This window comes from Pelodiscus sinensis, chromosome 16, assembly GCF_052426305.1.
Source record: "Pelodiscus sinensis isolate ZL-2025 chromosome 16, ASM5242630v1, whole genome shotgun sequence".
Taxonomy (NCBI): domain Eukaryota; kingdom Metazoa; phylum Chordata; order Testudines; family Trionychidae; genus Pelodiscus; species Pelodiscus sinensis.
The window spans coordinates 42542256-42684575 of NC_143067.1; the positions used below are offsets into that span (position 1 = coordinate 42542256).

A 142320-nucleotide genomic window follows, 5' to 3' on the forward strand; every position below is an offset into this window, starting at 1 on the left:
TTCATGTCTGGGTACTCTTTTGGCTCTGTCAATCGGTGTTTTCATTTCTCTGGGTGGGTGGGTATTTCAGTTTTAAGAATGCTCTATATTGTGCCTTTAGGTATTTGTCTCTGTCTCTGGGATTGGAGAAAATCCAGTTGTATCTTAGGGCTTGGCTGTATTCATGGGCACCTGCATGGCCCCACAATATGCCAACGTCTTTATGGCAGACCTTGAACAACATTTACTCAGCTCTCGCCCCTTTGCACCCTTACTCTACTTATGCTTCATTGATGACATCTTCATCATATGGCCCCACGGGAAAGAGACTCTTGAAGAATTTCACAGGGATTTCAACGACTTCCACCCCACCATCAACCTCAGTCTGGATCAGTCCACACAAGAGATCCACTTCCTTGACACTTCTTCTTGGACTGAGCCATCGATCGATGGATCTCATCTTCTATGACGCCATTGGTGAGCGACTAAACCAATCCTTGATCGGAAGAGCCAATTACAGATGTTACATAAAAAGCTGCCAACTGCAGGTGCTGTATGTTCTTTTCGGATCCTGCACTTTTCCTGCAATGCCTGGACACGCTGACTCTCAAAGCAATTAAGAGCCTGTATAGTGGTTTGCCCCAGGACAATCTGTCCTGAACTAGAGTTTCCAGATCATTGGGCGATATGCCGCATGACTTCATATTGGCCTTTAAGATATCTTTATAATGCTTATACTGACCACCAATAGAGCGCTTTCCATGAGCAAGCTGGCCATAGAAGACCATCTTTGGTGTCCATGTAATATCCATCCTCATAACATGACCAATCCAGCAAAACTGTTTGTTCATAAGCATTGCTTCCATGCCCATGACACCACACAGCTTAAGAACCTCCGTATTAGGAATTTTGTCCCACCAAGTCAGGTGGGCAATCTTCCTCAGACAACGCATATGGAACTGATCAAGCTTCAAAACATGGAGACGATATATTGTCCATGACTCCGAGCCATACAGCAGGACATTCAGGACAACTGTCTGATAAACCGCTATCTTGGTATTGGAGTTTAATACCATGGTCGTTCCAAAGGCGTTTGGTCAATTTTCCAAAGGTAGCGCTGAGCAGATACATCATGATCCATGTTTATGCTAGAGGACAGTACACTTCCAAAGGTAGCAGAACTTGTCAACAGCCTTAAGGACTATACCAGCAGCAGTGGAGTGCTGGGCTCTTTCCAGACAGGCTGTGAGCAGAAAATAACAAAATGATCAAAAAGCTCCTGTGCATCTTTCACTCAATGAGCCAGCAACACACAGTCATCGGCAAGCAGAAGGTCACAAATAGTTGTAGTAACCACTTTAGTGCGAGCCTGAAGTCTCCGGAGATTGAAAATACTGCCATCTGTTCAAAACTGAATAAGTATGCCTAACATGCAGTCCTTAAAAGCAACTTACAGCATCATTGAAAAGTAGATGTTGAACAGGAGAGGAGCAAGGACACATCCTTGCTTTGTACTGTTTGATATTTCAAAAGGTGCTGATGTCTCTCCATTGTCAAGGATGCGACCAAGCATGCCATCATGGAGAGACAGAACAATGTTGATAAGTTTTTCAGGACAGCCAATTCGCCCAAGTATTTTCCAGAGCCCATTTCTGTTGATTGTGTCAAATGCCTTGGTCAAATCAATGAAAATGACATTGAGGTCCTGATGTTGCTCTCTACATTTTTCTTGTATCTGTCTGGCTATAAATATCATATTGGCAGTGCCTCGACTGGCATGAAATCCGCACTGGCTTTCAGGAATAATACCATTTTTAAACACACGTAGTGGAAGCCGCTTGTAAAGGATGCAGGCCAGGATCTTACCAGCTATAGAGAGCAGAGAGATGCTCTTGGATCTGGACTTCTAATACTCCAGTCATCTGAAGAAGTGGGTTGTGCCCTCGATAGCTTGTGATACTATCTACATGTTTTCTTAGACTTTAAGGTGCTACTAATCTATTCATTGGTTTTTAACTTTTTCCTGTTATAGACTAACTCGGCTACCCCTCTGATGCTTTATTTCAGTTAAGTTACTCATAAAGTGATGTACATTTTCCATACCGCCTCCATGGGATTTCTATAACAGTAAGAGACTTTCTTGAGTTTCCTTCTACTGGTAAGTGAGAAATCTGACACTCGGAATAACTGAAGGCAAGATGAATTGCTGATTGTCATGGCCAGCTTGTAATATTGTTCTATGGATCCAGCTTCATCTAGACCCAGCTCTATCCATGGACTATACAGTCAATCTGAAAGTTGCCACATCTGGTCATCACATAGAGCAGGGCTACTCAACATGCAGCCCGGTCCGCGGCCACTTGCCATGTGGCCCATGGTGCCTTGAGCTGCTTCTCAGGCTACCAGATTGCCTCATTGGCTCCAGCCGGCAGGGGGTGGCAGCAAGAGGCGGTGAGCACCAGGTGAGAAGATGCAGCTGCGCTGCGCTGCGGAGTGGCTGGAGTGCCATGTACTGCGATTGGTTGTGGCAGGCTTGTGCGCCACCCCTCCCTCAGGTAAGTGCCACGCGAGGCAACTGGTACCCGGTGAGGAATGGCCTTGGCTGCAGCCGCCCCAAGACAGCTCTGCACACCGGGGTGTGGCAGACCCGCATTAGGGACTGGGATTGTGCTTCGTGGGCCCAGGGGAGGGGCTGAGACTGCTGAGGGCGTGAGGGTGGGTATAGTGGGCCCAGGGTAGGGGCTGGGATTGTGTTCGGGGACAGTGGGTCCGGGGGGGGGCACTGGGTTGCAGCGGGAGGGCTGGAGGGTGCCTGATTCTGGGAGAGGGGTGGGTGCATTGGGATAAAGCAGTAGGTTGGGGTGCCTGGCTCTGAGTGAGGGAAGGGGCATTGGGTTGGAGCAGGAGGTTGGGGGGATACCTGGTTCTAGTAGAGGGGAAGGGGATTGGGTTGAAGCGGGAGAGCTGGAAGGTGCCTTGCTCTGGGATAGGAGAGGGGCTATTTAAGTAAATATGCCATTTCCATATATTTGCATAAATATGTGCATATATTTGCATATATATGCAGCTACACTTAAGTTGCGGCCCTCGGCATGTGCTGTGGGTATCATTGTGGCCCCCAGGGCTTCCAAAGATGAGTAGCCCTGACATAAAGGGATATGAATTACACATGCATTATGATGTTTGTTCTGCTCTTCAATATCTGAGACCATGTTAGGGAAGAAAAAATTACTAAAAAATATGGCACCTTAGATACTAACAGTTTTATTTGGGCATAAGCTTTCATGGATAAAACAAAATGTATGCACGGGGAAACAAATGTATGCATCTTACAAAGTGGATTTTTACCCATAAAAGCTTATGCCCAAATAAAGTCTTTAAGGTGCCACATGGCCCTTTGATGTTTTTACAGATAGAGACTAACATGGCTACCCACCACCGTGAGATTTGTCAAAAATCGGAACAATACCTGCATGAGTTTCACTGTTGTTCATTTCATCTTGCACATTGGAATTATGATTCAGTCTCCTCTTAACACAATACTATCCCAAATAGACAGTTCATTGTCAGATCTCAGATATGGAATAAGCTTATCCAGAAATGGACATTTTCCCATTTGTACAATTTGACAAAGTTCACTTAAGAGATCATCTTGTTGAGAAGCAATCTACAGTTCTTCCACAGTTAATGCAAGCAAATCAGCCATGCACAATGAAACTATCACACAATAAGTCTTCTGCTACTGAGTGAGAGATAGTATTTGGAAGTGGAAGACATGACAACACATTGTCAATATTGCTTTTTCTTGAAATGCATTCAAAAATAAAATCAGATGGCTGACTTCACCAGCAAAAACACTGGATTTAAGAGCGTAACATTGTAGATTAGCTAGGAAATAACGTGAATTAGCCATTAATGTATCATTATAATCATAGAATCATAGAATACTAGGACTGGAAGGGACCTCAAGAGGTCATCGAGTCCAGTCCTCTGCCCTCATGGCAGGACCAAATACTGGCTAAGACCATCCCTGATAGACATTTATCTAACCTACTCTTAAATATCTCCACAGATGGAGATTCCACAACCTCCCTAGGCAATTTATTCCAGTGTTTGACTACCCTGACAGTTAGGAACTTTTTCCTAATGTCCACCCTAAACCTCCCTTGCTGCAGTTTAAGCCCATTGATTCTTGTTCTAGCCACAGAGGCCAAGATGAACAAGTTTTCTCCCTCCTCCTTATGACACCCTTTTAGATATCTGAAAACTGCTATCATAATCTTCTCTTTTCTAAACTAAACAAACCTAATTCCTTCAGCCTTCCCTCATAGGTCATGTTCTCTAGACTTTTAATCATTCTCGTTGCTCTTCTCTGGACCCTATCCAATTTCTCCACATCTTTCTTGAAATGCGGTGAACACAATACTCCAATTGAGGCCTAACCAGCGCAGAGTAGAGCGGAAGAATGACTTCTCGTGTCTTGCTCACAACACCCCTGTTAATGCATCTCAGAATTATGTTTGCTTTCTTTGCAACGGCATCACACTGCTGATTCACATTCAACTTGTGGTCCACTATAATCCCTAGATCACTTTCTGCCGTACTCCTTCCCAGACAGTCGCTTCCCATTCTGTATGTGTGAAACTGATTGTTCCTTCCTAAGTGGAGCACTTTGCATTTGTCTTTATTAAACTTCATCCTGTTTACCTCAGACCATTTCTCCAATTTGTCCAGGTCATTTTGAATTATGACCCTATCCTGCAGATTAGTCGCAACCCCTCCCAGTTTGGTATCATCTGTACACTTAATAAGTGTACTTTCTATACTAATATCTAAATCGTTGATGAAGATATTGAACAGAACAGGTCCCAAAACTGACCCCTGAGGAACCCCACTTATTATACCTTTCCAGCAGAATTGTGAACCATTAATAACTACTCTCTGAGTACGGTTATCCAGCCAGTTATGTACCCACCTTATAGTAGCCCCATCTAAGTTGTATTTACCTAGTTTATTGATAAGAATATCATGCGAGACCGTATCAAACGCCTTACTAAAGTCTAGGTATACCACATCCACCGCTTCTCCCTTATCCACAAGACTTGTTATCCTATCAAAGAAAGCTATCAGATTGGTTTGACATGATTTGTTCATTACAAATCCATGCTGAATGTTCCCTATCACCTTGCCACTTTCCAAGTGTTTACAGACAATTTCCTTAATTACTTGCTCCATTATCTTCCCTGGCACAGAAGTTAAATTAACTGGTCTGTAGTTTCCTGGGTTGTTCTCTTTTTATAAATGGGCTCTATATTTGCCCTTTTCCAGTCCTCTGGAATCTCTCCTATCGCCCATGATTTTCCAAAGATGATAGCTAGAGGCTCAGATACCTCCTCTTATCAGCTCCTTGAGCATTCTAGGATGAATTTCATCAGGCCCTGGTGACTTGCAGGCATCTGACATTTATAGGTGATTTTTAACTTGTTCTTTTTTATTTTACCTTCTAAAACTACCCCCTTCCCACTAGCATTCACTATGTTAGGCGTTCCTTCAGACTTATCGGTGAAGACCGAAACAAAGAAGTCATTGAGCATCTCTACTGTTTCCAAGTTTCCTGTTACTGTTTCTCCCTCCTCACTGACCAGCGGGCCTACCCTCTCCTTGGCCTTCCTCTTGCTTCTAATGTATTTATAAAAAGTCTTCTTGTTTCCCTTTATTCCCGTAGCTAGTCTGAGCTCATTCTGTGCCTTTGCCTTTCTAATTTTGCCCCTGCATTCCTGTGTTGTTTGCCTATATTCATCTTTTGTCATTTGTCCTACTTTCCATTTTTTATATGACTCTTTTTTATTTTTAGATCATGCAAGATCTCATGGTTAAGCCAAGGCAGTCTTTTGCCATATTTCCTATCTTTCCAACACATCGGAATAGCTTGCTTTTGGGCCCTTAACAATGTCCCTTTGAAAAACTGACAACTCTCCTCAGTTGTTTTTCCCCTCAGTCTCGATTCCCATGGGACCTTACCTATCAGCTCTCTGAGCTTACCAAAATCCGCCTTCCTGAAATCCATTGTCTCTATTTTGCTGTTCTCCCTTCTACCCTTCCTTAGAATTGTGAACTCCTATGATTTCATGGTCACTTTCACCCAAGCTGCCTTCCACTTTCAAATTCTCAACCAGTTCCTCCCTATTTGTTAGGATCAAATCTAGAACAGCTTTCCTCCTGGTAGCTTTTTCAACCTTCTGAAATAAAAAGTCTCCAATGCAGTCCAAGAACGTATTGGATAGTCTGTGCCCCGCTGTGTTATTTTCCCAACATATATCTGGATAGTTGAAGTCCCCCATCACCACCAAATCTTGGGCTTTGGATTATATTGTTAGTTGTTTAAAAAAGCCTCATCCACTTCTTCCACCTGGGTAGGTGGCCTGTAGTGGACTCCTACCATGACATCACATTTGTTTTTAATCCCTTTTAGCCTAACCCAGAGACTCTCAACACTTCTGTCTCCTATGTCCATCTCCACCTCACTCCAAGTGTGTTCATTTTTAATGTATAAGGCAACACCTCCTCCCTTTTTTCCCTGTCTATCCTTCCTGAGCAAGCTGAACCCTTCTATAGAAACATTCCAATCATGTGTATTATCCCACCAAGTTTCTGTGATGCCAACAGTGTCATAATTGTACTTATTTATTAGTGCTTCCAGTTCTTCCTGCTTATTTCCCATACTTCTCGCATTTGTATATAGGCATCTAAGATCCTGATTTGACCTTGCCTCCCAGTTTTGCCCTGACCCTCCTTTCTCTCTGCTATTATAGCCAGCCCTTACTCCCTCCCATTTCCGGCCCATCTCCCAGGTCCCCATGTTCTCCACTTACGTGTGGGCTTTGCTCACCTGTCCCCGTCGAACCTAGTTTAAAGCCCTCCTCACTAGCTTAGCCATTCTGTGTCCAAATAGGGTCTTCCCCCTCCTCGAAAGGTGGACACCATCCCTACTTAGCAGTCCTTCCCGGAATAGCATCCTATGGTTGGGAAGCCAAAGCCCTCCTGGTGACACCATCTTCGCAGCCAGGCATTCACCTCCAGGTGAATATATAACCAATGCATATAAAATATAAATAGAAAAGCATATTTATATTTAAGTTTCCAAACACATTACATTATTCTATGGCCCATGCTCAGACAGGGGCTTCCTGTTAAGTTTATGAATGTCCATGATTGTTAGTGAATCGTTGATATGTATCCCAAGTAGAACTCTTCGAGAATTTTCTTTTGAACTGATATTTCAAAGGAACCTGTAGTTTCTATAAAATCAAAATTTGCCATAGGAAAATTTTAATTTCACTTTTTTTCACTTATGTTCCTTTCAATTTTTTTCCATTTTCTGTCAGGAAAACCAAATGACAAATTTTGTGTTAGGTCAGTTTGACCCTAATTGAAGTATTTCAGTTTGCTTAACTAACTCAATAATGTTTCATTGTAAGTCAGTTCAATTTCTCTATGGGCTGCACTGTCTCAAGGGAGATGTTGTTTTGGTATTTCATTTCCTGTTTTCTTCCAGGAGCTGGGCTCCCTGGCTGCAACGTGTCTCTACTATTATATGGTTCATGTTCCCCATGGACTTTTAAGATATATGGTACATCATGGAAGAATGGGGACATTACAATTTCCTTGAGAACCAATGGGAAAATGCAGTTTAATGATGAGCTGACCTGAAATGAAGCATTTCAGTCAGTTTAAGAAACCAAAATGAAATGTTTCAGTACCAGGATATCAAAGTGTTTCACTTTGATTCATAACTTTTTGGCATTTTTAATAAACCCAAATTTGTGAATCAAAAAATTTTTGAAGAGAAGGTTATCCACCTGATGCAGTAACTGAGGCTCTTCAAGATTTGTTTCCCTGTGGGTGATTCGTTTCAGGTGATGGTGTGTCCTGACTGCATTTAACAGAGACCTGGTCATGTCATGTGTATGCAGATGCTGTCCTGTGGGGCCACTGAAGTCTGTTCAGTGCTCACACAGTCTGACTCCCTCAGTTTCTTCCCTCCCATGGAATCCTTTTTTTTTTTAACTCCAAATGAGAAAGAAGGCAAGTAGGTAGAGAAGAACCCACAGGGGAACCCATCTGTTAGCCGGTGGCCGGGATAGTGAGTGGTCTGTGAGCCCTATCACACCCGAGTCTTTGACTGCTAGGACAAAGTCCCTTTGCAGCGGGCAGCCAGGGAGGCTGACAGGTGCCCCAAAGATACACCCAAGTCTTTAACTGCTAGGACAAAAGCCCCTTCACAGCGGGCAGCCAGGAAGCCTGACGGGAGCCCCAAGAGTCTGCCCCATGGAGGTGGCATGACTCAACACTCAGCTCTTACTGCATTTACCCCTGACCGGCTATGGTTCTTTTTTATTGTGTTTGGTTCTGTTACAGCAACAGGAGGAGTCAGGTTAAAGCTTAAGCAGTTACTATTTTATTGTTACAAGGCACGCTTAGCTGTTAAATGTTACTGCTGTGTTACAGATAACACAGTCACTACAAAGACAATATAATAACAGTCACTTAAAGGTACCATGGAACCCTTTTGGTTCCCTGAGCTCTTATTGAATGTGCACAAACAGACACCTAGCAGGTATATTCTCACCCCTGTGATCCTTACTCTGGCGAAGCCAGGGTTTCTCTCAATCCCAATGAGAAGCAGTTGATACGAGATGAAGGCATCCCTAAAGTCTCAGGGGTCCAAGACCTGACCAGTAGGTATATGGGTGGATATCCAATTAGAGTGGGGCACAGGGCCCCACTTTATACCCCGGTAGTCACGTAGATGCTTCTCTTGTCATTAAAATGCCAATTAAGTTGGAACGTCTTTGTGATGCCCATTCCAAAGCTTAATTTGCACCTGTGAGGTGGAGGTAACTAAATCATTAGGGCCTGACATTCTTTCTGATGAAGCGGCAGATTCCTCTTCTGGGATGGTGTGTAGGCGTATCAATACTGGTACCAGCCCAGGCAGCCCGAGGCCCCGATCGTCTGCTGGTCCAATTGCCGCTGTTATCTGGTTCCTGTCTAGCATCCAGGGCCATAGTTATTCCAGCACCTCTGGAGGCTCTGGAGCCTTTGAAGACAGAGTTCCACTCTCAAGGATTCTCTCTCCCAAGGATTTCGGAGGGAGGAGAGGAGTGGGGGGGGATTCTGTCTGGCTACACCATCTTGAAGAATCTCAGAGTATGTCTACACTACCCCCCTAGTTCGAACTAGGGGGGTAATGTATGCATACCGAACTTGCTAATGAAGCCCGGGATTTGAATTTCCCGGGCTTCATTAGCATAAAGCCGGCTCCGCCATTTTTAAAAGCCGGCTTGTTCGAACCCCGTGCCGCGTGGCTACACGCGGCACGGGCTAGATAGTTCGAACTATGTAGTTATTCCCAACTATCTGTACGCCTCGTGGCAGTGGGTTGTGAGTGACCTCCACTGGCTGCTGGCTGCAGCACGGCCCAGCAGGGCAGGGGATGAGTCATTATGCAAGGGGGCTTCGAACCTGTCTGACGAGTTATCTCCCAGGGAGCAGAACAATGGGAAGAAGGCAGAGTAGAGCCCTGGCTGGGGGCAGGGCTGAAAGGGAGTCAGTTAGGTTTCTGGCTGGTGCCATGGAGGAAGCAGCCTAGGCAACGGGCTGGGATTTAGGGGCCCAGGTTCCCCCATCTCAAGGGGGCCTGAGGCATCCTAGGCCTGCCCTGTAACCAGATTACATCTAGGCTGTGCTGTATCCTGGAGAAGCAATAAACTCCCTCTAGTCTACTGGCTGATAGAATCTGTCCGTGCCATTATGGGGGTGCAGGAGATGGGAAAAACCCAATGCACCGTCACACCTCCTCCTCTTGAGTGTGGGCACTCCACTTCAGGTGAATGTAAAGCAGTGCTCACTATGGCTGGGGGGGGGACTTTGGAGTTATACACATCACAGCAGCTGACAGAACAGTAAGGCCTAATATGGCATCTAACCTGGCATAGTGTTTGGCAAAGGTATGGCCTGATTCCCACATGGTGGCATTGCAAATAGCTGGAATGGGTATGTTGTCCAGGAATACTATGGATGTTGTCATGGCTCAAGTAGTGTATAACCTAACCCCAGCTGTTCTGGGTTTGGTAGCACAATTGGATAAAACCCGATATCCATTTGGAAACTTGTTGCTTGGGTACAGCAGCATCCTTGGATTGTTTGCTTGTGGACATAAAGAGACTTAGGGGATTTATTAAATGATTTTGTTCTGTCTAAATAGACAGAATGTTTGACCTTCTAAAGTCAAGTGTGTGTAGTGCAGCCTCTTGTTAGGTTTTATGTGGTTTAGGATAGACTATAGGGAGGTATATTAGGTGGTTGATGTGAAAGGAGGGTTCTACCTTTGTGAGGAACTTAGGTTGAGGTCACATAAGGTGAGATAACTTTATCCATAAAGAAGAGTGTGTAGTGAAGATTGGCCATCAGTGCATTTATTTCATTCGCCCTTCTAGCTAACAGGATGGCAACGAGGAATATTACTTTCACTGACATGTGCAGTAACGAGCAGGTAGCTAGGCATTCAAAGGTCTCATGAGTCCCTGGAGGACTAGGTTCAGATTTTACATGTCCAAGGAAGGTTGTACTTCAGGATAAAGCTTCTGGAGTCCCATCAGGAAGTGTTTCATGGTTGGATATGTAAATGCCGAGAATCTGTCAATTTTGTCATGGAAGACATTAATTGCTATGAGATGTACTTCGCTAGAGCTGAATGATAGTCCTGAATTCTTTTCCCATGAACCCCTTACCCCCAAGAGGAATAAGGCTGGCTGCCCTGTCTCCTGTGCTAACATCGACCCTAAGCTACGCCGTGTCTCTGAGAACCAATAAACCTTCTACTCTACTGGCTGCCTGAGAGTCACATCTGGGCTGCAGGGTCAGGGACCCCCTGACACATTGTCACAGGGCCAGGTCTCATAGCAGTTTGTGGATGATGGATTGACATCCTTCAGATAAGGGTAAGAGTATCAGGTCTGCCTGGGACATGCTAGAGTGATTAAGATAATTTTTCCCTCGTCATTCCTGATCTTGCGTAGGAACCTGTGTATTAGTGGGATTGGTGGGAATGCAAAACAAGTGTCTTGTTCAACTGACTCAGGAAACATCCCCCAGAAAGCCCCATCTCTCAGAAAGCTAAAGATAGTGCATTTGTGGTTCCTTGTTGCATCAAATAGGTCAATAGTTGAGAATTCCTCTAGATGGAAAATTTGTTGTAAAATCATTGAGTTCAGTTCCCGGTCATGTTCCTGAGAAAATTATGGTAGCCATGTGGGCCAATAGTTGTGGGCAAGTCTGTGCCTCAATTCTTGGACAGATGTATACTGTGTCTATGAGATGTTTGATAGTCAGGAATATGGCATGAGACAGTGAGGCTCTAGCTTGAGTTAAGCTTTGAATCATAAGAACATACTGTAACAGTGATCATACTGGGTCAGACCAAAGGTCCATGTAGCCCAGTATACTGCCTTCTGACAGTGGCCAAGCATGGGGACAATATGATTCCTTGTTTACACAGGTGAGCTGTGAGTAGTGCTAATATTTGGGAAAAGACCCTTGGGCTGTGTCTACATTGGTGTGATCTTGCGCAAAAGCGGCCACTTTTGTGCCAAAACTTGCTGCCTGTCTACACTGGCCGCGAGTTCTTGTGCAAGAACACTGACGTTCTAATGTATGAAATCAGTGCTTCTTGCACAAGAACTATGATGCTCCTGCTCAGGAATAAGCCCTTTTGCGCAACTGTTCTTGCGCAAGAGGCCAGTGTAAACAGGCAACACGAATTACTTGCGCAAGAAAGCCCTATGGTTAAAATGGCCATCAGAGCTTTCTTGTGCAAGAGAACGTCTACACTGGCAAGGATGCTCTTGTGCAAAAGCACATCTCTTGCGCAAAGTCACATGCCAGTGTAGATGCTCTCTTTTGGAAGAGTTTTTGCACAAGAACTCTTCTGCAAACGAGTTCTTGTGCAAAATCATGCCAGTGTAGACGTAGCCTCCGTGTGGTGGGCAGACTGAGTAGGAGCACTTTGTACTTTAAATGATGATGCCTCACTATGAAGCAAAGGAATCATCTGTGTGAATCAATCTTGAAGACCTGGGAGATCCTCCATTTATTGACCAAGTTAGAAAGGCCATCAGGCAGATGAGTTGCAGCAAGGCATCTGGCAAGGATGGAATTCCCGCAGAAGTGTACAAGGCATTTAAAGATGAGTCACTTAAGGTTTTTCATAATGTCTTGACCAGTATTTGGGAAGAGGAAGAAATGCCATCTGACCTCCGTGATGCCGTGATAGTTGCTCTGTACAAGAATAAGGGTGCAAGAGCCAACTGTGAGAACTATGGAGATATCTCGCTGCTTTCCGTTGCCGGGAAAATCCTCACCCGCATCATCCTGAACAGGCTGATTTCAGAAGTGAGTCTCCCCAAGTCACAATGTGGTTTCCACCCTAATCACAGTACTGTCGATATGATCTTCATAATGAGACAGGTGCAAGAGAAGTGCCTTGAGCAGAATATGAATCTCTACTCTGTCTTCATTGATCTGACAAAGGCATTCGACACGGTTAATAGAGATGCATTGTGGATCATCCTCAGGAAGCTGGGTTGTCCACTGAAGTTCATCTCACTCATCAAGCTGTTTCACGATGACATGACAGAAGCGGCACTCTCAGATGGTGTACCATCTGAGAAATTCAATGTTTTCAATGGTGTGAAACAGGGCTGCGTACTCACCCCAGTGCTTTTTAAACTGTTCCTCACTCAAGTCCTCATGCATGCTGTCAGAGACTTAGATCTTGGCATTTACATCAGATACCGTTTGGATGGTTCACTGTTTGATTTGAGATGCCTTACTGCAAAGACCAAGACACTGGAGAGGCTTATCACCGAAGTGCTGTTTGCTGATGACTGAGCCCTTATGGCACACCAAGAGAACCACCTGCAGACCATCATTGACAGATTCTCTGAAGCATTCAAACTATTCGGTCTCACAATTAGCCTCAAAAAGACAGAAGCCTCTTCCAGCCTGCACCAAACAGTGCTCCTCCACAGCCATGCATCACTATTGATGGTACACAACTGAACGTAGTGGACAGCTTTAAGTACTTGGGCAGCACAATATCAAGTGATGGCTCCCTTGACAAAGAGATTACACAGAGAATCCAGAAAGCCAGTCAGGCACTTGGGAGACTGCGTATTAAAGTTCTCCAGCCTTTCAACTAAACTCAAGGGCTGTGTCTACATTGGCAAGATTTTGCGCAAAAGCAATTGCTTTTGCGCAAAATCTTCCTGCCTGTCTACACTGGCCACGAGTATTTGTGCAAGAACACTGATGTTGTAATGTACAAAATCAGTGCTTCTTGCGCAAATACTCTGACGCTCCCACTCAGGCATAAGCCTTCTTGCGCAAGTATTCTTGCGCAAGAGGCCAGTGTAGACAGGCAACGTTAATTTATTGCGCAAGAAAGCCTGATGGCTAAAATGGCCATCGAAGCTTTCTTGCGCAAGAGAGCGTCTACACTGGCACGGATGCTTTTGCGCAAAAGCACATGCCAGTGTAGACGCTCTCTTGCGCAAATACTTTTAACGGAAAAACTCTTCCATTAAAAGTATTTGTGCAAAATCTTGCCAGTGTAGACGTAGCCAAGGTATATAATGCCGTAGTCCTCACCTCTCTCTTGTACGGCTGTGAAACATGAACCCTGTACCACAGGCACATCAAGCGGATGGAGCAGTTTCATATGCACTCCCTACGATCAATCATGCGAGTATGCTGGCAGGACCGAATTACTAGCCAAGAAGTGCTTGATAGAGCTGGTTCCACAAGCATCGAAGCTAAGATCCTCCAGACCCAGCTTTGATGGTCTGGCCATGTTCTCCACACGGACAAAAGCAGGATCCCGAGGCAGCTGTTTTATGGGGAGCTGGTATGTGGTAGTCGCAAACAGGGACGCCTGAGGAAGAGGTATAAGGATAACCTGAAGACCAACTTGCAGTGGACAGGCCTTCAACCTCAACAATTTGAACTAGCTGCTGCAGACAGGACTAATTGGCATTCCCTTACAAGGAAAGTAGTGACAAAGTTTGAAGATGACCGCCACCAATGCCTAACAGCTGCATGGGAAAGAAGTGTGACAAAGCACTTTCTGATCAGTGCTGGTTCCAGTAAATGTTGGTGCCAACAAGGAGACATGGGTTGTTTCATATCTTGACTCCTAGTTTTGTGAGTGGTGCACCCAATGCAGGAGGTGCTAGGACAGTCATATCTGATCACTCTGGCACTGCTGGTAACGACCTCACAGGGGACCCTTTCTTTTTATGCAGTTCCCTCTGTGGAGAGCTCAAAGCTCACTTCCTCTTCCCCTGAGAGGGTGAAGCCATGCTCTTGGGCAGTTCTTACCAGGATGGAGAGCACTTGGGAGAAAGTTTAGGGTTGTTCTTCTACGATCCTGCTTGGACAGATTTCTCCATGAGGATCATTTTCAGGTACAGGAACCAGTCGCACTGGTCTTGTGCTTTTACGTTGTTGCAGCAGCCAGACTTCGCTGTAATGAGCATTTCAGAAGCATCTCATGCAGAGGAATGTCTGTCAGAGCATGGCATGGTCTCTTTGCAGGAATCCCATCTTTTGCTGCCAGAAGAGCCTGTCATGGAGACTGAAAAGGAGAGGTCATAGTGGACTGAAACAATGTAGCAGGGTTTTCACTCTGCAGGGAGCAGAGAACTTAGAAGAATGGGGAAAAAATCTTTTCAACTGTTAACTACTAATTAAGTTATCTAAGGGAAAGGGCAAATCTATTTTTTCTCTCACTAGGGGAAGAAGCTACTGTACTGTCCCAAGAGCTATCTTCAGCCAAGAACTGTTGAGAAGGGACTGAGGGTGCTGGGCCATACGTGTGTTGAACAGACTCCAACAATGACATGAGCCAGCAGCTGCACATGATTGGCCTGACCAGGCCTGGGTACCAAAGATTCCAAATGGCAGCCCTGGTGTGCACAGTAACCAGGAGTGGAGCACCCACAGGGACAGCACTCGAAGAAGAACTTTGTGTTCCATGAAAAATGTTGCTATTTCAGGAAGAAATGATATTTCAGTACTTCAGAGAAGTACCAGCATTTCGCTGAGAAGGAATTCTAATTTTCACTCCGCTCTACTCACAGGTTGTTTGCAGCCATCTTTTTGCAGATGGGGAAGCACCACTACTAAGGCAATGGGACCAGAATGTGTGGTGATCTACTCTGACCTGTACAGCACAGGCCAGAGACCTGTGCCAAACGTCACCAAACTTGGGCCAATCTCTGCATTTGCTTTAAAAAATGAAGGCTTTGTCACACCTTGAGACAGATAAATAACCAGTTTCCAGCATATGTTGTACCATTGAACTCCTTCTAGTGCTATTCTGAGAAGATGCCCAGTTACCTGCATCCTCAAGACTTGCAGTTTCATTGCCAACATCCCTGCAATGTTGTATCCTCAGTAGAGAAAGATCCTAATTGTAATGTATGATCTTCCTGTTACATAGACAGTGTAGTGGGGCACTATTTGGAAACCATGGAGGGGTGGGCGGGCACAGCCCTCCCACTTCTCAAAGTCCCTCCCTCAGCCCTGCAGGAAGAACAACTAGACACAGGGTCCAACTGATTTCTGGGGACAAATAATGACAAAAGGGATCAAGTTGTGGGGTCACAGGTTTAAAACAAGGGAACCAGACGGGGACACCGAGCAGAGAACCCCAGACAGTGCCCACTGCTCCTCAAAGCTGTTCATGGAGCCAGTGGACGCTGCCCAGAGGAACTCCGCCCAGATACGTGACACAAGGGAGGACTGAAAATAGGCCTCACAGTCACAGAGAACCCCCTCATCTAGCATCCTACTCCTGGTATTATAGATGGCAGCTTTCGCCAGGGCCAGGAGGAGGTTGACGAGGAGGTCTCACGACTTTGTGGGGCCACGGATAGGATGTGCGTATATAAAGAGGTGTGGGGAAAAGTGCAGCCAGAACCTCAATAAGAGAGGCCTCCGCCCGTGCCAGGTCACCCAGATCCTGGACCACGAGGAGCACGTCATCGGCGTACGCTGACAGGACCAGCTGCAGCTCCAGCTCCCAGAGCACCAACCCCTGAGAAAGAGACAGAGGAAGGGCTCGATCGCCAGAGCGTACAGCTGGCCCGACAGCGGACACCCCTGACGTACCCCTTGCCCGAAGCTAACCATCTCGGTCACGGTCCAGTTGAACCTGACCAAACACTCCACGAGGGCATACAGCATCCAGAGAAAACCCACAAAATGGGCCTGAAGCCAAAGGCCTGCAGAGTACCCAGGAGATACCATCCTGTCAAACGCCTTCTCCTGGAGGAGTAACGGTAGTTCGGAATAGGAAGCCTAGTCCGAACTACCTAGTCTGTGCCGTGTGTAGCCACGCGGCACAGAGTCCGCACTAGCGGACATTTAAAAATGACGGCGCCCGGCAATATGCAAACGAAGCCCAGGAAATTCAAATCCCGGGCTTCATTTGCAACTCCGGTTGCCTACATTACCACCCTAGTTCGAACTAGGGTGGTAGTGTAGACAGACCCTCAGAGTTCTTTGAAGGGGTTAACAAACATGCGGACAAGGGGGATCCAGTGGATATAGTATACTTGGATTTTCAGAAAGCCTTTGACAAGGTCCCTCACCAAAGGCTCTTGTGTAAATTACATGGCCATGGGATAAGAGGGAAGGTCCTTTCTTGGATTGAGAACTGGTTAAAAGACAGGAAACAAAGGGTAGGAATAAATGGTAAATTTTCAGATTGGAGAGGGGTAACTAGTGGTGTCCCCCAAGGGTCAGTCCTGGGACCAATCCTTTTCAACTTATTCATAAATGATCTGGAGAAAGGGGTAAGCAGTGAGGTGGTAAAGTTTGCAGATGATACAAAACTGTTTAGGATAGTCAAGACAGAAGCAGACTGTGAGGACTTCAAGAAGATCTCACCAAACTGAGTGATTGGGCAACAAAATGGCAAATGAAGTTTAATGTGGATAAATGTAAAGTAATGCACATCGGGAAAAATAACCCCAATTATACACATAGTATGATGGGGGCTAATTTGGCTACGACAAATCAGGAAAGAGATCTTGGAGTTATCGTGGATAGTTCTCTGAAAACTTCCATGCAGTGTGCAGCGGCGGTCAAAAAGGCAAATAGGATGCTAGGAATTATTAGGAAAGGGATAGAAAATAAGACCCAGAATATCTTACTGCCCTTGTATAAAACTATGGAACGCCCACATCTTGAATACTGTGTACAGATGTGGTCTCCTCACCTCAAAAAAGATATTTTGGCCTTGGAAAGGGTTCAGAAAAGGGCAACTAAAATGATTAGGGGTTTGGAACAGGTCACATATGAGGAGAGGTTAAAGAGACTGGGACTTTTCAGTTTAGAAAAGAGGAGACCGAGGGGGGATATGATAGAGGTATATAAAATCATGAGTGGTGTGGAGAGGGCCGATAAAGAAAAGTTATTTATTAGTTCCCTAAATAGAAGAACTAGAGGACACCAAATGAAATTAACGGGTAACAGGTTTAAAACTAATAAAAGAAAGTTCTTCTTCACACAGCGTGTAGTCAACCTGTGGAACTCCTTGCCAGAGAAGGCTAGGACTATAATAGAGTTTAAAGAGAAGCTAGATAACCTCCATGAAATTAGGTCCATAAAAGGCTATTAGCCAGGGGATAAAATGGTGTCCTTGGCCTCTGTTTGTCAGAGGATGGAGAGGGATGGCAGGAGACAAATCACTTGATCATTGTCTTCGGTCCACCCTCTCTGGGGCACCTGGTGCTGGCCACTGTCAGTAGACAGGATACTGGGCTAGATGGACCTTTGGTTTGACCCAGTACGGCCGTTTTTATGTTCTTATGTCCCACCATCACCACACCGAGGGAAAGGTGGGCTGGTGCCCCTGCTAGGTCAACCAGAACTCCTGGAAGGATGCTACGAAGCCCACATCCTCCAGCAAGCTATTATTAAAATGCCAATAGGCTGGCCCCAGCTTCTCCGAACTCAGAGAGGCTTTCACAGCCACCAAATGGTAGTCCATGAATGGGGCCAACTGGACGCTGGAGGAGTGGGCTCGAGCCAGATGGAAACGGGATAAGTAGATGCAATCCAACCGGGAGTGGCTCGATTGATTGTCCCCCACCCGGACGTAGGTGGAGGCGGTGTTGTCGTCCGGGTGGTGGTCTCGCCAGACATCCACCAGGGAGTGATGGTCCACAGTCTCCCTGAGGATGCCTGCTGCAGCCTGGCAGTTCACATGTCCTACACGGGCCCAGTCAACGAGGGTGGTGTTGAAATCCCCGCCCAGGACCAGACACTTGCGAGGATCCAGGGTGCCCAGGAAGGTGGCCGCCTGCCAATGAAAAGTGACCTGGTCTGGGCCCACGTGCGGGGTGTAGACATTGACCAGGTTCAATGTCAGCCCCTCCATGTGGGCCCAGATGTGCGGCTGGCGGTCCAGGACAATCTCGGCAATCCCCAGCACCTCGGGCCATAGGGCAGGGGAAAACAGGGTGACCACCCCTGCCGAACAAGCGCCGAGATGGCTAAAATGCACCCCGTCCCTCCACTCTAGCTGCCAGCCAGCCTCGACAGCTGGAGTTGTGTGGGTCTCCTGCAGGAAATCATCGAGTACCCCCCCTCCCGAAGGAAGGAGAGCACCCGGCTCCTGCGGAAACCTGCCCTACAGCCCCGGGCATTTAATGTCGTGAATGTGGTGTACTTCATAATGAGGGCTGGGGTGGATCCTTGCTGGCAGAGGGATCGTCGGCCTCCTGCAGGCCCCACAGCAGACCACACTCTGCCCTGAAGGTCAGGAGCGCATCTCGGAATCTATGGGTCCGGTGGTAGGCTGCATTGTCCTGACTATTGGTCCCTCTCCCCTCCTGCAAAAGGGCTCTACTAGCTTGAAGGATCGAGTGAAAGTCTCCCCAGCGCTGGAGGGCGAGCTGCACCTTCCCCTTAGCCCCGCAGTTATCTGCGAGGAATTGGCGCAGCTTGGTCCTCAGCACTGAGGGGACGCCAGGGTTCTCCTCCGTCCAGGCCCCCAGATGGAGCTCACGGGCCATGGAGATGGGCAAGCACAGGGATCCGATCCTCGGCGCAGCACCAACAACAACGGTGCTGTGCTGCCCGTTCTCAACCCCGGGAAGGGAGAGGGCAGCGGAGAGAACATGGTAGCCCCTAATGGATTGGGGGCTGGGGATACGAATACCACCCCCTGAGGGCCGCCCACAGCTAGCAGGAATGAGACGGCCCTCATGGGGGTGGCAATAACAGTGGTTTGGGGGGGACAGCGGAGGCAGGGCAGGTATCCCGGCGGGGGCGGGAGTGGGGGAAGAATGGTGGGACGGTGAGGGGGAGGGCTGGCATCATGGTAAGGGTGGAAGGAGGGATGGGCTCAGGGTCAGACGGTGGGTCGGGGATAGAGAGAGGGATTAGGGACGGGGGAGGACTCGGGGCTGGAAATAGGTTCATAGAGGGTGGGATCAGGGCCAAGGGCACTAACAGGGGTGAAGGAAGAATCAGGACAGGGGAAGGGACCAGAATTTGGGGCAGGGTGTGTGGGAAGATCCCCCAAGTTTATACCACCGGGCTGTGGCGCCTCCAGAATGGGAACTGGGGGGGCAGAAACAGGGAGGGGGCCCACACCCATGCCGGGCTCAGATGGAGAGGCAGGAGTTACTACCACGACATCGGCCTGAGTGGTATTCTCTGCTGGGCCCCCAACAGGAAGGGGAGATGACCACCCCGTCTCACTTGCGGAGGAGGGGGGGCCCTCAAGCTCAAGACCCGGATGCTCAGCACCGGCCGTTACCCGAGGGAGCAGCGCTCGTGGTGAGGCTGTGACAAGGGAGGAGGGCGCTACCGTGGAGGGAAGGGCGCAAGGGAAAGGGGTGTGCGATTGGGGAGGAAGAGGGATGGGAAAAAGGCAGCCCTTCTCCCACTAGATTGTTTGCAGGGAGGGAGGGTGCCAACAGGGATAGGTCAGAAGCGGGGAACCGAGGGGTCTGGAGCCAGCAACCGCTCCTCCCTGTGAGGCTAGAAGCAGAGGAGGAGGGTGCTGGCAGGGCAGGCAGGGGCAAGGTAACAGGTGCAGGATGGGGGCTGGCTCCTCTGGCTGCACTGGGGTATGAAAGGGGACTGTGGGGCCATCAAGGAGGGGGTGCAATGTGCAGGGGGGGAAGGGAGGGGAAGCGCTCGGGGCGGGGACCAGTACACTGGGTGGGGCCAGAGGACTACTGGGAGGCTGGGGGGGGCACTGGGTGAGCAAGGCGGGGCAGGGCAAAGCAAGGGCTGGGAAGCAGGACACACACTGCAGCAAGCTAAATGCGGGCGGGGCAGATGAAAACAAACTGAGGCTGGGTAGGGCTGGTCAGCAAACTCGGGGGGGGGGGGAGGGAGAAACAGAACTGGCTAACACGGCGGGGTGGCAAGGCTTCTGCAGCGGGAGGCAGGATAGGGAGAGCAGGGGTGAAGGGGCCCCCCCAACTAAACACTGCTGAGGGAGGGGGTGGGAACACACTCACAGTCCTGATGGTAAAAGGGGGGGAGTAGCTGGCCCCTCCGAGGGGCAGGAGCAGCAGCTGATGGTGGTGGTGGTAAGCAGGCAGCAGTGCCGCCATCCAGGGGGAGCAGCCCAGCAGCAGTGAGGCCTCGGCAGGCAGGCAGGCAGGGGGTGGCGGGGCGGGGAGAGCTCCGGCTGGTGCAGGCAGCAGGCAGAAGGAACAGGAGGGGGAGAGGAGAAAGAGAGCAGCATCTGCACCCTGCTCCCTCTCCTCCTTCTCTGGAGTGGGGCACTGGACTGAGCCGGAAGTGGAGGAACCCCTCCGGGAGCCATTTTGGGCGCAGCCCAGTCCTTCCACGTCTCCTGACCGGAAAACAGGGGGCGGGGATAGGGCTATAAAAAGACAGCCTGAGAGTCAATCAGTGCCCAGCCTCTGGAGGAGCCAGAGGCCTGCACTGAGCTCCCTGCCTGGGAGGCCGAGCCCTGGCTTGGGCCTCCAACAGCCTCCATCCCAGAGGCCTGCAAAGACTCCCTGCCAGGAAGGCTGATGCCTGGCTCTGGCCCCAAGGCCCAGCCCAAGCAACCCTGCCTGCTATGGCCAGCCTACCAGCCAGAGCACCGGGACCTGCAAGCTGCTGAGGCCCGGGTCGGCCCACCGGCCCCGTGGGACGACACCACCCTGGACTCCCCGAGTGACCGGCCGGAGGACCAGGGAATATCATGGCTGGGAAAGGCCCTCAGCCGGCACGTTTCGGCTTGGAGCCCCGCTGAGCCAGCTGCACTTCGGGCCCTGGGCCAAGGCGCAGAGAAGTGGGCAGGCCTGCGCCCCCCCACGTACCGGGTGGCAGTCTCCCCCTCCCCGCTCCAGCAGGAGAACTGCCTGCTGCCCTCGTGAAGGAGTCCCCAAACCTGCCTTGTTTATTGCCAGCCTGAGCCCAGGCCCCGGCCTCTTAAACTGTGAACGGTTTGTTTGCTGCTTCACCCTGAACCAGGGCCAGGCCCTGAGCTAACTGCTCACGGGGGCACTCTAAAACTAACGGTGTGTTTACCAGCCCGCCTGAACCAAGGCCTGGCTAGGGAACTGGTATATGTTCGTATTTGTTGCCCCACCCTGACCTAGGGCCAGGGCTCACTTCTTTATTTGCTGCCCCACCTGGAACAAGGCCTGGGCTCCTAGACCTGTACCTGTGGGTTGGTTGGTTGTTGTTCCACCCTGACCTAGGGCCAGGGCTCACTAAAACTGTGTGGACCTCTTACCTCTGGCCCGGACCTGAAGCAAGGCTGGGCACCGGGACTACTTGCTTCTCACCCCGACTTGAAGCAAGGCCGGGGCATGGAATTAGTGACTTGGGGACTATTCTAAGTAGCTGTGTAGTGGGGTGGACTGGCTGCCCACTGACCCGGAAGTGGAGAAACCCCTCCAGGAAACCTAACCAGCTTAGAGACAGAACAAGTAAGCACTGCCTGAAAATCCATGCTGCGGGGGAGTAAAGTGAATGAGGTTGATTTTGGCTATCTGCCCCTTAACCCTTCTCCACCCAATGGACAAAGAAGACATGATTCTAGCTGCTGCAACTGGGAATGCTACATGTCCAAGGTTGTTGCACTGATAATTAGAGAAATTGCATTTACAGCTTCCAAATCGTTCAGTGGTTGCAGCTTTGAACTAGCTGTGCTTTAATTCTTAGCTCGCTCACTGGAATGCTGCCAGAGAGAGGGGAAGTGTGGGAATAAAAAGAATAGAATGAGATACTGCAGGTAATTAAGTCTCTTAAGCTGTTAACAGGATTGGCCATTTGATAAATGAGGGGATTTGGGACTGTTTTGTCACTGACAAGTTGTTGTAAGATCATAGTGGAAAATGAAGAGAGTTTATCTTCATTGTGCTACAGAGAGGGGAATTATCAGTGGATTTCACACCCTCTTCAAATTAATTTGATTTTTAAACACTAATATGCAAATGGGAAATGAGCAGTGGGCTCAACCCAAAGACTAGGGGTTCAGAGGGGTAGCCGAGTTAATCTGTAAAGGGGAAAAACAACAAATAGACTAGTAGCGCCTTAAAGACTAACAAAACACGTAGATGGAATCATGAGCTTTCGTGGGCACAGCCCACTTCTTCAGATGACAGAAGACAAGGAGGTTCTTCTTAAGACTTGGGGATGGAGGGAGCAGGAACCTTGCTTGCTTCTACCACAAGCCAGATCTTAATAAGCCAGGGTACGTCTACACTACAGCGCTAGTTCGAACTAACTTAGTTCGAATTAGTTAATTCGAACTAAGCTAGTTCGAACTAGCGCATCTAGAACTAAAAACTAGTTCGAACTAGCGTTTTGCTAGTTCGAACTAGCGCGTCCACACTGATTGGACGCAGGGGGGCATTTAAGGGCAGCTGAAACCGGTTCTGGCAGGGCATCAGGTCAGCAGTTGCTTTGTGTGGCTGCTGTCTGAGGCTATCTGAGGCTCGTGCTTAAAGGGACCCTCCCTGGACAGCCGGTTCTCAGCTTTTCCTGCTTGCTTGCCAACCTCGCCGAGGGACAGCAAAGCGTCGGTCTCTGTGCCCGTCTGTGTCGGTGCTTCCCTTCGGGGGGGACTGCCGCAGGTGGCAACATGGAGCCACGGCTCGCCCTGCACCTTCTGGTGCACGTTCTGGACTTGCTACTGCAAGCCTGCCAGCAATGGCTCGAGGCTGCCTGGCACCACCTGGGGAACGTCAGCCCCCTGCCTCTCCGCCTGGCCGCCCTGGGGGCCGTGGAGGAGCCGCGGCGGCGCCCCGGCACCGGCGTGCCCCGCCGCATCTGGCGTCTGGACACCAGCAGCGACTGGTGGGACCGCATCGTCCTGGAGCGCTGGGACGACCGACAGTGGACCCAGAACTTTAGGATGAGGAGGGACACCTTCCTGGAGCTCTGCGAGTGGCTCGCCCCTGCCCTGCAAAGAAGGGACACTCGCATGAGGCCCGCCATCCCCCTCCAGAAGCGGGTGGCCATCGCCCTCTGGAAGCTCTCCACGCCGGACAGCTACCGATCCGTCGGGAACCAGTTCGGCGTGGGGAGATCCACTGTCGGAGCAGTGCTCATGCAGGTACGGCGCTCGTCGGCCACCGAGCCGGGGGGGAGGGGGGCTGCGAGGAGGGGATGGGCCGCCCCAGGGACAAAGGGGGGGGCGGGAGGAGGCGAAGGCGCCCCGCACCGGAGGGGTCGGGCTGTCCCGGCCGTACTACACGCCGCCAGGGGGGTTGCTTCCGGGAGTGGGGCGCGGGGCACTGCCAGGGCATGAATGCTCCCAGCCACCCGGGCGCCCCACTGATTGACGCTTTGCTGTGTCTCTCTCCGCAGGTGGTCAAGGCCATCAACCGGGTGCTGCTCCGCAGGGTGGTCCGCCTCGCCGACCCGGATGCCGTCATCCGGGGATTCGGCGCCCTCGGCTTCCCCAACTGCGGGGGGGCCATCGACGGGACGCACATCCCCATCCGTGCCCCGGAACACCAGGCGTCCCGGTACGTGAACCGCAAGGGGTACTTCTCCGTGATCCTGCAGGCCGTGTGTGACCACCGGGGACAGTTGACGGACATAAATGTGGGCTGGTCCGGCAAAGCACACGACGCCCGGGTGTACCGGAACTCCTCCGTGTGCCAGCGGCTGCAGGACGGGACCTTCTTCCCCGACCGCCACATCAGGGTCGGGGACGTGGACATGCCCGTCTGCCTGGTGGGGGATGCCGCCTACCCACTGCAGCCCTGGCTCATGAAGCCCTACACGGGACACCTCAATCCCTCCCGCCAGGCCTTCAATAACAGGCTGAGCAGGGCCCGCATCGTGGTGGAGGGGGCCTTCGGGCGACTGAAAGCCCGCTTTCGATGCCTCCTCACCCGTCTGGACCTGGCCGAGCACAACATCCCTCCCGTGGTGGCGGCATGTTGTGTGCTCCACAATTTGTGTGAGCGGAAGGGGGAGGCTTTCTTGCCAGCCTGGATGGCTGAGGCTGACCGCATGGCTGGACACTACGGTCAGCCCCGCACCGCCGCCGTCCGGGAAGCCCAGCGGGGGGCCATCCGGATCCGGGAAGCCCTGCGGGAGAGCTTCCAGGTGGAGGAGGAGGAGGACTGACCTCTCCCTGCATGCCCCACCGGGGCCTTCTTCCACCCTACCCCCCCCCTTCCCCTTTCCCCTCCCTATCTACTGTACAATAAAGACACCTGTTTTTCAAACAAAAACGTCTGTTTATTTCAGAGAACTGGGGTGGGGGAGGGAGGAATGAAGGTGGGAGAAGGGAGGGGGAAACCTGGGACGAGGGAGCTGGAAGGGGAGGGGAGGGAAGGGAGGAAGGGAAAGGAAAGCTCAGGGGTGGGAGTCTGGGTGCCTCTCCCGTCTCGCCACACTGCGGGTCCGGGGGCGTCGGTGGGGAATGGTTGTGGAGGGGGGGGCAGAGAGGACAGGGGGTGTGGAGGAAGCAGGAGCGGAAGCAGGAGCGGAAGCAGGAGGAGCAGGAGGAGCAGGGGGAGCAGGGGGAGCAAGAGGGGGAGCAAGAGGGGGAGCAGGGGGAGCAAGAGGGGGAGCAGGGGGAGGAGGAAATGGAAAGCGGTCTAGCAGGCTCTGGAGGTGGCCTCGCAGGGCACGGCCCTGCTCCTCCAGGGCCTCCAGACTCCTCTGGCGCAGCCTGAGGTCCTCCTGGACCCAGTGGTCCTGGAGACGGAGCTGTCGGTCCAGGAACTGGAGATGCCGCCTCTGGTAGTCCTCCTGGTTCCTGGCTGTCCTGCTTGCCCGGGCGCGGGCGGCTGCTGCAGGCGGTGTGGTGCGCCCTGCAGTCCCCGGTGCTGCAGCTGTGGTGCAAGAAGACCAGCGGTCAATTACCCCAGGGGCCCAGGTGTGTGAAACCCAGCTCCCCTCTGCAAGGCCAGGGCCCCTGCAGGATCCCCAGCTGCTGCTCCGTAGTGGGCAAGGCCCAGGCGCACGGTCCCGGGGCTCCCTCTCGCCCCAGCCCCCCGTACACATAAGGGGAACACGAGGGTACTCACAGGTGGACGCCTCCCCGGCCTCTGACGATGCAGGCGAGCGGCTCTGTGGGGTGCCTCGGGGGTCCCGGGTCCTGGGAAGGCTGGCGGCAGGCTCCTGGCTCTCAGAGCCCTCTTCCTCCTCCTCGGTGTCCAGGAGCGGTCCCTCTGCCCCGGGGTCAATCACGTCCCGGGGGGCAGGGACGGCATGAGGCCCCAGGATGCGGTCCAGGGCATGGAAGTGGGGGCAGGCCTCCGGGTCAGCCCCTGGCAGGCAGGCCCGGGAGTAGGACTGCCGCAAGTCTTTAATCTTGCAGCGCACCTGCTCCCGGCTGCGCTGGTGGCCCCTGGCGGCCAGGCTGGCAGCCATGCGTCCATAGACGGCCGCGTTCCGGTGGCTAGTGCGGAGATCGTGGACATTTGAGGCTTCCCCCCAAACCTCGATGAGGTCCACGATCTCCGCACTTGACCAGGCGGGCGCCCGCCTTTTGCGCCCCCGGGCAGGCTCCCGGGAGCCGCCAGGCTGGTCGTGGGGAGCAGTGGAGGGCTGGGAGCCCTCGGATGGCTGGCTCATCCTGTGGCAGGTGCAGGCTGTGCAGGCACGGGTGCTGGCAGCCTTGCAACTGGCACAAAGTGAGTAGCCAGCCCGTGGCCCTTTAAGGGCTCCGGGGCCGGGAGGGGGGCAATAGAGTTTCCCTGGTGTTGGCCAGAGTGGCCACCAGGGAAACCTGGGAAGCCTTAGCCTCCCACTAGTTCGAACTAAAGGGCTACACAGCCCTTAGTTCGAACTAGCTAGTTCGAACTAGGCGTTAGTCCTCGTAAAATGAGGTTTACCTAGTTCGAACTAAGCGCTCCGTTAGTTCGAATTAAGTTCGAACTAACGGAGCGCTAGTGTAGCGCATAGGAAAGTTAGTTCGAACTAACGTCCGTTAGTTCGAACTAACTTTCTAGTGTAGACATACCCCCAGATAGTGCTCTCTCTGCTCTAATGATCCCTCACAAAAAAAGACATTATAAATGGGAAATGGTTCTATGGTGGAGGCATTTCTAATGGGGAACTGCAGAGCTGTGTACTTGGCAGATGCTGATCAGTGATGTGGAATATTCAGCCATGACTGAAAAGAAGATAAAGCTATTGCTGGTATAGTGTGAAGGTGACATAAATGGTGGTGAAGTGTTAAACACATATAAGGGCATGTCAGTAATACAGAGCAGTCTGGATCACATGGGAAGTGGGGCTTATTCAAACAACATGCATTTTAACACAGTCAGTTCCCTATGAAGGAACAAAGAACATAGGTCATACCTGTAGAATTGGCTTTGTGACAATTAGGTCCAGGCAACAGAGGGTGTAGCAAGGCGGGATCTACTGGGACCCCTAGTCCGGTTCCGGCTACGCCCTACCTTGCCTTTTAGTCTTTCTCTAGCTTGCCTTGAGTTTTCCAGCTCCGTCAGAGTTCCAACTCAGACCCGGGTCGCTCACAAGAAATGCCACTCGTCACTACTCAAGGACGCTGTGCTGACCCTCTGGCCTCTGAGCGTCTCTTGCGGGTTTCTCCCCGTGGCCTCGGCACCTGGGGAAGAGGTGGGGAAAGCACGGTCTAGTAGCCCAGCCAGGATCCTTCCCCCACTTCTGGGCATGCTCCCCTCTTTTAAACCAGCCACCCTCCTTTTAAACCAGCCACCCTCCTTTTGGGCTGGCACCTGGGGATGACATCAGCCCACCCTTGCTGCCCCCCCCCCGGAGGCGCCCGGGTCCCTTCCCCAGTGCGGTCGGATGCCTCTTCCCCATGGCACAGGCCTCTGATGGGTCCTAAGGCCCCTAGCTGCAGGGACGCTAGTGCGCACATGCGACAAGCCCACAGTAGCTTGAGACCACTAGGTGAACGTGTCCTCCTCCTGCACTTGGAGTGCAGGGGGGCACGTCCCGCCAAGCAGAGGGAGGTGACCTCCTGTCACACACCCTCCCCCCCCCTCCCCCCGTACCTTCCTTATTTCGCCCTCATCCAAGGGTACGTTCCTTGAGAGAAAATCTTTGTTATTAGCTTTACCTGCTATATGTGGTACTTCAAACTTAAATGGCTTCAAAAACAAATACCACCTCATGATACATGGGTTAGTCTCCTTCATCGATTGCAACCAGTGTAGTGGGGCATGGTCTGTCACCAATTGAAAGAGACTACCTAATAAAAAGTAGTGGAGTGTCTCAGCCGTAAGGTGGACGGTCAACGCCTCCTTTTCAATGGTTGCATAGTTTTGCTCCCACAGCAATAGTTTACGGCTGATATACAGGATCGGATGTTCCTCGCCATCTTGGTTTTGCAATAGTACTGCCCCAAGTCCTATGTCGGACGCATCCGTCTGGCCGACAAAGGGTTTTGAAAAGTCAGGCTGTGCCAGTACTGGGGCTTCAGTAAGCCACTGTTTTAGACTCCGGAAGGCGTGTTCACACCGCTCATTCCACCTCACTTTCTGTGGTTGCCTTCCTTTTGTGAGGTCTGTAAGAAGTGCCACAATTGTGGAAAAATGTGGGATAAATTGTCTATAGTATCCAGCAAGTCCCAGGAATTGCCGCACTTGTTTCTTTGTTGTGGGCATACGATAGGCTTTCACTGCTTTGACTTTATCTACCTGGGGTTTCACCCTAGCTCCCCCGACGATGTATCCTAAGTAAGATACCTCACTCTTCCCCAAAAAAACACTTACTGGGATTTGCCGTGAGGTGCGCTTCGACTAGGGACGTCAGTACGGCTTTGATCTGTTGGAGATAGTCTGCCCGTGATGCACTGTAGATGATAATATCAACAATATACATGGCTGCGTAACCCTTGGTGTTTTCCGAGCACTCTGTCCATCGATCTCTGGAACGGCCCCATTTAACCCAAATGGCATCATCAAAAAGTGGTAGAGGCCGAAGGGCGTGGCAAAGGCTGGTGGTTTTTTGGGTTTTTTTCCTGTGACGCGGGTGTAAGGGGACTCTGCCAATAACCCTTGGTAAGGTCAATAGTGAACAGGTACCGGGAGCCACTTAATCTCTCTAAAAGTTTGTTCACGCGGGGCATTGGGTAAGCATCAAAATGGGAGATTGCATTGACCTGGCGAAGGTCGAAGCAAAAGTGCCATGAGCCGTCTGGCTTGGGTACCATCACAATGGGGCTCCTCCATTCGCTGCGGGATTCCTGGATCACCCCTAGTTGGGGCATTTTCTGAACCTCTATGCGTACTGGTTCCCACAGCTTCCTGGGGAAGGGGTGAAGGGGCTCCCGTACTTTGTGCCCGGAGTTCAAGTGGATATGGTGGCTCATCATCACGGTCCTTCCAGGGTAAGCTGATAGCACGTGCATGAATTCCTGTAGCAGGGATTGCAGCGTGGTTTTCTGTTTGGTCAGCTCTGTTCCCATCTAAATGGATCCTGCTGCGGGGAAATCCCCGACATACGGCCCCAGTTCTGGCTCTGCGGGTTGAAGGGTAATTAACATCCCTTCCTGGGACACCCATTTTTTTTAGTAAGTTTACATGGTAAATCTGGGACTTCTTCCGTTTGTCCGTTAATTTATTTCGTAATCTATGGGCCCCACTTTCCTTAGTACCTCATAGGGTCCCTGCCACTTTGCCAATAACTTTGAGTCAGCTGAGGGCAACAGGAGAAGTACCCTATCCCCGGGTTGGAATGTACAAATACGGGCCTCTTGATCGTAATAGCGGGTCTGTCTTTCTTGGGCTCATACTAGATCGTCTCTGGCTATTTCTCCCACAGCCTGTAGACGTTTTCTTAGATCTATGATGCCCTTTGCCTCAGAGCTTTGCTCTTCCCAGGTTTCCTTCACCAGATCTAATATTCCCCTGGGCTGACTCCCCTGCGTGTGCGCAGGCCTCTGCCGGGTCCTAAGGCCCCCAGCTGCGGGGACGCTAGTGCGCATGTGCAGCAAGCCCGTAGCGGCTTGAGACCACTGGGCAAACGAGTCCTCCGCCCCGCACTCGGAGTGCAGGAGAGTGCATCCTGCCGAGCAGAGGGAGGCGACCCCCTGTCACAGAAGGTCTAAAATCCAAAGAATAATCCAATCAACTGGTTGCATACAATATTGTATTATGGAAGTGTATTGAGTAAGGTATCATATAAAAACTTGTGCCACACAGCTCATGAATATCATTGCATGATGTGTGCACAATGAGTGCTAGAAATACATTCCTAAAGTGTGTTTTGAAAGCAGATTTGATAAACATCCCTGCTTTAAAAAAAGAACTGAGGATTTGTAAGACTAGGTCAAGCATAGTAAAACATAGACTATGAATGTACGGGGGGGCTGACAGACTTGCTTGGGGAGGGGTGGCTCCATGCTCCTAGAAGGGGTGGACCTCAGGCAGAAAGGGAAGGGCTGGGGTAGCTAGCCATCAGCACCACCTGGAGTGTGCCATGCTGTCCCCCTCCACCCACACATACCCATAGCCAGCCCTAAAAGCCACCCAGCGCATTCTGGTAACCATTGAAAGGGTCCAGGGCTCTGTCTACTTCTACTTCTATGGAAGCAGCGGTTGTGGCCAGGAGCTCTGGGCCCTTTGCCATTGCTAGGCACTGGGGCAACTTCCCTCTCGTCCATCCCCTTAGTGGCGTGTGGCAAACAAAGCAATCAAGTCAAAAAGCAGTTGAACTTGGTGAGTACCTTGGGGGGGGACACTGGAGTCTTAAGCCCCAGTTGGTCTTCCTGGCTCTTGAGGCAAAGACAATGGGGCTACGTCTAGACTGGCATGATTTTCCGGAAATGCTTTTAACAGAAAAGTTTTCCGTTAAAAGCATTTTCGGAAAAGAGCGTCTAGATTGGCAGGATGCTTTTCCGCAAAAGCACTTTTTGCGAAAAAGCGTCTGTGGCCAATCTAGACGCGCTCTTCCGCAAAAAAGCCCCGATTGCCATTTTCGCGATCGGGGCTTTTTTTGTGGAAAACAAATCTCTGCTGTCTACACTGGCCCTTTTGCGCAAAAGTTTTTCGGAAAAAGACTTTTGCCTGAATGGGAGCAGCATAGTATTTCCGCAAAAACACTGACAATCTTACATGAGATCGTCGGTGCTTTTGCGGAAATTCAAGCAGCCGGTGTAGACAGCTGGCAAGTTTTTCTGGAAAAGCGGCTGATTTTCCGGAAAAACTGGCCAGTCTAGACACAGCCTGGATGTTGGGAACTATGAAGACCTTTTAGCTATCCATTGCATAGGGAACAAAAGGGGTAGTCAGCCTTTGAGTATCAATGTTGGATACTTTTGGAAGGGCTGGAGATTCTGATCACTTGATGTAAGTGAGCAAGATGTTTAGGCAAATAGTAGATTATTAAAATTAAGTCTTGCATTCTAGAAAGCATGTCTTACTTTGTTTTGTTTGTAACCATAACTGCCTCTCTTTTGCTTAGTATCTCTTATGTCAACCATTTCAGTGCTGTTATACTGAAGTGAAGAGTGAGTCTTCAGCTAACCAATAGGCCAGTATGTGGATTATCTCCTTTGAGGCAGAAAACTTAATTTCTGTGAATGTCCAGTGAGAGGGACTGGATACTGCTGAGATGTTTCTGGGGAACCTGGGAACTGGGTGGTAAGCTGTTAGAGTGGCTCATGAGTGAGACTGCCAATCTCAGGATGGAATGTCAAGTAATAGGGCACAAATCTGATACTGGTTGTGTATTTTGTGGGTGGATTTCAGCAACCAAGTAACATGTGTGAACTTCTAGAGCACTTAACATGAAGTCACAGGTTGTCCCCTTGGGCATTCTGGTCTGTCTTGCCACCCAGGCAAGACTACCTTTGTGATAGATGGTCCCTTACAGCCAAAACCACAACAATATCCATGGTTACTTCCATTCTCAAGGGACCAGTCTCTTATCTCAGGTCAATTGTACCTTAGATCTCTCAAAAATGACACTTGCAGCCAATCTTGTAATAAACTAACTGAAGATTTAGTAACTAAGAACAAGAAATTAGTAAGATTTACAGTGTTAAAGCAGGTTAACATATACATGCAAGTGAATTACAATCTTAGGTTTTAAAAATAATGATGCTTCTGTAATATGCAAGCTCTGTATGTCCTTTTGGACAAACCGAGCTCAGCAGTTTAGGGATCCCTTACTTATGCTTAAAAATATTACCTTTTCGAATTACAAGTTGCATACTTACAATCATTTCTCTTCAACAGGGATTTTTATTCCAAATCCCAAATTCAAACTGTGATGGGATGAGGTTTTGTGTACATATCTCCTTAACATTTATGGAGTAAGCAATCAATGAAATATTTTATTCCCACTAATACTCCATTATGGCTTGTCTGGTGTCTATAGGCCTCCTTTTGCTGTGGAGGAAATGGTGCTTCTCGTTGTAAAACTAGTATTTGACATTTAGTAATGCTCCTCTGCTGCCTGCACAGGTATTGGATTGGATAAATGGACTGTAAGATGCATAGAAAGCTGGCTAGATTGTCAGGCCCAACGGGTAGTGATCAATGGCTCAATGTCTGGCTGGCGGTCGGTTTCAAGTGGAGTGCCCCAAGGATCGGTTCTAGGGTTGGTTTTGTTCAACATATTTATTAATGATCTGGATGAAGGAATGGATTGCACCCTCAGCAAGTTTGCGGATGACACTAAGCTAGGGGGAGAGGTAGATATGTTGGAGGGCTGGGATAAGGTTCAGAGAGACCTAGAAAAAATGGAGGATTGGACCAAAAAAAATCTGAGGTTCAACAAGGACAACTGCAGAATCCTGTTTTTGGGACAGAAGAATCCCAAGCATTGTTACAGGCAGGGGACCGACTGGCTAAGTAGCAGTTCAGCAGAAAAGAACCTGGGGATTACAGTGGATGAGAAGCGGGATATAAGTCAACATTGTGCCCTTGTAGCCAAGAAAGCTAATGGTATATTAAGGTGCATTAGGAGGAACATTGCCAGCAGATCTAGAGAAGTGATTATTCCCCTTTATTCAGCACTGGTGAGGCCACATCTGGAGTATTACATCCAGTTCTGGGGCCCCCACTACAGAAAGGATGTGGACTCACTGGAGAGGGTCCAGTGGGAGGGCAACCAAAATGATTAGGGGGCTGGAGCACATGACCTATGAGGAGAGGCTGAGGGATTTGGGCTTATTTAGTCTACAGAAGAAAAGAGTATGGAGGGATTTGATAGCAGCCTTCAACTTCCTGAAGGGAGGTTCCAAAGAGGCTGGATAGAGGCTGTTCTCAGTAGTGATAGCAGAACAAGGAGCAATAGTCTCAAGTTACAGTGAAGGAGGCCTAGGTTGGATTTTAGGAAAAACTATTTCACTAAGAGGGTGGTGAAGCACTGGGATGGGTTCCCTAGGGAGGTGGTGGAATCTCCATCCCTAGAGGTTTTTAAGTCTCAACTTGACAAAGCCCTGGCTGGGATGATTTAGTTGGGGTTGGTCCTGCTTTGAGCAGGGGGATAGACTCAGTGACCTCCTGAGGCCTCTTCCAGCCCTAGGATTCTATGATTTCACAGTGAGAAGAACTAACCACTAGAACAACTGGCCTATGACATGATGGATTCTCCATTAGCTGGATTTTTTTTAATTCAAGATTAGTCATTTCTTTCGAAAAGATCCATGCCAGTTAATCCAGAAATTCTGGGCTGGAGATATAGTCAGATTTTGTGTGCGTGTGCGCATATTTTTAAAGGTAAATTCTTTTGCAAAGTTTACTTGGAAGAGTAAGTGGTCCTGCAGTTGCCTGGCTCATTCAATTTTGACATCCTGCTGCCTCTTCTGGTACTCTTGAGTAGAGAAATAAAGGACCAGGACAGCAGATAGGTGCTAGAACAGAGCTTCAGCCACACAAAACCTTAGATTGATCATCCAAAACTATCAATTGCCTGGGGAGCATAAGAACATTAGACCAGCCATACTAGGTCAGACCAAAAGTCCATCTAGCCCAGTATCCTGTCTGCCGCCAGTGGCCGGTATCAGATGCCCCAGAGGGAGGGATCACAACAGGTAATCTTCACATGATCCCACCCCTGTCACCTCTGGAGAAACAGAGGCTAGGGACACCATTCCTACCCATCCTCATTAACAGCCATTGATGGACCTAACCTCCATGAATCTATCTAGCTATTTTTTGAACAGTATTAAAGTTTTTTAAAATATGAAGATATACCATCTCATAGAGCTGGAAGAGTCCTTGAGAAATCATTGAGTCCACTCCCCTACCCTCACAGCAGGACCGAGTACCATCCCTGACAGATTTGCCCCAGATCCCTAAATGCCCCCCAAAGATTGAACTTACAAGCCTGGGTTTAGTAGGCCAATACTCAAACCACTGAGCTATCCTTCCCCATAGGCTTCACTGAATCCTCTGGCAAGGAGTTCCACAGGTTGACTGCGTGATAAGTGAAGAAAAACTTCCTTTTGTTTGTTTTAAACCCACTGCCTATTAATTTTATTTAGTGACCCCTAGTTCTTATATTGTGGGAATAAGTATATTTCACTTTTTCCATACCAGTCATGATTTTATAGACCTCTATCATATCCCCCCCCCCCTTACTCTCCTCTTTTCCAAGATTAGTAAGGCATGATTTCCCTTTACAGAAACCAGGTTGACTTCCCCCAACAAACTATATTTATCCATGTGTCTGACAATTTTATTCTTTACTATAGTTTCAACTAATTTGCCTGATACTGACGTTAGACTTACTGGTCTGTAATTGTCAGGATCACCTCTAGAGCCCTTTTAAAGTATTGGCATCACATTACCTATCTTCCAATCATTAAGTACTGAAGCTGATTTAAAGGATAGGTTGCAAACAACAGTTAATAGTTCTGCAACTACCCATTTGAGTTTTCAGAACTCTTGGGTGAATGCCATCTGGTCCCAGTGTCGTGTTACTGTTCAGTTTATCAGTTTGTTCCAAAACCTTCTCTAATGACACCTCAATCCGGGACAATTCCTCAGATCTGTCACCTAAAAAAGGCTCAGATTTGGGAATCTCCCCAATATCCTCAGCCATGAAGACTGAAGCAAAGAATTCATTTAGCTTCTCCACTATGACTTGATCATCTTTGAGTACTCCTTTAGCATCTCAATCATCCAAGGGCCCCACCAGTTGTCTAGCCAACTTCCTGCTTCTGATGTACTTAAAAAACATTTTACTATTACTTTGAGTTTTTGGCTAGCTGTTCTTCAAACTCCTTTTTGTCTTTTCGCATTATATTTTTACACTTAATTTAACAAAGTTAATGGTCCTTTCTATTTTCCTCACCAGGATTTGACTTCCACTTCTTAAGAGATCTTTTTCTGTCACTACTTCTTTTACTTGGTGGTTAAGCCATGGTAGCACCTTTTTTATTCTCTTATTACTGTTTTTTTTTATTTGGGGTTTACATTTAAGTTGGGCCTCTATTATGGTGTCTTTGAAAAGTTTCCATGCAGCTTGCAAAGATTTTATTTTTGTCACTGTACCTTTTCATTTCTGTTTAACTTCCTCATTTTTGTGTAGTTCCTCTTTCTGAAATTAAATGCCATAGTGTTGGGCTGTTGAGGTGTTTTCTCCATTGGGATATTAAATTTTATTACATTATGGTCACTATTTCCAAGTGGTTCAGTTATTTTTTACCTCTTCAACCAGACCCTGCACTCCACTCAGGACTAAATCGAGAATTGCCTTTCCCCTTGTGGGTTCCAGAACCAGCTGCTCCAAGAAGCAGTCATTTAAGATATCAAGAAATTTTATCTCTGCATCCCATCCTGAGGTGACGTGTACCCAGTCAATATGGGGATAGTTGAAATCCCTCACTATTATTGAGTTTTTTAATTTGATAGCTTCTCTAATCTCCCTTAGCATTTCATAGTCACTATCATTGTCCTGATCAGGTGGTTGATATATTTCTATTGCTATATTCTTATTATGGAGCATGGAATTGCTATCCATAGAGATTCTATGAAACATTTTGGCTCATTTAAGATTTTTACTTTATTTGATTCTACATTTTCTTTCACATATAGTACCACTCCCCCACCATCTTGACCTGTTCTGTCTTTTCTGGTATGACAGTGTCCCATTGATTGTCCTCATTCCACCAAGTTTCCGTAATGCCTGTTATATCAATATCCTCCTTTAAAACTAGGCACTGTTGTTCACCCAGCTTTAGGAAGGAAACAGGAGTTTAATGGGCAGATTGAAATGCAATTATGTGAACAGATGTCATCCCACCTAGAACTAACTAGGGGAATACTCAGCCATCAAGGCCAATCATTGACTCCCACCCAACTCATGAAATGGGACAGCTGTCAAAGCCATGTGGTACAAAGAATAAAACGGCAACTCCCAAAGTCTTGCTAAAAGGAGATCTAAGTGCCATGTTGGAAGAGGACCTAGGACATGAATTAGCCAGGTAAAATATTAACCACTGACACAAACAGTTAAGTCTTAGTGTGAAAATAGCCTTTGTAGATTCGAGTTTTGTTAAAAGACCCTGTTTTCTGGTTCTAATAGCAGCAGTGTAAAATACAGGGAAAAATTAAGCCTGTTTCAGAAAGGGAGGAACTGAACTTACAACTCACATTCACCTTTATTCTGGTGACGTGTGCTTTGCTTGCCCAGTATGGTCTGAATGAGTGTTTGGAGACAACGATAACATCAATTCACTCTTTTAAACCAACTGTGAAATTTTCTGTTATTAATAGATTTTGTAACTGGAAATTTTGCACATTGGATCTTGGTCAATCTGGTGCCACCATTCTCATGTGAATTTTTGTAGTCAACTTCCCCCAGGATCTCAACCAAGCTGGACTCCAGAGATTTCAGGTTGTCTGCAATGATCAGGACTCGACAATTAGGGCAATGTAGATTTTAGCACGGCATGGTGCCGCAGCATGATCAGCGCATGCGCAGTATGCCAAACTACATGGCTGGCGAGTGGGGCTCGCTGCCGCTTGTCAAGACCTGGCAATGACCATCTAAATGAATTCAATGTTTATAGAATCAATGAGTCCAACAGGATTTTTCATGACATTTGCTGAAGTTGGGAGGATCCATAATTTGCAAAAAGATTACCAGTCAATGGCCACTGGGTGATGCTTAGTGACTCCACACGGAGAATCTACACTGATTCACCAGGAGAGCCAAGGAGGAAGTAAAATAGGCAGGACTACCTCAGGCCTAGTCCTCAAGAATCATCAGCAGCAGAGGTGAATCATTGTTTCTGAGTCACACAACATTACAGATTGACATGACACCCCTGTGGCCAGCCTCTGAGGGGGGTAGAAACAACCACCCATACTTGGTCCTGTGGAGCACTGGAGTCTCCCAGGTAGTTGCCATGAACCCAAGTTAGGAAAAGCATCACTGACTGTGGCATGCTCTGTAGTGCCAGCTTGCCCAACCTGTTGGCAGAGCTAAAGAATTCATAAATCATAGAATTTCCTTTTAATTATGAGAAGCTAGTGGCACCTAGAAGGAAAGGGCGCAGTGGCCTGGTGTTGGGGTCACTGGCCATGATCCTAGGTAACTCGGAGGAGTGGAAGATCAAAAGAATCGATGAAGCGCCCCTGCTCTAGGCCCAAGCACCCTAAAAGCACCCCCCCCTTCTGCCCCTTTTCCTCCCCTCCTCCCCCAGGCATAACTTTTCTCTGGCTCGCTAATCGCTGGGAACGGCAAGACAGACCTTGAGGTTGCCTAGTTATTATCAGTGGTATAGAAGAAGAATTCAGATGTGTCTCTGTAGAGGGGAGGAGGAGGATAGGGCTGGCAGCATGTCCCAGCATGGGAATCTTGCTACAGTTCACTATTTTCCTGCAAGTAAACAACCTGGGTATATAAGGAGGGAAAACTGCTTACGTTGGTGTGCTTGATCTGAGATGTCTAGTCTCCTGGCACCTATTTGAGCGTTCAAATAAACCTTTTTTGCTTCTCCACACCGGTGTGTTTATTGGAGTGCGCACACCGGGCACCGAACCCAGCTGTTGCCTCCCTCGGGCACTCTGTGCCGGCAACACTGGTGAGAGGAAGGGCAGCTCAAGGAGTTGTGGTGGCATGTTGGGGGCTGTAGGAAGGCACAGCATCTTAGGGAAGAGGAAGACCTAGTGGCTGATTCCCAGCAGAGATGGGAGCCTTGTCTCAGCCCAATGGAGCTGGAAATAGCTCCAAGAAAAATCTGGCTGCTTTCTGGCCCTACTACCCAAAGGGTAGCCAAAGGGCAGGCTCTAGTTCAGGTGCTTCTTGGAACATATCACCCCAATTCCATCCTTCAAAGTTCCAGGATGGTGCTCCACAACAGGCTCTTGTAAAAACTTGCCTTTTTGCTGGTGCTGGGTATTGGTCATGTGCTGGGGGGTCATGTTCCCCAGTCCCAGCTTGCTCCTCCTAGCCAGTCCCTTTTTCTCCACTGCCACAGAGGGGCTGGCTCCCATTTCTGCCTGAGGCGAGGAGTCCTAGGCACTGTCCCCTCTGTGCTTGAAATCCTGGGGCCTTACACTTATTCACAGAAAAGCAAAAAGGCTCTTACGAGGCTCTGGTATTATTTATAGTTGTAAACACATCTTCTGGGGTTTTCCTTGCCTGGATAGCTCCTGAGGAAATGCAGTGAGAAAAGGATCCTAATAATAGCAACACTTATAGAATACTGGATATTAGAAAGCTGAGTCAGTCGGAGCTGCTAATATGTCTAAGCATGTGGCCATGGGCAATGTCAACTGTCTGATCCCTTTGTTCAAGGAACAGTCACCTCTGACCTTTCTCAGACAGGATTTCCTACTTCCTAGCTTTCATGCCATTATTTGCTGCTTTTTTGCTTTGGGGGTCTTCTGGAGCAGAAGGCCTCCCCCATTGATCTATGCTTTCTATTCTCAGTGCACATGCACCAGAAAGCTCTTGTCCTCTTTTTTTTCACTGATTCAATGTTTCTCACTTTCTTTTATTCACAAACACAAGTGGAGTTTAATTCCAAGTTTCCAGAGGAGAAAACGTGGAGTGTTCATCTCATGTTGTGCTATTATCTAGGGGAAGACAAAGCTTCTGATTCAAAGCCACAACCATTATGTGTTTCCTTTCTCTGACTCAGTGTGGCAAAGTTCTCTGTACACTGCAATTGCCCCAGACTGGGGCAAAATGCTTCCAAACTCTTAGGCTACGTCTACACTGCAGGCTTCTTGTGCAAGAACTATTTTGCGCCAGAGTTCTTGTGCAAAAGGTCTTGCGCAAGAGCACATCCACACTGCCATGTGCTTTTGCACAAGAGATGTGCTTTTGCACAAGAGATGTGCTTTTGCGCAAGAGTGTCCATGGCAGTGTGGATGCTCTCTTGGCCATTTTAGCCATAGGGGTTTCTTGCGCAAGAAACCCCTGTTGCCCGTCCACACTGCCTTCTTGCACAAGAGCTCCTATGTCCATCTCCACCTCAGTCCAAGTGTGTGCATTTTTAATCTATAAGGCAACACCTCCTCCCTTTTTCTCCCGCCTGTCCTTTCTGAGTAAGCTGTACCCTTCTGTACCAATATTCCAAGCATGTGTATTAACCCACCAAGTTTCTGTGATGCTAACGATGTCATAGTTGTATTTATTTATTAGCACTTCCAGTTCTTCCTGCTTATTACCCATACTTCTTGCATTAGTATATAGGCATCTAAGATACTGATTTGCTCTTGCCTCCCAGCTCTGCCTTGTCCCTCCTTTCTCTGTGCTATTATAGCCCACACTCCCTCCCATTTCTGACCCATCTCCCAGGTCTCCATGTTCTTCACTTACACGTGGGCTTTGGTCACCTGTCCCCATCGAACCTAGTTGAAAGCCCTCCTCACTAGGTTAGTCAGCCTGTATCAAAATACAGTCTTCTCCTTCCTCGAAAGGTGAATGCCAACCCTGCTTAGCAGTCCTTACTGGAATAGCATCCTGTGGTCGAGGAAGCCAAAGCCCTCCTGGTGACACCATCTTTGCAGCCAGGCATTCACCTCCAGGATGCACCTGTCTTTGTCTGGGCCCCTACCTTTGACAGGAAGGATTGAAGTGAACACTACCTGCACTCCAAACTCCTTCACCGGAACTCCCAGAGCCCTGTAGTCAGTCTTGATCAATTTCAAATGTAAAGAAGTATTGCAGACATCCTTCTACTATCAACCCTGAAAACAGACTGTCCCAGACAGTCTCCGGCCTCTCCCTCCCAGGATGGTGCTTGCAGTGAATGTGTAGAATTATTATGTTGGTGTTGATTAGAGATTGACAAATAAAAAGATGCACTTGGCAGAAATTGGAAGCACTCCTGTGAAATGCTGCCTCCCTTTTCCAGGAACAGGGAAACTGATCATGATCCTGAATTTCCTTTGGAAAGCATTTTGGAAAAATTCTCTGGATGTGCTAAGCAATGGAAGCACCTCAGGACAGTCATCCAAAATGTCTGAGTGCCATTTGGAAAGTGAAATGTTTTAAACAGAGAGCTTATAAAGGGGATTTTCAGGGACCCAACATATACACAATCTGCTAGGGAGCAGTTGCAGTGGCACAAAGTGCCACAAATCCTCCCTCAGCAGTGGCATCTAGAGCCAGCCAGCACAGACCACAAGCAGGTAGTGTAAAGAGAGATGATGTGGGCCATATTCCTTGCCATGCCAAAAAGACACACAAAGGCAACAAGTCCCACTAGATAAGGATTCTTCCAGGGCAGGGGAATCTCCAGTTGGTTTATAGCTAAGATACTGAGCCCTATACCAACTCCCACTGCAAGAAAGAAAAGATGTCCTCTGGAACTCCCTGGCTGCTGGCATCTAAGAGCTAAAATCTGGCACACAAGGTGACACAAAACCACTTCTGTTCTCACATCTGTTTGGGTACGTACCCAATGCACATTATCTCAATGTTGTGCCACATTTCACTATCCCAATCTCAATGTCTATCCACCTTGATATGAATGCAATCTGTGAAGTAGGGCCCTACATACACAGAAATAGCACACCCCCTGTTTCTGGACTTCCTTGTCATTCAGGCCCAGACATGCTGCTGAGTTTTGGCTTTTCAGCAAGCTTCTTGCCTGCTTTAATTACCAGACAGGAAGAAAGTTTTGGGTTGAGGAATTCTGAAGGCTGTATCCCATTCTGACCATGGAATCAGCATCAGAATGAGAGAATTGCCCATAAATGAAGAGGAAAGACAGGAGTTCAGGAGCCAGGACCTCCCTGAGTCCCAGTTCTTTTTTCAAAGGTCTTTGAAATCAGCCCACAGGCAGCTCCTCTGTGTTTAAAATACAAGATGAAGCAGTCACTAGACATGATTTTGAACAACAAGTATTTGAAGGAAGATTAAACGAGAGAGGAACTGTAATATTCTTTCCTTTGTGTAACAGGCTTTTCTTATTGTAATTTTCCTATGTCCTTTGGTCTCCAATTTTGTCCTGGCACTTCCACTATAAGAAACAGTATGAGAAGCTCAGAAACCTTTATTGCTTTTTGTGTAAAACTAAACATGGAGTAGGGGGTCAGAAGAGCCATTTTCCTCTAATAATGGGATGTTGGACATTGTGGGAAACAGGGACATAAATAAGAGCAGCAGGTGAAGGAGACAGCAGCTGCTTTATTCTCCTTTGTTGAGAAGTCACCAAGGACTAGAATAATAGACCAGATGTCATGCCAGGAAGCTATTAAAAACATATGCACATTCTGTATCATCAAGACATGTCCATTCTCCTGAGGGCAGCCATGGTGTAGTACAGACATCCTCTAAATTGTTTACTTATTAAAATGAATGTCATTCATATGAATGCCATAATGAGACATTTGTCACAGCCAGGTCACGTGCAGCCAGATCTAGTGGTCAAAGTTAGAGCTCATGGATAGCAGACAGAAGTCAATAGACAGCTAGGTCAGGATACAAGGAGATCAGAAGCAGGAGACAAACTTGATATCAGAACCGCGAGATGGGAACCAGAATACCAGATATCCTTTTAGCTACTTGAAAACTGCTGTCACGAGGAGGGAGAAAAATCGTTCTCCTTGGCCTCTGAGGACAGGACAAGAAGCAATGGGCTTAAACTGCAGCAAGGGAGGTTTAGGTTAGACATTAGAAAAATGTCCTGTCAGGGTGGTTAAACACCAGAATAAATTGCCTAGGGAGGTTGTAGAGTTTCCATCACTGGAGATATTTCAGAGCAAGTTACACAGACACCTGTCTAGATCATCCCTGACAGTGCTTGGTCCTGCCACGAGGGCAGGGGACTGGACTCAATGACCTCTTGAGGTCCCTTCCAGTTCTAGGATTCTGTTTTTATATGGCAAGGTCAGGATACCAAGGGGTAAGAGGCAGGATACCATCTACACAACAGAAAATACAAGTCAGATGCCAGGAGTCAAACTGGATTAGGATGCCATAAAATCAAGGAGCAGTTGCAGAAAGCACATAGTCCAGGGCAGGGTGGGACCCAGATGTTCCGACAGATTCATCTTCCTGTTCCTGGCTTAAGTACGGTCATAGCAGATAGGGCCAATCCACCATTCAGGGACTCTGCCAGTCAAACTTCAGAGCTTCACTGGTGCTGAGCTTCATGGATCCTAGGTAAGCCATCATTTGTTAAACAATTAACAAAACTATCCAAAGCCCAAGATTTGGTGGTGATGGGGGACTTCAACTATCCAGACATATGTTGGGAAACTAACACAGCGAGGCACAGGCTATCCAATAAGTTTCTGGACTGCATTGGAGACAACTTTCTGTTTCAGAAGGTTGAAAAAGCTACCAGAGGAGAAGCTGTTCTGGATTTGGTTTTAACAAATAGGGAGGAACTAGTTGAGAACTTGAAAGTGGAAGACAGTATAGGGGACAGTGATCACGAAATAATAGAGTTCATGATCTTAAGGAAAGGTAGAAGGAAGACCAGCACAATTGAGGTAATGGATTTCAGGAAGGCAGATTTTGATAAGCTCAGAGAACTTGTAGGTAAGGTCCCATGGGAAGCAAGACTGAAGGGAAAAACAACTGAGGAGAGTTGGAAGTATTTCAAAGGGACGTTATTAAGGGCCCAAAAGCAAACAATTCCGCTGTGTAGGAAAGATAGAAAATATGGCAAAAGACCAGCTTGGCTTAACAAGGAGATCTTGCATGATCTCAAAATAAAAAAGGAGTCTCATAAAAAATGGAAACTAGGACAACTAACAAAGGATGAATATAGGCAAGCAACACGGGAATGCAGGGGCAACATTAGAAAGGCAAAGGCACAAAATGAGATCAAACTAGCTACAGGCATAAAGGGAAACAAGAAGACCTTTTATAAATACATTAAAAGGAAGAGGAAGACCAAGGACAGGGTAGGCCCACTGCTTAGTGAGGAGGGAGAAGCAGTAACAGGGAACTTGGAAATGGCGGAGATGCTCAATGACTTCTTTGTTTCGGTCTTCACCGAGAAGTCTGGAGGTGTGCCTAACGTAGTGAATACAAGCAGAGAGAGGGTAAGTTTAGAAGATAGGATACACAAAGAACAAGTTAAAAATCACTTAGGAAAGTTAGATGTCAGCAAGTCACCAGGTCCTGATGAAATGCATCCCAGGATACTCAAGGAGCTGATAGAGGAGGTATCTGAGCCTTTAGCTATGATCTTTGAAAAATCATGGCAGACAGGGGAGATTCCAGAAGACTGGAAAAGGGCAAATATTGTGCCCATCTATAACAAGGGGAATAAGAACAACCCAGGAAACTACAGACCGGTCAGTTTAACGTCTGTCCCAGGGAAGATAATGGAGCAGGTAATTAAGGAAATCATATGCAAACACTTGGAAGGTAATAAAGTGATAGGGAATAGCCAGCATGGGTTTGTGAAGAACAAGTCATGCCAAACTAATCTGATAGCTTTCTTTGATAAGATAACGAGCCTTGTGGATAAGGGAGAAGCGGTGGATGTCATATACCTAGACTTTAGTAAGGCATTTGATACGGTCTCGCATGATATTCTTATTGATAAACTAGGCAAATATAACTTAGATAGGGCCACGATAAGGTGGGTGCATAATTGGCTGGATAACCGTAGTCAGAGATTTGTTGTTAACGGTTCTAAATCCTGCTGGAAAGGGATAGCAAGTGGAGTTCCGCAAGGGTCTGTTTTGGGACCCGTACTGTTCAATATCTTCATCAATGATGTAGATATTGGGATAGAGAGTACGCTTATTAAGTTTGCAGATGATACCAAACTGGGTGGGGTTGCGACTTCTTTGGAGGATAGGGACATAATTCAAAATGACCTTAGCAAGTTAGAGAAATGGTCAGAGGTAAACAGGATGAGGTTTAATAAAGAGAAATGCAAAGTGCTCCACTTAGGAAGGAACAATCAGTTCCATACATACAAGATGGGAAGCGACTGTCTAGGAAGGAGCATGGCGGAAAGGGATCTAGGGGTCATAGTGGACCACAAGTTGAATATGAGTCAACAGTGTGATGCTGTTGCAAAAAAAGCAAATATGATTCTAGGTTGTATCAACAGGTGTGTTGTAAGCAAAACTCGTGAAGTCATTCTGCCGCTCTACTCTGCACTAGTTAGGCCTCAGCTGGAGTACTGTGTCCAGTTCTGGGAGCCACATTTCAAGAAAGATGTGGAGAAATTGGAAAGGGTACAGAGAAGAGCGATAAGAATGATTAAAGGTTTAGAGAACATGACCTATGAAGCCAGGCTTCATGAACTGGGCTTGTTTAGTTTGGAAAAAAGAAGATTAAGGGGGGACATGATAGCGGTTTTCAAATATCTAAAAGGGTGTCACAAGGAGGAAGGAGAAAATTTGTTCCTCTTGGTTTCTGAGGACAGGACAAGGAGTAATGGGCTTAAAGTGCAGCAGGGGAGGTTTAGATTGGACATTAGGAAAAAATTCCTAACTGTCAGGGTGGTCAAATATTGGAATAAATTGCCAAGGGAGGTGGTGGAATCTCCCTCTCTGGAGATATTTAAGAACAGGTTGGATAGACATCTGTCAGGGATGGTGTAGACGGAGCTTGGTCCTGCCTTGAGGGCGGGGGGCTGGACTCGATGACCTCTCGAGGTCCCTTCCAGTCCTATTATTGTATGATTCTATGATCATCTGTAGGTTCGGGGGTGGAGTGCAGCTGTTCCCTATAGACCTGGGCTTGAGATCCATAGATCATGACTAAGACTGTGATTCTGTCATAGAGGTCATGGATATCTATCTATCAAATTCGATGACTTTCTGCCACCTCTGATTTCAACAACTGCAGACTCCAGGGCAACCCGAGCAACTGGCTATGGGGCCAGCTGCTTGGGCACCCCACAGATAGCTGCACTTGTTGCTACTCAGGCAGCCCCAGGCTGCTAGTCCTAGGTCTCCATGGGTGAGTGGCGGACTACTTCTTATGGAAATTCAGTGGCTTCTCCAGGGGGCGGGCTCTCTGTAGGGGCAGCACAGTGCTATGGCAGTGCCGGGGAGCGCAGGCCACCTGGCAAGGGCAGCAGGAAAGGGCTGTGTCTCCCCAGAAGCACATGTATTTTCATGCAGCCAAGCCTGTATCATTCATTTTCCTGTCACATGATACAGCAGCCTCAGCTTGTTTCCACACAGTGGGACAATGTGCATGTCCTCTTAGGTTAACTGCTTAAGCTTTCTTCATTTATTTTTAATAACATATCCTCTCATTTTCATCGTCAATGTGGATAAATGGCTGAAGAATGTGACTGGAAATACAACTACAAATGTTTGAATGATGTGCAGCCTAGTACAAGTGTGCAGCCTAGTACAAGTGAGAATAAGAAGATAAAAACTCCTTGAATCCGCAATTATTCTGATGAGTATTTGAAATTTGGTTTTATAAGTGTTGGTAGTGATAATCACTTGCCATTATGCCTAATCTGTCACACACAACTATCCAACGAGTGCATGAAACCATCAAAACTGAAACACCATTTGGAATGCAAACATCCAGAATACGCAAGTAAGCCCATAGATTTTTACACAAGAGAAATGAATTAGCTTTTGCTAAAAAAAAAAAAGCATGAAAAGTGCACTTTCTATGGGCTCTTCAAATGAAAACTTTGTGATGGCTTCATATACAGTTTCAAAACTAATAGCTGAGACAGGTTAGCCGCATACTGTTGGTGAAAGGTTAATACTTCCTGCATTGCATATTATTACATCCTGTATTTATGGAGGAAAAAAGGGAAATCAGTTGGGTTCTGTGTCTTTATCCAACAATACAGTGAAATGTAGAATTGAAGATATGGCGAAAAATATTGAAGAAATGCTCATTCATCAAATACAGAATAGTCAGTTTCTTGCATTACAAGTGGATGAAAGCACTGATATAGCCGACGCTGCCAATTTGATGTGTTTTGTTAGATATGATTATGAAAGTTCCATTCAAGAAGATCTCTTATTTTGTAAACCACTTCCAACAAGAACAATGGCTGCCGAAATTTTTAAGCTAATCAATGATTTTATTATTCAAAGTGATATTGCCTGGAAAAAGTGTATTGGACTGAGCAGTGATGGGGCTCGAGTAATGGCAGGGGCTCGCACTGGGCTTGTCCTGTGGATTCGAGCTGTAGCACCTGACTGTATGGATGCACTGTAGTATTCAGAGAGGCACTAGCTGTGAAAACTATGCCATCACTTTTGAGTTCCACTCTTCAAGAATGTGAGAAGTTTATAAATTATATAAAATCTTGTCCTTTGAATTCCAGAATCTTTACTGCTTTGTGCAACGAATTAGGAAGTGAACATGAGCATCTCTTACTACACTGTGAGGTTCAATGGCTGTTGAAAGGAAACATTTGGAAACAATTCTTTGAAATGAAGAATGAAGTTTTATTGTTCTTAGAGCGACACCCTCCATCGGCAAAAGATGTCATATTTACATTTGTTGCATAAATTGCTAGTTTCGTCCCCTGGAAGCTAGTTCAATTTGCCTCAAGAAGAGAGTCACACTTTCAGGCTGGGTCCAACTCCATTTATTGTTTGCAAACAAGTTCGACCGAGGAGCTCAAGTACTCAAAGCAAGGTAGACCACGGGCAGTGCCCGAGCTGAAACTTTTATGGATTCTACATTCCTTCTGGCCAGCGTGTCGCAACGTGATTGGTCACTGCAAGTTTACTCAGTTCCTTGGCAGAAAGTTTAGCAGCTTCTAAGGCATGCGCAATCAGCTAAATGATACGTGCTGTTTCGAGCTTAAGCAGTGGAGGGGAAGAAGCACACTTAGTTTTTACTACACATTTAAAGACAGGTTTCATGAATTTGATTGGTTAACAATGGTGGCTTACTTATGTGATATATTTTGTCTTGTAAATTCAAACTTAAATCATTTAAAAGGCACTAAAATTAATATTTTCAAAGTTCACGAAAAAGTTGAGGCAACAATTTAAAAACTTCCTTTATGGGCACAGCGAGTTAACAAGAGAAACTTTAAGTCTTTTTGTACTTTAACTGAATTACAAGAAAAATATGCTGAAACCAATATCTCAGATACAATTTCTGCAGCAATCCAAGAACACCTCTTGGGCCTAACATCAAGTTTAAATGAATATTTTCCTCCAATTGATGCCAGTAAAATGTGGATTAGAAACCAGTTTACTGTTGACACTGAAAATGAAGAAATACTACAATTGAGTGCATCAGAAGTGGATTAATTAATTGAAATTTCCTGTGACTCTGCCTTAGATGAGAACTTTGATAAACTCTCCTTGATTGATTTTTGGTTAAGCTGTAGAAATTAATATTCTCATTTATCTGAGAAATATGTCATGACGAAAGGCATTAAGAATTTGACTAAGGCTGTGTCCAGACTCCATGCCTCCGTCGACGGAGGCATGTAGATTAGCGAGATCGGAAGAGGGAAATGAAGCCGCGATTAAAATAATCGCGGCTTCATTTAAATTTAAATGGCTGCCCCGATCTGCCGATCAGCTGTTTGTCGGCAGATCGGGAGAGTCTGGACGCGATGCCCCGAAAAAGAAGCCTTTCTTCATCGACACAGGTAAGCCTCGTGAAACCAGGTTTACCTGTGTCGATGAAGAAAGGCTTCTTTGTCGGGGCATCGCGTCCAGACTCTCCCGATCTGCCGACAAACAGCTGATCGGCAGATCGGGGCAGCCATTTAAATTTAAATGAAGCCGCGATTATTTTAATCGCGGCTTCATTTCCCTCTTCCGATCTGGCTAATCTACATGCCTCCGTCGACGGAGGCATGGAGTCTGGACACAGCCTAAGTGTGAAACTAGTTTCTCATCTTTGGTTTTCTTCAAAAATAAATATAGAAATAGATTGAATGTTGAACTAGATTTGAGGATAAAACTTTCTTCTTTTGCTCCTGAGATAAAGTTGCTATGTGATGTAAAACATCACCCTTCCCATTAGTTCTCTTTTTAGTTATTTAAAAGCTATAAAGTGCACACAAATGACTTGTATTCAACTCATTCAATTATAAATAAACTTTACAACTGTTGAAATGCTACTCATTAAACTGTAATTAAGACTTATGTTATGTACTGTTATTGTGAATAAATAATACACAGTGAAAATATATTCACTTTTTTAATATGCATTTATATTTTTGGGCTGCAAAAAACAGTACAAAAAAAATGGGTTCCAACTAAAGTAAAAAGTTTGGGAAACCCTGGTCTAGCCAGCTTTCTATCCATCTTACAGTCCACTTATCCAATCCATATTCTTTTAACTTTCTGGCAAGAATATTGTGGGTGTCCGTATCAAAAGTTTTGCTAAAGCTGGTACTGATGGCTTTGGGAGTACCAGAAACTTATTTGCATATTCATCATTTGCTTAATGAATATGCAAATAAATGTTACCAGTCATCCAAAAGCTCCATAATGGATTTACTGGTCCCCGTGTCAAAAAGTTTGGGAACCCCTGTTCTGTTGCATAGCAGGAGGAACACCACTTGAGCGACTTAGCAAGTGGAGGAGGTTTATATCCTGGTGCTCTGCAAAAGGGATTGTCCCTGAGGATGTGCCTATCCTCAGGGACAATCCCTTTTGCAGAGCACCAGAATATAAACCTCCTATTCATCATATCCTGGACTATGTCTTATACCTGAAACAATTGGAACTCTGTCCCATCCTTAAAGGTACATCTTGTGGCAATTACCGCTTTCTGTCACTCTATAGCTGGGACTTCGGTCTTTGCACATCCCACGACTAGAAGATTTCTAAAAGGTCTGATAAACCTTAATCTACTGTGCAGACCTCCACCCCCATCCTGGAACTTGAACTTTGTACTGGACACACCCCTTTGAGCCTATAGCTACTACACCTCTTCAGATACTCACATTGAAAGTAGTTTTCCCGTTTGCTATAGCGTCAACCCGCAGGGTCAGTGAACTTGCGGCTTTAACGTCAACACCTCCGTACACAGTTTTTAACAAGTGACGCTTTGGCCTCACACAGCTTTTATTCCAAAAGGCTGTTCGGCTTTCCATCTTAAGGAGCCCATTGTTCTACCCTCCTTTTATCCTGCACCCCACAACAGTAAGGACAGGCACACTTGCATATATTGGACCTTCGGAGGGCACTATCCTTTTATATAGACAGAACCAGAGACTGGCACAAAAGGGACCATCTGTTAGTCTCCCCCATGATCCCTGGCTTCCCTGTGCTTACAGGGTCTGAGCTGCAGGATTTTAAAAATGGCACCCAAGATGGTGGCCGTCTTAAAGGGGCAGCCTCCTTTTTAATTTTTTTTTTTTTTTTAATTTTTGCTCAACAATTCTGTTCTGGGGGGCTTTTGCTTTTTTTTTTTTTTTTTTCCTGCTGCTGTTTTGGCTCTTTGTTAACTGGGTTGGCCACCCCTGGACTAGTTGACTGACTATCTGATAGGCATTTGCTTATCAGATAGTCGACTAGTCTTTAACGACCCTAATTCCCTGGCAGAGCCTCCTGTCCAGACTGGCAGAATAGGCCTGTGGTAGGTCGCTTTGAGGTGATGGCGATCTGTCATTAAGGGAAGCGCCTGTGGCTACACGTTGCGGGTTTGCAGTTGGAGCAGTGAGTGGCTGCTAGCAGCGTGGGCATCATGCAGTTGGGTCTGCTCGGTCTGCAGAAGCGAAGGGCGAGGGGCTGAGAGCAGCCTGCAGCTCCCTGCAGGGGTCCAGAGAGGCTGGTCTCGGGGGGCAGGTGCAGAACGAGGAGCGAGGGGCTCACGCTGCGGGGGGGTCCAGGGTGGAGATTAGGAAACGCTCTTTCCTAGGCGGGCGGGGAGCGCTGGGCGGGGTCCCGAGGGAGGGGGGAGTCCCCGTCCCTAGGGTTTGTCTCGGCCGGGCTGGCTGAGCGGGGGTTGGGCCGGGCAGGGGCTGGACTTGACTCCTGAGGTCTCTCCCCGGCCCCCACCCGCCTCCTCCGCGATTCTGGGTCAGTCTAGCCAGAGTGCCTCTTTCTGGTCCGGTGGGTACCCTCTATCCTTCGCATCGCCTCTCTATGGTCTGCAGCCCGGCTAGTCTACACAACTCCTAGCGATGGCTTCGGGGTGCTCTGTCCTCTCTATGGTGTGTCCCCTCTAGCCTGCACAGGGCTTCTCTATGGCCTTATGGACCCTTCTAGTCCTCGCATTCCTTCTCCATGGTTTCTACAGGGCCGCTCTACCCTCCACGTTTCCTCTCTATGGTCCCTCACGCGGTGCAGCCTAGGAACGGGAGCGGGATGTGGCGGCTGCAGGGGCTGCTGAGCCGAGGTCAGAGCGGGGGCGGGGCTCAGACAGCGCTGCTCGCTCGGGGCTGACCCGGGACAGGGCAGGGGGAGGGGCGGGGCTGACCCGGGACAGGGCAGGGGGAGGGGCGGGGCTGACCCGGGACAGGGCAGGGGGAGGGGCAGGGCTGACCCGGGACAGGGGGAGGGGCAGGGCTGACCCGGGACAGGGGGAGGGGCAGGGCTGACCCGGGATGGGAACGGGGTGGTAGGGCTGACCCGGGATGGGGCAGGGGGAGGGGCAGGGCTGACCCGGGATGGGAACGGGGGGAGGGGCAGGGCTGACCCGGGATGGGAACGGGGTGGCAGGGCTGACCCGGGACGGGGCAGGGGGAGGGGCAGGGCTGACCCGGGATGGGAACGGGGGGAGGGGCAGGGCTGACCCGGGATGGGAACGGGGTGGCAGGGCTGACCCGGGACGGGGCAGGGGGAGGGGCAGGGCTGACCCGGGATGGGAACGGGGGGAGGGGCAGGGCTGACCCGGGATGGGAACGGGGTGGCAGGGCTGACCCGGGACGGGGCAGGGGGAGGGGCAGGGCTGACCCGGGATGGGAACGGGGGGAGGGGCAGGGCTGACCCGGGATGGGAACGGGGTGGCAGGGCTGACCCGGGACGGGGCAGGGGGAGGGGCAGGGCTGACCCGGGACAGGGCAGGCGAGGAGCAGAGGGAGTGGCAGGGCTGAATGAGGACAAGGCGGGAGAGTGGCAGGGCTCTGTAAAAAGGTGCCCAGAGCTCGGTGGCCCAGTCACCCTGTGGCGTGGGGAAGCGTAGGTAAAATGGTTTGGACAGTGGAAGTGGATGGTCACTCCACCGCTCCGCATCCTAAATATGTAACCAAAACGCTGCATGTCAGAGCTTGGCAAGGGACAGGCAGGACAGACAGCCAGTCCTCTGCTGACCAGTCAGGGGAGGTTGATGCACCTGCAGGACGGCTCATGTCACTGCCACCTGGGCTCATGGGCAGAGCTATTTGGGCACTTGTTACTGGGCCTGTTGTGCGACCTTGGATTAGTCCTCTCCCTTCTCGCTTTCCCCATTTCTTTTGTTAAAGCAGTTTGCTGATGACAAGCCTTGTATAAAATCTAGGGATTATTATTTTAGAATACTAAGAACATTAACAATGCAATGTTAGGTACGGTGGGGCCTAGCCCAGTTCTGGTCTTCTCCTGACCTTCCACAATAGGAGTGTTTAATTCCCCAAAATCCAGATACAGGCAGACTATAAAAGCACATCTAAGGTGACATTTGCCATTGCTCTAAGAAGTCCCAGAGAGAACCTGGTATATTACCCCTCCCTCAGTGTCTGCCAACCAGCAGCATGTGCTGGATCAGAAATGGTCCTATTAGTGGAAGTGTTGGGAATAGAGATAATGGTTTGGGGAAGGGGATGAGATGCTCTTGTATTTTCAGTGCCTATTGCCAGCATTATGGGAATTTTGATGCAGAAGACCTTCAGTCAGTACGTCATTTAATTAACACTGTGACATCTTTAGGGATTAAGTGACTAGTCCACTATCCTATAAGCAAATGCTTATCAGATAGTCAACTAATGACTTGACTAGTTGCTCCCCCCCCCTTTGATAGAGGCAACAAGGGGGAGTAGAATCTGGTGCTGGGGGGAGCTGGCTTAAAAGCTGATTCCCCCCCAGTACCATATCCATTGGGAGAAGGAGCAGGGGCATAGTGGGAAACTGGTGAAGCTTCCACCTTTGAAATGGAGCAAGAGCAGGGCTCCTGCTACATTTCAGAAGCAGAAGTGCTGCAGGAGTCTAGGGTGAGCTGGGGATTCAGATAGTCCCCTACTGGCCCAGCACTCCCAATGCTTTGCTTTTGAGATATACAAGAACCTTCTTGAGGCTCTTGTACATTTCAAAATCAGGGAGCCTGGGGCCAGCAGGGGGGAATGCTTGAGTCCCCCACTGGCCATATTCCCCGTAGCATGTCCACCTTTGAAATATAGCAACATTTCAAAAGCAGAGGTGCCCTTATTGAGTAATCGAATAGTTGATGCAAATTACATCGACTATTTGATTAGTTGATTAATTTAAATTTAACATCCTTAGCCATCTTAGCAGGAAACAGCAGTGGGCAGGAAACAGTATGATGATGTTTCTTAATGCACTAGCCTCTTAACTTGATGTTCAGTGCACTTGTTCTCTTTCACTTAAAACATAAAGCCACACCTCCTTTAAATTAATATCTCAGCCTGCTTTGTTTATTTGTCAAAAGGAATCCGAAAAGCAGAAAGGTAGTCCTGTTTTTTGTAATTGGTGCTTTTTGGAGTTGTGCTTACTAAGCTGAGACTACCTGGCAATGCTATAGGAAATTCAAATACTTGCTAAACTACAATTTCCATTTCAGTTAACCCTACAATTCAAAATTCCCCATTGTTAGGGAGCTTTATGACCCCCACAGCAGAAGTATAACAGAGCTGCTGCTGCCCACACTTCTTGAACCAGATTTGATTGCAGTCCATCTTTCTGCTCTGGATGGAGGCTGAGGCTGGGAAATTTTGCCCAAAGGAGAGAATTCCTGGAAGTTCCACATCAAATGGGGATTTAGAGTGGAAATGTTCCAGCATCTTCCACTTCAGGCTGTTTGCTTCCCAAGTAACTAGAGATGAGACTTAAAATTTCCTTGTACCGGCACCATCTCACTCCTAAAATGAGTGGAAAATGGGATCTCTGGCTCCCTTTGGAGCAGAATGTGAGCCTGTGAGGCACTACCAACATCCTGCTATAGCTGGACCCAGTATTCCAGAGAGGATAGAGCATGTCCTAATGCTTGGGAGACACCTCTGGACTGGAGTAGTTGAAATCTCCTCCCAGCAGAATCCCAATACATGTCTCCCCTCTCTTTCTCATTCCATACGCAGCCCTTCACCGCCTCCATGTGCTGAACGCTTCAAGCTCTGTCCATGGGATCCCAACCCTCCCTGGCAATGAGGAGCTCCGTAACACCACCTCAGCACTCAGTGCTGGACAGACACCAACTGAACAGAGGTGAGGATGGGCATCCTTTGATGTGGGTGAGCAGGGAGGAAACTTGGGCAGCCCCTATGTTGCACTACTTAGCTAAGATGCAGAGTGAGGGTCTGGGAATAGTCTTGCCTAGCTCACATGTCCCATTCTTTATTGGGGGAGATGCAGCTGAATTTCTCCATTATTCTAAGATCTATTAAAAATGAAAACCAGCTGACTAAAGAGATCTTCAGCCAACTCTTAGCACTGTTGATTGCAGGCTATCTGGGCCTGCTGATTTAAGAATATCTGTCCTAAACAGATGTAGTGTAATATCATTTTTATTTAGACAGTCTTTCTATTAAGTGGTCATCATTCTTGTCGGTGTGTCTGTCATGTGATTTTTCAACTTGCCACTCCTGCTCATGCACCAACACAGCCACCCCTGCCAGTTCTTGCAGGCGTGCTCTGCCGCCTGGCTCAGTGCCGCTCTGTTCCACTTGCGGGGAGGCGCTGCTGCTGTGGCCGACGTGGCAGGCATGCTCTCTCTTGCCACCACCCTCCCCCCCGACAGCCTGACTGCAGGAGTCCTCACAGGTCAGGCTCAGCTTGTGGAGGAGGGGAGCTGGCTGCGAGGCATTGCAGGTAAACGTGTGCTGCAAGCAGACCTCTGACCTCTGCGTGTCCCAGCCCATAATATTTCCTCCCCCAGGGGAGACCTGCATGGCTGCCACTGGCTACCCCGCCAGCCCAGTGCTCTGCCCCAGCCAGCGATTCTTCCCAGCCTGTTCTGAGCGTCCCCTGCCAACCCTGCTTGCCCTCCCCCATCCCCATGTGTAATCCCCCAGGCACAGCCCACCCGCCCCCCTAATTTGTAAAAGCCTCCTCTCTGGGCACAGCCCGCACCACGCGGCTCCACTCGTGGGGAGGTGCTACTGTTGTGGCTGACGCGCAGGGCCGGCTCTAGGTTTTTTGCTGTTGGTGGGGAAACCAACACCGGGAAAAAATTCTGTTGAAGGGGGGAAAAAAGAGGGAGGGGGCAGGGGGGAGATCGAAGTTGTTGAACAAAAAAAAAGGACTCCATGACTTAAGCCATAAAATAAAATAAAACCGCACTTTAAGCCTTTAAGAGTGAGTGCATGGATAGGAACAGGGGAGCTTCCCCTAGGGCTTCTGTCTGGCAGCCATTTTGTGGAACCAGGTAAGCATGGGGGCTGGGGTTGGAGGGTGTTGGGGGCCAGGCGCTGAGTGTTTGTGGAGTTGCCAGGTGCCTGGCATTTTCGCCTCCTGGCTGGGGAAAAAAATCAGAAAATAGCAGACATCTGGCAACCCTAGTCAGGAAAGGGGCATCCTACCTGGGATTCCCACATGATGTAGGCGGAAGGGTGCCTGATGGCCAGGTCCAGGCTGCGGGGCTGGCGGAGCGGAGCCTCCGCTTGGAGTGGAGAGGCTCTTGGAGAAGGTAGCGGCTGCCGGGGAGGAGCAGGACTCAGGAGACAGGGCTGGCCAGCAGGCTCCAGGGCCGGGCACACATGGTGCCAGTGCTGGCTGTGCATAGGGTTGCCAGGTGTCCAGTTTTCTACCAGACGTCCAGTATTTGCGCCCTCTCTCCAGTAGAAAATACCGGACACATGCAATGTCCGGTATCTTCTGAATTTCTGGCGGGGGCGGGGAAACGACTGGGAGGTGGGGCCGCGTTTGGAGCTGGGAGCCCTGTGATCACGTGCAAAGGCAGGGTGGGGACACTGGCCGGGACTCCCAGCCACTCCCCCCGCCCGGCTTCTGCATACAACCAGAGGCTCCCAGTGCCAATTGTGGCCCTGCCTCCCAGCTGGGAGCCTCTGGTTGCATGCAGAAACGGGGCGTGGGGAGTGGCTGAAAGCCACTCCCCCACCCCCGCCCAGCTTCTACTAGCAACTAGAGGGAGTGCCTGCCGGAGGCACGGCCGGCCCCCCCTTCCTCCTGGCCAGCCCCGCCTCCCGCCCCCCTTCCTTCCAGCCGGTCCCTCCCCCGCCACCCATGATCAAGTGTGTCCGGTATTTTGGGGGGGTCTACCTGGTAACCCTAGCTGCTCAGCTGTGGTGCCTCCCACGACCCTTTAAAATCAGTGGAGCGGGGCTGGGCATTGCCATGGGTGGTGCCAGCTGCTTAGCGACTGCCGGAGAGGAGCAGGAGAGGAGACAGGGGCAGCCAGCAGGCTCCGGGCGTGCATTGGTGCCAGCTGGCTGCGCAGCCATGGCATTTCTCGGGCCATGGCCCTTTAAAATCGGCGGGGCGGAGCTTGGCGTTGCCGGGGGCGGCGCCAGCTGCTTACCTGAAATGCCGCCCCTGGTAAAGTGCCGTCCCAAGCACCTGCCTGATTTGCTGGTGCCTAGAGCTGGCCCTGCCGACGCGGCACGCATGCTCTGCCACTACCTCTTGCCACTCTCCACCCCTCCATGCTGGCCTGACTGCTTAAGGCAGGGGTGTTCAAACTTTTTTCAAAGAGGGCCAGATTTGATGAAGTGAACATGCGTGAGGGCCGACCATTTTGCCTGACATTCTTTGAACCATTAAAATTAAATGCAAATTAACTATTTTATGCAAAGTTTATTGCAAACGGCATACTTTTCATTTCGTCACATGGATGACAAATCTAAACAGGTGTTAAATCACTCTGCCTTTCATATCTGAAGGCCAGATGAAAAAAAAAATCCAGGAAGCTGAAATATATGTCAGGAACATTGTAAAGTACATTACATATTATTGGTAATAAAGGTTGTCTGTCAACTTTTAAGTTCAAAAAATATGAACAGGAACATAACACCAAGTATATATGTTGTGTCCAAATATATTTATAACTGATTTAGACCAACTGACATTAACTGAGATTTTACAATGTATTCATCTCAATACATATGGATTCGTTGGGGGCCATAAAAGATAGATATTGCCAAATTACCTGTGGGGCCGTATTAAACCGGAACACGGGCCGCAATTGGCCCGCGGGCCGGACTTTGGACATGCCTGGCTTAAGGTTACGAAGAACTAACAATTTCATTTTCTAGGCCCTTCACCTCACCTCCGCTGTGGAGATGTCTGCCCTGACTTGCTGCCAGCTTGGATCACCCATTTCCAAATATTCCAACAAACAGCTCCCCACTACCATTATCTGTCAAATAAACTCCCCATCAACATTCACAGCTCCTTCAACTCCCCCCTGAAAGTCTACTTGTGCTATAATGTGTACAGCACCCATAGGTGGACAGTTGGTGTTCCGTGACAGCTTTTGGTGTTCCTTGCCTTCTCTCCCCATGCTTTTTCTCAATTGTGCTCATCTGTTGTCTCACTTATATTTGGAATGGTAGGTTTGTTCTGTGTTTCCATAACACCTAGCACCTTGAACACTCATACACAAATTCCAGTCACATTGAACTTTCCAAAAGCCCTTCCAAAAACATTTTGTAAAAAAGTCTAGTTCAAAATATATAAGCAGATCAAAACAAACCTTACTATTTTTTTAGTTGAAACACTAGATTTAAGACCAAAAAGACAAAAATAAAAAATATTAAAAACAAAACTTTTTGAAAAGACAATCATTCTAAAAGCACACCAAAAGGCTAAAAATAATTAAAAAGTGCACCAAAAAGTCAAAAATAAAGTTTTAAGCTAGCAATTTAGGAGAAAAATTGGATGGCTAACATTTAACAACTAGCTTGAATTGTACTTAGCCATCCAATCTTTCTCCTAAATTGCTAGCTTAAAACTTTATTTTTGACTTTTTGGTGCACTTTTTAATTATTTTTAGCCTTTTGGTGTGCTTTTAGAAAGATTGTCTTTAAAGATAGACGTACTAGAAAGTACATCCTTATCCTAATGTGATGAGCGTATGCCATCCTGATTGTCTCCAAACACAGAACAGAAACATTTATTTAACACTTGGGCCTTATCTGCATTGTCATCTTCATTAATAGCTTTTGAAAGCTTGTTTTAAAAAGGAGAGGTTTGTAGGGCATAAGGGAGAGTTTGTGGAGCATGTCATATCTGTAACAGGACAATGCAGTAAATATGTAAATCTTGCACACATGCGTACTCAGTTGGCCCATAAGAGTCTATTTGTCTAGAAGAATGCCTCTCTGAAAGGTATGATTATTCTGGATTGCTGAACAAGTTATTTGCTCTTACTGGCTACGTCTACACTGGCATGAATTTCCGGAAATGCTTAAAACGGAACAGTTTTCCGTTATAAGTATTTCCAGAAAAAGAGCATCTACATTGGCAGGATGCTTTTCCGAAAAAGCCCTTTTTCCGGAAAAGCGTCTGTGGCCAATGTAGACGCGCTTTTCCGGAAAAAAGCCCCAATCGTCATTTTCGCGATCGGGGCGTTTTTGCGAAAAAGACTACTGTGCTGTCTACACTGGCCCTTTTCCAGAACAGTTTTCCGGGAAAAGGACTTTTGCCCGAGCGGGAGCAGCATAGTTTTTCCGGAAAAGCAGCTGATTTCTTACAGTAGATCGTCAGCACTTTTCCGGAAATTCAAGGGGCCAGTGTAGACAGCTCGCAGCTTATTCCGGAAAAGTGGCCGCTTTTCTGGAATAAGTGGCCCAGTGTAGACACAGCCACTGTGTTTAAAGAGCCCACACATTTTCAGAAGGACACTTGCAAACAAACACAAAATGCAGACGCAGGAAAGCAAGAATACAGACTCATTTTGGCCTTTATTTTTCAGTGGGGAAAAATCAGATTTCAAGAGGGTTTAAATATTTTCTTAAGACAAAACTGGCCTTGGCTGTTGTCCTTATGGGTTAGAAAATTGTAATGTTTAGAAACTAATGATGTTTTATTGCTAGCTGCAGGATGCCTTCCAGCATTTCTTCTAACTTGAAGGCCACCTAAAACAACATAGTTTTTCTACCCACACATTACAGACAGAAGTAGCTATCTGTCCTCTAGTTTATTTGATGGTCAGTAACCGATCCTCCCTCTCCAGCACTTCTGCTGCCTGCAGCTGGCCCTCTACTCTGCACCAGTCTGTCCAACTCGCTGCCCTGTTCCGTGGCTGGCCTGGCTCTGCAGGGCCCATGGGAATGGACCCTGTTCCATGGGTTCTCAGCTGCTCCTCTTTCCTACTCCCTGCAGTGTCCTGAGTGAGAAGAGATAGCAGGTTTGCTGGAGCAGGTCACCTCATGCTAGAACCCAGCATTCAGGCCATTTCAGTGAGGGAACTCAGCACAGTTACTTAACCAATTGCTTATGGCAATGAAAATGAGGGTGAGAGGAGTCTTCAAGCCATGTTTATAGGTTACCAGTAGGACCTCAGACTTCACCTAGAAATGAATCAGCAGCCAGTGCAACCCCTGGAGCATGAGTCTAGGGACTCCTGGAACAACACATTGCTTCATTTGCAGGCAGGCATCTGCAGCAGCATGTGAATGCTTTTCAGGCATGTTGCCCTGTAGAGCAATACAGCAGCCATACAGGTGCCTAAAAGTCCTGGAAAGGCTAGACCAGCACACTCATGCCAATTGAAGGCAATGAAGAGTGCGCCTGTCAACAGATGCCACTATGAAATCCAGTAACTGGGAATAACAGAAAGCAGGAAAATGCAGCTACTGAGATCATCTCTGCAATCCTTGCTTTTTTAGCATCTGGGCTAAGCTTTATCCATAGTATCTATTCCCAGATCTGCCTTCTGTCTGTTCCTTACCACTTCAAACTGGACTCCCCTGACTACTCCTAATTCTGTGGCCTCTGCCACTGCGCACGTTGCTTCTACTTTTCCTGCTTCCTACCTAATACCTGTCGAGAGAGCACCAAATAGTACCCCCTAAAAGGAGGGAAGTGAATAACACATCTGTAGTTTGTGCTGTGCAGGCAGCCAAGCAGAAGCCCTGAATTCCCTCAGCATGCCTAGAGGGGATACAGAAGGATAATTATGAAGCATTAAAGTTTTTAAAACTCTGATACCTGTAGCTGCAGCCACAAGCCTCCTGCTGCTAACTCTTTCCCTGTACCTGCAGTAGCAAGCCTACAAAAAAAACCTGAGCTGGCAGCTGCTCTTCTGACAGCTTCAGCACCATCTCCATAGTCACTCTGTTTCATGCTTATATTTTGAAGTCTAATATCATGGAACCCCCTTTCAAAATTGATGCCAAATTTCCCACCATTCAACTGACATGCCAGTTTTCATGCTGCACCGCTCTTGCAGATAGGTTAATTTGAGAGGCTGCATCTCAGGCCAGGTCTACACTAGGAGGTTAGGTTGAAGTTAGCTGCATTAGGTCAATTTGGGGCTGGTTCTATTCAATACCTTCATTAATTATTTAGATGATGGCATAGAGAGTACATTATTAAGTTTGCAGATGATGACAAGCTGGGAGGGGTTGCAAGTGCTTTGGAAAATACGGTCAAAATCATCTGGACAAACTAGAGAAATGGTCTGAGGTAAACAGGGTGAAGTTTAATAAGGACAAATTCAAAGTACAGTAAAACTCCAGTAATCCGGCATCCAGTTGTATGGCACTTCCGATAGTCCGGCATCAAAATGGCAAGAGCCTAGTGAGTGACCTTTGGCAAAAAATGAGTCACAAGGCAGCAGCGGCAGCAGCTGAACCGAGCAAAAAGGGTAAAAAAGTGTTAAAAAAACTAAAACATTACTGTATACTGTATACAGTGTGTACAATAAGGGTTAAAAACACTTTATATACAGTATATACTGTATATAGTATATATATAACCAGTTTATAGGACCTCATGATAGTCCAGCACATCAGATAATCCGGCACTACCTAGATCCCAAAGGTTCTGGATTATCGAAAGTCTACTGTACTCCACTTAGGAAGGAACAATCAGTTTCACACATACAGAATGGGAAGTGATTGTCTAGGAAAGAATACTTCTGAAAGAGATTTATGGGTCATAGTGGATCACAAGTTAACATGAGTCAACAGTGTGGCACTGTTGCAAAAAAGCAAACATGATTCTGGGATGCATTAATAGGAGTGTTCTGAGCAAGACATGAACAGTCTTTTTTTTGCTGTACATTGTGCTGATTGGGCCTCGGAGTATTCTGTCCAGTTCTGGGCACCACATTTGAAGAAAGATGTAGAGAAACTGGAGAAGGTCCAGAAAAGAGCAACAAAAATGATTAAAGGTCTAGAAAACATGACCTATGAGGGAAGACTGAAATAACTGGATTTGTTTAGATTAGAAAAGAGAGGACTGAGAGGGGACATGATAGAGGTTTTCAAGTATCTATAAGGGTGTTACAAGGAGAAGGGAGAAAAATTGTACTCCTTGGCTTCTGAGGATAGGACAAGAAGCAATGGGCTTAAATTGCAGCAAGGGAGGTTTAGGTTGGACATTAGGAAAAACTTCCTGCCTGTCAGGGTGGTTAAACACTGGAATAAATTGCCTAGGGAGGTTGTGGAATCTCCATCCCTGGAGATATTTAAGAGCAGGTTAGACAGACACCTGTCAAGGATGATCTGGTCCTGTGGTGAGGGCAGGGGACTGGACTCGATGACCTCTCAAGGTCCCTTCCAATTCTATGATTCTGTGATTTTATAAACAATGGGGCTACGTCTACACTGGCCCCTTTTCCGGAAGGGGCATGTAAATTTCAGCAGTCGTCGTAGGGAAATCCGCGGGGGATTTAAATATCCCCCGCGGCATTTAAATAAAAATGTCCGCCGCTTTTTTCCGGCTTTTAAAAAAGCCGGAAAAGAGCGTCTAGACTGGCCCCGATCCTCCGGAAAAAGTGCCCTTTTCCGGAGGCTCTTATTCTTACTTCAAAGAATAAGAGCCTCCGGAAAAGGGCACTTTTTCCGGAGGATCGGGGCCAGTCTAGACGCTCTTTTCCGGCTTTTTTAAAAGCCGGAAAAAAGCGGCGGACATTTTTATTTAAATGCCGCGGGGGATTTAAATATCCCCCACGGATTTCCCTACGACGACTAGTGAAATTTACATGCCCCTTCCGGAAGAGGGGCCAGTGTAGACGTAGCCTAAGTCTATACCACCAAGCCCATTCCACCCACTTTAAGGGTGGCTGAAGTAGATTTCTGTACTCCTTGATGAGAAGAGTAATGCTAAATTCATCATTGCTTGGTCAACTTTGAAATAGTGCAGATGTAGCACTGTAAAAGTCAACGTTCTTGGACTCTGGGAAGCATCCCACAGTGAGCCAATGTGACTGCTCTGGCCAGCACTTTCAACTCTGTTGCTGTCCCAGGCACACAGGAAAAGCCCTGGGAAATTAAAATTAATTTCCTGTGTGGCCAGTATGGCAAGCCCAGCTGCAGACCTCAGCAGCACACCTGACCATGAATGCCCAGGGTCTTAAATGAGCTCCAGCATGGAGTTTGCAGGGGTTCCTGGATCTGAATGCTGTGTGAGGAGAGGAATCAGTGCAGGCATAACTCCGAAGCAGCAGAAGAAACACTGATATCGATGCCAAAATCACACAGGTGATGGTGGAGAAAGGATACACCAGGGACTCCCAGCAGTGCCATGTGAAAATAAAGGAGCTCAGACAGGCGTACCAGAAGACAAAGGAGGCAAATGGTCAGAGCTGCAAACATGCAACTTCTATGAGCAGCTGCATGGGATTTGGAGGACTAGGAGGAGGGTAATGGAGACCCAACCACTGTCCCAAAGCTGTCCATGGATTCCTCCCAAATGACTTCAGGCAGCCTCAGGCAACAATGAGGAGCACAGTGTAGATGAGGAGGAAGAGAATGCTCAGCAGGCAAGCAGAGGATCCAATCTCACTGACAGCCAGGACCTTTTTAAACTTTGGAGCCAATCCCCTCCATGAATACGTTGCTTCCAGACCCTGGTGGTAGGGAGAGTACTTCTGGTGAATTCACATTTGTAATTATGCTATGTAGGTAAATAGTTGGGTTTTATCTGTTTGATCTGCCCTGAGGGGTGCAGTGGTAGCTACTCTGCGTACATAAAAAACGACGACTAGTCTAGCAGCACCTTAAAGACTAACAAAACATGTAGATGGTATCATGAGCTTGTGGAGGCTCACTGAAAGAGTTTAACGTGTCAGGAGACAAAGCGGGAATCCTCCCTGTACATCTCCACAGAACTCTCTTAGAGGTACTCTTTAATCCTTCTCAGGTTTCTGGGGAGGGCTGCCTTATTCCATCCTCCACAGTAGGACACCATTCCACTCCAAGCCAGCAGTGAGTGATCTGGCATCATTACAGCACAAAGCATTGCAGCATAAGGTCCAGGTTTCTGGACACGTTCAGTCAGCATCTGCTCCTTGTTATGCTTTCTGATTTGGAGAAGACTGATATCGTGCATGGCAACCTGGATGAAATAGGGCAAGCTCTCTAATTGAGAGCACTGAGGCAATCCACCTCTGTGTGGTCATGCCCCACAAATCATGACCCCAGGTTTGCTGCCCTCTTTGCAAAGGGCTTGAAAGGAGTATTCTGGCGAACAGGTTCTTCTCCCCTCTCCTCCCCACATACAGGAGTGGTGGCTAGGGGGTGTGACAAACACAGGCTGACCATGTGAGCCCCTACACATTAGCCCAGTTTCCTGCCCCTTGCAGGGTCCCTCATGAATGCGACCCATTTGTAAATGCACATACCTACATAGCATGAGGGCTGTACTTTGTAAGCATTGTGTCACGTGTGTTTTCAAAGCTGAAGCAAAAGAGCTAGAACCCTGATCTGTTGCTTACCGTGCCTGCCACAAACTGAGTCCAGCTGTACCCTGTTGTATTGTGTCTTGTACTTGCCTGGTAGATGCTTAAAATAACTTTAGCTTTGTACATAATAGGGACGTAATAGTGTAGTAAATTAACCGATAAGCAGAAGCTTATCGGTTAATGCTATAGACTACACACATTTACCCACCCACCCACACCTGCCAGTAAATTTTTTAGCAGGCTGGCCGGCAGCCCAGGACCTACCCCCGCTGAGGCTCTGCATTTAAAGTGTATTAGGAGCCAAGCAGCCTGGTTCAGTTCTGGCTCATGCCAGGTCGAGAGCTCAGCCCCTCCCCTGGACAGAGGCTGCTGCCACCCTATGCTGCTGCCTCTGTATCAGAGGCAGCAGTACAGGGCAACAGGCAGCCGGTCTGCGAGGGGAGCTGGTTTTTAAACTGGTTCCCATTGTGGACCAGCTCCTGCCTGGAACCCCATGCTGCTGCCTCTGATACAGAGGCAGCAGCGTGGAGTGGCAGGGGGTTCCTCAGGAGTGGGGTTGGAGCACACTGGCTTCTGGCACTGCCCCGGGTACTATAGAGTAGCCAACTAACCAATAAGAATTCATGAGGTTACTCGACTATTCAGTTAACCGATATTTAACATCCCTAGTACATAACACATGCCTTTCGTGCAGTACAGTGCTTCATTCATGGCAATAGATTTAACCCTCTGTGTTATACAGTGTTTCTTCTCTGCAGTCCAGCCTTGATTTTTTTCCCCTAAAGCAGCTGCAACAGTGCGTCTATTACCCACTCCCACAGATCATCCAGCACTTCAGCTATCACTTATCAGAAGGCGAGTAAAATGTACCTGGGATGATATGTTTAATTAGCAAGTACAGTCCGCCTGCACTGATAGCACAGCTGAATGAATGGAGGAGAACAATGTTACAGATCATTTGCACCAAACATGAGGAGGGAAGATGCAGGATGAGATCTTGAAACTCATGGGAGATCAAACAGAGTTGATAAGGTGCCTGGTAGCACAGAGCATAGTCTCTGGAGCACAGAGTCCCTCTGCACCCTATGTTGAACCACCTTCCCTCCTCACCATGCTCCATAGCTTGCTCTCTCAGGCAGCCTAGAATGATGAATTGGAGGAGAGTCAAGGGCAGCCTTGCACTCAACTCCCAGGGATGTTTCCTGAAACAAAAGGCGTTCATTCCCATAGCTATGATTGCTACACAGGAGGATTGTAATAACCCATTTGCACTTGTGCCCTTCCCTCCTTCCCCCATCAGTGCTCGCACACTGAACTCCTTTTCTGTCTCCATTCCCCATGTTTCATAAATACAAATGCATGATTTCACAATAACAGGATCTTTATTCTTTGTGTCAACTGGAGGGATTCGGGGAGGGGCTAACAGTGCTAGTGTGATGTGAGCTATGGTCATAGTTTATTCCCCAGTACATGTACTGCAGGGGGCACCTCGTTAAGAGCAACATACATAATTGTCACATCACTAGTTGGTCATTCATAAAACTTCTTTTTAAAACCTTTCCGATTGGCAGTGCCCCTCAATGGTGCTCTTTATTGTTCTGGTGTCTGGCTGCTCATAATTAGTGGGTAGGACTCCCCACCCTGCCAGAAACTTTTTCCCTTCTTTTCACAGATATTATGCAACACACAGCAAGCCTTCACACTCCCATTGTTGCTTTTGCTGAAGTTAACCTAGTCAATAAACTCTGAAAATGTGCCTTCAAAAGGCCAAAGGCATATTCTTTCACCATTCTGCACTTGGTCAACCTGTAGTTGAACTGCTCCTTACTGCTGTCTAGGCTTCCTGAATATGGAGCAAGGGATAGTCTGGGTTTCCAAAGGGAACTATTGGCATGTCAATGTCTCCAACGATAACTTTCTTGTCTGGGAAAAAAGTTCCATCTTTCAGCTTTCTAGAGAGCAGAGTTCCAAAAAATGCATGTCACGAACCTTTCCCGATCATCCCACATTGATGTCAGTGAAACGGCCCTGGTGATCCACCAATGACTGCAACATCATTGAGATGTACCCCTGGTGGTTTATGTACTCTTTGGTAAGGTGGTTTGGTGCCAAGATAGGGATGTGCATTCCGTCTGACACTCTACCACAGTTAGGGAACCCCATCACAGCAAAGCTATCCACTATGTCCTGCATGTTTCCCGGAGTTAATAGCCTTCCTAGCAGAAGGATATTGATTGCCCTGGCTGCTTGGATCATAGCAGTCCCCACTATAAATATACCCATTCCAAATTGATTCTCAACTGACTGATAGCTGTCTGGTTGCCACTCGCTTCTCAGCTGTCAGAGAGGGTCTCATTCTGGTATTGCTGAGCTTCTGGGTGGAGGGAGGGAATTCACAAAGTTCCATGAAAGTAGCTTTACATGTGCAAAAGTTTTGTAGCCACTGGTCTTGGTCCCATAGCTGCATAACTACTCAGTCCCACCAGTCTACACTTGTCTCACAAGACCAGAATTGGCATTCCATTGTGTCTACAGAATTGACTGCTGCTAGCATGTGCCAATTACTCCACTCATGGATTCCTGCATGTCTGTGTTTGTGGCCTTCTAACATTTTTCCTTGCTCCAGCAGCTCCTGGCTAGGCTCTGGAGAAACTAACCCAGAATGCAAAAGGGTATCAGGAACTATGGGATGGCTATCTATAATTCATCACTGTTAAAGTCAAAGGTAGCCATGCTACTGGGGATGCACTCCATCGACCTCATGGGCCCAGTGAGGACATGCACCTTCAACATTGTAAATTTGATATTAAACAGTTGACTTTGATGAATTCAACCTAAATTTGTTGTGTAAGGTTTCTGAGGGAATGTCGTGCAAATGCCTCCAGGTCTGTGGTCCTTACAAGCCATTCATATTTTCAAGTCAATCTGACTCTGCATGTGCAGTCTACAACAGGCTGATAAGCAGAGCCAGATCATTGTGGGGGGTTGTTGGGAATGCTTTATCCTGGGAGCCACATGAGCTATTGACCTGGGCTTATGCCCATAGCACCTGGTCTGAAGGGAGTTTCAGGCTGATCTGTAGAAATGAGAGCACTAATGAACAGGTGCAATGGCTTCCTGATTCCACTTCACGCTGTTGTGTGCAGGAGCTCAACATGCTGCCGGGAGAACCAGACAAAGGCTAAGAACTTGAAATATTGGCTTCTCAGACTGGTGGTTCTTAGTGCTAGGCACTAACTGGAATTCTAACAGTGCTAGTGTGATGTGAGTTGTGGTCATAGTTTATTCCCCAGGTCTTTGCCAAAAGCTTCATAACCTGCAAATTTTAAAATCAGGTTGGGGATTTCCTGACCCTGCTTCGATGGATCCCAGATTTGCACTGCAGACCAGCCTTGGGTCCCCAATAAGACTTCGCCTGACATTTATTGTAGATACTTTTGAAAATTCAGATCTAAACAGAAAACTCTGACAACTGTATTGTGGGTTGGCCCCTCTATGCTAGAGAGCTCGTTGTCTCACCCACTTTTGCAGAGAAAGGAGTTTCACCTGTTTTCCAGTTACTTTCTCATATCCAGCAGGCAGAGCTGGGAGGAAGAGAATGTGCAGCAGTCCTTGGACCTGCAGGCTCACTACACAGTACTGGATGCTTTCACCTGGGTAAGCAATAGTCTTCTGGTGGTTGGGGAGGGGCTGCAGCCAGTGCATACTGCTACAAAGGGGCTGTGGCCAAGGCACCCTGTGGGCACGGAGTTGGCAGAGCTGCAGATAGGGAGTTAGATGTCTTCTAGAAGTGATGAAGAAGTTGGGGGGAGAAGCTGCAGCTAGGTTGTATGCAAGAGAGCTTTGACCCAAATGCCCTGCAGGAGTGTGGATTCCCTTCTGAAGTGAAGTGGGGAGTTGAGCCTGAGATGCCTTGTGGGACTCGGGAGAGGAGTCGGGGATGGATGGGGATGCTATGTGGCAGAGTGGTAGGAAGTTGCAGCTGGGATGCTGTATAGGTGGAGAGCTGTGGGTAGGAGCTCTCAGCATTTGGGTGCCCAGTGGAAAGGGGGAAATCTATGCTGAGGGGAGAGGAGATGGTTGTTCTCTCTGACTCATCTTTTCCTTCCTTTAGGGTGCATTAACTGTGCTTGCTCTGCAGCTGGCCAGGCAGATCCCATGGCTGAGTCATGTACCAGGGGCAGGAAGAGAGGGCAGGCATCCCTGGGTGGGCAGGCTCTTCCCTTCTGTGCTACCCCATCAGTACTCAGGTCAGTTCTGCCTCCAGCAGTAGGATGGGGCTTAAGATGACTGTTGGTTGAGTGTTGTGAGAGTATGGGAAGGGCTGTAATGCCCCTGTGCAGATGGCACCTGTCAGTGGGAAATTGGGAGTCATGTTTCTGGGAAACACACTATCCCTTTACACTGGGTTGGGCACCTTCTGGGCTGAAATACTCAAGGGAACACAATGGGTTCCTTGTGTTCCCTGCCCTGGACTCAGTGGAGTAACGTCTTCTCCTGACAGAGATGGGAGAACTCTGAGCAAAAGCTCAAGAGGGTCCAGGCACTGCTGTACATTGAGTGGGGTGACTCCAGGCATGTCCCCCAGGTGTCAGGGCTTCCAGGTGGTGAGGCTTGTCTTTTGTATTTCAGCGCCAGCTGCTGGCTCATGCACATGCCACAATAACCAGAGGGTACCCTGCTTCATGGTGAAAGGAATTCCAGACACCGCGTCAGGGACTCCATCCCCTGGCATCCCCTCAGGGAAAGGAGAGTACCAAATGTGCCCAGAAACAGGTACTGGCCCAGGCTGAATGGGGCTGGGTACCCAAGGCAGAGGGATTTTGGGGAGTCTCCTGGATCTGGGGAAGAAACCTATGGTACAACTGGTGGTGGGCTTGATTGGCCTTGGTGCCTGGGACACTACGTCTGGTTCTGGTGTCCTTGATTCAGAAGGGGTGTTGACTTGGTAAAGTCCAGGAAGGAGCCTCAAGAGCAATTTGAGGAGTAGCAAACCTGCCTTGTAGTCAGAGTTGGTGAGATCCCCAACTCTCTGGCATATCTCAGGTTAGGAGGTAACATGTGCTGCTAGTTGTGCATAAGGAGACTTCAGAGAGAGGAGGACTCCAGTGCAGCAGTAAAAAGTAGAAGGATCTGCCGGCTGGAAGCGGAAAGCAGACAAATCCATACTGGAAATAAAGTGCATGTTTTTAACAGTGAAGGAAATTGACAATTGGGAAAACTGCTCTCAAATTCTGATGGATTTTGCATTCTCTGAACCAGTTGTGGGGGTACGGGATCTTCCCAGGCTTATTAGTGCCACCATGTACACAATGAAATTATCATTGCAACCCCTACTTCCCCCGCACCACCTTCTGCTCATCCCCAAAAGTGCCTGCTGTTCAGGAAAGGATGTATGGGTGCCAGAGGAGGGGAAAGGCATCTGCTAAGAAGAAATGTAAGCCTGGGAAGGAGGGTGCCAGCAGCAAAATTGACTCATCCTCACAACCAACACCCTCCTCTGTGAGGGTCATGGCAAGGGGCTGCAAGGAAGCAACTGGGTTTTCCCAACATACCTGGGCAGTAGTGGGCAAAGTGAGAAAGCTCTGTGGGCCCCTGTCAGTTTGTTGACGGACTGGGGTATAGGACAGGAAGTCCTGGGGGGCAGAATGAGCCTGCATAAGAGCTGTAGCCCCTTACTGTTCGCTGTAAGGCAAGGGTGGGCAAAGAGGTCACTGCGGGCCTGATCCAGCCCACAGCCACCCTGTCACTCCCTCACCCACAGGCCAGTCAAGACCTTGGGCCAGGGAAGCATGCAAAGTCTTTCCCCTGCCACCTGCTAAGGGTGCGTGGCCACTAGAGAGAAATGCTGGATGTTTAAAAACAGCCGGTGTTTCTCTCTAGCCACCGCGTGCCACTGGCAGGGCGTGGGCAGGGGGTGAGAGACTTTGCACACTCCCCCGCGCCTGGCACCTGATTGGCCTGGGGACGGGGGAGCGCACAAGGTCTCCTCCTGTTACTGTGACTAGAGGGAACTGCCAGCTATTTTAAAAACATCTGGGCTACGTCTAGACTGACATGATTTTCTGGAAATGCTTTTAATGGAAAAGTTTTCCGTTAAAAGCATTTTCGGAACAGAGCGTCTAGATTGGCACGGACGCTTTTCTGCAAAAGCACTTTTTGCGGAAAAGTGTCCGTGGCCAATCTAGACGCACTTTTGCACAAAAAAGCCCCGATTGCCATTTTCGCGATCGGGGCTTTTTTGCGGAAAACAAATCTCATCTGTCTACACTGGCCCTTTTGCCCAAACAGGAGCAGCATAGTATTTCCGCAAAAAGCACTGATTTCTTTTAGTAGGAAGTCAGTGCTTTTGCGGAAATTCAAGCGGCCAATGTAGACAGCTGGCAAGTTTTTCCGGAAAAGCGTCTGATTTTCCGGAAAAACTGGCCAGTCTAGACACAGCCCTGGTGATTCTCTCTAGGTGCAGGGAGGTGAGAGATGAGACTTCATGCACTCTCCCACCCCCAGGCCAATCAGGGTTGGTGTGGGGAAGCATGAGAAGTCTCCTGACCCTGACCTTTCCGCCCAGGGCCCTGCTGCTTCCAGAGCAGCCTGGGGCCACGTCAGAAATGTATGAAGTTGCTCCCTTTTAAAGATTATTGCCCACCCGTGCTGTAAGGAGCAGTAAAAGCAGGGAGTGTTGGAAGGCTCCCTGTCAATGACCCATCATTGGGTCTTGCTGTTGTAGCCATATCAATCCCAAGCTATTAAAAAGACAAGGGAATGTATTTTCTTGGGCCCACTTCTGATGGTGAGAGAAACAAGCTTTTGAGCCAAAAAGCTCTTCTCCAAAGCTAGGAAAGGAACCTCCAGTGTCACAACAAAATGGAAGGTCAACAGATTGTTTATCATAAGTCATGAATACACACTATGAAACTACTCTGTGCAGAATCCCCTCTCAGGCCGCTTGGTCTGGGACACCTGGTCCATGAATCAGCCAGAGATGCTTCTGGTGCAGTCACCCATGCTTTTACTGTTAGTTCCCACCACCTTCTAATTACAAAGCTTACAAAGAACTCAGCCAGCTCCTCTGTCTACCTGGGAACACACTCAGCCACATCATGGCTCCTCCTTACCCCCATGCTGGCTTCCTTCCTCTGCCTTATATAACCACAGCTGCTTGTAATAGCCCTTCAGGCCTGGGCTTGCTCAGCTGTTTCCCCTCAGCCTCTTTAGCCAGGCTATAGTGGCAGAGCTCTGGCTTAGCCAGCCATCTGTCACAGGCCCATTAACATCCTTAGGGGCTACGTCTACACTGCAGGCTTTTTGCACAAGAACAGCTGTTCTTGCGCAAAAACTTGCTGGGTGTCTACACTGCACGCGCATTCTTACGCAGGTAAAGTCGGAAAACAGGGCTTCTTCCGGAAGAGTTATTCCTCTCCCCATGAGGAAAGAGCTCTTCCACAAGAAGGCAGTGTAGACAGGCAACGTGATTGTCTTGCGCAAGAAACCCCTATGGCTAAAATGGCTATCAGAGCTTTCTTGCGCAAGAGAGCATCCACACTGCCATGGATGCTCTTGTGCAAAAGCACATACATCTCTTGTGTGAAAACACATGGCAGTGTGGATGCTCTCTTGTGGAAGACCTTTTGCACAAGAGCTCTTGTGAAAAACAGTTCTTGCGCAAGAATCCTGCAGTGTAGACGTAGCCTCGCAGTCCTAGGACAAAACAAGGGTGTTAGTGGGTTACAGTTTGTTGTAATAAGCCATAAATCCTGATGTCACTAAGAAGAGGAGGATTCATAGAGTCACAGATTCTGAGGCTTGAAGGGACCATTTTGATCATCCAACCTGAACCCCTGTATAGCACAGGCTAGAGCAGTGGAATCCAACCTTTTTAAGCACAAGATCACTTTTTGAATTTAAGTGCAATCCAAGATCTACCTCAAGTATAAATACCCTTGCCTCACCTCCCTCCTGCCTCTTCTCTGAGGCCCCGCCTGTGCTCATTCCATCCTCCCTCTCTTGCCCATCCTCGCTGATTTTCATCAGACTGGGGCAGAGGTTTGGAGTGCAGGCTCTGATCTTGGATTAGGGGATCTGGAGTATGAGAGGGGCTCTGAGCTGCTCTTGGGGCAGGTAGTTGAGATGTAGAAGGGGTTCTAGGTGCAGGCTCTGGGATGGCATTTGGATACAGGTGTGCTCGGTGCTAGGGCAGGAGTTTGGGGTACAGGAGGGGGTTCATGACTGGGTAGGAGTTTGGGATGTGGGCTCCAGCTGGGCACTGCTTACCCTAGGCGGCTCCTGGATGGTGGTGCAGTGGGGCTAAGGCAGGCTCACCCCTGCCCTGGCCCACTCCCTAAAGTAGCCAACAAACTCCCTCCCAAGTCCTGTTGTGTGGAGATAGGATAGAGAATAGGAGGGGGCATCATGACATCAGCACACTCCTTTGCCTCCCCTGTCCTGCACGGAAAGCAGGAGGCTCCCCAGGGGGAAGGGCAGCTCCAAGGCAAAGGGCAGGAGATGAGCAGCGGGGTGGGGGACAGATGAAGTGCCGCCTCTTGGCCAAGTCAGTCAGGATCCCCTGTCAGAGGCTCCAAGATCCACCAGTAGATCCCGATCTCCTGGTTGGTGACCACTGGGCCAGAGACATCCCCAAAATATTTCCAGTTGGAACTAGAGCGTATGTTCCAGCTCCTGATGTCACGGAGTGTGAGGCATCTGGAGTGCCCTAGAGCAGCGGAGAAGGGAGGCTGGTGATATCGTCCAGGAAAGTGCTCACTGGATGGCTGGCTAGTGGCAAACTGTGCAGTATGTATTCTCAGTGAAGCATGTGCCACCAGCCAAACCCTACACTGAAGATAGCAGAATTCATTGGTTTTGGCTCTTGTGACTCTAGTGTGTGAGCAGTTCACAATCCAATGTATATTCACAATGCTTGTGAACCAGCAAGGGGTTATTATCTCTGCTTTACGCATGAGGGCTCAGGCAGATTAAAGAAGAAAATGTTCATTAATTTTGGATTCCTGATTTTTCAGAGTACTCAGAATTATACATTCAAAGCACAGGTCCTGTTGAGTTCTGTTACAGTTGTGGGTGCTTAGAGCTTCTGCATCAGACCCAGGTTCTCAGGATGGCACTCAGGAAATGAGGAACTCACAGTGAGTGTGCAAGTTTGGGTGCAGTGATTTTCTTAGCATCCCATAGGAATTGTGTTGCAGAACAGGGATGGGATCCAATTCTCTAGAGTGGAGTGATGTGGAATGCGGGAGGCAGAGGGACTGCAGGATTGCTGGTCTGTCTCAGGTCCATACCTTACCCTGATCTCTCCTTGCAGAGGAGTGCCCATTCCCTGAGAGCTGGAGCACCAGTCTGGAGCCAGCCCACTGCAGTGCACAAGTACAGTCTCTTTGTTTCTGTGTAACTATTTGGCTTTAAGAAGAGCTTGTCCTAAAACAGTGCTCAGTATTCTTTCCAATGCAGCCTGGCTGATGCACTGTCCAGGGAGAGTCATGGTCACAGAGCAGGAGTCAGAGCTATGGCACCTCTCCCCTCTTTCCACAGAGAGGGACTATAGATTGTGTGTAGTGATTTCCTGCCCTTCAAGTCTGCCCTGCACACACAGTATTGCTGTGGAAATGCTACACCAACAGGACCCCCTGAGGAGCAGGATCCCTTGTATGTACATATCACACAGAATGCAAACAAGCCACAAAAATTAGGAAATATCAGAATCAAGACTGCCTTAGTCCAAGTCCCCAGAGGAGGACTTAGGTCACATGGCAGCTGATAAGCAAGCCTGGAGAATGTGGGTAGCCCAATGTGCTGAAAAGCATGGGATAGACTAAGGTATTATCATACTGCTTTTAAAGACCTACTTCTGCACTATCTTTTGCATCCCAGATGGCTGCCTGGCTCTGCAGGGCCTATGGGCATGGATCCAACTCCCTGTTCCATGCCGGGGCTATCTCTGCAGTGCTTGAAGGAGTGAAACTTGTGTTTGTTTGCTCAAGGTAGCTCTGACTGACAGGTAGGAAGCAAACCTTTTGGATGAGAAGAGGCCTTTCTATCCTTGTCCAGAGTAAAACTGCATTGTAAATAGTAGCATGGAGATAATCTGAAATGAGCTTCAGCACTTACTGCTGCCACTTGGTGGAACCAAACTGTCATAGTTGCTAGGAAATAATTACTCCAAGCCTAGCTCCCTCCCACTCCTGACTAGGCAAAATAGGGGATGCTGCTAATTATCAGAGAAGCAAGAGACAAGCAATACAGAAGAAGGATAAGGGAGGAGCAGAATGTTGTCAGGGCTACTTACGTGTAAATGATTTAGAGCTGCAGGAAATGGGCTGCTCCATGTTTGCTGTAAGGAGACCCCACCTATGCTGCTGAACCTGACCTGGGAAGGGGAGGAACAGATGATATTTCTGAGAGAGAGAGAGAGTTACAGGCTCTGCCTTTGCGGGGCTCTCCGGGATTCTACTGAAATGCTGCTGAGTAAGGGTATGTCTACACTGCCACCCTAGTTCGAACTAGGGTGGCTAATGTAGGCATTCGAAGTTGCAAATGAAGCCTGGGATTTAAATATCCCGGGCTTCATTTGCATCTTGCCGGGCGCCGCCATTTTTAACTCCACCTTAGTGCGGACTCCGTGCCCGCAGCTACACGTGGCACAGAGTAGGTAGTTCGAATTAGGCTCTCTAATTCGAAATACTGGTACACCTCGTTCCACGAGGAGTAACGGTAGTTCGCATTAGAGAGCCTAATTCAAACTACCTACTCAGTGCTGCGTGTAGCCGCGGGCACGGAGTCCGCACTAAGGGGGATTTAAAAATGGCAGCACCCGGCAAGATGCAAATGAAGCCCGGGATATTTAAATCCCAGGCTTCATTTGCAACTTCGAATGCCTACATTAACCACCCTAGTTCGAACTAGGGTGGCAGTGTAGACGTACCCTAAGAGATTACAGAGCGCTCCCCTGACCTGAGTGGTCTGCCCAAGGCTGGAGATGGATCAAGCTGGCACCCATGCACAGTGCTTGACCATATGGATCCCGTGGCCTGAGAAGGCTGCATGGGAGCAGGGAATGTTGAACTGGAATCTCTGGTTGACAAGGGCATTTGGGTAGGTTAAGGGAGTGTTGAGGCGTCTTACCTGGCCTGAGAAGCCTGTTTGGGTTTGGGGTGCTTTGCTGCAGCTCCCCGGCCTGAGAGGATGACTCTGGGGTGTGTTGTGGTGGCTCTCTGGCCTGATGAAGCTGGGTGGGGAGGTTTTTGTTACCTATTAGAACCCAAATGCCATGACACCCTCGTAGATATAATGTGGCCCTAACATGGGGAGGTGCTCTGGCAGCCATGACAGTAGCTGCCATGAGACTTGGGAAGAGGAGATTTGCTAACGCTCCTCTAATTTTCTTCCCTTCTAGGGGCTGTCATTTTCCACTCTGCAGGGGAAATCAGCACGGCAGGAATGCCTTGAGGAAGCAGCCACCCAGCTGCAGCAGGTGTTCCGGGTCAGCGTTTCCATTGCGCTCAATATCCTTGGTAACATGGACCAGGCTTTATTGTGTTCCTGCTATCTGCAGCTTAGAATAGAGACAGGAATACCCATACACCTTCTCCTTTCTGGAGGGCCTCGAACATTTTGCAGGTCTTGTGTAAGGCAGAAGGGAGCTAGATCCCTGTGCCAGACAAAGTTTAACTGTGTTTGGAAAGACCTGCTTCCTGACTTATGGCTGCCTTTCTCTTGCCTGGAATAGTTGCATCCTAAAAGCTGTCAGAGCAACACCGCTAGACAGCAATGGCCATTTTTGCCTCACCTTGCCCACAGTACCTGTCCCAGTTTTGCAGCTCCCCTGCCCGAGGTGGTAACCAGTTTCACAAACTGGAGAAGGAAATGCTGAGCTGTACGTCCTAGGAGAGGCAGTGTGTGGGACAGTAGCGTATGGAAGAGCTCCATCTTCTTGCTGTTGTGGCCTATGAAAGCTTCAACACAAGCATTGTTTCCCAGGGGTTTTTTGGTGAGTTGGCTGTTCTCCTGGCCCCTCTTCCCTGTTCCTGATTTTGCTCCAGAGAGTGTTCCTGCAACCATTTTCAGCCTCTGCAGATTCTTCAGTGCCATCTCTGACTGATGTTCACCCTGCTTTTCAGTGAACTGGGGAATGAAATGACAGGGAGACTGGAGCATTAGAGAGACTGGTTATGAGGCCAGAGTCCCACTCCTCCAACATGGAGTCAGGTCATTGGCATTGTTCCCTCTAATTTTTTTCATCCATGTGCAGAATAAATTTTATTATGTGCTCCAAGGCATGTGTGGCTGTGCACCATCAGTAGAAACACGTGCTGCCAGCTGTGGGTGCTCCATTAATCAGTTGAGTGGCACATGAATCTCTCCTGGGTGGCCATCCAAGCGCACAGCTTACAGAGAACACTGGCCATTGGTCCCTCCCACCTCCTGAACTCCAGAGCTTGAGATGGCAAATTTGGCAAGGTGCAGTGGGGCCAGCTGCCATGGGTGAGGCAGGAGGAGCTCCATGACCCTGCTCTGTCTGCTGCGTTTGTCCTGCTTTGCCAGATGTGCACTGTTCCCTCCCCAGGGCTTGAGAGTGTGAGTGATGGTCACTACGTGGCAGCCTACTCCTACTTCAAACTGGCAGCAGATCGGGGCTACAGCAAAGCCCAGTTCAACGTGGCCCTGTGTTATGAGCATGGCAGAGGCACAGAGAAAGACCTGGCAAAGGTACCTAGTGGCATGCAAAGCTGCCCCTTTGCATTTCTGGGGTTGGGGGGAGAACTGGAAGCCCTGTTTTGCAGTGGCACAAGTCGGAGCAGAGATGGGAAAGGAGCATCAGTGATATACTTCACTTCTAGGGGCCTTGCCTCAGCAAGGTGCTATTCCCATCTCTGCCCTTGTGTGCATAGGCGAATGCCTTCCAGTACAGGGGCACCCTGCACATCTTGAGTGTGGGGAGGCCCTCTGAAGTCCTGGAATAGAATGCAGAGCCCTATGCAGGACTATTATTTTAGCCCACTCCTGTTCAGACCCACAGTACCCACTCCCACCAGCTCCCATATTGTTTCTTGGGTTTTTACTGTGTTTGTATTATTATGGCAGTGAAAGATGCGGGATTCCAGTCCCTCTACAGAACATTAAAAGCATTCCACCAATGGCTGGACGTACTGCTCTCAGCAGATATCTTCCCACCAGCACCTGCCTTCTCTCTGCATCACCATACAATGTGAGGGGACTGCCTGACCAGCCCAAATCACCCAGGCAGAGGAATCGGGATCCTCATGCACTCCTACAATAGAATGAGCAGCCCTTATGTCTTGGCTTCTCTGTGTAAAGGGATTAGACACCTACCCTGCCATGCAAATGTCTGAAGAGCAACTGCATTATCATGCAAAGGGTACAGGAAGCACGCATGCCCTTCTAAGAAGCTCAGCGGCCTGTTAAGCCCTGAACAGGGACTACACTTTCTGTGCTCGGGAGAGGCACCCCGGACCCACACCAGTGGGGAGAGAAGCCTCTTCCCACTGGTCCCAGCACAGAGCTGCTGTGGCCAGGAAGGAAGCATCTCTGCCTACTGCCCCAGACTTACTGCAGACAGGAGAGAAGTACACCTTCCCTGGCTCCAACCCAGTCCAGGCATGGGCCTGCTGCAGCTGGGGGAAAGATGCCCCTTCCGCAGCCCCCCTCCGGTCCTAGCCCAGACATGCCAGGGCCATGGAGTGGTGCCTCTCTTCTGTCAGGCCCTACTGGAGCTGCTGTGGCCCTGGAGAGGCACATCTCATCTGCCCCTGAGCTACTGCAGTGAGAGTGGACTGGGGATAAGTCCTCTCTCCCTGAGGCAACCTGCACCTCTTCCAAACTACTCATCCCTCGTCCCACCCTAGATCCCACATCTCCATCTGGAGCACTCACTCCCCGCTGCATCCCAAAATCTGTATCCCTGGCCCCACCCCAGAACCCATACCACCTCAAGTCTCAACCCTCTGCCTCAGCCCTGAGCCCCTCCTACACTCGTAGCCCTTCAGCCCACCCACGTCCCACACTGTCCATGTGCAGAATGAGTTTTGCGATGTGCACCAATATGGAAGTGATGTGTGAAAACCTCCTTATTGATGCCAGCAACAAAATTCATTCCACATATGGATATGAGGAGGCACAGATAAGGCCCCATTGTCAACCTTTCTTCTGTGCTGGTCCTGGCAGCAGCACTGCCTTCAGGGCTGGGGGCTGGGGACAGTCCCTGTGGCCTGAGGCATGCATTTGTGGTGTGAGAGGGCTGTTCTTTTAATCCTGCTCCCATCCTGCCCCTTAGTATCCACTTCCACCCATTCCCACCTTGTTCCTTGAATGTTTATCCTGCTATTATGGCAGCAGGTCCGGCAGGGTCATGCTGCAGGGCTCTCATGGGTGGAATTGTCCATGTAAATGCAAGCCATGAATTATTCCAGCCAGGAAATTCCAAGGAAGAATATCAGGGCTGTAGAGTCAAACATCTTCCTGTTAGGCTGCATGTATGTTGGTCCAGGCTTTTTAACAGCCTAGGTGACTTGGTAGGATAAGCTGCTTTGTAGCCCTGTCCTTTCCAAGGGAACCTTTCAGGGCATTGAGCCAGACACTAAGGCAGGGCTACTCAACTTTGGAAGCCCCAAGGCCACAATGCAGTCGACTGTAACTTAAGTATGGTTGCATTTACATGTACGTATATATGCAAATAGCTTATTTCAAACTGACAGGCATGAATACAAAGCACTTCCCACAGTGCCTGAGCACTCCTGGCACCTCTTCCCTGGGGGCTAGAAATGCCAACACTCTGTACGTGTCTGTTCCAGCCAGCCTGTCCACTTGCATCTTTCAGTGCTCACCCTGCCTGGGAGACACCTTGCCATTGTGGAGCATGTTCCCAGTGGAGGCCATGTTCAAAGGATCCCACCTGTATGAGCCCTGCGTAAACCCAAACCGCACCGCAGGCCACATACAAAGAGGCTGTGGGCCATGTGCGGCCCGTGGGCTGCGTGTTGAGTAGCCCTGCATTAAGGTATGCACCACTTGTAGTGGCTGAGAGAATACTAGGGGCCCAGTTACTATGTGTAAAACAGGAACCATATGTGGGTGCACTGAGATGCACATCTTGGACCTAGGGAGCATTGGTCTTAGCAGTACCCCTGCGGTGGCTATTTTGTGCAACTCAGCTGGTGCAAAGGAAGTACAAAACCAGGTTAGCTGGACCTTATGCCAATCTCCAGGCATAGAAAAGTCTTTGGTGTAACTGGTTTGATGCTATCCCTGTGGAATATGGGTTGTAGCTTGAAAAAAGGAATGGGTGCAGTCCTCAGCTCCCACTTGCCTACCTTCACTCTTCTGTGTGAGCAGTTGGTGCAGCTAACGCAGGGCTGTCGTGATGGGACTTGGCTGCAGCGGGTGGGTGTGACTGTGTATTGGGCAGTGATGCCATTATGTGCTTAGGAATGGAGCATCCCTGAGAAATGTTGTATACTTGAGGAGAAACTGTGTCTCCTGTAGTCAGTTCTCTCCCTGGTGATCATACCCGAGAAGCAGGATCTCACCTGAATAGTCTCATGCTTCTGGTGCATGTTTGAGAGCTGCAGGGTACTGGGTGTGAAGGAGGCTGCACTCATAAGGACAGTATTTCTGCTAATGGCCACCTGGGGGAGTATGCGTAGCTTGTGATGAGAACTGGAAAGGAAGTTTGGATGCAAACATATGCCAGAGTAGGGATGTCAGCATGTAGTTGACTGCATGATTAATTGATGTGACTTATCGGTTAATCCTATCAACTACACAACAACACCCCCACGCCACTGCCTCCCATGGAGGCAGGGGACAGGCAGGAATTGGTGCTCGGGGGAGAGCTAGCTTAGAAGCCAGATCCCCGTGAGCACCGCCTGCCCACCCTCCCCCCATTGCTGCTGCCTCTATCAAAGGCAGCAGTGTGGGGAGAGAGGTAGGGGAGGTTGCTCCGTGGGATTCTAACATAGTCTCTGTCTGCAGGAAGCTCAAGCCCCCCCACGGATGGGCTACTGCTGCAGAGCAGCCTCTGTCTGCATCGGGCCTAGGCTCACCATGGACAGAGGCTGCTTTGTGGGATGCTAGTGTAGCCTCTGCTGATGGTGAGTTCAGCTGCCACCCCACGCTGCTGTCTCTGTATCAAAGGCAGCAGCGTGGGGCAGCAGGCGGTAGCCGGTCTGTGCAGGCAGCAGGTTTTTAAACCGACTTCTCTCATGGACCAGCTCCTGCCTGCCACCCTGTACTGCTGGGCTTCGAGCACACTGGCTGTCAGCCCCGCCCCGGGGACTATCAAATAATCATGCCACCAATAATATTTGGTGCAGTTATGTCAGTTTTCAGTTACACAGTGTCTAACATTCCTATGCTAGGGTAAGTATGGTACAGTGACAATTAGCAGCCTCCTCACAGAGGTGCCTGGGAACCTGACATGCACACTTCCTGGTGCTCATGGCAATGTTTTTCTGTTTCCAGGCAGCTCTTTATTACCATCGTGCAGCCAGCAATGAGCACCCCATGGCCCAGTATCGCTATGCCAAGTTCCTCTTACGCCATGGGCTCCAAACTAAAGGAGCTGATGTGCAGAAGGCTGTGGCTCTGCTGGAGAAGGCAGCAGGAACAGGACTAGTGGAGGTGAGTCTCTGCAACACACGGGTTATTGCTGCATGTTTTGAGTAGGAACCCCCTCTGCACAGCACAGGGCCTCTGTAGGGAGTGTCCTTCTTGCCCCCGTGTAGGGCATGCCAGAGGAAGCTAGTTGCAGTGGCACGTTATGTCATCTCCTCAGCAAGGCGTATTCCTGCCTTGCATTTTTAGATGTGCAGAAGCTTTAGGGTTTGGCTGTATGTTAGGTGGGTTTGGCTCTTTGTTCAGGGAAGGTCAAGCCCCAGATCCCAGTGTGGGACTAGGCTTGTGATAGACATGCATGCTCAGTGCCTTTTCTGTCATCATTGATTCCCCTTGGATTAGGCCTTTACTAAGCTCACACAAGCAGAGAAGCAGGAGGAGCCAGCTCTTGACATGCTCTCAAAAGGGCTCATTTCCAATGCCAAGCATCCAGGAGTTGGTATCAAGGTTTTGGTCCTGTTCTGTGGATTCTGACACCAGCGGCCAAAAGAAGCTTGCCAATAGGGACACCGCCCCCTTTCAGCTGCCAAGCTGAGACCCTGACAGCCATCTGAACAGAGGCAACCTACAGATCCCTAAAAGGCCAGGGGCAGGTCTCACTGCCAGAGGTCAGCATCAGCCTCAGCTGATTCAGTTCACATGGTGTGTCTACCCTCACATCAGATCCACGGCTTTTCACCTTTGTGCAGAGAGCTGCCTGTGACATTTCCACAGCAGCAGTGCTCGGAGACTCACTAGCCAGTGCTCAGATCTTGGGAGGAGGAGACACTCAGGTGCAATAGCACACGATGGCACCTGCAGCCAGCTCTGCTCCTGGGGCAGAAACAGCGCTGGGTCTCTGGCAGACCCATTCTGGGCCATCATGCTGTGTTCTGTCCAGCATGGACTTTTCCAATCTGCTGGACCTGCCACTGGAATCTTTGGACTAGCCTAGGTAGTCTGTCTCATAGGTGAGACCAGATTCTGCACAGCTTCTGTACAAGTGACAGTCTATAAATTTGGGGATAATAGCTCATGGTCAGGTCTTCATAGTCATTCACACATGTGACTCTGTTTGCCCAGGACAGTGGTGTATGCAAGGGTTACCTGGGTGTTAGTGCAGTGGTTGTATTACGAAGTAAAGGCTATTTATCTCCAAGCACACTGATTCATTGCCTTTTGCCTTTTTTGATACACTTGTGGGCTGCGTCTACACTGGCATGATTTTCCGGAAATGCTTTTAATGGAAAAGTTTTCCGTTAAAAGCATTTTCGGAACAGAGCGTCTAGATTGGCAGGACGCTATTGCACAAAAGCACTTTTTGCGGAAAAGCGTCCGTGCCAATCTAGACGCGCTTTTGCGCAAAAAAGCCCCAATCACCATTTTTGCGATCGGGGCTTTTTTGCTGTCTACACTGGCCCTTTTGCGCAAAAGGGACTTTGCCCGAACGGGAGCCAAATAGTATTTCCGCAGAAAGCACTGATTTCTTACAGTAGGAAGTCAGTGCTTTTGCGGAAATTCAAGCGGCCAGTGTAGACAGCTGGCATATTTTTCCAGAAAAGCGGCTGATTTTCCGGAAAAACTGGCCAGTCTAGACACAGCCGTGGAGTCTCCATTTGTGCCATGAAAGAGGCCTAGGTGTATCCTCTCGCAACATCCCCTTTCCTTCCCAGGGCTAGACAACAGAGAGGATTTTCTCCTCTTCACTAAACACCCTGCTTTTGGCAGCAGGGGCAGTGGTTTGACACCCCCAGGGTCCAGTCACTAGGCATGCAGATGCAGTGGTGAGGGGCATGATCTAAAAACCTGGATAAACATAATAGACTATCTCCCAGTAATTTGTGTTGTGTGGTTTTGCTGCAGGCACAGGCCTACTTGGGGGTGCTCTACATGAAGGAACCACAGGCTGTGACACAAAAGGCTCTGAAATACCTGTGGCTGGCAGCCAAGAATGGAGTAAGTGCTTTCTTTGCTTGCAAAAGGCTATAATTGCCCTGGTAATGCATTTGCTGGGTCTTCTCAATTGGGCTCAAAGGCCCTGGCCAGGATTACTGAAAGTGAGGATTCCCTGTAAATGTTCGTAGTAGGGATGCAAGTGACTCGTCTGTATTAGAGGCAGCAAGGGGGGGAGAGCAGGAGCCAGTGCTGGGGGGATCTGGCTTAAAAGCTGGTTCCCCCCAGCACCATCTCCGTGGGGGGGGAGGGAAGGAGCCATGCAGAGGCGCAGCAAGGGGCCTGATGCGAGCCAGTACTCAGCTGTCCTGGCTTGTGCCCAGTCCCAGACCACTGCAGCTCTGCTTTTTACTAACGGCTCTTACTACATTTAAAAAGCAGAGCTGCAGCAAACTCCCTCACTGACTAATCGAGTAGTCAATGGAAATTCAATAGATTACTCAATTAGCTTATTAACCTCTATTTAACATCCTTACTTCACAGTGTGGTAGCTGTGTTGGTCCCAGGATATCAGAGAGGCGAGGGGTGAGGTAATAGTTTATAGAGAACTAATATCTATTGGTAGAAGGGACCAGCTTTTGAGCATCACAGAACTCCCTCTGAGGGTAACAGCCCCTCCCTCATCGTAGAATCCCAAGGTTGGGCTCCAGCCCAGGCCCCAATGTCTGTACTGCAGTTAAACAGCCCCTTAGCCTATAGCCTGAGCCCAGCGACCCCAAGTTAGCCGACCCAGGCCAGCCAAGTGATAAATTTCAGCCTAGACATACCAGCTGTGTCTAGACTGGCAAGTTTTTCCGCAAAATCATCTGCTTTTGCGGAAAAACTTGCCAGCTGCCTACACTGGCCGCTTGAATTTCTGCAAGAACACGGACGATCTCATGTAAGATTGTCAGTGTTCTTGCGGAAATACTGTGCTGCTCCCGTTCGGGCAAAAGCCCTCTTGCACAAATCATTTGCGCAAGAGGGCCAGTGTAGACAGCCAGTGTAAACAGCACAGGACTGTTTTCCGCAAAAAAGCCCCATTCGCGAAAATGGCGATCGGGGCTTTTTTGCGGAAAACCGCGTCTAGATTGGCACGGACGCTCTTCCCCAAAAAGTGCTTTTGTGGAAAAGCGTTCTGCTAATCTAAACACGCTTTTCCGAAAATGCTTTTAACAGAAAACTTTTCTGTTAAAAGCATTTCTGGAAAATCATGCCAGTGTAGACGTAGCCACCAGTAAATATCCCTTTTTTCTTGCATTAGGAGGCTGTGTCTAGACTGGCCACTTTTTTTTCCGGAAAAACTTGCCAGCTGGCTATACTGGCCGCTTGAATTTCCGCAAAAGCACTGACGATCTCATGTAAGATTGTCAGTGCTTTTGCGGGAATACTATGCTGCTCTTGTTCGGGCAAAAGTCTTTTTCCGAAAAACTTTTGCGCAAAAGGGCCAGTGTAGACAGCAGAGATTTGTTTTCCACAAAAAAAGCCCCGATCGCGAAAATGGCGGTCAGGGCTTTTTTGCGGAAAAGCGCGACTAGATTGGCCACGGACGCTTTTCCGCAAAAAGTGCATTTGCAGAAAAGTGTCCTGCCAATCTAGACACGCTTTTCTGAAAATGCTTTTAACAGCATTTTTAAAAGCATTTCCAGAAAATCATGCCAGTGTAGACGTAGCCGGAGAGTATAAATAGGGCCCAAGGGATCATCTCGGGGGGTATGTCTACACTACCCCGCTAGTTCGAACTAGGAGGGTAATGTAGGCATACCGCACTTGCAAATGAAGCCCGGGATTTGAATTTCCCGGGCTTCATTTGCATAAGCGGGGAGCTGCCACGAGGTGTACCGGTAGTTTGGAATAGGAATCCTAGTTCAAACTACCTAGTTTGAGCCCCGTGTAGCCGCGCTGCACGGGGTTCGAACCAGCGGGGTTTTAAAAATGGCGGCTCCCCGCTTATGCAAATGAAGCCCGGGAAATTCAAATCCCGGGCTTCATTTGCAAGTGCGGTATGCCTACATTACCCTCCTAGTTCGAACTAGGAGGGTAGTGTAGACAGACCCTAGCATACTAGTTCTGTATGTCTCTGTCATGTCCCTTCTTACACAATTCACAGTACTAAGTATTCCTGCTGGGCCCATCTCTAGGCCCTTTCCCTTCCTACTAGATCTCCAGGATAGGATGCCCAGAGCTGCACATCACATCCTGAATAGTGCTGTTTTAGAGATGGCTTTAGTGAACTTTTTACATTGACTTCCCAGCTCTTTTACTTCAGAGGTTGCAGTTTATCTGGAGCTGTAGTGAGTGGGGTGGCTGCCCACTGACCCCGATGGGGAAGAACCCTTCTCTGAGCCCAGGTGGACCAAGCCAAGGGGGTGGGGGCAGTGAGCATAAAAGCCCATCCTAGGAGCTCAGTAAGGTCTCAGACACCAGAGGAAGCAGAAGCCTATCCTAAGCTCCCAAGCCAGGAGGGCCCTGGAGGTAAAAAGCATCTAGGGATGAGAAGCTCGATATGCAGGGCTTGACAAACGGCGGCGAAAGCCACTCGCCAGCCCCGCACTGCGCATGCGCAAGAGTCACATTGCGCATGTGCGTGCCGCAGGTAAACGGGGCGTGCGGCTGAAATCTACTCGCCACAGACGAGTAGATTCTATAGTTTGTCGAGCCCTGTCCACACGAGTCAGCAGTGTGCCTTTGTAGCCAAGAAGGCTAACAGCATATTGGGGTACATTATTAGGAGCATTTCCAGCAGCTCTAGGGAAGTGATTATTCTCCTTTATCCAGCACTGGTGAGGCCACATCTGGAGCACTGCGTCCAATTCTGGTCTCCCATTACAGAAGGGATGTTGACGCATTTGAGAGAGTCCAGCAAAGGACAACAAAAATAATTAGGGGACATCACTTACGAGGAAAGGCTGAGGGATTTGGGCTTATTTAGTCTACAGAATAGAAGAGTGAGTGGGGATTTGATAGCAGCCTTCAACTTCCTGAAGGGAGGTTCCAAAGAGGATGGAGAGAGGCTGTTCTCAGTGGTGATAGATGACAGAACAAGGAGCAATGGTCTCAAGTTGCAGTGGGGGAGGTCTAGGCGCAATATTAGGAAATACTATTTCACTAGGACGATGGTGAGGCACTGGAATGGGTTACCTAAGGAGGTGGTGGAATCTCCATCCCTGGAGGTTTTTAAGTGCCAGCTTGACAAAGCTCTGGCTGGGATGATTTATTTAGGACTGGCCCTGCTTTGAACAGGCGATTGGACTTGATGACCTCCTGAGGTCTCTTCTAACGCTATGATTCTATAAGGCTTGTGAGGAACTTCAGGCAGTCAGATAAAGCTAAACAATTAAGTAACACAGAGGAGCAATCTGAACTCCCCACATCCCAAAAAGTAAGCTGGCTGCTTGAGGTCCCGGTCTCTGACCTGTGCTCAGACTAGTGTAAACTGACCACTGAGTCCTGGGTCCCTGACCTGTAAGTATAGGTCTAGGGGCTCTGTCCAAAGTATAGGTCTAGAAGCCCTGTAAGTATAGGTGTAGGAGCCCTGTCTAGGAAGGCAAGTCGCAATACAAGCAATGTCGCACAGTCAGTAAGCCCTAGGCCCTGGTTCAGGGTGGGCAGCAGGGCAAAGCAGTTCCAATTAGTAAGACCCAGGCCCTGGTTCAGGGTAGGGCAGTCAAACAAACGCAGTCCCAAAGTCAGTATGGCCCAGGTCCTGGTTCAGGATGGGGCAGCAAACAAACACAGTTCTTAAGGCACGAGTGTGGAGGGGGAGACTGCCACCTGGTATTTGGAGTGGCAGGGGGATCCGGCCCGCAACACACTGACACACTCTAGAATGTTATGAGATCAGCCTGACAGTCGTTGGCTTCCCCTGGGTCACTGCCTAACTCCCCTTCAGCATCTACCTGGTGCCACGCTGGCTGCTGGAGTTTGGTGTTGTGGTAAGTCTGGAACTTTGGGCAGGGTGTAGAAGGTCTCCTCTTCGGTCTCTTGTGTAGCTGGCAGGCAAGCTGTAGTGCCAAAGAGGAGTTATGGCTGCTGAGTCAGAGCCGAGAGCTGCCCCTCACTACAGCTTTACAGGACTTTGTAAGTCCACCCACTTCAGTGCTGCTTCTGTAGAGGTGGCAATGTGTCTTGCCTGCCCATGCGTTAACGATTGCTCTACTGATGGACAAGGGGGAATCATAAGGCTGTACTTGCCCCAGTATCTATGATATCCCAAGTTCTGGTTGCTTCCCTGTGTAATCAGTTGTTTGCTTGATCCAGGTGTTTGGTTTGTTCCTTCAACATAAGCCCAGAAGTTGGGGAGAGGGCAGACTGGAGGTAGTATGAATAGAAAGTCTTTCTCAAGAGATGTTCAGAAGAGGAAGTGAAAAATTGCAAGTAAAAGTCTAGGAGAGCCAGGATGAATGATAAAGGAGCTAAAAGAAGCCTCAAGACATGGGCTCTCCTGGGTTTATTCAAGCTTAACAGTTCCCCTTTCATGTAGTAGATCTTATATTGCTTTTCTTCAATTTTGGTCAATGGTCTGTACTCTTCCAGATTATAGATTGCCCTATCTTTGTTCCTCCAGAAAATGAAAGGTCAATTTGTGTACTCCATATTTCCATGGTATAAGACTTTCCAAGTTATTATAGATAGGTTGAGATTTTCTATTACTCACTGTAACAGCATGGCACCTACCTCTCATGAGCACCCCTTCTGGTTGGATGTGTCTGCAGTCTAAACTATTCCCAGCTCTAGTATCAAGCCAGACCCCCTGGCTTCCTCCCAGGTGACAATTGATTCACTCTCTCTGGTCTGTTCTGGTCCCAGCTCTCTAGCTGGGCCTCTTAACAGTTATATTACTCTTCCAGGAGTCTGTCACTCTCTTATTGTAGGCCTCTTGTCAAGTGGCTTATGGGGGGTCCTGGGCCTGCCCATTACTCTGGGTCCCAGCTCAGAGTCCCTAAGAATAGCAGCCTCACGGCAGCTACCTTAAACTACACTACTTTCAGTTCCCCATGGCCCAAGCCTTCACCAAAGCTTTACCCTGTGCTCAGGGCTCTCCTAGGATTAGGCCCAGAAGCCAGACATGCTCTTCCTTGTTTCCCAGGTCCCTGCCCACACTCAGTTCTCTGTAATGCTGCAGTTCACTTTGGCCAAACAGGAGTGCCTACTGCACTCCTCTAGCTCCAGCAAGGAAGTGCCTGTCTTTGGGCCTACAGCCACTTTTATAAAGCGCTTTTAGGCCCTGATTGATTGGCTGCACCCTGCAGTTTCTCTCATTGGCTGCTCCCTGGCTGTCCCTCTAGCCCAGGAGTGGGCAATAATTTTTGGTGAGGGGCCACTCAAAGATTTTGGTAAGCGGTCAAGGGCCACGCTTTTTTGTGGAGGGGGTGTGGAGTCTAAGAGGGAGACTAGGTACAGAAGGGCGCACAGGATAAGGGACTGTGGTGCAGGAGATGATGTGTGGTCTGAGAGGGTCTCTGAATGTAGGAGGGGTTGTGACTGGGGCAAGGGAATTGGGTGCAGGAGAAGATTCTGGCCTGGGAGAGGAGTGTAGGAGGAGATACGGGGCCTGAGAGGGAGTTATGACCTGGGGCAGGAGGATGCAAAGAGTTTGGATGGTGACCTGGGGGAGGGAATTAGGGTACGGGAGGGGCAGGAGTGACAGAGGCAGGCTCTGGCTGGGGGGCATTTACCTAAGTCAGCAGCCTTGGAGAAGCCCCAACCAGGCTGGGCTCCCTGCCTGCTTCAGCCCCAGACACCTTGAAAATACAGGCTGGTCCCTCCATCTGGCGCTCAGCTCTGGGTGGAAGGACCCCCTCTCTGCTCGCAGGCCAATCTCAGCTCTGATTGGCTGACTGTTTCCAGCCAATAGGAGCTGAGAGATTGGCTGAGGTCAGTTTATATTTGCCGGTTGTTTCTGACCAATAGGAGCTGAGAATTGGGCTGGGGGATGGAGAGATCCCATGAAGCTCCCCTGCTCCCTGAAGAGCAAAGAGACACATGGACAGCACTTGAACTGCGGCAGCCGCGTGCCTGAGGATCCCGGCAGGGTGGACCGTAGGCCGGATCCCGTGGCTTGGCGGGCCAGATTTTGCCCAGTTCTGCTCTAGCCTGTTTGGAGGACCTCTCCACTGTTCTTTTCCTGGGTGGGTGTGGCAGGACCAGGGGGCTCTAGCAGGGGATCTCTAGGCTTAGTCCATCCTGTCACACTCAGTTATTGTTGATATCTTTTAATCAGTATAATCATTTATCTTATACTATACAGATTTCTTGGGGAGACCAGCATTTCTCAAATTGGGGATCCTGGCCTAAAAGGGAGTTGCAAGGAGGTCGCAAGGTTATTCATTGTCAATGTTGTGTTCATAGGATTTTAAAAATAATAAATTTCATTATTTCAGCTATTTAAATGTGAAATTTCATGGTGTTGTAATTGCAGGGGTCCTGCCTCAACAAGATGTTGTGGGCTTGTCACAAGGTTATTATAGAGGAGAGTGAGGTACTAATACCCTAACTGCTGCACCCTAAGCCTCAGCAGCCACAACTCAGGTTGCCCAACTCTGAAGGTAGCAGTGAAGAAGTAAGGGTGGCATGTTGTGGTATTGTCACCTTTACTTGTTCATGGCAGCTGACAGGGTGCTGCCTTCACAACTGGGCTCATGGTCTACAGTTGCTGCTCTCCAGCTGTGAAGGCAGTGCAGAAGTAAGGGTGGTGATACTGTGATCCCTCCCCCAATAACCTTGCGACCTCCCCTCCCCCCTGCGACTCCCTTTTGGGTCAGGACCCTCAATTTGAGAAATGCTGGTCTCCCCAGGAAATCTATATTATATAGCATAGGGTATAAGCTTATAAAAGACCAGATTTTGTGGAGGGAGACCCGATTTCACGATCCGTCACGTTTTCCATGGCTATGAATTTGGTAGGGCCCTAATAATGGATGGGTGGATCGGGGAAAATATATGCTCAATAATACAATGACAGATATTACCCAACAAGATGATCTGGCTATGAGAAATTATTCTTAGTTTTCCTTTTGGTTTTCTGTTTTGAAGACAGTCCATGTTTCGTAATCACATTTGAGAGAATGATCAAATTCTCATTTACATAAGGTATATACTCAGTAAAGATCTCACACCATGGAGACTGCTGTTCTTAAAGGTAAATACAAAAAAGTCCCTTTATATCGTGTCTTCCCCATGTAAATCTGGAGACTTGGAAGAAATTTATCTCCATATCTTTTGAGTTGTTGAATTTCCCAATAGCTGAAAGCATGCTGGGTTTTACAGCTTTTATCACCATCCCAGATAATTCTTTAGTATTTCTCAGTCCCTAGTAGTAATGAAATCAGTGGCAATGTTTGCCCTTTTAGCAATGTTTTGAAGAAGAGAGGGGTTTTAAAGTTCTGATTGACATTTTATTCTCTGGATATTGGTGTTTTTAGATTATGAATGTTTTTATTTTTGTAATTGCCAGATATGTCCTATCAATTACATTGAATAGTTTGAACCCCTCTCCTCCCAGTTGGCCTGACTGCTGTGTGTATATTACATCTAGGATTCCCAAAGCAGGTACCATGTTGGTGTTTGCTATGAGAAGGGCCTTGGAGTACAACGGAACTTCGCAGAAGCCATGGAGCATTACCAGCATTCGGCTGCTGCAGGAAACAGACATGCTCAGGAGAGGGTGCGATTTGTTGATCAAGAGATGGCAGGTACTGCAGCATCAGGAGGTTGGGACAGAAAAGACATGCCAAAGACTCGGGCAGCGTCTTATGAACAGGGAAGCCCCTGTTCCCAGAGCCCCAGGCTGTGCTGCCATGAGAGAGGACACCACTGCTGTCAATACTGCAGCAGTAAGGTCTCTCGCCCCTTGTTCCCTACGCTATCTTGTGCTCAGTGGTTGGTTGTTGGATGCTGAATGGTAGGATTGCTTACCTGCAGCCTGAGGGTTTCAGTTAATGTCTTTTGTTTTTGGTCTTGGCAGCCACAAAGAGCTGCCGTCCAGCACCTTCCAGAATGAGAGCGTTCTCCTCCAGCCCCTGCCTCTGGGCCCTGGAAGGGCAGCACCAGGCCTCGCCAGTGGAACGTCGTACTTTAGCCTTGCCCCACTCCTGGAGCACAGGCAGTCTGGGTGGGGCTGACATCCGTGGCCTGAGATGGAGTCCAGCCCCAGAACATACAGCAAGTCTATTGGATTCCTCCCACCTGGAGCCATGGCCAGGGCTCTGTTCTCAGGGAATAGCAGTTGGCTAGTAGGTACCGACGGAAACTGTCCCTTCCAATGGAAATGATGTCCAAGAGGAGCAGCACTGGGGGCGGGATGATGGCGGGTGGGAGTGGTATATGGAGATAGGAGGCAGGGCAAGAGAAGTAATATAGAGCAGTCTCTCTGGCTACGTCTATACTGCTGAGAAAAGTTGGAAAAAGATATGCAAATTGTGAACTGCAATTTGCATATCTTTTTTCCGCTTTTTTTCCCGAAAGAGGCTTTTCCGAAATTTGGCCTGTCTACATGGGGCCAAATTTCAGAAAAACTCCTCCTTCAGAACATCCCTTATTCCTCTCACCGAGAGGAATACAGGGATGCCAAAAGAACATTCCGCTTTTTAGGAAACTGTTCCGAAAAAGCAGACGCATTCCTTGGATTTGGCAGCGCTTTTTCAGGATACCTCCGGAAAAGCTCCAGGTATCCCAGAAAATCTCTGCAGTCTAGACATAGCCTCTGTGTCCTACTATACTACTCTGTGCTACCCAGCTTAACTTCACACTGCCTCACCCAATCCCAGGCCTCAGCTCCTCCTCTCTGACTTGGCCCAGGTACCTGCAGCCCAGCCCAGCTCATCCCCCCATATTCTGGGAACTGGGGGCCAGCACTTCACTTTCTCTGCTGGCCTGAAGGCCTTGCTGAAGGCCCCTCCTCTGCACACTAGTGCTCTGCTCCATGCTGGAGCTGCACTTGACTGTCTGATCAATCCCCACCTGGAACTCTGGCACCAGGTCACTCAATGGCTCTGCCACTCGCTTGCCCTGAGCTTTGCACACCCAAATTGTAGCAGTTTAATTATATCAGTTAAAAGCCAGTTCAGTCAAATGGATACTGACTTTTGCCTGGGCCTGTACATGTACCATGCAAGCTAAACTGATACGTGCAGGGTTTAAGCTGTGTTAAGGGTGTCCACACACAAATTGCACTGGTTTAACTCAGTTGCAAATTCTCCCTGTAGCCAAACTGGTTCATCTTTGCGTGCCGGCCTGGCCTCACTACAACAGCTGTCCTCTGACACTTACTCTTAATTCCAGCTTCCATTCTGCAACTGCAGAGTACAGTCTCCCCCTTTGTTCCCAAAGCTTGTGGCTTTGCATTCAAGTCCATTCCGTTTACTTGCAATTCATTTGTGAGGCAGGATACAACTGGCAGGAAATCCCTCCGACGGATTTCCCTACTTTGATAATAACCGGGGCTGCTCCTGAGCATCCTCTCCTTGCTGCAGGGAGCGGAGCTGTAGCCACCCTTTTCTTTGTTATAGGACTCGCAGGGAGAGAGAGGGTTGAAGCATATACAGTGAAGCTAAGATAGGAAAATGGAATTAATCTCCTCTTTAAATCACTAGTTCATGATCATCGACAACTAAGTCCAATGGCTACATCCAAACAGTGCAGTGTGAGGAAGCCGGGAAGCTGTTTGCTGTGTTTGTAGGATGCCTGAAGTCTGAAAGACTTTTTCTGAAAGACTTTTGTGCAAAAGGGCCAGTGTAAACAGCGAAAATGGCGATTGGGGCTTTTTTGCAGAAAACCGCGTCTAGATTGGCCACGGACACTTTTCCGCAAAAAGTGCTTTTGCAGAAAAGCATCCTGCCAATCTAGACGCTCTGTTCCGAAAATGCTTTTAACAGAAAACTTTTCCATTAAAAGCATTTCCAGAAAATCATGTCAGTGTGGACGTAGTCGCTATGTCTGCAAAGCAGCGTTATATCGCGATAACTGATGTTACTCTGAAATAACAAAGAGCGTGTCTACGCTGTAAGCCGTTATTTTGAAATAATGGCAAGCTGGAGGACTTCCTACTCTGACTCCTGTAACCTTCATTTTATGAGGAGTAAGGGAAGTTGAAGGAAGAGTGATCTTCCTTTGTCTTCCTGCTGTGTAGACAGCGCAAAAAGCCAAAATAAGCTATTTCAACTTTAGCTACGCATTGACGTAGCTCAAGTTGCGTAGCTTAATTCAAATTTAGCCATGCTGTGTAGACATACCCTCATATAGTAAGATACTTATTGCCCTGTTTTGGGCCCTTCAGGTGACCTCTGCGGAGATGTTGGGACATAAGTTTACCACAAAGCTATAGGTCTATAGAACTATGATTATATCATTTTATTGTGTGAAAGAGAAACATGGACACTAGGGAAGGCTGAAGAGCATGGACTGATGTTTTTGATTCTCATCATCATCAGTTGCTCCTTATTTAAGTGGCAGGTCAGGATGAAAAATGGCACAGGTTTGAATTTGACAGATAACTTGGTATCGACGCATCAGGATGGAAAATCAACACATTCTGAAGCATGTGCACAAAGGAATACTATGACCTGGCTAGCGATCACATTGGTGCTAGAAGCTTCAGGGATATGATAAAACTACCAGTGATGGACAAACTGAATACACAGTCAAACCAGAATAAATGAGAAGTCCTGGGGCACCTTATAGACTAAGAGGTTTATTGGAGCATAAGCTTTCATGGGCAAAGACCCACTTCGTCAGATGCATGTGACACGAAAGCCTATGCTCCAATAAATCTGTTAGTCTATAAGGTGCCACAGGACTTCTCGTTATTTATGCAGATTCAGACTAACACAGCTACCCCTCTGATACTAGTCAGATCAGAGATAGTTTTAGTGGCACTGATCTGCAATGAGGCCACTTCTACCCAGGCTCACCCACTCTCCCCACACCCTTATGGCATATGGTTCACCCCACATCATAAATACATGTCCTTGAGACTTAGCTTCTTCTCCTCCCCCATGTTCTAGCTGTTGCAAATGTCCATGCACACCTCTAAACTTCACCATCCTCACTAGGGGGTGTTAAATTTAGTTTAATCACCGAATCGATTAGTCAATGGATTTTCCATTGATTAGTCAATAAGCGGGGGAACCACAGCAGCCAGCACGCTCTTAATATATTTAAAAGGCTAGACTGCAGCAGGGGGACCCTGCACGAGCTGGGAATCAGCTGTCCCGGCTTGCACTGGGCGTGTATCATCCGTTTCCGCCCCCTCCCCCGCCTCTGCACTTCTGATTTTTAAATTGAAAAGCAGAGGCACAGCCTCTGGGACTGGCCATGAGCTGGGAATCAACTGATTCCTGGTTCGCACCCAGTCCCCAGTCTTCTGATAGAGGCAGCAAGATGGGAGGAAAGCGACTAGTCAACTATCCAATAAGCTTTTGCTTATCGGCTAGTCGACTCATCACTTACATCCCTAATCCACACATGGCTCATGCTCCTTTATAACTCTCACACTTCCTATGGGTCACCTGTTCCTTCATACCCTCTGACTCCCGCTATCCTCATGGATCTACTCCATCCATGTATGCATCCTTATGACTCCCCTTCCTCTAGATACACATTTCCCTTAGTGCTGAGTTGAAGATGGTCACTGGGCTGAGGCTTGTGCTTCTAGGCTGCTCTGCTCTGCTCCCTTCCTCCTTGCTGCTCAGTTGATCTCTAGGCTGGGCTTCTAACTCCTCCTGCCCTTTTGTTACAGGCTAGACCCTGGTCACTGTAGCCTGGATCCTGCTCCTATGAGGAATCTGGGGAACATCGGGCAGCTGTGGGCACTTCCCACGCAAGCATGGACACAGAAACCACAGTCTCGGTGCAACACCATGGGGAATATGAGAGAAAGAAATGCTGAATTCAGCGGTACCTTGGCAAAATGTAGTATTTCACAGTGGTGGAGTCACAGAGCCCATGAACTCTTGAGAGGAACAGGGCAGGTCTCACCTCTCCAGAAGAGTCTGAAACAACAGCTTGAAGACTGAGGCAGGCATTACTATATCATTTTCCCTTGCTCACATTTATGAGCTTTTCATCACAATCATAAAGGCTAAAATCATTTTTATTTCAAATAAAACTGAAGATTTTAGAGCCTGATTCTGTGGCAGTGTAGTGAATTCTGCAGCTGACACCTGGGGCTTTGTGAGCACAGGCTACTGAAATTGGGTCTCAGCATGAAGTTTGTGTATGACCGAAAGTGAGTTATGTTCGCTGTTTCTCTAGTACAGGGGTGGGCAAAAGGGCTTCCAGGCAGGGCCGGCTCTAGGTTTTTTTGCCGCCCTAAGCAAAAAAAATGTTGGCTGCCCCCCCCCGTTTTTTTTCACAGAGGCATGAGTGGAGTGGGACTGGGGGCGGGAGGAAGCAGCACTCCACACTCACTCTTGTTCTCAGGTCCCAGTATGCAGAAGGAACTGGCTGAGAGGCTGCCTTTGTTTCCCAGTGCTGCCCCCCCGCCCCGGCGTGTGTTCACCCCCAGGGAGGCGCGCGCCCCACCTGGCCCTAGTGGTGGGGTGCAGGTAGGTGGAGGGAGCCATGGCAGGGAGCTGAGGCACTGGTGGAGCCTGGCCCGGGGCGCTGTTCCACCGCGCATTCTAGCCCACAGGAGGAGCAGGCGGAGAGCCTCACGGAGGCCGCCCTGAGCTGAGAGCCCCGCGCCCGGCTGCTCAGAGCCTGCGCCTGGCCCCGGGGTGCTGGGAGCTCTGCACCGGCAGCCCTGAGGTGTGGCATGGCTGGGAGGTTCGTGGCTGCAGGTGCTGGCAGCTGCTCCCGGGGGCCACCTCAGGCTCAGCCAGCCATGCGTGCCCCAGGAATCTGCCCCCCCCCCCCCCCAGAGAGCAGGGCCGGGGGGAAGGGTGGCGCTCGGGGTGCCCTGGGGCACGGCAGCTGGCCCGGCCCCACAGAGCTTCCCGCCCTCCCAGGAGGAGCCGCTACTTGCCCAGCACCTGAGACCCCGGCCTCAGCACAGTCCGCTCCCCCGCCCGCCCACCCGAAGAGCCTCCCCTCCCCTCCCCGGCAGAGGGAGAAGGAATGGGCAGAAGGCACGGAGAGGGAGCCAGGCTCCAGTGGAGGGGGGCTTCCTCCGGGCCTCGGCACAGCCTGGTGCCGGGGTCTCTGCAGCCGGAGGAGGGACTCGCTTGTCCCTGGTGCTCGAGGGATGGGGCCTCACCGCAGCTGAGCCCGAGTGCCTGCCGAGCCCCTGAACGCTACTCTATGGAGCCAGCTGCTGGGAGCAGCCACCACGGCCACAGCCTGCCCCGCCGGGCTCAGCATTACCAGCAGCAGCCGTGGCCATCCTGCCCCGCTTTCCAGGAAGCACCCCAGCAGGGGCCGCCCGCGCAGAGCTCCTAGCGCCCCGGGGCCAGGCGCAGGGCTCCCAGCTCAGGGCGGCCTCCACAGGGCTCCCTGCCTGCTCCTCCTCAGGCCGGAATGCCGCCCCTCGCAATGTGCCGCCCAAACACGCGCTGCTTTTGCTGGTGCCTAGAGCCGGCCCTGTCTCCAGGGGCTGGATCTGGTCCACCAAGCAGATTGATCCAGCCCGTGAAGGCCCTGGCTCTCCCCCACCCCCAGACCAGTCAGGGCCCGGGGGTGGGGGGAAGTGCATAACGTTTCCTCTGTCCTGCCCCCACCCTGCAAGGCATGCAAGATGCTTAGAAGCACCATGTGCTCCTGGCAGGGTGGGAGGAGACTTTGCACACTCCCCCCGCCCCAAGCCCTGATTGGCCTGGGGGTAGGGGGAGTGCACCAAGTCTCCTCCTGCTCCGCGAGGGGCATAGCACTTCTAAGCACAACACGCTCCTTGCAGAATAGGGGCAGGGCAGAAAAAGAGTTCACGCGCTCCCACCTTCCTCCCCTCTCCCCCCCAGCCGATCAGGGCTTGGGGGCATGGAGGAGCAGGCGAAGTCTCCTTCCGCCCTGCTGCTAAGCTGGTGGTTGACTCTAAACGCCGTGCTCCCTTGCAGGGCAGGGGCAGGAAGCGAGAGAGTTTGTATGCTCCTCCTCCCCCAGGCCCTGATTAATCTGGGGCAAAAGAGGGAGCGCACAAAGTCTTCTTCCACTGCCAGGGGCATGGGCACCTAGGGGGAACGTTGGGGCAGAGGGCAAAGACTTCACACCCTCCCCCACTGCCAGAGCAGTCAGGGTGGTGGATGGGGAGGCAGGGAAGTATCCTGCCCCACCCCTTCTGCCTGAGGTCCCGCCCCTTCTGGTGCAGCCTGAGGCCACTTCAAACATTTCTGAAGTGGCACCCATTAAAAAATTATTGTCCACCCCTGCTCTAGCACAATGCATTCTGTTTTACCCAGCTTTGGAGGAAAGCGCCTAGCTAACTTCCGACTGCTGCAAATATCACTGCCTTTCGGACACACGGGTGGCTCCAATAACTGTGCACTTGCCCTGGGTTTTTTTGCACAGTTTCTGTGTCCTGCTCCCACAAGTGAAGGTCCAGGCCCAGCTGGGATGCAGGGCAGATTGTAAATGCTCTCCTAAGTTATCTTCTCATTTCAGGCAGGGAGGAACTTGAAAGAGGAATTCTGGACCTGAAGCAAATGGATGGGAGGTGGAGGCAGGCCATGAGCAAATGGCAGGAGACCATGGGCAGACAGGGGGGTGAAGAGATGGGGCTGGGTCGCAGGCAGAAAGGATGGGGAAGGTGGAGGCTGTAGCTGGACCCTATATGGAAAGGAAGGATGGGGACAGGTCCCAAACGTTTCGACAATCTGGCCTGCACACAACTGCTGGCATATGAGTCCTTGCAGTCCTGGGGTGATGTCCATATCCTTCCCTGAATCCAGCCTCTGCTCTGATCCCTCCTGACCCTGCTCAACCCTCTCCTCTTCCCCATTACACGCCTTTCCTCAAGGGCCACAGCCTCAGGGATTATCGGGGGCGCAGCAGGGGTCGGGTGCCCCTGCACTGACTGTAGCAGTGGTAACTGCAGGGAAGTGGAGCAACACAGAAGCCTCTGCTCTGCTCTGCTGCTATCTCCAGGCCAGCACAGTTGCTGTGCTTCACTGCAGCAGTGACTGGCTTGGCAAATGGTGGCAAAGCAGAGCAAGCTGCTATGTAACTCCACTTTCCCATGGCTCCTGCTGCCACGATTAATGCAGGGAGCGCCCCAGCCCATCCAGGGCCTCACAGACTAAGTATGGGAGTATGGGGGACCATTCCATCCATAAGACGGTTGGGGTGACCGCTGCAGGGCCCCCCAAAGCATGGAGCCTGGAGCAGCTCCACTGAACCATTCTTTGGATGGGACAGTTCTGCACACAGCTCTGGGGCACAGCGACGTGCCAGTAGTGGCGCAGAGCTAGCAGACAGAAGCCCTCTAGTCCTGCTGTGCTACCAGTGGTGGCACCAGGGCGGCCCCTGGAAGAGGGGATTTAAGTTGCCCGGGGGCAGCAGGTGAGGCTGAAGGATGCAGGGGGGTGGAGAGGAGCACACAGGCAAGCAGGGCAGGGAAATGTGGAGGGAGACATGAGCCTGGCCAGAGATGGGTGTCCACTGACCCACTAGGAGGATTTGAGGACTGGTACTGGCCCTAAGGTAAATTAAGATTGAGTCCCAGGGACTGAGGGCTTGGCTGTGGGTGGAGAAGGAGAAATGGGCTGTTGGCAAAGGGGTGAAGCCAGATGCCAGTGGTACCTGGGTGTGACTGGGGAGGTAGGGCAGGGAGATGAGCTGTGGACAGCAAGGCAGGGGTAGGCCATGGATGGGAAAGGCACTAGATCCTGGGCTATGGATGGGGAGGTATGTGCAGAAAGACTGGGCTGTGATGATGAAGGGCTGGCTGGTGCCAGATTGTGGGTGGGGAGGAGAGTCCGGGTGTTAGGCTATTCTTGGCAGAGAGATGGGGCTAGTGCCAGACTAAAGGTAGAGAAGTAGAGCTGGGATATAAGTGGAGGGAGAATGGGAATTCTTTTGCCAGGGGCCAAGATACAGGAGGGGAGGTGGGGTCAGGTAAGGGGAGCATAAGGGCAATGCACCTAAGACAATCTGTATTCAGATGTGATTCTTGCTGGAACTATTGAACACAAGCACCACCATCAGGTGCTCTTTCCATGCAAACACAGTGGTTTTGCTCACACGTCTACTGAAGCCATCAGCCTTCCCATATGACTGACACAGGAGGAGCATCACCATCCAGCTCAAAAGTCTTGCTGCGTGCACAGAGCTGCTGCAGGAGCCCAGAGGCTGATGTTGCATGGGCCTGTGCTTTCTGGGATAAGATCATTTCAAATAGGGTGCTCATTTCTGAGAGGAACGTGCTGGCCAGCCTCGTCCTGGCTGTGTTTGTGTCAGATCCACTAACTTTACCAAATGTCTCAAAGGTCCTTGGCTTATCCAACCCTGCATTTTCTTGGTCCTGAGAAGACTGCAGAGAATCAGGGGAGAAAACATTGTCCTTGTAACTGCTGGTGAGGGACAGGGAAAGCCGAGCCATCCACGAAGGGTCTGCCGTCAGCCTCTCTAGGGCCAGCCCTGCATGGAACAACACATGAAAAAGAAATATGGACCATGAGAGCTGGGGCTGAGTCGTCCACTGGAGAAGAGAGACTCAGGAAAGTGTCCTGGATCAGCTGGGAGAAGTTTGGCAGTGGGGGAACATGGAGTGAGGCTTGTGGCAGCATTCTTGATTACAAGGATTTCAAAATTTGTGAGTGAACCATTCCCAAAATCATGAAAGTGGTTTAAAAATAAAGGGTCACATTTCATCACTGTAATAATTCTGTGCCCCTACACTTCCTTTTTACAGTCAGCAGCCCCTAGAAAAGTTTTTTTCTAAAAGCTTGGCTCCATGTTTCCTCCACTTATCTAGCTGCCTTTCAAAAAGAAACAGCCATATCTCTGTGTTTGACTATGTTCTCCTGCAATCCGCTCTGTGATGTCCCCCCCAAGCCAGTGGCTGCCAGCACAGTTGTTACAGATGGAGCAAGGAGGGCTAGGGTTCAAACCCTGCTGAAGGCACAGGACAGGGTTGTTAAAGTAGCACCTAAAACAGTCTGATTGTTTGAAGGTGTTTGTTTTTTTTAACTAAAACCCAGCAAATAGCATATGAAACCTGTTAAGAGAATTATATTAGAGTTGCAAAATCAAGTATTTGTATGTTAGAAAATGCCAGAATTGTGACTGTCCCTTTACTTTTGAAAGAGGGTAAATAGGAGTACCCAATCCCAAGTATTTCCTGCAGATCATTCATTGTTTGTTATAGCCGGTCTGCTTTCTCAACGTCTGACCTTTTCATTCTTCCCTATAGGGAATCTCTCCAAGCATTGCTAGTGCCCTCTTACCCCTACCAATTCTGCAAGACCCTTTTTGCAATTGGATTTCTAGTGAAATAGTATCCAGAGTAGACTAGCCCCTGGATTTAGAACATGCTAGAATGACAGTATTCATCTTTTGATGTTCCAGTGCCCAAAGACAGCAGATAAAGTGCTTCCTTCCTGGGACAGAACTAGGGTAATTTGGGCACCGCCAGTCGGATTCTCCTGTTACCTTGATTTTACTCCAGTGTCACTCCAGCCTCCAGCGGGGTTGCTCCTGATTTACACCACTAGGGTGAGTGAGAAGAATCATTCCCAATTATTGAGTGGGGTTATTCCTGAGGAGGGAATCAACCCCAGGCTTTGTCTACACTGCAGTTATTTTTCAGAAAAAGGTACGTGAATTGCAATTCGCTATTTGCAAACCTTTGCCCAATTCTTTTATCAAACGAGGCTTTTCCGACATTTGGCCCATCTACACGGGACCAAATGTGGGAAAAATCTTTCAGAAGAGCCCTTTTTCCTCATAAAACGGATCCAAAAAAGCGGATATGTTACCATGACGCAGCAGATCCCAGTGTACACATAGCCCCAGTGAGCATGAATTTCCATACTTTCCAGTGTTTCATTTCACCATTATCTCTGAACTCACTCACTTTTAATGGCTGCTTTTGTAGCTACAAGGCTCTTGTGAGGGGTTGTGATGTTATGTCTGCCCTCTGGGGTAGCTCAGATGTAGGCCTTTACTTGCTTGCTGGTTTGTTTTCTGCTTGTTTTCAGTTTGCAGAGGCTGATAGGGGGCAGTCTGCCGAGAGAAAGGCAGAGCCTTTGATCACAGCTGAGCCCTGATTAGGGAGTGGGGTTTTCCTAATTAGGGGGCCTATAAGGGCAGCCAAGCAGCGAGCCAGTAGCACTGGCATAGAGCTCAGCAAGCAGCTGAAAACAGGGTGGTATGAGTGTTAGGTGTTTGGGTTTCATTTTGGTGGGTGGGTCTGTGTAGTCTTCCTTGACAAGATTATAAGAGGGAAGGCTATGATAGCTTCAGGGGTGGTGATAGTAGTGAGCCACAGAATGAAAAAGACAATGAAGATGACTGGAGTTGTAGGTTGTCCCAATACAAGTACCTGAAAGGTGCTTCATTTGTTTGAAATGTTTGCTGAGACAGCTATTGGAGAGAAGAGCTAAGGCTCTGAGATGCAGGTAGAAACTACAGTTGTTTCAAAAGAGATTTGAGCAGATAATGGAGAGGGGACTGAATGGAAAATCTAAAACTTACAGATGCAAGCTGGACTGAGGACCTTTGATGGAAGACTGCTAAATGAGGAAAGTAGCCAGCGGAACCATGTGATTGGAAAAACTAGGCAGAGGATAAGACCGGCTAGTAAGGGAGAAATAGAGCTGAAGAACACATTTTCTGAGTTGCAAAATGAAAAAGGAGTACAACCAGCGGTAAAAGACAGAGAGGGCAAGGTAAAAGAGAAAACTAACTAGTCCTATAAGAAAAAAGCTGCAGTTTGAAGTCACAGGAGGATAGAGGATGATTGACAAAAGATTGCAATTAAAAGCAAATGATGAGAGGACTTGTAGCCAGAAAGAACTGGAGGAGGAAGGCAAACAAATTGCACTAACCCTAGGAAGAGACAGGTCTATGTGACTGGGGTGTCCCTACTAAGAAAGAGTTGTCTGTCACCATAGCTAATCCAGAGAACAGATGGGAGTATTGTCTGCTGGGAGCTGAGATGTGGGGATATAGACCTGAGGCTAAAGAAGCTCCTAATGAGAGCAAGAAGGAATCTACTGATGGTCCTTTTTACACACTATTGTAAAAATCCTTGTACAAAGTAGGCTATGTACAGAATCATTTGAGAACTCATAATTTGCTGCTGTGTTTTCCTTGAAAAATGTGTGGCAACACACTGCCGCTACGTCTAGACTGGCATGATTTTCCGGAAATGGTTTTAATGGAAAAGTTTTCCGTTAAAAGCATTTTCGGAAAAGAGCGTCTAGATTGGCATGGATGCTTTTCCACAAAAGCACTTTTTGCGGAAAAGCGTCCGTGCCAATCTAGACGCTCTTTTCCGCAAAAAAGCCCCGATCGCCATTTTCGCAATCGGGGCTTTTTTGCGGAAAACAAATCTCAGCTGTCTACACTGGCCCTTTTGCGTAAAAGTTTTGCGCAAAAGGGACTTTTGCCCGAACGGAAGCAGCATAGTCTTTCCGCAAAAAGCACTGATTTCTTACAGTAGGAAGTCAGTGCTTTTCTAGAAATTCAAGTGGCCAGTGTAGACAGCTGGCAAATTTTTCCGGAAAAGCGGCTGATATTCCGGAAAAACTGGCCAGTCTAGACACAGCCTGCATGAAGTTATAAGATTTCCCTGTATTACGTTATTAACACGTGTTCCAAATCCCATCACCCTGACCAAACAGAAGTGAAGTTTGTCCTAAACTAGGGGTGTGGAACCTCAGGCCCAGGAGCTAGATGCAGCCCCTGGTTTGCCTGGATCCAGCCCCTGAGTCTCAGGGATCCCCCTCCCCAGCACTGGGGAGTCTGCACTGATGCTCATGCCCCTCTGCTGCCTCCCTCTACCCCCTCCCTTGGGGCTAGAGCACACAAAATCTACTAGCCTGGGCTCCCCTAAGCTCTGGTGTGTGAGGGGTATGTGGGGAGTGCCTTTCTCCTCAGTCAGGGGCCATGTCAGTGAAGGTTGGTTGGTTGGTTGTTTGGGGGGGGGGTGTTTTTGTTTTGTTTTGCTTTTTTTTTTTTTTTTTGCCATGACTGCTTTTTCTGTGGGCCAGTGGCCCCCTCATCCAAAAAAGGTTCCTACCCAGTCCTAAACAAAGGAAGGAATATGTACTTGCCTTAATGTCCATGTAAGCAGTAAACAAAGTCATCAAATGGGAAGGGGGGAACAAATGAAGTTCAAAACAAGTGGAAAAAAACCCACAGGGAATATCCTGCCACACAGACTTTCTCCTTGGTCTTAGCTGGAAATATTTTTCAAAAAGGAATAAACAGGAGGGACAAAGCCCAAGACACCCCTCTCTGCCCATCTCTAAACCTCCCTCTAATCCCTCTCCCCTTGTCTCTGCCCCATAGATACAGGAGTCTGTAGGTGCTCTGAGGTTGGAGAACCCTTGGGGAAAATTAGCGGGTACTTAGCACCTGCTCTCAGCCATGCTTCCCCTTTGCCCTCCTCCTCCAGTGGGAATGATGTGGGAACAGGTCTGTGGCTTGTCCTATACAGGCAGACCAGACTAGATGGTCCATTCCTGGCCTTAAAAGCTATGAATTCTTGTGGGGCCCTGGTTGGTGAATACAGTGTCTGGAGACCCATATTTCAAAGAGGGTTCCATTTGTTTATCATTAACTTGCTTCTTGAATGAAAGAGGACATTGACCTCCCAAAAATATCATTGTAAGGTCACTGTAATCAACTACAGCTTTTCCTTGAAGGTAAATAAGTCCTCTCCCACCTATCCCTATGATTGGATGTGGCAAAAGCCTCTTTCTGCTGACAGTTGTCACATGACTGGTGGGTATCCCACCCTTCTGTCAAGGAGCAGAATTGTGTATTTATTCTCAGCCAGCAAATAAGAAAGAGTTGTCTGTCACCATAGCTAATCCAGAGAACAGATGGGAGTATTGTCTGCTGGGAGCTGAGATGTGGGGATATAGACCTGAGGCTAAAGAGGCTCCTAAGGAGAGCAAGAAGGAATCTACTGATGGTCCTTTTTATACACTATTGTACAACTGAGACAGTTGTTGATGTCTGCTTGATAGAAAAATGGTCAATGGTGGAGAATCCACCACAGTGGTTGATAAATTGTTCCAATGGTTATTTATTTTCACTGTTAAAAATGTAACCTCATTTCCAGTTTGAATTTGTCTAGCTTCAACTTCTGGCTTTTGGATTGTGAGAAACATTCCACTGGAAGATGGGGGAGCTACTTATTCAATATTTGTTTGCCATGAATGTACACATAGCCTGAAATCAAGTCACTCCTTCACCTTCTCTTTGCAAATAGGAGTTTGACCACCACATCCACAGAGTGAGCATCAGGTGGAACTAACTATGCAGGTATGAGATACAGGTGGAACTAGATATGCAGTTATGAGACACAGGGCTGGTCAGGTGGAACTAGCTATGCAGTTATGAGACATGGGGCATGTTTACACTTAAAATGCTTCAGTGGAACAGCAACTCATCTTCAGATGCAACATTTTAGTGCTTCAATGCAGGCACTCACTATAGTCACAGGAAGAGTTCTCCCCTTTCAAAAGTTCACCTTCCCGAGATGCAGTAATTATGCCAATTCTTCATAAAGTGGCACACACCCTCTCTCCCACTAGATTTTGAATGGGACCGATCTTCTAGGTCTCTGAGCATGCCTGCATAGTTTGACCCCAGGTGACATAGATACTGCTGCCTTTGTCTTCCCCTAGATCAAGAGACAGATGTCTGAATCCTGGAGTGATGCAGCTGGACACATCCATACATGCCAAAACTTAGGCCTCTAGGGTTCCTTTCCCTTGAAAATGTAGACACCTTCTGGGTTTGGTGACAGCTAAGTGGGGGTTTTGTGGTTCATAGTGGAGGCTAACTTGGAGACTTAGCTATCTAAATACATTATGGATTGGACCCTAATTCCCTTTGGGGGGCACGATGTAAGCCCTGCATCTCTCCTCAACGTTTCCCACTGACTAGGGCTATGTCTAGACTGCAAGCTTCTTTCGGAAGAAGCTTTTCCGGAAGAGATCTTCTGGAAAATCTTATTTCGAAAGAGAGCATCCACACAACGAAAGTGCAAGGAAAAGGCTATGTGCTTTTTTGATGGATAGCATCCAGGTTGATTGGATGCTATCTCACATTTAAGTTGTGATTAGTATGGACGGAGTGGCCACCAAGGCACTTGTGTTATTTCCTGGAGACCTCTTCTTTTGAAAGAACTCTTTCTTCTGTGTCCACACATGCCTTTTTCTGAAAAAGCTTTTTCGGAAAAAGGCTTCTTCCTCATAGAAAGAGGTTTACCGCTGTCGGAAAAACCTCTCCATTCTTTCAACTTTCTGTCAAAAAAACGCAATAGCAGTGTGGATGTAAGTATAATTTTTCCAGGAAAATGCTGCAATGTAGACATATACCCTAGCTTAGCTGACTCCCCGCTCGGTGTGCTAGCTTCTGTGAATCCTATTGTTATGCACCCACTTCTGCACTCAGTATTTGGGGAGCCTGGGCACTCAATTCAAGATTCCACTGAATCACTGAAGTTGCTATCACAGCATCACCAAAGGTAGATCCCCTGCTTTGGGGATCTAGCCCAGGTGCTTGGCAGTTTCAGCCTAAAGCAGCAGCTGATTGGTTGTGGTGTTAGCGGTCTACACTGGGTACTCAGTAGAGTAACATCTCTCAGGCTGAAAGAGACGTAGCTATATTGACTTACTTCCCAGTGTAGACAGCACTAGGGCAATGGAATAATTCTTCAGTCTACCTCCTTACTGCCGCTTGGGGAGGTGAAGTACCTGTATGGATGGAAGAACCCCCTTTCGGCACAGGCAGTGTCTATAATGAAGCACTACAGCAGTGCAATTGCAGTGCTGCAGTTGTGCTGCTATAGTACTTTAAGGCTGTGTCTACATTGGCAAGATTTTGCGCAAAAGCAGCTGCTTTTGCGCAAAATCTTGCCACCCATCTACACTGGCTGCAAGTATTTGCACAAGAACATTGAAGTTGTAATGTACAAAATCAGTGCTTCTTGCGCAAATACTCTGACGCTCCCGCTCAGGCATAAGCCCTCTTAGAATCATAGAATCATAGAACTGGAAGAGACCTCAGAAGGTCATCAAGTCCAGCCCCCTGCTCTAGGCAGGACCAATTCCAACTACATCAACCCGGCCAGGGCTTTGTCAAGCCGAGACTTAAACACCTCTAGGGATGGAGACTCCACTACTTCCCTAGGTAACCCATTCCAGTGCTTCACCACCCTCCTAGTGAAATAGTTTTTCCTAATATCCAACCTGGACCTCTCCCACCACAACTTGAGACCATTGCTCCTTGTTCTGCCATCTGTCACTACTGAGAACAGCCTCTCTCCATCCTCTTTGGAACCTCCCTTCAGGAAGTTGAAGGCTGCTATCAAATCCCCCCTCACTTTTCGCTTCTGCAGACTAAACAGACCCAAGTCTCATAGACTCATAGACTCATAGACTTTAAGGTCAGAAGGGACCGTTATGATCATCTAGTCCGACCCCCTGCACAGTACAGGCCACAGAATCTCACTCACCCCACCCAGAATAATCCTCTCACCTATATCTCAGATATTGAAGCCTTCAAATACTTTGAAGACCCCAAGATGCAGAGAATCCTCTGCCTTTTTGCTTCTGACTTCCAGCATGTCTTCAGTTTGCAGACAATAAGTAAAATTTGGGAGGAATTGTCCCAGGATTAGGGATGTGGCTTTGCTATCCCTAGTAAAAATAATTGAGATTTGACTGAAACTTGACCACTGGGGAGAAAAAAAATCCCATTATGTTTTCCTTAGATTTTTGGAGGGTTGCAGCTTAAAGCACCCCACAATTTCCTGAAACAGGTAATCACAGAATTAAACAACCAGATGCAATATAGACAAAATAAACTTATGCCAACCATGTTCAATAGACCTTGGGTTTAGGGGGAAGGGCACAGGGCTGGGAGCTGAAAAACTGTAACTTAAAATGTAACTTCTGTGCTGGCTAATGTTAATATTTCATTATCTTTCACAGCCTGTATAATAAAGACAGGCCTCATGTAGCACAGAGAGGTTGCACAACTTGGAACAGAACCCAATCTATAAAAGGGAAGCTGCTTATCCCAGTGATATATAATCATAGAAGATTAGAAACAGGTTTCTAATACAAAGATTAAGCAACTTCAGTATAGAGTCCTATATATCACTCAGTCCCTCAGCCTCTCCTCATAAGTCATATGCTCCAGCCCCCTAATCATTTTGGTTGCCCTCCGCTGGACCCTCTCCAATACGTCCACATCCTTTTTGTAGTGGGGGGCCCAGAACTGGACACAATACTCCAGATGTGGCCTCACCAAAGCTGAATAAAGGGGAATGATGACATCTCTGGATCTGCTGGCAATGCTCCTCTTAATGCAACCTAATATGCCACTGGCCTTCTTGGCTACAAGGGCACACTGTTGACTCATATCTAGCTTCTCATCCACTGTAACCCCCAGGTTACAATTGCACTGCTGTAGTGCTTCGTTATAGACACTGCCTGTGCCGAAAGGGGGTTCTTCCATCCATACAGGTACTTCACCTCCCCAAGCGGCAGTAAGGAGGTAGACTGAAGAATTATTCCATTGCCCTAGTGCTGTCTACACTGGGAAGTATTCTTGCGCAAGAGGCCAGTGGAGACAGGCAACGTTAATTTCTTGCGCAAGAAAGCCTGATGGCTAAAATGGCCATCGGAGCTTTCTTGCACAAGAGAGCGTCTACACTGGCACGGATGCTTTTGCACAAAAGCACATGCCAGTGTAGACGCTCTCTTGCGCAAATACTTTTAACAGAAAAACTCTTCCGTTAAAAGTATTTGCGCAAAATCTTGCCAGTGTAGACGTAGCCATAGTGCAGACATACCCTTACACACAGAACAGGGCAATCCAGGCCAGCCTTAATTAGTTGTTAATTTAAGCTGAGCATGAGTGACACTTCCTTCCACCCTAGCACAGGATACAATTGTGCTTGCCTCTGGGCAGCATGACAGCTCAGACTCTACTAAGCTCTCCACTCCCCTGCCCCTTCTGGAAAGCTTGAGCAACTGCCAAACAATTGTTTCCACGGTAACAGCTGGATGCTACTAGCCAGGCCAACCACACAGGCTATGTCTAGACTGCAAGCCTCTTTCGAAAATGAGCGTCTGGACTGCACGCGGAACTTTCGAAAGAGCAAGCCCCTTTTTCGAAAGAAAGCACCCAGTGAGTCTGGATGCTCTCTTTCGAAGAAGCCCTATTTACATTCAAGAACGCCTTCTTTCGAAAGAAGCACTTTCCAAAGAAGGCGTTCTTCCTCATGAAATGAGGTTTACCGCCGTCGAAAGAAAAGCCGCGTTCTTTCGATTTAATTTCGAAAGAACGTGGCTGCAGTCTAGACGCAGGTGAAGTTTTTTCGGAAAAAGGCTACTTTTCCCGAAAAAAACCCTGAGTCTGGACACAGCCACAGTGGTGGGAGACTGCCATGTCTCAAATAGGTCCCCACCAGCATCTCTGGTCTTTGCTGTGAGGTCTGAGTCACTGTCTGTGTTATGGAAATTTGTTCCCATCTGCAGCAAGTATCAGGCATGCGAGGGATAGTTCATTATCGGCTGTGCCTTTTTCCAGCATTGGATTGGCTAAACCGGGTGTTTTCATTCAAAGGCTGCCTGTGCCACCTGAAAACAAGCCCCATAGCCTCCTGCTGAATGAACAGCATCTGTCAGTCTGTTTTACGGAGAAAGAGCTTAGCACATTGGAGGTTAATAATTACAGGCTGGCAAACAAAGCTGGGACAAACCGCAGCTGAAGAATTGGAGATTCCTTAGTTTATTTTCCCCTAAGGGCACTGTTCTATCCCTGATCCTCAGCAGAGACTGCACATAGCACACACAAAAGCCCAAGAAGCAATTCAAAGTGCAGGGAGAGCAGGAGACCCACAGTGCAGGGAAGGAGTCAGTGCTGCACACAGCTGAACAACAAATCACTCCTTCAGGAAACGTGATTACTAGTTGCTACTGCAAACCAGTTTCTCATGCTCTGGAGGTGCAGCAAGATTCCAGATAACCACAGCAGTACTAGTTCCATAAGAGGCCCCAGTATTCCCTGGGCCTAGTAAAGGACAAGCACAACCGAACAACACTTTTTGCTGCCTCTCTGACCTGAGGGCAATCGAACAGCAAAAAGAGCAGGGAGCTCGTGGGATGGCGTTGTATCCATACTGATCTTCCCAACCAGCCTCAGAGGCAAGAGTTTTACCAGCATAACTCCTTCTTGGACAACAACCAGGTCCTGTTCTTCCATGACTGGCATCAGAATCCAAGCTGGTGTATTTCAGAACATAACGTCCATACTGGATCCGTTTACAGAAACCATGTTGGCTTTTGTCCAACAAATTATGTTCTTCTACGTGCCTGACAATTTTATTCTTTACTATTGTTTCGACTAATTTACACCAGCGGAGTAGAGGTCCTGTCAGGAGCACACCGGGACAACCCTGAAAACCCTGGGGCTACGTCTACACTGCCATTTTTGCTGGCAGTGAGTATGCAAATGAGGCTTGATTAGCAAATGAGACATTGACCGTGCCTCCTTTGCATAATTTATGCACACCATTTTTGCAGAAAAAGAAGTAGTGTGGATGGGGGGGAGGGGTTGTGCAAAAACTCCATTTTCCACAAGATCCTTATGCCTCTGTGGGCCTTATGCCTCTGTGAGAGAGGCATAACAATCTTGCAAAAAACGGAGATTTTGTGCAAAAAACCCCCATCCACGCTACATTTTTCTGCAAAAACGGTGTGCATAAATTATGCAAATGAGATGTGGCAGTATGCTAATCCATGCCTCATTTGCATACTCACTGCTGGCAGAACCAGCCGTGTAGATGTAGCCTGACTGATGACAGTATGGTCCATCATGATGTGTCAGATAGCATCTCACCACAAGCCTGTGTGCTGTTCGTGTGTGATTTTATCAACCTACAGCAGTGGTCCCCAACCTTTTGGGGCAGCTGGGTGCCCGGGGGCGGGGCCACGCACGCGCCGCACACTTGGGGGTGGGGCCGCCCATGGGCCATGCGCGCGGAGCCGGCACTGTCCATGCGCCGCGCGCCCGGGGCAGGGCTGGCCCTGATCACTGGGCAGGTGCACATAAATGCCCCAGCGGGCGCCATGGCAGGGACCACTGACCTACAGCCTGTGTGAAGTGAAAGTATCAAGCTCTGAGGGAGGAAGGTGAGGCCAAGATGTGTAGGGTAGGGTTTGTGCCAACTCCTTTAGGTCCATACAGAGCCTGTCCATAAAGAGCTTGATCAGATGCTGTAAGCAGAGGAACAGGAAGAGTGTGCTGACAGACTCAGTTCTGCAAGGCTCTGCACTGCGCTGTAGCCTGCAGAGGCAGTCTGAGTCAGAGGGGGTGGGGAAGACAGAAAAGCAGGACAAGATCCATAGTGCAGAAGGAAAAGCATGTTTCATAGACACTGCTAAGCAGAGGCTGCAAGGGCAAGGAGCATTGCACACACACACACACACACGCACACACACACACACACACACACACACACACACGAAAATTGGATGTCTGCTTGAGTCTATAAACAGCTTGGAAGCATAGTCTGGGGGAGGGGTTCTCTAGGAGGGGTTAAGGAAAATGTCCCATGATGATAATTTATATCATTAACTCTTTCTCGTGTGAGGAGAAAGAGGGAGAATCACAGCACTGCACAATTTACTGTTCAGCACTGTTCCCCCCCATTCAAGAAGTAGCCCAGCATAGCCAAACATATGGCCATGTTCAAGCCCCACCTACAGGAACCTGGGAGTGACAGTCCTAATCTGAACATCTGCACACTTCAATACAAGATTCATCCCCATTTGGTTATTATGTTTGTGAAAGATATTTTGTGGGAGGAGCTTGGAAGAGCACCACTAGGACCAGCAGGAAAAAATAATTTCCCTCCTATGAAAATAATGACATTTTAGGGAAGGAAACTGTCCCATTTTGGGACAAAAGGTCAAAATTTATCATTTTTTGTAGAAGGAAAAAGTGTGGAAAATTCTGTTTTAGGAAAACCAAAATGAAAATTTTCAGTTTGCTCCCTTGAGCAGTCAGAGCCAACTCACTGGGTTGCCAGAGACCTAGGTTTCCTGATCTCAGCAATGCCACATCAAAAAAGCCCAACCAGCCAATTAGAATATGTTCCCCTCTCAGGCAGTCCTACAGAGGTGCAGAGACGATCTTCTGTGAAGATGGAGCAGGCTCTCTCTGGAGCATGCATAGATAGAGCCCTGCATTGATACAAAATTTGTATCCACATCAGAATCAGATTTTGCAGAAATGAGCCACAGATATCCACATTTGGTATCAATGAAGATGGATACCTGTGGATATAAAGCGGGTATCGCGGCTTTTCAGAGCTCTATGCATAGGAAACTTGTAGCACTCAGGAGGTGCACTGCCCTCTTATGCCCACTCCCTGCCCCTCTTGTTGACCCTCCCTGCACCCTATAAGCATCTGTCACCCCTGCAAGCATAGTGACCTCACCTGCATGAGGCTCTAGAAGACTGTCGAGTTCTTCTCCCACCAGCTGGTGTATAGAAAGATTGAGTCCATTTTCTGAATCCTGGTCATCTGTCTCACTGTCTTCTTGGCAACTGTCCTTTATACTGAGGCAATCAGTATCTAGCCCCACGTTCCTATAAAGGAGACCAAAGGCCAGAGCATTGATGCTACCCTCTGCCAGGGACTCATCTTCATGTGTGTCCCTCCCCTCTCCCACACCTCACCTCTTCATGATTCATCTCTGCCCAGAAAAACAGGCCCAGTTGATACCACTTGGGAGTTGCATAACCAACGCAAAAGAGGAATTTTAGGCATTCCCTCATGACTTCGTGACACACAGCATTAAGTTTCTTCCAGTCTTCTGAAACTTCCCCAGCATTCCAAGAGAAGTTGAAAATCGACATTAATTGGCCGTCTCTTTTAAAACTCTTGGAGGTGTTTTGCTCAAACTGCAAGCAGAGACTGAGTTTGGAAAGTGTCTTCCTGAAAGGCGACCATTTCAGAGAGACCCAAGTGACTGAAAGTAGCTTCTTCAGTCCCTTCTGAGTCTCTTGAAAATGTTGGCTGGAGGGTGGGCTACTAGGAGGTCCTGGGCTCTGTCACACACTTCCTGAGTGGTGCAAGTCTCTTACTCTCTTATCAGAGATCTACAAAACGGAACACTACTCTAGTGTAGGGATGCAATAGTGTAGTCGATTAACCAATTAACCAAAAAGCAAAAGCTTATCAGTTAACAGACGACACGCATTCTCTTCCCCTTTCCCCCTCCACCAGTAAATTTTTTAGCAGGCTGGCCAGCAGCCCAGCTCAGTCCTGGCTCACGCTGGGTCCAGGACCTAACCCTGCTACAGCTCTGCATTTATTAGGAGCTAGGCAGGCAGGCAACCCGGCTCAGGTCCGGCTCGTGCTGGGTTCAGGAGCTCAGCCACCCTCCCCCCAACAGCCGCCCTCCCCACTCCTATATCAGAAGCAGCAGTGTAGAGTGGCAGGGGGCTCCTTAGGAGTGGGCACTGGCTGCCAGCCCTGCCCCACAGGGACTATAGAATAGTTGAGTAACTGATAAGAATTCATGAGGTTACTTGACTATTCAATTAACTAATATTTAACATCCCTACTCCAGTGGCAGTTACCATGCAGCTTCCCCAGCTCAGGTGCTGCATGCAGGAAGGCAAAACCTGGTATTTTTTACAGTGTCCCCTGACACTCATACCCTCATCTGTGTTCACCCTTGGTGTCCTTTCCCTTTTGGATCTTAAGGTATTTACCACCATTGGAGAGCCTTTTTCTGGTTAGGCACTTCTCGCTTTGAAAGCTGTGTGAGCTAAATCACAGAAAGCCCTCATTCCCAAATACATGACCACGTGGTGACTTAGCTCAGTAGAATTATCACAGCGTATCATGCCAGAAATTTCCCCATGTAGACAAGAGCTCTGTCACTCCTCATCCCGCTTTCCTGTCCTGCTGTCACTCCCCTGTTCTAGTGCGACTCAGTTATTCCTACTTCGTCTCCTCTAAATCCCTGGGGAGAAAGGAGCAAGGCCCAGAGCTTCACAGTCATTTAGGCTCCTAACACACTGAAATCTATGGGAGTTAGGTGCTAAACACTGCTGGGGATCTGGGAGTCTCTAAGACCCTATCTCAAAAAGGCTTTTCTGCAGGGTAGCCTGGTCTCCCCTTTGCCCTTTTATTTCTCCTTTTCCTGCTATCACATGAGAAGGGGAGGAAAGTTGGAGCCCCACTCACACAGGAGAGTGTGGGTGGTATAGGGTGCAGTTTGGTGGTGGACAGGGCACAGGTACTAGCAGTGAGAAAGCAGAGAAAAAACAGTGCCTACTCCTTCTTCTGCGTACTCCTCAGCCAGGCACCCTCCTTTCTCCTCCTTACCCACCACCCTTGTGCCTGGCTGTGGCAGAGGAGGATCTAGGGCATGCTTCAGGGAAGAGTAGAGCTAAGGTGAAACAACAATTAGCTCCTGGCTGCCCTTGACTGCTGCATGCTCTTGTATTTCCCTAGCCTCTTTCTACAGGCCCAGCTCCTTTGTGGGCCTTTGAAGCACCCCTGTCTCTGTTCCCTCTGTTCCTCCTGAGGCCCTGGCGGGGTTGTGTTGGTGGCACTCCCTGGAGCCATAGTATGTTGGCGAGTATGTAGTGAGAGGCTGACCAGTGCTACCAGTGAGCTGGGAAAAGAGCAGAACACAGGCCATCCCATGTCTCAGCGACCCACAGTCAAGTGCACAAACACCACAAACAGGCAGGACAGTCTGAAGGATGTCTCACTTGTTTTCTGGGTTTGTATGACCCTGCACTAAGACATGGCAGGTCCCTGCCTTGCAGGCAGCATAGGCAGGGCAAGTGCTCTCAGCATCATTTCAGCAAGGCACTGGCACACCCTGAGAGTGTACTTAGGTACAATAGTGATAGAAATGTAGCCATGTTAGTCTGGTGTAGCTGAAACAAAATACAGGACTATGTAGCACTTTAAAGACTAACAAGATGGTTTATTAGATGATGAGCTTTCGTGGGCCAGACCCACTTCCTGACACAGGAGAGTGTGGATCTGATCTGAGGAAGTGGGTCTGGCCCACGAAAGCTCATCATCTAATAAACCATCTTGTTAGTCTTTAAAGTGCTACATAGTCTTAGGTACAAGTGAGAATGCTAACCTCCTCACTTGGCTTTGCTGACACTATCAGAGCTTCTACCAACTCCTCCTCCTTCTACCAACTCCTCCAACTCCTGATTTTAAGAGGAATAAGGGACCTTTCGGAAAAGGCTTTATTTTTCGAAAGATCCCCGTCTAGACTGGCGCTTTTCTCCGGCAAAGCCCCGCGCCGGAAAAAAGCGGCAGCCATGTTCATGCAAATGCAGCGGGGAAAATTTAAATCCCCGCTGCATTTGCAATTCTGACTTGTCTCATCTGCATCCTTTTTCCGGAAAAGGGGTGCAGTGTAGACACAGCCATGTTGTAATACACTGTTGATCTCTGATAAAGATTAAACCAAGGGGGTTGGATTTCAGACTTCACGGGAGAGTGGGGTTTGATAAAGAAGGCGGTTAGGGGTTCCAGAGTGGGAAGAGCATGGGAGAGACAGATGATTACACTGGAGAAATGGGCAAGAAAAAGAACGTGGATGTGTTGGGTCAGAACCGGGTTTGCATTTAAGGTGAAGAACTTGCTAAGGAAAGGCAAGTGGAAGGCAGTGAGAATGGCCCTTTGCAGGCATGGGCCATGAGGCTTGCAGAAGTGGAGTCAGAAGGTCCAAAAGGCCTGGCAGAGAGTACAGGAGGCCCCCACATGACCCTATTGTAAATGAGCGTTCAAGTTACAATGCCCCTGACTTGTGACGCTTCTCCAGGAACCGATCGCGTCGCAAGTCGGGGTCCTCCTGTACTCCTTCCTGCCCAATCCCTTCAGAGATTTCACACTGTGTATGACAATGGTGGGACCAGCACCAGACTGTCTGCAGCTCTGAGAGCCTCATTGTAAAAACAATGTTGAAAAATTGCAAAAGTTGCAGAAAAGAGACACAGAAATTATTGGAGGGCTGGTGAAAATACCTGCCAGTGAAAGAATCCTAGGGTTGGAAGAGATCTCAAGAGGTCATTGAGTCCAGCCCCCTGCCCAAAGCAGGACCAACCCCAACTAAATCATTCCAGCCAGGGCTTTGTCAAGCCAGGACTTAAAAACCTCTAGTGATGGAGATTCCATCCCCTCCCTAGGGAACCCATCCCAGTGCTTCACCTCCCTTCCAGGGAAATAGTTTTTCCTAATATCCAACCTACACCACCCCCACTGCAACTTGAGCCCATTGCTCCTCGTTTTGCCATCCGCCGCCACTGAGAACAGCCTCTCTCCTTCCTCTCTGGAACCTCTCTTCAGGTAGTTAAAGGCTGCTATCAAATCCCCCCTGCGTAGTTGGCTTAGTTTGGTTTGAGAGGTGATATGGTTACACTCACAGTCCTTCCCCCATTCCTCTTCCCTCCCGCAAGTCCCCTCACAATCTCCCTCTCCCTCTCCTACATAACTCAAATATTTCTCAGGGGCTCTCTCCCTTCCCTCCAATCCTTCTTAGTCTCTCTCCTCTTTATTTCTTCCTTTGAGGCTTCCCTTTCTCCCTCTTGGGCCTAGGGCCATGGTGTCCAAAAAGCTAGCCACTAGCTACATGTGGCTGGCCGGGTGAGTGTGGCTAGTTCTCTATGGCAGTAGCCACCGTAGTAGCTACTGCTTCAGAACTGGTTGGATACCATGAATCTAGGGTTTCCTGCTCTGCTCCCACCCTTTACTTCCCTCTGCCAGCTAAGGCCCCTCTCCTGGGTGTGGCTGCCACTTTTTGCTTTGGGCCGTCTCCTCCCATTGCCCTACACATCCTCCTTCCATCTAGGTGCTCTCTTCTGTCTCCCCAGGCCAGTTCTCTCTCTCCCATCCGGCTGCTCTCTTAGTCCTAGCCATGCCAGTTACTGCTGACTGGCAGTAGCTTGTGTGGGGAGAAGGGAGAAGTCCAGCAGTGTTGGAGCCCAGGTGTCAGCTTCAGAGAGGATCACCTGAGAGCAGGGCCTGAGAGACCAATTACCATGCATAGGGCTGTGGCTTGGGACCCTGGGAAAGTCCGAGTGAGTCCAGCCCAGTCCTGTTGCCTCATCCCTCTCATCTTCAAATGCAGGTATATGCAAAGCAGGGAGACAGCACAAATCCTGAGGCTCCCATGAGCCCTCTTAGCATGGGGATCTTCCCTCTGGAGGCATTTGAAGCTGACTTCTCCTGACAGGGGCAGAGGAGAAGAAGGGAGAGGCAAAAGGCACTGGGACTTACACTGTGTGTCTTACCTGCTGCCATTCTTGGCTGTGTATTTGTTTCCCCTGTGGTTTGGTTTGGGCTGGAATTGGCCCTGGTGCAGCAGAGACAGCAGCTGAGAGATTTGCTGTAAGACAGGAAGAGTCTATTGATTGCACACAGTCACCACTCAGGATGCTTCCTGTCAGGATGTCCCCTTCTCACCGTGTCTGCTCTTTATAGCGTTTCCTTCCCTTGCAGATGGTTTGGCATTGTCACTTGGAGACTACAGCCAAAGAGTAAGCAAGCAGCTTCCTCCCCCCACCCCTGGCTCTGCTTTGAGCCCCAGAGCCTGCTGACTCTGCTAATCCCTCTCGCGCCTTTCACAGCGCAGACTGGATTTGACTCCCTTACACTTGTGGAAAACAAACCAGGCATAACTCCCTCTTTGTGTGACAGTCCCACCTCCCTTCCCCCAACTCCCTAACCTGTCCCTAACACAGCAAAGATACAGCCCCTACCTGAACAGGAGGTGACTCCATAGCAAGTTCTCCCGTGGGATCCTGCTCCGCAAGTGCCACCATGGACAGCCTCACGAGACTTTGCAGGAGGTGCTGGTGGGGATGGGCTTCTCTGGGTCCCACTTCTTGTGCTGCAATTCTCTGCCTCATCAGAGTTGTGTCTGAAAGCTGAGTAGTTGGCAGGGAGAGGTCAAAATTATGATCTCCCAGAGGCTTCAGCTGTGGGTTCTCTAAGCTTTTGGAGTGGGTCTTGAGGCTTGAGCTCTCTTTTGGTGCATTTCTTAGCCTGTGTGGGAGGAAGGGTCTGCACTGTATTGCAGGGAGATTGAAGGCATCTTTCTGTTCAGCTGGACCTTTCTGATTTCGTAGAGTCCTGTACAGTGTTGGGGTGAAGTGAAATGGAGTCTGCAGTGGACTGTCCTTCAGCAAAGCTTCTTCGTAGGAGCAAACTTGCTCAGCCTCACTCTGCCCAACTTGCCTGTTTCTGAGCATAGGGACTAAATATATGTCTGTTTTCTGAATGTGTTTCTGAGGCTTCTTGAGTTGCTGTTGTCTGTGAGCGTGTTCTGCTTCCCTGCAGTTGTAGGCCATGTTATCTTTCTTCTCTCTTTTGCATATAGACATGATTAAAGCCAAAATAAGAAGAAAAGTGCTTACTAGCACAGCTATGCAGATAACAGTCACCATGGATGGGCTCAGCCTCTGAGCCTCCTGGGCTGAGTTCGTCAGCTGGTCAAGATGATTTTGGAAACTTAACTGCACAAGGGCTTTAGCCTGCAGTGGTGAGTTCCCTTGATCCCTCACCAACATCTCCAGTTCCCATTCACTTCCAATGAGGCTGCTGGCATTGCTGCTGTTGAGAAACACGTGCCCTGAGAATGTATCAAGGACAAACAAGTTGGCATCATTCCCACTCAGAATGTCATAGTGGAGGGCCCCATTCAGACCAGAATCTGCATCACTGGCAGCTATGGTGAATAGCAGGGAAATGTTGGAAGTAGATGTTGGTGTCATAGTGCTTACTGCTGTACTTTGGGGGCCATGGTTCCCTAGGGATAGCCTCAGGCATCCAGTCTGTGGATTGACTAGAAAAATGATCTTTGCTTTGCCTCCCAGCAGCACTGGCTGCAAAATCACTGGGGAATTATCATTCCTATCAAGTACATTTACCCTAACAGAAACATTTGAGGCAAGTTTGGGGTGACCCCAATCTTCTGCTGTCACCAAGAATTCCAGACTTGCCATTTGTTCATAATCAAAAGCTCTGAGAGCAAAGATTTCACCAGTTTTGGAATCAACAGAGAACAAATCTGAAGCAAAGAAGTCTTGGATGCTATAAGTGATTTTTCCATTGAAGTCTAAATCAGCATCCTGAGCCTTGACAGTAACCAGGTAGGATGGAGGCACATTGTTCTCAGCAATGGTGACATCATACATCATTCTTTCAAACAATGGGGGGTTGTCATTAACATCACTGATGCATATAGTGAGGTGTTTCCACGTGGCCAAGGAGTAGTCCCCATTGTCCTGGACCATTAATGTCAAGTTATATTCTGCCCATCTCTCCCTGTCCAAGACAGCATTGGTCAACAGCATATAAGTATAGCTGTTGGTCCTTTTCAATTTGAAATGCTCAAATCCTTGTGTTAGGTAACAGTGCACCTGTCCATTGTTTCCTGAATCTGGATCACTTGCCGTCACTAGAGCAACAAAGCTGTCCTTCGGAAGAGCTTCAGATAGCTCTGGCACCTGGGCAGCCCAAGTGATGTGCACATCTGGGGCATTGTCATTGACATCCAGGATCTTAAAGAGGATCTTGCAGTGTGCTGGGATAGGGTTGGCTCCAAGATCCCTGGCTTGTACATCTACTTCATAAGTATGATTTTCTTCATAGTCCAGTGGGAGTCTCACAACTACACTGCCTGTCTTGGTATCAATGCTGAACATGTTCACCACCTCCAGTGGCGCATGTTTACTGAGTGAGTATTCTATCTCCCCATTGGGACCCTGATCAGGGTCCGTGGCTGTAAGGTTTATAAGAATTGTTCCAGGCAAAACATCTTCCCAGATTTCCACTGTCAAAGAACTCTCTGCAAACACAGGACTGTTATCATTGGAGTCTAAAACAATTACCCTAAGTAAGGTTGTGCCTGATTTTGGTGGTTCTCCATGATCGAAGGCAGTCAATACTAAATCAAAACAAGAGTGGAGCTCTCTGTCCACTTCTTTAATAACTACAAGTTCTGCATGTTTAGTTCCATCAGATCCAGAGATTACATCCAAAGCAAAGTGATTACTGGGTGATAATGAGTAAGAGCAGAGGGCATTGGAGCCAATGTCTGGGTCAAGGGCTCGGTCCAGTGGTATCCGTGTTCGTAAAGATGCACTCTCTGATATTTCCAGTTCCAGCTTAGGTTTTGGAAACAGGGGTGCATGATCATTGATGTCCAAGACCTCAATCACCACGTGGATTAAAGCCAGGTGCACAGCAGTCAGAACATCAAAAGAAACCAAGCATGGATCACTGTGCCTGCATAACTGCTCTCTGTCCAAGCGTCCTGCAGTACTAAGCAAACCATCTCCAGACCTAACACTGACAGGGAGTTTCTTGGGGAAATGCAGCTGCTGGAAGGTCTCTACCAGTTCACTTCTCTCTTCCCAGCCAAAATCCTCAGATAATTTCCCTATCACAGTTCCACTTGGCACTTCTTCTAACACTTTGTATTGCACTGCAAAGGGGGCCACCTCCTGGCAATCCACACAAAGGAAAAAGTCCAAGTACAATACCAAAAACTGAAGCAGAATGTGTGACAGAAAAAACATGCTTATGAGAGAGCCAACTACACTGCTGCTTAGCCCCAAAACAGCTGGCTTTGTCCTTCAAATGTTGCACACCCTTACCGTGCTTAAAGATTCTGCAAATCATTTGTTTTCATTTTCCAGCCAAATACAGTCCCATTTCCAGATTTCATAAGTGTATGTTACCAGCTGAATGAAGAACAGAAATCTCAGGCAAGTCCAGCTGCATTGAGATAAAATCCCCACTTTCTCCACCAGTGGCCAGAAGAACGGGTAGGAGATCCAGCTGTTGTCCCGGCTGAAAAACCTCAGTATGTGGGAGAAGAGAGAGGAGTCTTTGCGAGTACAAGCTGACTGGCAATGCAGACTCCAATGGGCAGCTTGCTAGCACTGGGAAGCAGAGCAGCTGCTGTTTCCTAGGGAAACCCCACCTACAGGAAAAGGGAGGAACAAGAATGCCGGTACAATGCCTTCCCAGGAGTGAAGTATCAGAGGGGTAGCTGTGTTAGTCTGAATCTGCAAAAGCGGCAAGGAGTCCTGTGGCACCTTATAGACTAATTGAAGTGTTGGAGCATAAGCTTTCGTGGGCAAAGACCCACTTCGTCAGATGCATGTAGTGGAAATTTCCAGAGGCAGGTATAAATATGCAGGCCAGACTCAGGCTGGAGATGACGAAGTGGATCCAATCAGGGAGGATGAAGCCCACTTCTAGTAGTTGATCTTCATGCTTCTAGCTTCCATCCAAGACACATTTCTCAATCTATTGTTTACAGCCACGCCCTAAGATCAGGAGTGGTAAACTTTGTGGGTTTAGCTGCTATGTGGCTCTGGGAAAAGATACTGGATATTCATAGAATTTAAAGGCAGAAGGAACAATTCTAATAATCTAGTCTGACCTCTTACAGAACATAGGCCAAAGAACTTTAGACAGTAACTCCTGTATCAAGCCCATACATTCTGTTTGAGGCATAGCAGAGCTCTTAGCAAGGCATCCAGCCTTGATTTAAAAGACTGGAAATGACAGAGAATTTTCTGTGTCTCCAGTAAGTTGTTCCAAGGGTGAATCCCACCACTGGGCTTTGGCCTGAGCAAATGGAAAAACTTGGGTGTTGCATGAAGTCTGACACAGGCACCTAGATGCTCATACAGGCTCCATCTACACTACAAGGTTTTTATGCAAAAACAGTTGTTTTTGCGCAAAAACTTGAGGGAGCGTCCACACCTTAAGCGTGTTTTTGCGCAAGTAAATTGACAGTAAAATGGCAGAACAGAGGGCTTTTTGCGGTGTAGGTAAACCTCATCCTAGGAGGCATAACTCCTTTTTGTGCTACATCTGTTGTGCAAAAAGGCATGTGTGGACGCTCCGCAGGGGTTTCTTGCACAAATAGAGCCTATCCGAAAAAGCACAGGTGCTCTGATGGCCATTCTGTGAATGACAATTAGAGCTTTCTTGCGCAAGAGCGTCCATGCAGTGTGGACACTCTCTTGCACAAAAGCGCATCACAAAAGCGATGCGCTTTGAGGTGTGGACACACTTTTGCGCAAGAACTCTTCCACAAAAGACTTTTTGTGCAAAAACGCTGCAGTGTAGATGTAACCACAATGAATGAAGAAAGATTGGCACCTTTGAAAGTGATTCACAAAAGCCAACACCCTGGGGATGGAGCTACATACACTAGCCAGTGGGAGATGCCAGCTGTGACAGGGCGCTTGCCCTGCACTGGCCCTTTAAGGGCAGACCCCGGCCTGAACCAGGGCCGGGGAGTTTAGCCCAGCTGAGGCTGTACTAGCCCATTAGGGCCCAGCTGGGCGCCATAATAGAGAATGGGCTGCTGCTGTGGAGGGGAGCAGTGAGAACCTGGCTGCTGAGGGAGGAGGAGGCTCCCTGGAGCTAGGGCAGGGCTGGGGAGGCCAGGCAGGGCTAGGGGAGCTCTGGCCCGCAAATCCCCAGACTGCAGGGCTTGAAAGAACATCAACCCCCGGAAGGGGGGCTCAGAAACAGACTTGGGCACTGCCGGAGGGCAGTGTGGTGAAGAGGACGCCGCAGCCGGGAGTAAAGAAGGGAGACGCCACCCCAGAGAAGGCACCCCACCTGCCAAGGGAGCCAATTCCGGAAGACAGACGGCAGGGGGATACGGTGGTGAGTGCGAACCCCCTCACACCAGCAAAAGCTCTGCCCTTCTCATGTTGCAAGGTGACAAAAGTGCACTCTGCCAGTAGGTGCCTATCTCTTCAATTCACAGCCAGGAACCTTTGTTGGAGATAGGTGCGATAGTATACGGCGTTTCAGCAAGCGGCTGGGAGAGAGAGAGAAGGGCTTCTGTCCTAACTTTAGCCTCGTGGCTAGAGTACTTGCCTAAGGGCCCGCTTTAAAGGCTTCATCCTCCTGAGGGCAAGAAGGGATCTGACTAGGGGCCTGGCACCTACCAGGTGACAGCTCAAAACACTGGGCTGCAAGACAGTCTGAGATGAGGCTGTCTACTGTACTGTAGAAAGAGTCAGGGGGCAAGGTCACTGGGTGAGTGCTCTAACCCCCAGACTATAGGCAGGCTTGTGTTCTCTCTCTTTCTAGCCACCTCCTGACACTACACTACACTTCACCCACAGACTCAGCTCCCCATGCCCAACCCCTGCAGCTTGATGTATATCCCAGTTCATTAGCTGTGACTTGGTCCCTGACCTTTGGCCACATAGGCTCCTGATTAATTCTATGCAGCTGAGCATTCACAGAGATTGCAGTTTTTAACATGCATGAAAGAGAGCATGGGCAGAGGGCTCAGCGGCTGAGCTCCCATGGTGTCCCTGACAGAGTGCCAGGCAAGAGATATAGAAATAACAATGGACTCTTCCCTACCTCACTGCCCCATAAATTTCCAAACCCCTGCACTGACCCAGCCATGGGCCTTATCACTCAAATCTGCCCTTATTCTGACACCTGGCTCTCTTTGCATTGCCACCTCCAGCAGCAGCCAGACTCTGCCTGGCCCCTACCATGCCACCCAATCCACATCCTGTGCCCAAAGGCACCTCCTCACCACACCAAGCTATCCTTCATCAGATCCAGACTGCCCCATGTGCTGCACTGCTCTAGCTCTCCATCTGCTCCCAGGGTGGGTGGGACTTGAGCCCACTATCCTGCCCTCCCCAGGAAAATCCCCTAGGCCACTCCAGAACCCACCTTCCTACCTTCAGGGCATCCCTTATCCTGCTTAGGAAAGCAGGATAAGGGACCTGCTGAAGGTAGGGAGGTGGGTGGGTTGTGGAGTGGACTAGAGACTAGGGCAGTCACTTGGGGAGCGCAAGCCTCACTCACAGCTGTCCCTACCTTACCACTCATGGAGTCCCATCACATTATTTGCTTTTTCCACACTCCCTGCCCTTGGACACCATTCAGCCTTCTCATCCCATATGATCTTCCTACATGCACACACTGAACAAAAATCCTGTCCAAAGGGCTGGCCTTACAATGAGGCGAACTAAGGCAAGCGCCTCAGATGCCAGACGGGGGGGGGGGGGGCACTAGGACCCAGAAAATTGTGTCTGCTGCTGGTGCATATGAATTCTCTCTGCTCTAGATGCACAGAGATGGTGGAGTGCGGTACTGGAGGAAGGACGGCACAAGAGACATAACAGGGAGGCAGGAGAAAAGGTGGCATGGGGGTGTAATTTGAGCTCCCCACCTCGGGTGCCAAAATGTTGTAGACCGGCCCTGCCTGTCCATCCCACATGCTGCCCCATGCTAGTTTGTCTCATATCCTGCCCTCTCCTAAACACACCCAAGTCTCAGCAATCAGATGCCTGATACCTGCCTCTGCCCAGCCTGCCCATTTCTGCTGTTCCCCTAATGCTGCTATGCCTTTGTCCTGTGCTTGCTGCTCAAGCCTAGCATCAGATATATCCTGGCTGCTGCCCTTTTTCACATCACATCCCTTTCCCCAGCATCCTGACCCACCACCAATTCTGCTCCATAACTGTTTTTTCCCATTGCTTTTGGGTCCCTACATTTGTCTATGCCTTGCAACCTGTTGTGATTTCTGGTTTCCAGCCAATGGAACCTGCTTTGACAGTGCTGAAGTCTGAGGCAGCATGGAACTGTCTGTCTCCCCCATCCTTCCAAGCGCTGCAGTGACTGCCTGTGGTAAGCCAGCTGACTGCTTCCAGGAGCAGAGTGGAGGCCAGACGGGCAGAGACAGCCTACCTGAGGGTCATGATCCACTGGCAGAGGCAGGATCTACCAGTAGATCACGATGGATGGGTTGATGACCACTGGTATAGAGTAAAAGCACACAAAAGACCAGATGTTATGGGGGGGGGAGAAGGAGGCGACACCAGATATCACAGTCTGTGACTCTTTTTTGTCACTATGAATTTAGTAGGGCTCTATTAATAAACCTTCAGTTAGTTTACTAAAAAAAAAATAGCTGCCAGAGTTGTCTTTGTCATAAGATCTATGGCACCAATTGCTCTGAGGTAAGTGGCCGGTCTTTTGAGTGTGAGAATAACATGATACTTACTTTTTGGCAAAAGTGGCCTTTTGATCACAAGGTCCAGTTTGTCTGGATGGCGTGATAGACTGGAGAGTCTAAGGGGGACTATCAGTGACTCAATGGTCAGACTGGCACAGTGTTCACATTTATTACTGGTTTGGTAAAATTTAATTATAGAAAACACTGCCAGTGTAGGGTATCTGCCCTGAGGTAGGTTCTTACAGTCATGAGTGACTCCAGACAGCATGAGTATGCACTTCAGCAGTGTCTAGGACTAACCCACTAAGAATACATTTCTGCCTACCCACTTTCACTTCACCCTGGGAGGTCTGAATTATTGACGACCAAACAAGGATGTGATAGTCACTCAGAATTTTTTCACAGACTGCAGCTTGATCCATTTCTAAGGCCTTCCCTGTTCAGCCTGTGGCTCCATAACCCAGAACTGAAGAGAACTCATACATAGTCAACAGCTGAGTGGCTCTTGCCATAGGAAGCTGATGTGATCTGGTGCTCTTTCGGAGAGGGCCTGAAGAGATTCCCTGAGACTGTGCAATGTCTGTGGCCCCCGATGGTAGTGACTTTGCTAGAGGCACAAAGAACATAAGTCTCTTTTGTGGCTCTCTCTTGGGGTGCATCTACACCACTCCGTTATTTCGAGATAACTAGCGTTATTTTGAAATAACAATGTGAGTGTTATTTTGAAATAACGGATGGCTTATTGCAAAATCTGTAAACCTCATTCTACGAGGAATAATGCCTGTTCTGAAATAGCTATTTTGAATAAACATTCAGTGTAGACCTACCCTTAGTTCTTACTCAGCTCATTCTACAGCTGCATCGCAAGTTCAGAGGTGAGTAAATACCACTGCACGACCTGTGCTTCTGGGAGATCAAGGAAGGCCCTGGCATACTCAGACTCCCTATTAACAGAATAGAATTGTGTTTTCCTCTTCTTCGTGCTCTGGGTCAGTGCCAGTTTGGTCCTCCTTCTCCTGCCTCTTTGTATAGGACAAAATTATGGCTGGAAGCAGTATGACAGGTGTAATACCCTCAGTCTGACAAGGTTCATCCCATCTAAAAATACACTTTATCCCCTCCCCCGGCCTCCCGCAAATACATGCCTAGTTTTCCTCCTCTCTCTCTCCTTGGCCTGTGCAATTAGGGTATGTCTACACTACCACCCTAGTTCGAACTAGGATGGTAATGTAGTCAACCAGAGTTGCAAATGAAGCCCGGGATTTGAATTTCCCGGGCTTCATTTGCATGTTGCCAGGCACCGCCATTTTTAAATGTCCGCTAGTTCGGACTCCGTGCCCCGCGGCTACACGCGGCACGAACTAGGTAGTTCGGACTAGGCTTCGTTCCATGAGGAGTAACGGTAGTTCGGAATAGAAAGCCTAGTCCGAACTACCTAGTTCGTGCCGTGTGTAGCCGCGGGGCACGGAGTCCGAACTAGCGGACATTTAAAAATGGCGGCGCCGGTAACATGCAAATGAAGCCCAGGAAATTCAAATCCCGGGCTTCATTTGCAACTCCGGTTGACTACATTACCACCCTAGTTCGAACTAGGGTGGTAGTGTAGACATACCCTTAGATTGGTCACTCAATCTTGCTGTCTCTAACACACACTATCGTCGCAGGCAGTGAGCTTCAGCTCTGAGAGACAATGGGTGCCTTGGTCTACATTACAAACTTATATTGGTAAAACTACATCGCTCAGGTTCTTGGAACATGCTAACCCCCAGTGTAGACAGTGCTATGTTGACAGGAGAGCTTCTCTCATTAACTTAGCTACTGCCTCTCAGGGAGATGACGTACTTCTCACCTGACGTGAGAAGCTCTCCTGTCAGCATAGGCAATATCTTCAGATCTGGTCTAAACTATGGACCTGTATCAGTATAACGATGTAGCTCAGAGGTGGTGAAAAATCCATACCCCTGAGTGATGTAATTATATTGAGCTAATCCTCTGTGTCTCTGGGAGATGGGTTAACTACACTGATGGAAAAGTTCTCTCCCATCCCATAGAGTGTCTTCATTAAAGTGCTACAGAAGTGCAGCTGTGAGGATGCTTTAAGTGTTTTAAGTGTAGATTTTCCTGAAATGCTATAACAGGAGGATGCTGTAAGCATAAACAAGCCCCTAGAGAACCTGAACCTGCAGAGAGAGGTGGGTGCCTTTTGGGGCTTTTGAAAATGAGATATGAGCAGCCATTGCCTTTGCCCTGGCCTTGCCCTTGCCCCTGCCATTCATCCTCTGAAAGTGCACAGGACTTTTTGGAGATGTTCCCCTAACTTTCTGCTATGTGCAGCCAAAGGAGCCAACCTACTCCTTCAGGTACTTTCCAGCGAATAATCTCCCAGAGTCTGGCCTCTATCTTGATCAAGTAAGATGGGAGAAGAGAACTTTTTACAAAATTATTTTTATTTAATAAGAAGAAATATTCATAATAAACAACTATGGCAAACAAAATGAAAACATACCAACTGCACCTATTGCAACACTCCTCCTGGTACACACAAACCTTCTGTTGGAGGGAGGTTTTTTAAATACTTAGATTTAAGAAGAACACGGTCCCATTCACAATTAGTCAAGGGCCTGATCCTAGGCAACTGGAGTCCCTGGTAAATATTCCATTGAGTTAAAGGAGAACTGGATGAGGCCCCAGGACAGCAATGAGTTAATATGTTAAGACAAAAATGACAAATGTACTGATCAATTTTGATTTAGCATATTTTATGTTAGATTAAAAACATTTCAAGCAATATTCTACTGAATTCTGAACAAAAAGTTATTTTATACAGTTTTCAGGACTGAACAACAGTGTACTCAGATCTATTCATGCTGTGCAGTGAAGGCATTTCAAAGTTCAAGTGTTAGTACTATGTTTTGTGCTGAATGCCTCAAGGAAAAGAGCAAGAGGGGCATGTGGCACCTTGTGTTTCACGTCCTGTGGAAGTCTGGAGTTGCTGCTTTCTATCTTGCATGGTGCCCCAGAGCACCTTTCCTTCTACCAATGATGTCCCATCAACAGGGAACACCGCTGGCCTAGAAAAGGTCAGCGTCCCATGAACCTTGAGCTGGACTTGACCCAAGCTTGCTAAGGGGGTAACCAAGCTGTCAAACTGCATAGAGCCCAGAGTCACTGGGCTTGCTTAGGCTGGGCTTTAGTTTTTCACAATAAACAATGTTCCCTAAAGTGTTTTGATACTGAATATTCTATGGAATATGGATTGTGACTAAACACTTTAGAAAACAATACATTAATATAGAAAGGCCATTCCTGAGTCCCATCCTTCAGACGTCAAGTTGCAATATAACTTACAAGGGCATTGGGTAGAGCTGATGATCTAAAGAAAGGCTTCTTTCCTGAAGGAAATATTCCATCAAATTTACAAATATGGCCAATGCCCCTCTTGCCTAGGTTAGTCAGCTCAGATTTCTAAAGCTGCTGGCTCTTTTACAAAGATGTGACTGGCTTCCTTTCAGTACTACAAACATTAATTAGAACAGAGATTCTAGATTATTCATTAGATCAAGGTAAAGGAGCCAGGCAAGCATCTCCCACTCCATTTCAATAAGTGTTGTGTAGCAAACTCCCTTAGGTTCTTGTAAAGTGTCCAGCCCCACTCACCACTGCTCTTGAGTTCACAAAGCACAATTGCCCATACTGAAGCATTAGCTCTAGCAATTTATCTCCTGAATGTGTCATGTACACTGAAAACAGAATTGAGTTTTGTTTCAACAGAACCCTCTTCTCCAGAAGATACAGCATTACCTAAATAACGGTTTTCTTTGACTTGCATAGAAAGAAGTTTGCCTTCCATAAACAGGATTAAAATTAAAAGAATCTTGGAACTTTGTAAAAAATCTTTGTCTTTTATCAAATAAACTAGTCATTTTTGCAGCTGACATGAGAAATTAGAGTTAATAGATTGAAGGCATCCTCACCTCTTTCCCTCAAAAAAGCCAAATTAAAGACTCAAGCTAATCATAAGCACTATTCATATGACCCGTTTTTTAATAAAGTTTAGATCAGCCTTTTTATGCTGACTTACTGTTTTGTTTGTCTATATGAATTAATTTCCCCATTCTCCAAAAAAGAAATCCTCAAATCTTTCAGAAAACTCTTTAATCAAGAAATCTTCATTCACACCAGTGTGCCTTCTTTTGCAGTTTAAGACAAAATGATTGTCGTTTTAACACTCTGTGTGAAAGAATTCTATTCGTTTCTTAATGCAGTAAATTTAGCCCAATATTATTTTTGAGTGGTATTTCAATAATGAGAAAGTAAGATTTAAAATTCATTGCTTAGATTCTCTTAAGCTGCGAACTGAGCTTTGTGTTTCTGGTTTTTCTAACTCTTCGTAAAAGGAAGTACGAAAGGCTTTCACCACTCGGCTCTGAGCTTGAATTCTGTACATTCCCCTAAACCATAAGATCTGACCACGAAGCAATTCTCTTTCAGCATGGTCAATCTCTCCTGCATCTTCAGCTCGTTCTTCCTCAAGGATTTCTTCCTTTGGCGGTCCATGACCAAATTCTGTCAAGAACGTCAAATAGCTATTTGGAATTGTTGTTATCAGCTGTCCCCACAGCAACGTTCCTATGCCTAGGAAAAGTGACCATAGCCACTGTTCTACTGTAAGCTCAGTACAACTAAAGAGCTTCCCACCAACTTCTACTATAAGTATTTGTACAATTAATGTACCAGCAGTGATAGCACAAAAGATTGTATTACTGAATATTCCTTCAAAGACATTCCTTTCACCATGAACCTTTCGGGCATTGATTTCATTACAGATCTGCATTAACACAAAACTATTGAATACAATTGTGTAATGCGTGGAGGGAGGGGAATGCAGAGGAGCATTTCTTCCACTGTCAATATCAAAAAGTTTTTCACCAGTAAAAACAAGTGTAAAAATGACTATAAGCTGATAGAATGCCTGACCTAAAATGTTTTTCATCATTGTGCGGGAGATTAGGGCTTTATTTCTTCCATAAGGCTTCCGTAGCAAGAGAGACTCAGTTGGTTTTTCTGTAGCTAAAGCAAGAGATGCAAATGTGTCCATGATGAGATTCACCCACAGCATCTGCACAGTTTTTAGTGGTGAATCTTGTGTAATACATGCTCCTGTGAATGCAACAATTACTGCTACTACATTGACTGTAAGCTGGAACTGCAGGAATTTGGAGATACTGTCATATACATTTCTGCCCCACATAACTGCTTTAACGGTGCTTGTGAAGTTGTCATCTGTGAGAATAATATCTGATGCTTCTTTAGCCACATCTGTTCCAGCAATGCCCATAGCAAAACCGACATCTGCTTCCTTCAATGCTGGTGCATCATTAGTACCATCACCAGTTACTGCTACAACTTGTCTCTGTTCTGAAAGGGTACTGTTAATTATACCTTTCACCAATGTGTGTTTATCAGAGGGGGAGGATCTTGCAAGCACCCGAAGTTTTGGCCAAATCTTGTCTAGCAGCTCTTGCTTAATCTCTCCTTTTTCGTTACGTATAAGTCTGTTGAACTCTTTTCCCTCTAAGCAAAGGAAGGTCTCCCCAGGATGCAGAATACCACATTTCAAAGCAATTGCGCGTGCAGTATTAATGTTGTCACCAGTAACCATACGCACTGTGATGCCAGCATTCTGGCATTTTGTTATTGCATCTGGAACCTCAGGCCTCAATGGATCTTCAATGCCAACAACTGCAATACATGTGAGTTCCATTATAATATTGTTTTCATTATCCCATTCTGGTTCAGGCTGCCCAGCTGGGAAATCTTTGACTGCTAGACATATGGTTCTGAGTCCATCAGAAGCCATAGGATCAACCACAGTTTTTAAAATATTAGTATTGTCCTTTGAGTTGAATGGTTTAGGTTCACCGACAGCATTCAAGATTTTGTTGCATTTTTTAAGCACTATCTCAGAAGCACCCTTGGTGAACATCTGGTAACTACCATCAACTTTTTTTAATACTGTACTCATGGACTTTCTATCAGAGTTGAAGGTATATACTTTATACAACTTTTCTTCTGGTATTTGATTTCGTACAGCCTGATAATCCTGTTTTAAATTCAGGAGAAATCCCAGCAAGGCACATTCAGTTTTATTGCCAACCTGACGTGGTAAGCCATTTTCTTTTTCAGGAGCCAATATTTTGGAAGTGTACGCACAATTCACAGAAATACCTGTTAAAAGATAGTTCAGAGTAGTCTGAGGAATTGATTCAGGTGCAGGAATAATTTTATGATGCCTTTCTCCGATGAAAGCCTGGACGACAGTCATTCTGTTCATGGTTAATGTTCCTGTTTTATCTGAGCAAATGGTTGTTGCATTGCCCATTGTTTCACAAGCATCCAAATGCCGTACTAGGTTATTATCTTTCATCATTTCTTTTACAGAGTAGGCGAGTGAGATAGTGACAGCAAGTGGGAGACCCTCTGGCACGGCCACCACCAATACCGTAACTCCAATAATGAAGAACTTCACAAAATATTTTATATAAATTGGGGTACACTGAGCAGTCCAAGTATGCTTCTGAATTAATAATGTTTTAATTAAAAAATAAACTACAAGGACAACCACTGTGATTGTTGACATTGCCAACCCTGCTTTGCCAATCTGAACTGCTAATCTGGTAAGTTTCCCTTGTAGAACTGATTTTTCTTTTTTTGGTAAATGTGATTGCCTGTTGGCCATCTCTTCTCCATTAGTGCTTTCTTCACTAGTTCCAAACAGCATTTCTCTGGCTGCATAATCCTGAGCTTTTGCTTTGTTGCTGTTCTCAACAGTGCCATCTTGTTTTTTCTTTTTCTTTTTCACATTCTCCTTCTCTAATTCTCCTCCCACCCCAAGTAAAGTGAGGATAATTCCTGTCTGTGAGTTTATACCCACTGCAGTAATTACCACTCTTCCAGAGCCTTCCATTACATGAGTACCAGAAAGTAGTATAGGATCTCCACTCAAAGTCTTCTTAACATGATCAGATTCTCCTGTGAGTGAACTCTCATCCATTTTGAGGTCATTCCCGTGGAGAAGCACACCATCAGCTGGTAAAAGGTCCCCATATTTGACATACACAATATCCCCCACTACTATGTCAGCAATGGGTATCTGTATGACTTGACCATCTCTGATGACAGCAAACTTCTGTTCTTTTTCAATATGTTGCTGTAACCCCCTAAATTGTTTCTCCTTACTCCAGTCATTGAAAGCTGTTACTAATACTACACAAGCTACTGAGAAAAGAATTGCAGTTCCTTCAATCCAAGCCATCTGACTTTCACCCTCTTCAGTAGCAGCATGGCTGTCTACACACACTGTATTTTGTCCTTGTGAAGGTCTATAAAAAGAAAGTCCTAGTGATACAATGGCTGCAATTTCCAATATAATTAATGTTATATCTTGTAATGCCTCCCATATCAGCTGAAGGAATGGTTTAGGTTTTTTAGGGGGTATAAAATTCTTCCCAAAAACTTCTTGCCTTCTGGCTACATCTAATGGGTCCCCCCTTATCCCTTTTTGGGGTGATGTTTTGAGCCGTGTGCAGAGTCCAAAGACATCTCCATAACTTTCTTTTATTTTTTTCAGAGCATCCACAGATCGTAGCTCCATCAGGGCATGAAGCTCTGCTAGGGTCATCTCAAAATCTTCTGCTTCATGGTGATCTTCTCTGGTCAGCACTGTCATTTCCTGTGCAGATGGGAGTCTAGCCATGTTTTTGCCTTCCTATGACAACACACAGACCTTTAAAGGGGAGAAGACTGAGTCCAGCAGTTACCCTACACATATCTTTTTATTTAAATATTTATAAGATAAACAAAGTCCTTTATCTGAAGATAGAGTCATTGGAGCTGAGAAAATACACAGATCTTACTGCTGCTGCTGAAGCTCCTCTCTGGGGAAGCACCCTATTCCTGAGCAGAGAAGACAGGGAGAAAGGAGACAACCACAGCTTGAGGGTTAGTCCTTCAGGGCCCAGGCCCCTCTGTATCACTTTACATTGCAGTGGTATGTGAGCCCCCCAGCCTCGGTAGAAAAACTCACACAACAGGGCTAAAAAAAGCAATGTGGAAGTTGTGGCTCAGGCAGAAGTGTGAGCATTCAGCTGGGGTGCTGAATGAGCTTGAGATCTCATGCTCCACCCCGAGCTGAAATATCCTTATTGCTATTTTGAGTATGCTAGCTTGAACTCTTCTTGCACAAGTCTGTCTAACCAAAGCTGGGAGACTGGCTCTAAACTACAGTGTACAGACATCTGCTGTGGCTCACTCATTCTCTCTACTCTGCAGTCGGGATCAGGCTGCATGCTCCAGCCTCCACCAGCATAATTCACACTCACTGATTAACAGTGTCCTCGTGCACACAGGTTGGGAGGGGAAAGTGGGAAGATGCACCAGCAGAGAGATCTGAAAGCATCATACAACTTGGGCATTGGAGACATCACCAGAGGAAGAGGCCTGAGGAGGCATTATGTGGGTCTCAGTATTTGCTGACCTGCTCACACCAACTGCCTCCAACTTCTCTCAGCTTCCAGCCCCTCAGGACACAAAGGCTGTGTCTAAACTACATGGCTCAATCGATGGAGCCATGTAGATGAGGGTTGTAGGCAAAGGGAAATGAAGCCGCGATTTAAATAATCGCGGCTTCATTTAAATTTACATGGCTGCCGCGCTGAGCTGACAAACAGCTGATCAGCTGTTTGTCAGCTCAGCGTGCTAGTCTGGACGCTCCCGTGCCGACCTGAAAGCCCTTTATCGACCTCCCGGTTATGCCTCGTAGGTTGAGGTTTACCGGGGAGGTCGATAAAGGGCTTTCATATCGACAGTGGAGCGTCTAGACTAGCGCGCTGAGCCGCTGTTTGTCGGCTCAGCGCGGCAGCCATGTAAATTTAAATAAAGCCGCGATTATTTAAATCGCGGCTTCATTTCCCTTTGCCAAACAAACAAATCTACATGGCTCCGTCGACGGAGCCATGTAGTTTAGACATACCCCAATAGTCAGTCCAGCACCTTGTCCCTAGCTGCTCCTGCAGTTGCACAATAACAACAGGGCAGCATGTGCTCCAGATCACAGGCCTGCTCCCAATGCTCATGTTGTTTGGGGAGGGCCTCCTTCCTTTAATTCTGGAGAGGAAATGTAAGGCAGTTTAGGCATGTGTGTGTATGTGTGACTTAGCATATGCATGTGGACGGAAGGGAATTCCAGTTTGGAGAGAGGAGACGTTTCCATACAAAAACTGGCATTAAGACTGTTAAGGTTGGTGGGGGGAGCAGTCTCAAGTCAAGAGGAACCACCTTGAAGACTGCTAGCCCAAAGTGCTGTGAGTCCTTATACAGACAACGCACTGAAAAGACACCAGAGATTACTCCTGGGGGAATTCTGTGCCACTGCACATGCAGAATTTTCACAGAAATTAACATTGTGAATGCAGAATTTCCTTTTCCCCCTGCAGAGAACTGGGCTGCAGAGCTGCTGGCCACTACTAGGGGCCGCTGGACCTGAAAGAACCCAACTTGCAACTAGAAGACACTGCCGGGGGAAGGGAGGGAGCTGGAGGATTCCCAGCAGCTGTAGTTCTTAGCACACTCCCAAGGAAGTAAGCTGTGTGCATGAAATGTCACACAAACCTGGGACCGAGCATGAGATTGTTTTTCCCTTTGTATCCCTAGCCTCTGGAGGAGGGGGGAGGGTTAGGGAGTGTGGATGTGTGGGTTGTGGGCATCTATGGTTGGGCTCTGGGGAAAGAAATGTAGGTGTCTGGGCTAAGGGGCAATGTTTCCTCTCATCTTTTCCATCAATGTGTGGAATAATTTTATGTGCACCAAACCATGTGTGAATGTGCACCACTGACAGAAACAAAAAACATAGCTGTGGGCACTCTGCCATTCAGCTGGGGGGAGGGACATTTGAATCTCTGTTGGAGGAAGGTTGCAGAGAAACAAGGAGTGGATTGTTATATGGGGTTTCTTTAATTCTCTACTCTTGAAGGAAATGTTTTATGTATCTGTATTTTTACAGAATATTTGCTGACAGATATTTTGAAATACATTACCAAAATAATTGAAAAATGGTGTGTATATATAGTATTATTTAGAAATAATAATATAGGCAGAGTTTTACAGAATTTTTAAAAAAGTGTGTGCAGAATTTTTATTGGCACAGAATTCTCCCAGGAGGAAATGCTGCTCTGAGCATCCCAAAGGAAGACCCTGCTTCTCCTTTGCACTGGCTCATGGAGAAGGCATGGTACGCCATCCTGCTCAGGGAATGACAGTGCATCTTGAAGAACAATTGGGGTATGTTTACACTAAACAGCACTTAGCGACACAGCGGTGTCAACATAGCCTTGTCCCTAAAAGTCAGGCAGAGTAAACACTTTTTGTCAGCGCTTTTGCCATTAAAAAAAATTCCACCTCTTACCAGTGGTATCTGCTTTGTCATCAGAAGAGCATTCCTGCCTACAAAGCACTATTTACAGTAGTACTTGCCAGTGGCAAAGCTTTTGTTGTTGGGGGCAGCAAGGAGTTAAGCATGTGAATGACAAAAGCTTTGTCGCTCAATTGCCAGTGTAGACAAAGCCTTTGGGTACATCTATACTGCCAAGCTATTTTGGGATACCAGAAGTATCCCGAAATAGCAATTCCACATCTATTGAAGCAGCCTGTTATTTCAAAACAGATTTTGAAATATCGGGTGGTTTATTCTGATGTCCCTGTAAACCTCATTCCACAAGGATTAAGGGACATTTCAGAATAGCAGTTTATTTTGAAATTTGGCAATGTGTAGACAGCACCACATTACAAAATAAGCTATTTTGAAATACACTCGAAATTAGCTATGCAATTTGCATAGCTCAAATTGCGTAGCTTATTTCGAGCTAAGGATGCAGTGTAGATGCACCCTTTGTCTCCAGACTCCCTCTTTGCAAGGTGGTTCTGCTTTCCTACTCAGGCACATGGCTAATTAGTACCATTTGGCACTTCAGGCCCACAGATCAGGCCATAAGTACTGATGGCATCATAGGAAAGGCATTTAGTTCTAAGACACCTATCCAAACAGAAGGGCACAGGAAAGAGGCCATGATATCACTGTCAACTAGAATCAATGACTATTTGATCTGAGGAAGTGGGTCTGGCCCACGAAAGCTCATCATCTAATAAACCATCTTGTTAGTCTTTAAAGTGCTACATAGTCCTATATTTTGCTTCAGCTACACCAGACTAACACGGCTACATTTCTATAACTAGAATCAAGACATTGTTTATTATCTGTGTGAAAATTAAATTAAATACAACCAACCCCAGACTGAAGAAATGGGAGAATCTAATTTATCCTTCTCTGCGGGGATATTCCTGCTGTTTGTTCCTCTCCCCAATGGTGGATGACTGCTGCAGCTGCTGAAAATCAAGATGTGTCACTTCTAAGTACCTGTAAACTATTAAAGATGACGAAAAGAGTGTTACTTATCAAACAGCTGCTGCTCTCTGAATGTACGGTGTTTCCAGAGCCCAAGGCTGTGTCTACACTGGGCCACTTATTCCGGAAAATCAGCCGCTTTTCCGGAATAAACTGCGAGCTGTCTACACTGGCCCTTGAATTTCCGGAAAAGCAACGACGCTCTATTGTACAAAATCAGCCGCTATTCCGGAAAAACTATTCTGCTCCCGCTCGGGCATAAGTCCTTATTCCAGAACACTGTTCCGGAAAAGGGCCAATGTAGACAGCCCAGTAGTCTTTTCCGGAAAAAAGCCCCGATCGCGAAAATGGCGATCGGGGCTCTTTTCCGGAAAAGCACGTCTACATTGGCCATAGACGCTTTTCTGGAAAAAGGGCTTTTCCGGAAAAGCAGCCTGCCAATGTAGACGCTCCTTTTCCAGAAAAACTGAAAACGGAATAGTAATCCGTTTTAAGCAGTTCCGGAAATTCATGCCAGTGTAGACACAGCCCTAATGTATCACTTGCATGCTTGGCTACAAAGCCCCAGAATCATTCACAGTAGTAAGAACCATTAGCATCAGGTAATTAACCATTTTAATTAATTAAATTAATTAAAAATAATAATAGAGTGTCAAGGAACCCTAGGACCAGACTTAATATCAATGATAGGAGAAGCAGCAAATTAGTCTGTCTCCCTAGACCAAAGGCCCCCAAGAATACCAAAATAAATAATTTTAGATCCCAGAAAATGACAGTGCTGGAGAAATACAGCTGCTACTGGAGGAGTGGATCTGCTGGGAGATAAATGTGGATTCATAATCAATGATAGATCATTCTCTAGTAAGGCTCGCCACACACTTGTGGCTTTTACCAAAGATCCAAAAGAGTGATCAAACTACCCTGCGTTCAAAAGCATTTATTATTTCAGGGCATGTCTACACAGCAAGGCTAAAGTCGAATTAAACTATGCAACTTGAGCTATGTCAATTGCATAGCTTACGTTAAAATAGCTTAATTCAGCTTTTGGCTCTGTCTACGCAGCATGAAGTCGAAGGAAGAACATTTTTCCTTCGACTTCCCTTACTCCTCACAAAATGAGGGCTACAGGAGTCAGAGTAAGAAGTCCTCCAGCTCATCATTATTTCAAAATAACGGGTTGCAATGTAGATACATCTCAGAACATCCCAGAGCCCAATTGCCAGGATGCTTTCAGACCCAACGTCAAATTCCTTCTGTCAGTTAGACACTATAGGGAATTGAACACAGATGTCCTGGGCTAAACAGAGTGGCTGTGTCTACACTGGGCCACTTATTCCGGAAAATCAGCCGCTTTTCCGGAATAAGCTGCGAGCTGTCTACACTGGCCCTTGAATTTCCGGACGACAAATATCTCTCTGGAGATATTTAAGAACAGGTTGGATAGACATCTGTCAGGAATGGTGTAGACGGAGCTTGGTCCTGCCTTGAGGGCGGGGGGCTGGACTCGATGACCTCTCGAGGTCCCTTCCAGTCCTATTATTCTATGATTCTATGATTCTATGACACTCTCCTGTACAAAATCCCAACGACACTCTACTGTACAAAATCAGCCGCTATTCCGGAAAAACTATTCTGCTCCTGCTCGGGCATAAGTCCTTATTCCGGAACACTGTTCCAGAAAAGGGCCAGTGTAGACAGCCCAGTAGTCTTTTCCGGAAAAGCGCGTCTACATTGACCACAGACGCTTTTCCGGAAAAAGGGCTTTTCCGGAAAAGCAGCCTGCCAATGTAGATGCTCCTTTTCCAGAAAAACTGAAAACGGAATAGTATTCCGTTTTAAGCAGTTCCGGAAATTCATGCCAGTGTAGACACAGCCAATAAGGTGGGCACCTCCATCTTCTCTAGCCAGTCTGGGGAGTTATAACACTTTTAGTTTCATGAAAATTCCCAAAATCTAAACAAATATTGAGTCAGATGGAATAAAACTTTTTGACTCAATTCAAAATATTTTCAACTTATCAAGTTACTAAAAATGTTGATAATTTTCATTTTTGGCTCAACCTGAAATTAAACTTCCTTTTTTTTCTGGAATTGACAGCAAACACTATCCTTAGTGACAGTCTTGGTACCAGATGCCAAAGGCGATACAAAATTGTGAGGAATTATTTTGAAACTATAGATATCACAAAGATTTATGGTGTGACTGGTTTTTCAGCCACTATTACAGTAGTTCTAATGTTTCTCCATAGCATCACTTCTCTTCCTTTCCCATGCCTTTTCTTCCGTCTCTCATTAGTCATGGACTTTAAAGCCAAAAGGGATCCCCAGATCATCCAAGTTGACCTCTTGTATATCACAGGCACCAGCCTAGCCAACACCTGCATACTAAATCCAGCAATTGATATTAGACTAAAGTATCAGAGCCCTCAAGGAGATTGAATTGTTGTGTGCCATCAGGAGAGAAATAGGAGGGACTGAGGTGCACGAATGCTTGAGGCCCCTGCAATGGCAGGAAAATGATAAAGTGATATTTAACCATGGATCGTGCCACATAACTCAGGCCCCAGGCTGCAAAAAAGATAGATAGAATAAAAACCCTCTTCACTTCACCATCCCAATTTGTTCTGGGAGAAAATTCATTGCAATACGGCAATCAGTTAGACCCTAAGCATGTGAGCAAGAACCAGTCAACAAGCATGCAAGTGATAGAATACTTTGGTGACCATGTTAAAGCACCATCCTTACACCATCAGGTGTCCCATATCCAGCTATGGACATCTCCCATGCTTCAGCCAAAGGAGAGAAAACAAACAAACAAACAAAAAACCCCAACCACAACCCACCAGAATACTATGACAGATTTGCAAAGTAGGGGACTACAAAATCCATCAATCTTCCTCACTGCACATTTTTTCCCCTGGCCCAGGTAGGGAGAAATGCCTGATTCTTGACACAGAATATGGCTGGGTTCTGTTTGGGGAGTGGAAGCTACATGGCAACAGGGAGCTGGACAGAAGCCCCATGGATAGAGCCACATGTGGAAGAATGGCACAGCTGGGTGCAAGTTTGTATGGGATTTATGAGGGAGCAGCAGTGGCTAGGCAGGGAGCCAGAGTGAAAGGCTCTCAATGAGAGACACAAATTGAACCTGGCAGACCTGAAGATGCTTATGTACTTCAATAAAGACTGAATTGGAGATGGCACCCCAAACTTTAGGCCTGAAGATCCCTTATTTTTGGTTGGACTTTCCCAAGTACTCAAACAGGAACCATGGTTGCATACTTTGAACTATAATTGCTTGAACCTCTGTACTTAAAGTAATTGTAACCTTTTCTTTTCCTGCCAGCCATAGTAAAATATCTTTAATGTAGCCCTGTGTCTGAGTAGTTATTGCAGGAGATGACAATAAAAAACAGCAGCCCACTAAGGTTAGTTCCTGATGGGTTGCTGCTGCTATAGTTACCTGTGCCTCTGCAGGTATTGGGCAATCACAGGTATTCTTGCCGTTCCCATTGGCCGAGAATGGTGATCCGCGGCCAACAAGAGCATGCAATCACCCAATACCTATGGTGCCACAGATAAATATAGATGTGTTGGTCTGCCAGGGACTAATCCTGAAGACTGGAATTTGCACACTCATGGATTATTGGAATTACAATACAATGAGGGAAGGGTGAAATCTGTTTCTGATCTCTGTAGGTAACCAACTGAAGCCCTGAAATATGAGCTATAAGGAACATAAGAGCCAAACCAGAAAGGACTGCCAGGGCTTCTGAACCTTGTTCTGAACCATGTCCCCCATCATACAATCAAATGCATCCATTTATTACCTACTCATCTGATGAAGTAGGTTTTACCCATGAAAGCTCATGACATAATATATTTGTTAGCCTCTAAGATACCATAGGACTGCTTGTTGTTTTTAAAGTTATAGACTAACATGGCTACCTGTCTAAGGCCAGGCAGAATGGTCCAGCCCAGCTGAGTCCCTGAGGGTATGTCTACACTACCCTCCTAGTTCGAACTAGGAGGGTAATGTAGGCATACCGCACTTGCAAATGAAGCCCGGGATTTGAATTTCCCGGGCTTCATTTGCATAAGCCGGGCGCCGCCATTTTTAAATCCCGACTCGTTCGAACCCCGTGCCACGTGTAGCCGCGCGGCACGGGGTTCAAACGAGTCGGGATTTAAAAATGGCGGCGCCCGGCTTATGCAAATGAAGCCCGGGAAATTCAAATCCCGGGCTTCATTTGCAAGTGCGGTATGCCTACATTACCCTCCTAGTTCGAACTAGGAGGGTAGTGTAGACATACCCTTAGTGCCCAGCACAGCTTAGCCAACCTGTGGCCAGGCCAGCACAGCATAATGAAGCCCAGCTTAGTCAAGCCTTGATAATGACCAGCATGGTTCAGCCCAGTCTGACTGTGGCCTGTCCAGCTGGCTTTGCCTAACAGATCCCAGTGGTACCTGGCCTCAGGGTGCCCAGTCTGGCCTTACAGTGCCCAGCACAGATTCACAGGGCCCAGTGAAGCCTGGCCTACCTATCCAAATGGTGCCAAATCACAGCCTGTCCCAAGCTGGACTTCCAGTACCCAGAATAGCCTCTCAGAGCCTGGCATTGTCTGAACTGACAGTGGAAAGTCTGGCCTGATGATGCCCAACCCAGCTTTAGAATGCAAAAAGTATGTCATGTGCTGATGATAACCAGCCCAGCCTGGCAGCGCACAACATGGCCCCCACAGTGCTCAGCATGGCACAGTCTGACAGTGCCCAACATGGCCCAGAATGACACTACTCGGCATGGCCCAGCATGACAGGGCACAGTGTAGCCAAGCCTGACTATGCACAGCATAGCCTGTCAGTGCTCAGCAAAACCCACCCTGACAGTGGCCAGTATGGCCCAACCTGACAGTGCCAACATGGGCTCCCAGCGCCTGGCATGGTTCAACCACAGTGACTGTCAAACCATCCTGGGCTCTCTTATATTGGGCCATGCTAAATACTGTACAGCTGGGCCATGCTGGAAACTGTCAGAGTGTGGTGGGCATTGTCAAACTTGGCCAAACTTAGCATTTTCAGGCTGGGCTAAGCTGAGCACTATCAGGCGATGTTGGGAACTGACAGAGTCAGCATGGCCTGACAGTGCCCAGCGTGCCAGTACACAGCATGCCTGTCAGTATCCAGGGAGACTCATCCTGACAATGCGCAGTATGGTCCAGACTCACCGTGCCAGCATGGCCTTGTAGTGCCCAGTATGACCCAGCTTCACAGTGTCCATCATGGACCACCCTCATAGTGCCCCCCATTGCCTGACAGTTTCCTGCATGGTCCAGGCTAATGTTGCCCAGGATGGCCTGACACTGCCCAGCGTGGCCCAGCCTGGCAAGGCTCAGACTGGCAGAGAGACAGTGCCTATCATGGCCTGACAGTGCCCAGCGTGGCCCAGCCTGGCAAGGCTCAGACTGGCAGAGAGACAGTGCCGATCATGGCCTGACACTGCCCAGCGTGGCCCAGCCTGGCAAGGCTCAGACTGACAGAGACAGTGCCGATCATGGCCTGACAGTGCCCAGCGTGGCCCAGCCTGGCAAGGCTCAAACTGGCAGAGAGACAGTGCCGATCATGGCCTGACACTGCCCAGCGTGGCCCAGCCTGGCAAGGCTCAGACTGGCAGAGAGACAGTGCCGATCATGGCCTGACACTGCCCAGCGTGGCCCAGCCTGGCAAGGTTCAGACTGGCAGAGAGACAGTGCCTATCATGGCCTGACAGTGCCCAGCGTGGCCCAGCCTGGCAAGGCTCAGACTGGCAGAGAGACAGTGCCGATCATGGCCTGACACTGCCCAGCGTGGCCCAGCCTGGCAAGGCTCAGACTGGCAGAGAGACAGTGCCTATCATGGCCTGACACTGCCCAGCGTGGCCCAGCCTGGCAAGGCTCAGACTGGCAGAGAGACAGTGCCTATCATGGCCTGACAGTGCCCAGCGTGGCCCAGCCTGGCAAGGCTCAGACTGGCAGAGAGACAGTGCCGATCATGGCCTGACACTGCCCAGCGTGGCCCAGCCTGGCAAGGCTCAGACTGGCAGAGAGACAGTGCCTATCATGGCCTGACACTGCCCAGCGTGGCCCAGCCTGGCAAGGCTCAGACTGGCAGAGAGACAGTGCCTATCATGGCCTGACAGTGCCCAGCGTGGCCCAGCCTGGCAAGGCTCAGACTGGCAGAGAGACAGTGCCGATCATGGCCTGACACTGCCCAGCGTGGCCCAGCCTGGCAAGGCTCAGACTGACAGAGAGACAGTGCCGATCATGGCCTGACACTGCCCAGCGTGGCCCAGCCTGGCAAGGCTCAGACTGGCAGAGAGACAGTGCCGATCATGGCCTGACAGTGCCCAGCGTGGCCCAGCCTGGCAAGGCTCAAACTGGCAGAGAGACAGTGCCGATCATGGCCTGACACTGCCCAGCGTGGCCCAGCCTGGCAAGGCTCAGACTGGCAGAGAGACAGTGCCGATCATGGCCTGACACTGCCCAGCGTGGCCCAGCCTGGCAAGGTTCAGACTGGCAGAGAGACAGTGCCGATCATGGCCTGACAGTGCCCAGCGTGGCCCAGCCTGGCAAGGCTCAGACTGGCAGAGAGACAGTGCCTATCATGGCCTGACAGTGCCCAGCGTGGCCCAGCCTGGCAAGGCTCAGACTGGCAGAGAGACAGTGCCTATCATGGCCTGACACTGCCCAGCGTGGCCCAGCCTGGCAAGGCTCAGACTGGCAGAGAGACAGTGCCGATCATGGCCTGACACTGCCCAGCGTGGCCCAGCCTGGCAAGGCTCAGACTGGCAGAGAGACAGTGCCTATCATGGCCTGACAGTGCCCAGCGTGGCCCAGCCTGGCAAGGCTCAGACTGGCAGAGAGACAGTGCCGATCATGGCCTGACAGTGCCCAGCGTGGCCCAGCCTGGCAAGGCTCAGACTGGCAGAGAGACAGTGCCGATCATGGCCTGACACTGCCCAGCGTGGCCCAGCCTGGCAAGGCTCAGACTGGCAGAGAGACAGTGCCGATCATGGCCTGACACTGCCCAGCGTGGCCCAGCCTGGCAAGGCTCAGACTGGCAGAGAGACAGTGCCGATCATGGCCTGACAGTGCCCAGCGTGGCCCAGCCTGGCAAGGCTCAGACTGGCAGAGAGACAGTGCCGATCATGGCCTGACAGTGCCCAGCGTGGCCCAGCCTGGCAAGGCTCAGACTGGCAGAGAGACAGTGCCTATCATGGCCTGACACTGCCCAGCGTGGCCCAGCCTGGCAAGGCTCAGACTGGCAGAGAGACAGTGCCTATCATGGCCTGACAGTGCCCAGCGTGGCCCAGCCTGGCAAGGCTCAGACTGGCAGAGAGACAGTGCCGATCATGGCCTGACACTGCCCAGCGTGGCCCAGCCTGGCAAGGCTCAGACTGGCAGAGAGACAGTGCCTATCATGGCCTGACACTGCCCAGCGTGGCCCAGCCTGGCAAGGCTCAGACTGGCAGAGAGACAGTGCCTATCATGGCCTGACAGTGCCCAGCGTGGCCCAGCCTGGCAAGGCTCAGACTGGCAGAGAGACAGTGCCGATCATGGCCTGACACTGCCCAGCGTGGCCCAGCCTGGCAAGGCTCAGACTGACAGAGACAGTGCCGATCATGGCCTGACAGTGCCCAGCGTGGCCCAGCCTGGCAAGGCTCAAACTGGCAGAGAGACAGTGCCGATCATGGCCTGACACTGCCCAGCGTGGCCCAGCCTGGCAAGGCTCAGACTGGCAGAGAGACAGTGCCGATCATGGCCTGACACTGCCCAGCGTGGCCCAGCCTGGCAAGGTTCAGACTGGCAGAGAGACAGTGCCTATCATGGCCTGACAGTGCCCAGCGTGGCCCAGCCTGGCAAGGCTCAGACTGGCAGAGAGACAGTGCCGATCATGGCCTGACACTGCCCAGCGTGGCCCAGCCTGGCAAGGCTCAGACTGGCAGAGAGACAGTGCCTATCATGGCCTGACAGTGCCCAGCGTGGCCCAGCCTGGCAAGGCTCAGACTGGCAGAGAGACAGTGCCTATCATGGCCTGACAGTGCCCAGCGTGGCCCAGCCTGGCAAGGCTCAGACTGGCAGAGAGACAGTGCCGATCATGGCCTGACACTGCCCAGCGTGGCCCAGCCTGGCAAGGCTCAGACTGGCAGAGAGACAGTGCCGATCATGGCCTGACAGTGCCCAGCGTGGCCCAGCCTGGCAAGGCTCAGACTGGCAGAGAGACAGTGCCGATCATGGCCTGACACTGCCCAGCGTGGCCCAGCCTGGCAAGGCTCAGACTGGCAGAGAGACAGTGCCTATCATGGCCTGACAGTGCCCAGCGTGGCCCAGCC

The 142320-nt window shown here is 48.6% G+C and overlaps 3 protein-coding genes and 1 pseudogene across 10 annotated transcripts; 1 reads left to right on the top strand and 3 right to left on the bottom strand.

Annotated features, from left to right (window-relative positions):
• Positions 1-24825: 24825 nt before the first annotated feature.
• LOC149523529 (uncharacterized) lies at positions 24826-26380 on the bottom strand. Its single transcript, XM_089769623.1, has 2 exons — positions 25581-26380; positions 24826-25385 (listed from the first exon to the last, which is right to left on the bottom strand). Exons 1-2 carry the CDS (start codon positions 26128-26130, stop codon positions 24904-24906), a joined length of 1032 nt encoding a protein of 343 aa, XP_089625749.1. The 5' UTR covers positions 26131-26380; the 3' UTR covers positions 24826-24903.
• A 23758-nt stretch (positions 26381-50138) lies between these two features.
• Positions 50139-93483, top strand: DELE1 (DAP3 binding cell death enhancer 1). 7 transcript variants are annotated; one of them, XM_089769617.1, is made up of 13 exons: positions 50139-50184; positions 53075-53201; positions 66363-66462; positions 66920-67055; positions 67438-67581; positions 72122-72183; positions 74210-74327; positions 75380-75522; positions 79294-79452; positions 81289-81381; positions 88895-89051; positions 89324-89595; positions 93095-93483. In XM_089769617.1, exons 1-12 carry the CDS (start codon positions 50154-50156, stop codon positions 89590-89592), a joined length of 1539 nt encoding a protein of 512 aa, XP_089625743.1. In that variant the 5' UTR covers positions 50139-50153; the 3' UTR covers positions 89593-89595; positions 93095-93483. The 7 variants fall into 7 exon arrangements, with proteins under 7 accessions (XP_089625743.1, XP_075756127.2, XP_089625746.1 ...); XM_075900012.2 differs by having other exon boundaries at positions 89324-89591; XM_089769620.1 differs by having other exon boundaries at positions 66947-67055; positions 89324-89591.
• A 902-nt stretch (positions 93484-94385) lies between these two features.
• Positions 94386-118397, bottom strand: PCDH12 (protocadherin 12). Its single transcript, XM_025184092.3, has 4 exons — positions 115231-118397; positions 114763-114857; positions 109922-110073; positions 94386-97863 (listed from the first exon to the last, which is right to left on the bottom strand). Exons 1-4 carry the CDS (start codon positions 118051-118053, stop codon positions 97484-97486), a joined length of 3450 nt encoding a protein of 1149 aa, XP_025039877.3. The 5' UTR covers positions 118054-118397; the 3' UTR covers positions 94386-97483.
• Positions 118398-125013: 6616 nt separating this feature from the next.
• On the bottom strand, positions 125014-133965 carry LOC102450406 (plasma membrane calcium-transporting ATPase 1 pseudogene; annotated as a pseudogene). The gene is made up of 2 exons (XR_016347000.1): positions 133837-133965; positions 125014-130263 (listed from the first exon to the last, which is right to left on the bottom strand). The product of XR_016347000.1 is annotated as a plasma membrane calcium-transporting ATPase 1 pseudogene (transcript).
• Positions 133966-142320: the final 8355 nt, after the last annotated feature.

What these genes read in the sequence shown, in the direction of transcription:
- LOC149523529 (XM_089769623.1), bottom strand. Translation starts at nt 26,130, where the DNA reads ATGAGCCAGCCATCCGAGGGCTCCCAGCCCTCCACTGCTCCCCACGAC. An exon ending in GGCCGGGGAGGCGTCCACCT is followed by an intron (nt 25,386 to 25,580) that starts GTGAGTACCCTC and finishes CTTGCACCACAG; the next exon opens with CTGCAGCACCGGGGACTGCA.
- PCDH12 (XM_025184092.3), bottom strand. Translation starts at nt 118,053, where the DNA reads ATGTTTTTTCTGTCACACATTCTGCTTCAGTTTTTGGTATTGTACTTG. An exon ending in TGGAGTCACCTCCTGTTCAG is followed by an intron (nt 114,858 to 115,230) that starts GTAGGGGCTGTA and finishes CCTGTCTTACAG; the next exon opens with CAAATCTCTCAGCTGCTGTC. An exon ending in ACAGCCAAGAATGGCAGCAG is followed by an intron (nt 110,074 to 114,762) that starts GTAAGACACACA and finishes TCTCCTTTATAG; the next exon opens with GAACGTGGGGCTAGATACTG.
- DELE1 (XM_089769617.1), top strand. Translation starts at nt 50,154, where the DNA reads ATGTGGCGGCTGCAGGGGCTGCTGAGCCGAG. An exon ending in TACTGGATGCTTTCACCTGG is followed by an intron (nt 66,463 to 66,919) that starts GTAAGCAATAGT and finishes TCCTTCCTTTAG; the next exon opens with GGTGCATTAACTGTGCTTGC. An exon ending in CATTGCGCTCAATATCCTTG is followed by an intron (nt 74,328 to 75,379) that starts GTAACATGGACC and finishes TTCCCTCCCCAG; the next exon opens with GGCTTGAGAGTGTGAGTGAT.